At 39.7% G+C, this 144,179-nt stretch overlaps 1 protein-coding gene across 9 annotated transcripts; it reads right to left on the bottom strand.

Moving 5' to 3' along the window:
- Nucleotides 1-67,566: 67,566 nt before the first annotated feature.
- On the bottom strand, nt 67,567-129,426 carry TMEM260 (transmembrane protein 260). Of its 9 annotated transcripts, none has more exons than XR_009152713.1 (18): nt 129,267-129,424; nt 119,627-119,658; nt 118,672-118,823; nt 104,418-104,595; nt 103,118-103,231; nt 99,600-99,779; nt 97,878-97,918; nt 96,803-96,886; nt 95,483-95,600; nt 94,079-94,251; nt 92,834-93,005; nt 92,043-92,191; nt 90,635-90,811; nt 89,988-90,041; nt 88,933-89,023; nt 76,424-76,485; nt 75,650-75,769; nt 67,567-70,416 (listed from the first exon to the last, which is right to left on the bottom strand). XR_009152713.1 is itself a non-coding variant. In XM_058162993.1 (18 exons), exons 1-17 carry the CDS (start codon nt 129,358-129,360, stop codon nt 75,733-75,735), a joined length of 1,908 nt encoding a protein of 635 aa, XP_058018976.1. In that variant the 5' UTR covers nt 129,361-129,424; the 3' UTR covers nt 67,567-70,416; nt 75,718-75,732. The 9 variants fall into 9 exon arrangements, 7 of the variants coding, with proteins under 7 accessions (XP_058018976.1, XP_058018975.1, XP_058018974.1 ...); XM_058162993.1 differs by having other exon boundaries at nt 75,718-75,769; XR_009152714.1 differs by lacking the exon at nt 67,567-70,416 and having other exon boundaries at nt 72,451-75,769; nt 88,933-88,988; nt 129,267-129,423.
- Nucleotides 129,427-144,179: the final 14,753 nt, after the last annotated feature.

Here is a 144,179-nt window from a genome sequence, read left to right as displayed (position 1 = left end):
CAATTAATTTATATTTCCTTAGGGTCCCTAGGAGATCAACACACCAAACAGGTTTGAGTCTCTTAACCTTGGAATGGAACATTCAATTCTTCTTTGGGTCTTTTCATTTACTGTTTACAATGGCTAGGGACAGATCTCCTAAAGGAGGGGTCACCAGCCTTTCGGACCTCAGGGACCACTACATTCATAATTTTAAATCCCATGGACCACTAATATGATCTGCCTAATGACCAGCTGGGTGGGCATGGCTAGGTAGTCATGTGATTGGATGGGCATGACCAACTCCTCCCCTCCCCTCCAAGGATCTTTAGGGCCCCAATAAGAAGCAGTCGTTGGAGCTAAGCAACTACCATGAGAAAGAGTTGGCAAAACAGCTGGCTCAGTTCAAATTGGATCTGACCGAGAAGGAGGCCCAGCAGAAGCATCTCACTGAGGACTATGAGCATAGGCTTTCCAAGCAGAGGGAAGACCTGTGGGAGTGCAAGGCCTCCAGTGCCTGGAGGCTCAGTGGGCTGAGGTGGTCAGCTAGTTCTAGGCCATGATATAGTCCCACTGGAACAAGGCCCCCCGGCTCTTTGCTACCAGCAGCACTTCCCTCCAGTCTTCACCCAAAGCTCCGCACCAGGAGGCCAAAGCAGACCCCAAATTGGAATTTCTCTCTCCCTCTGACCCACACAAAAAGACCCAAAGGGGGAGACTCTCTGCAGCAACACAAACATTCATTGCAAGCATCCATTCCAGGGGCTGTAATTTGACGACCCCTGATTTAGTGCAATATTAAAAATGCAAATAATTTTTCTGTGGACCACCAAAATTTTCTCGCGGACCACCAGTGGTCCACAGACCACCAGTTGGTGACCTCTGTCCTAAAGGATAGGCAGATTTCGTAGAACCTGAGAAGGATCTGTGAAGGCAAATGAGTTCATCACTATAACCAAGAATTGCCTGCTAAGCCTTCACAACTTCAGAAAGTTCATGAGTAAACAGACTAAAACACAGAAGCACTTGCCTTTGTGGGAAAATTGTTTTGGAAGAAGAGCTCAACTCAAATATCAAGGAATAACTCAATAATTTTGCTAGATCAGACCTAGGCCCATCTAACTCACATTCCATTTCACATACCAGTAGTAAACCATCATATATACCACTTACTCCTATGCAGGACCGTGATCAGAAGCTTAAGTGAGCATCATCTGAATCTGAGTAGGGTGAGGTTGAGGCATACGATCAGTGGTAGAATTCAAATTTTTTTACTACTAGTTCTGTGGATGTGGCTTGGTGGGCATGGCAGGGGAAGGATTCTGGAAAATCTCCATTCCCACCCCCCTCCAGGGGAAAGATACTGCAAAATCTCCATTCCCACCCCACTCTGGGGCCAGCCAGAGGTGGTATTTGCCAGTTCTCCAAACTACTCAATATTTCCACTATCAGTTCTCCAGAACCTGTCAGAGCCTGCTGAATAGCACCCCTGCATACGATTTTCCATTCAAAAGTAGCTAGATGCTGAAGCAATCTTTGGATCAGTTTCACCTTGTTGTCACATGTCCTGATTTCCGTGTTTTTCTTTTACTCTGTTTTGGAGTCTTCTGTCTTTTAACTGATAGGTATTCTAATTTCTCAACTTATTTATTTAGCTCTAGATCTACTTTGTCCGTTGCTTAGTGAAACAGAGCTGAATTCCAGAAGACTGTTCTTAAAGGACCATGTACAATGTACATCTGAAACTCTGGAACCACAGCATGTTCACTGAGACTCCAGCTTATTAAACAAATGTTTGGCATAAAACAATAAAACAATACTTTTCTAGAAAAAAGATCAAAGCTTCTTTAAAAAGCTTAGAGTACCAAGTTCTCTAAGCATTACCAAAGGATATGTTGGACTTCCACTAGTGGAGGGAAACATCCAACTTTAGAAGAACAGGTCCTATTGTAGGAGGCCAGCTTCTGGGGTTGGCTAGGTCTGAAGTTAGAAAGTTGTAGAAGAGATAATAGTAAGTGAGGCTAAAGATCCATTCTATCTCAAGACAGACTGCTTTTCTGCTGTAAAAACCAAGATTTAGTCTAAAGTTAAACTTTCCCATTGGGATACCAGAGAGGGGAGAGAGAGAAGAGGAGATCATTTCTGCACTCGTAGACTATTTTAAAAGAGTGACTGTCAGAAACCTCTGTTGCTAAAACTCATTGTGGAACATCACATTAGGCATGCATTTAACTTCTAATGAATTGTTAATAGCTTGTCTTCAGTTACCGGAAATATATATTCAGCAACATATATTTCAGAGGCAAATGTCTGGGAGGGTTTGCTAGAAGGAGGAATGTATTGCAGTACTGAATCTGAATTCCCAATTTAGCTGTGCTTAAACATTGCCATTTTGGTCTACCACTATGCTACACTAGCATCATATTATATGAGCAGAATAATTATACAAATGCATGAGGAAACTGAAGATGCTTTCTTCTGTTCCCACAAAATCCTATGTCGCAATGCCAGAATATAGGCACCTGAAGACCAAAAACTGGCAAGGGAAGCCTAGACAACTAAACGGTTTTCCAATATCTTAGCAGTAGCTGTGCTCCAAATGGGATGAAGCGCTTCAACAGAGCATCTAGGAACACTGTGAGAGATATTGTTCACATGGAGAAGAAATGGCTTATGGATTTGCATTAAAATTTGAATATATATTTGTATAGCTGCAGATGTGGCAATAATTATTGTGATTTATATAAAAAGAATCTCTTATCATGGGAGAGATGGGGACTAGTCAGCTAGTAAAGTGAGATTCAAAGCCATCCTAGCAGACAGCAGGGTCTGTTATTTCAGCCACAATGGCTCTAAAAACTAAGAAAGAAAAACAAAAGTACATCCAATCATCTGGGATTTTCTGACTATGATTAGTCTAGGGCTATGGAGTTATCCAAATGCCCCAGGAGAAAATAGAAACATCTTCATCCATCGCTGTGGAGGGAAGCCTGGATTAGCATGGGGGAAAATGTCTCCCATAATTGACTTGTTATATTCATATAATCTCTGTCAGGTTGCTCCCTGCTTCATCATAATTGAAACAGAAGCATAGCTAGGAAGTGGAGCTGAGATTGGTTAAAGGGGTCATGGTGAAATTTATGTTCATAGGCACTCCATGCTAGTAGCTGGGTAACAAGAGTAGGTTCGCAAAGAATGAATAGATGGCGAGCTACAGAAGGAGAGGCGGCTATCAAGACCATCCCAAGTTGCACCAAGGCATCTCAGAGATGTTTAGATCAGAATGAAGATCAAAGTAGAACATGCTGGAGCCATGAAGGCTGATGCTGTTGTCCAAGATGAGAAGGACAATCAAGAGCCAATTTCTTCACAGTCCAAGTGACCTGCATGGGACATTTGCCTCTACTGCATATAAGCCACAAGTTCCCCACTCAGGTGACTGTTGAATCTCCCAGGCAAGAAGCCATCTGTGAATCTCAAAGACATTTGCTTCTTTGAGGATGCAAATTTGTTTATGTCATATACTTACATCTTATAATGCTTGATGCTACAATTATAAATCATTTGTGCTCAAGGGTAGTATTCCCACAACATGCTTAGCTAGACACCATTGATGTTACAGTGTTAGCAATTTACAGTAGTTTACAGTTCAATGCAAGGTGCAAACTCAGACACTAGATTAATCTAGTGATCAGATTAAGTGTGTGGTATGAATGCAGGTAAAATATTTGGGGTAGGTTTGTGACTTTTCTGAAGCTCATCAAGGGCCTTGTGACAATTGCACATGATCTACACCTGTATTGTAGGGCTTCAGATGATACTCATGAATGTAGTAATAACTACAAAATATACTTTCAATGGGTTTCTCCATCTTAGATGACGTTTTAGGAAAATTTTCCACATTCTGACAAGGTTCAGATAACACCCCCACAAAAAGGTCAAAACCCATTCTGGTCTCTGGTTTTGATTTAATATATTATGTGAACCCAGTCCATTGTGGTTTGAAAACCACGGTTCGTGTATGGCTTAGCAAACTGCACAAACCTCACATTTACATTTCATTTAGCACAATACAGATAAGCAAACTTGATATCTTAAAATATGTGGACATTTTTTTTTAATGTGGAAGCTTTTTTTAGCCTTTAAATACCTTATAACAGGAAACCTGGCATAACAGAAGTGTGGGTGGAAGCAATGAATTAATTTTTTGCGTTAATAAATTGCCTGGTAGACATGAGCCTGACAGCTCTCTTGGGGTGAGGGCGTTCCACTATAGATCTATAATATTTTTAATGCTAATATTTATTCATTTTCTAAACTATCATTTTACACGAAAAAGCCTATCTGACAAAAGACATATGGACGATACGGCTGATGGAAGAGGTTCAATCGAATTGAACAATCCAGGACTCGTGAGGTTAATTATAGATATTAACATTGCTTCCTCCCTTTCCCCCCAAAAAATCCCCGGCTTCTTGCTCTGACAAAGGCCACAGGAATTTCCAAATGATCTGGCCCCAGCAATAAGTCTCTCTCCAGCCTGTTAACTAATTGATAAAAATGTAAGTATTTAGAATGAGTGTAATTAAATGCCAAGCCTTACAATTACAAACCTATTTGGTAGCTGTTGGGAGATGAGTAACCTCAGCTGGCATGGGCAGTGAATAGCAGGGCTCCCCCTGCCACCTAAATAAATAAATAAAAGGCAGCTTAATCAAAGAGCTTTCGAAAAGCTGTTAATTGCAAAGCAAAGTACACATTGGCTAGAAATGTATCCATAAGATAATGCTGCCTCCCTGACAGTTGATTCTCTGGCCAATGCAAACTTTTGAAAAGCAGGGGATTATTGCAGAACAACATTACAGCTTTTGAGTTTCCAACTCTCCCCTCTTTTGTCATAGCCTGCCAATGGTTTGATGTGATATTAAGAAACTGGTCGTTTAAAGCTCTTTATCTCACAGGCACTTCAAGAAGGCCTCTGAGGAGCTGCTGGTTGGAGTGGGCACCAGACATTACCATCTGAACCAGGGGTGGGCAACTATAGTTCCTTTATAACCTGTGGACTTCAACTCCACAATTCCTGAACCAGCATGGTCATAAAGGGGTCATAGCTGCCCATCCCAGATCTGAGCCATGTGGAAACTTTGGGCCAGTCATTTTCTATCCACCTAGCCTACTTCACAAGGTGGCTGTGAAGATAAAATGAACCAGGACGCAGTCCTGAGCAGCTTTATACAAGACCTAGCAATGCATCTTATTATATGTCACTTGAGTTCTCATCATTTGCTTACATTGACATAGATCCATTGGAGTTTGGTATTTGACCATCTATCCTATAACTCCTGGAGGAAAGGAATGAAATAAACCTCCAGCTATTGAAGGAGTATGGTCAAATTTTTGCATTCTCTCGCATTAAAACAAAAGAATTCAAGTTTTGTCACATTTAGGAAGAATGGTATAATTGGGAAGTTTTTATCAAAATGTAAACTTAAGCAGATTCTTAGCCATCAACAGTTAAGATCTAGTGTGGCTGTACTTCTCTACCTAGAAAAATCAAAGACCATGTTTGCATAATAGGATTAACCTGTGATTATGGTTTTCCGTTTTCTAGGTTCTTATAGCATCATGAATACTAAACTGAATTCAGAGGTTGGCTACATGGCAGGCTAAAATGAAGTTGACAGATTCAGTAAGTTGTGTGTGGTCATATTGTACTTCTAAATGTACAATATGTAATTCTAAAGAAAAGAGAAATGGGGAGGAAAAATAGTTATTTTCATTCAGCAGCGTAAATATGATCGATCACATTGAGATTAAAAATCAGAATTTGAAGAACTAAGCATGGATCTCCATCTTTGCCAGATGGACGAATCTGTTCCTCTCTTATGAAAATTACATCAAGTTCTTTCCATCCTTTTTAGTGACTAAGTTTGCTAATGTAAATGTTGATATACTGCATTTAGAGGAGGCAGATCAGCCAATGAGTCCTGAATTACTGAAAATAATAGATAAGGAGAAGTCTATAATAATAAATTCAGAGGCTGAGAGGGATTAAGACCAATTTAGAGAAAGTCTATTTCATTTAGTTTAATCATCTATCCTCTTCATAAGAGTTGCGGAAAGTGTAAAGAGACTCCTGGCAGCCATGTTTGTATGGCAGATTCTCTTTATGAATGCCAGGCATTCAGGAATCACTATTTATGGAACAATAGTCTGTTTCTGGACATTGTAATAGTACAAATATAATGGCTTCACAGCCACCTGGTATGGAAAGCTGGGCAGTGACAACTCATTAGGAGACCAGAAGATATTTTAAAATGATGTCCATGGATGTCAGTCTCTACATTCAGGGAACTATTGATTCTTAGCAACCATCTGCTTTTTTAGATATTGACTGATTGGTTGATTATGTTTTTTTTTTTACTCCTAATGATCACATAAATAGATTTTCTTCATGATGATATGTCTCCAACCTGGTCTTTCAATAGTACACCCATCATTACTTTAATTGAGTCCCTCCATCTTGATGCTGGCCATCCTCCTCTTTCCTTCCAACTCTGTTACTATCACCTTCTCAAGAGAGTTAGGTTTTTACATAATGTGTTCACATGTTTAGGTAATAAGTAGCCAGTATCGTGTAAATTATGTTGTTTGAAAGAAGAATATGAGCTCCAAAGCTGCTGAAATAAGCTGAAAAACTAACTGTTGGAGAAAGCAAACACACTTTTGAGACTCTTATAGAAATAGTATTTAGACTTATACACCCACTCCACAGGACTTGACAGCACTCTCTGAGCAGTTTACAATGTCAGCATATGCCCCCAAGAATCTGGGACTCCATTTTGCCAACCTCATAAGGATGAAAGTCTGAGTCAACCTGGAGCTGGTCAGGATCAAACTCCTGACTGTGGGCAGAGTCAGCCTGCAATACTGCATTCAAATTCTTCATGTAGCATAGATCTAATAGTTTGTATAACAGATTGACAGTTTGTTAGAATAATTTAGTAGGGTGAATCATTTAGCAAGATGTGCCATGTGTAATTTCAGGGCAAAATAAGGGCAAAATAAGACATCACACAGATATGGCTTAATATGGGATGTTCTACTATATAAACCAAGCCTTGGATTTGTTTTTCTTCATATGTTGCAACAATAGTGGCCTATGATTACTAAGAATCTAGAACCTATACAAACGTTATTATTGAGGATTATCCAGAATCAGAGCCGGAGTTTCTTATTTGGGTCCATCCTATGCTCCATTCAGAAGTCCACTCATTGCCATCAGGAACAGTTTAGTTCCCCCCCTGAACATATGTAATGAAAGAGGTTTACCTGAGTAACTTGATTCATCACTGAACTGCTCTTACTGTTAGGAAGGTTTTTGGTTTTTCCCTAGAATTATTTTTCGGTACTTTTGACCCTATTATTCCTCATTCTGCAGTTTGAAACAAATAGGAGAAAAGCAATCTCTGTCTCTGCTGTGAGGCATCCTTTTATGTATTTGCAGTGTGCAATTACAGTATAATCCACCGCAAGTCTTTTTAAGTCTAAATGTTACCAACTACTTTAGTCTCTTAACACTTCTAGTTTCCTAATGAAACACCAGCGTATGAATAAAGCTGTCTTATACTTACCCAGATGACTGTAACCTGGCCTTACTTAATCTGCTGCTTTCCAAATGGATGGGAACTGCAAAATGACGCCTGGGAATTTCTGGTGTTGTAGTACCAATATATCTCAAAGACACCAATACAATATAGGCTGCTTTAATGGGAGAAACGAGAGACTAAACCTAGATTTAGGTTTGGAACTCGCCATACAAAACCGATGCTTAGTCATCGAGTTCTAGGTCATTCCATTAAACGTTTTAAGTGTATTTCTGAAAATCTGAATGCAGGCAAAAGTACTTTAAAACATGTGGACCGTATAGATAGAAATTCATCCAAAAATGAAAATTGGCTGAGGGTTGAGGGGAAAGATGTTACAACAGGGAATTCTCAAGCTGGGACTCAAGATCTCCCCCGAGGTCACAAGCAATTTGAGAGGGATTCTGCTTTTTAAAAAAAACCTGATCAGACATATAAGCAAAGAAGGAGTGTGGAAAAATTTGCTTCCCCAGCTTGCTGATAATGAATAGTGGTGAATCTTGACCTATTTTATTCACCACAGTTTCCTTGCAGAATATCATAGTGGAAAGTTTTGGTACTACAGTATTTGAGAAACTGCAATACATAGATTAAAATGAATTATTAAAAAATAAGTTACAGGATCATGAAGATAACATCGCAAGTGCTAGTTTGTGCCTGCCATGATCTAGTTTGCACCTCAGTCCCCAATAGATCCAATAAAACATTTGCTGGATCATAATTAGGTCAAAGAATGGTGTTTTGACAAGTACCTGCAGGTCTAACCAAGAAATCTATAGAACTAATATCATAAATAGGTATTTGCAAGGTCTGAAATCTAGGAAAGTGATGGAAAGTGAAACTTTCAAAAATAATTCTAAAAAATTATTGTTTGTAGCTCAAACAAAAAGTAACAGATACTGATCTTTTATACAGAACAAGAGATTGTAACATGTGCCTGTTTGGTACATTATTCAAAGACAACAGATGGAATCTTGGCATGAACGCACCAAATGCAAGATGTGCAATTTTACCCAAGTGGAACACTAAATAAACCACTATACCACTTATTATATCTCTCAACCATGACTTCTAATAGTAAAATTAAACAAAATACTTCCAGGATGACTGTGTGGAAAAAGTGGCAGAAGAGAATATCTCAGGAACAGGAGAGCCAGTTCATATTTATTCAAACATTTATTCAAACCTTCAGTATTGGAGTGCCTATAACTTCTGGAGGCAAGTTGTTCCACTGATTAATTGTTCTAATTGTTAGGACATTTCTCCTTAGTTCTAGGTTGGTTCTCTCCTTGATTAGTTTCCATTCATTGCTTCTTGTCCTGCCTTCAGGTGCTTTTCCCTCTTTCCTGTGGCAGCCCTTTAGATACTGGAACACTGTTGTCATGTCAACCCTGATCCTTCTCTTCTCTTCATTAAACTAGACATTCCCAATTCCTGCAACTGTTCTTTATATGTTTTAGTCCCTTATTCTGAACTATCTTTGTCCTCAATCATGCCATCATGTAGTCAAGTCTAATTAGCCATGTAGTATTACATGACATCATTCTGCAATCAGTATTGATTGGGTAGGAGCCCACAACTGATTAATCCAAGAAACAGTAGCAGTTGTAACTTGAATAGGAGAAGAGAATGAGCCATGGTAGCAGAGTAACGGGAGGTTAACTCTGCCTACTGTCAGGCATTCAAACCTGACCAACACACGGATGAGAGCCTTCCATCTTGCCAAGGTCAGTAAACTGAGGACCCAGATTGTTAGGGACAATATGCTGATGTTGTAAACCACTCAGAGAGGGCTGTAAAGCACTGCAGAAAGGTATTTGAGTCTAAATCAGGAGTCTCCAACCTTGGCAACTTTAAGACTTGTGGACTTCAACTCCCAACTTTAAGACTTGTGGACTTCAACTCTGGGAGTTGAAGTCCACAAGTCTTAAAGTTGTCAAGGTTGGAGACCACTGGTCTAAATGCTATTGCTATTTCAGTGAGAATACTTTGGGAAATATTTCTGCTTCTTGAGAAAGCCCTGATACAAAATAATATAATTTTGCAATGTTTTTCCCATTTGTGGAGCTGGTATGGGTGTGGCCTGCATCCAGCATACCCAGCAGTTTGACAGGCCTGCCTATAGTGTTTCTGCGTAAGATTCCAGCTACTTCGTCCCCTATCTCCACTCCAGGTTTTTTTCCTCTTTCAAGCATTTCTGTAGCCATTTTGTACATCCCAGTCCTTGCGAAGTGATTTTCAACTTCCCTCTAAGGCTTGTGATGGTGCCCTATATATAATAAATACACACACACACATGTACATACAGTAGTCCCATGGGACTTACCCCTAAAGGCTTTGTGTGCTTTTGGAAGAGAAACAAATTATTTAAACAAACATCGTTTATAATAAATACTAAAAACTGACCTAAACATAACATCTCTTTCACATTAAATTCAATTCCCAGTGATTTCAACGAACCAACCATATTGTTTTCTTGGCAACAGTGGTGAAGTAGTTGGCTATTTTCCTGGATCTTTTTAAGACTTCCCAATTTAATTTTATAGCTCTAAAGTTTCCTGCAAGTCCCCCACCTAACAGAAAACAGGCTGAACCCCACTTAGCTTCACAATCCTGCCCAAATCAACCAAGTGCTGCCATCTACTGAAATCAACAAAATCATACTTTGAAGTATTTGATTATTCATCAAATTTATAATGCACATTCTTCCAAAAAGAACCTAAAAATGAACCAGCGATTGACACGTTGGTCCTAATTATGCTGACAAGAGTTCCATGCCAAATATCATGAACCCATGTTGAAGTCTTCCAAATGTATTCATGCTATTATAAATCCTAATTAGCACTGCTACAGTTAGTTGGGCTAGCTGGAGAAATGGAAATTATAGTGAAATCATGTTAAGGACATTAGGTTCAAGAAAGCTGTTGGAGGCAAACTGGTTCATCTCTTCCTGGCTTAGTTCAGATCTTAAACCAACTAATTTGTGTTTATTCAAATCACACCAATTCAAGAATGTGCAGAAAAATTACTTAACAACTGATCCTTATCATGATTTAGTTCCTTTTCATTCATCCACTTCCCTAATAAAAAAAAAATCTGCCCCATTTTTATTGAACTTCCAGAAGTCTCCTCCTCAAAATATTAGAAAGGCACCAAGTTGTTCTACCAGCCAACAATTCACATTTTAAAGTTCTTTTTAAATCACCAATTATAGTGGAACCAGGATACAAAAGTTTATTCAGAGAGAGAGAGGAAAAAAAACAGTCATTACTCTAAAAGCAATGATTTCTTTAGAACAGTACTTCAGTTCTTTTCCTTATAGAGATTTAAAGCAGCCTGCAGTAAATAATTTACAACAGGAATAACCCATGCACCTTCTAAATCAGCAGTTTCCAAGCTTTCCAGGCCACTACATCATCATTGAAAGCTTTTGCTGACTTCTGTGTAAGCAAGCTGTTTTAAACATAGCCTGTGGCTGATGGTTATTTATATATCAAAGGGCATTAAAACCTCAGGTATTTCTAATAATTTACTATACTCACTCAGAAGACATTGCATTCATCACATTATATTCCCCTGCAATAGGCCAATCCGTAGGGGGAAAAGATAACATTATCTTCATGATAATTATTATTACATTATCTTCTTTCTTCATGGACCCTCCTGTTGTTCATAGTTTTAGAATCACTGCTCTAAACGAATCTCTGAACTTTGCTTTCTCTTGATAGCCGGTGACTCTTCTTTCAATGTTTTTTTATATCTGAGTATGCCACCAACTTATATTGAAGATGGATTCACATGACATACACAACCAGGTCAGTTAAAGTCTGAGTAGCTCATTTGCAGAGTATTCTAGACTTGAGTTTTTGTGGCTTAGCAATTCTATCATCTGCTCATTTCGTTATTCATGATCCAATATTCTGCGCAAATGCAGAACATTGGCAAGTTTAATCATCGTGCCAAGTGTTTTATGTTAATTCAACCTATCATTTGTCCAACAACAGATCCATCTGCAGAAGTAAAAAAAAAAGAAGAAGCTAAAATGGTGGAAATGACCATAGAGTCAAAGCCCTCCCTCTTTACAGATAGTCCCTGACTTATAACTATTTGTTTAGAAACCATTCAAAGTTACACCCCTGAAAAAAGTGGCTGACAACTCAGTTGCAGAGGTGGGATTCACTTACCTTCCCTACCGGTTCACAAATGTGAGCGCGCATGCTCACCACGCATTCGCCTTCCGTGCATGCACCCGGCTTTGAAAATGTGGCAAAACAGGATGTCATTACGTCGAGGCAGATGGACGGGGCCTACCGCAATCGCCGCTAGCGGTTTGGCCAAAATGGTAGGAACCGGCTAAATCCCACCTCTGCAACTGATCCTCACATGTGTTACTGCTGCAGCAACCCCAAAGTCACATGATCAAAATTCAGACACTTAGCAACTGGCATGTGCATACAATGGTTGCAATGTCCCAGAGTTATGTGATCCCAGCCCTGGGCAGAGATGATGGCTTGCAAACACTTGCTTTTGAAAACTTGAGGTTCAAGTTTCTAGAGAAGTGGTCCTGGAGTAACAAGTTGGTAAAAGAATTTCATTTTTCAGAAAAAATATATTTATGGAGAATTTTACATAGAGGAAACAATAAATCTAAAGAAAAAGAAGGAAAGAAAACAGGAAATCTAAGTTATGACTTATAATGAATTCTGACCTTCTCTTCAACAGATAATTACAATCATATCCTCCCTTACTCTTTAGTCATTATACAAATCCCTTCAGCTACTCACTTAGTCCACCTCTTTTTTAATCCTCCAACACAACACATCATTATATGCTTTTTTCCCCTTCTTTTGGCAAAACATCTATATAAGAACTTTCAAAAAAGTGTCTGTTGTTTTTCTCTGACCAAACAAATCAGCTTTTTTATCTAATAATAATAATAACCTTTATTGTCACTGCATAACATATGTACAATGAGATCTTGATGATTTCTGACATTGCAAGTACAAAATTGATTTTAAAATTCCGACTGATAAATCAAATCAAGGATCTATGATTGTGACATGTGACATGTGACAAGATATTTTGAGATAACAAAATATTAAATGGATATTATACACATTATAATTGTGCAATATAGTCATAATGTTATTTATTAATATTGTGGAAAATTATGCATCTGATGTAAAATGCTTGATTGAACATCAGTTCACAAGTGTGGGAGGTATTCAAAAAACTTCAACTGCTTTTTAAGTGGACACAAAAGCCAATGCTTACTGAGTATTACTAAATAAAACTGATTTAGTGAGTTCTGTTGATTAGTTTCACAGTGAAATAAAATTGCACAGAACCTTGAAATTAGAAGACTGCCCATCTGAATTTTTCAAACAATAAACAAATTCATTTCAGAATGTACACAAAAATAGAATAGAATAGAATAGAATAGAATGGAATGGAATGGAATAGAATAGAATAGAATAGAATAGAATAGAATAGAATAGAATAGAATAGAATAGAATAGAATAGAATAGAATGGACCTTGGAGGTCTTCTAGTCCAGCCCCCTGCTCAAGCAGGAGAACCTATACTATTTCAGATCTGTCTAGTTTCTTCTTAAACACTTCCAATAATGGAGAGCCCTTGATTTCTGAAGGCAAACTATTCCACTGGTAGGCAAGCTATTCCACTGGTTATATTCATCTTCCCTTCATAAAGAGACATACAGTCACTTTTGCTGAGTTTTCAGTTATGGTATGATTTTACAAAGTAAATCCAGAAATAACTGGATATCACAAGGACAGATAGGAATTTTAGCTTTCAATAGTAATTCTTTTGGGTACCTGTTCTTTTAAAACATTTTTATTGGTTGGGTTATCTCAGGTGTTCTGCAAATGGATACTGTGATATATATCAAGTACATTAAACCAGATAAATAAGGTAAATAAATTCTGAGTACTTTGAGGGTGAGAAGAATAATTCACAAACCAAAACAGAAGGAAATCAGTGTCGGTCAACCTAATTGGCAACCTATAAACCACATTGCAGATTGCAAAATTAATAGCTAAGATATAGATGCCTGAGTTATATACAATATCCCCGGTAGACTTTGGGGACTGGGGGCTTACTTGCACAATTCTGCAGAGATGGTAGGTAATTTGCTGCATGGCATTGCTTTAGCGCTGATTAATATATGCAATCTTGTTCCTTCCCTTTAGAGGGAAACGCTGATAAAGATAAATCAGACAACTTGATGTCCTTCATGAAGCAGAGAAGGCAGTGCAATGCATTCGGATTGGAGCTTCTTTTCATCTCTTCTTGCCCTCCCAGTTTGATCGCAATCTGCTATCTACATGCCTTCGCAAATTAATCAGGCCTGCTTGTTTAGCTCCAGCCAGGTTGTATGCTATATTAATAAATGTAGTTGCAGCAACAGAATATGTAATCAAAGACTTCTGTTTAAGCTCCTGCCATAATAGCTTTGACCTTTGCCTACAGCCAAGTTGTAGCTAGGGGTCTATGCAAGAGACCTTACAGGATCTTATCCCGCTGCTGAATAAAACTAGTATCTACTTTCCTTGAGTTGGAAGAAATCTAAAAAGGCATAATTCTTGATCCTTCCTGTTGTGATCCATATCCTGCACTTTCCCTAACTCATTCATTGCAAAAGGCCATCGTTCCTAATCAATGCGGATATCAGGATTCATGTGAATGGGCATTAGATACAGATCGTCTCAAAGTGCCATCACAATTGGGATCAGACCAGGGGTGAAATCCAGCAGGTTCTGACAGGTTCTGGAGAACCGGTAGCAGAAATTTTGAGTAGTTTGGAGAACCGGCAAATACCACCTCTGGCTGGCCCCAGGAGTGGGGTGGGAATGAAGATTTTGCAATATCCTTCTCCCAGGAGTGGGGAGAGAATGGGGATTTTGCAGTATCCTTCCCCTGCCATGCCCACCAAGCCACGCCCCACCCACCAAGCCACGCCCACAGAATTGGTAGGAAAAAAAATTGAATTTCACCACTGGATCAGACTTTCCATTGCTAAGCAAAGTGATTATTAAGTGATCCAATTTTGCATCCAATTCTATGATCTTTTTCCCTTGTTTGTTATGTGAATCATGCAGTCATTAAGTGACTAAGGATTTCTCTTTTCACTTTGCTTGTTGGGAGGTCTCAAACACAGCAACTTGCTGTAAACAGATGTTCCCAAATTTTGATCCCATGATTCTGGGGATGCTGTTATGGTTGTGTGTAGTCCCTTTTTTCAGTGCAGTTGTATCTTCAGATGGTTGCTAAACAAATGGTTTTAAGCCATATAAATTGGATTTCCATCTGCTGCAATCCCAAGTGGGCACCAGAAATTTTCAGTTTTTTGCTTCTGTGATTTGATCTTTTTGCATTTAGTGGGAGATGGAAGAGATGTAGACGTACAAACTTGAATCATAACTTAAAGCAGGAGCACAGAGGGTCACATGGTTAGGATGCTGGGTTGGAAGTTAGTAAGTCCGTGCCATGGACCGGGTGAGCCATGGAGCCGGGTGAGCTCTCGTCCTTTGCATGAACCCTGAACAATGGTGATGTCACCAGCTAATCCTTTTAACCTTGGTGCTTCTGACCTGAGTGCAAAAATAACTTAAAGCAGAAACAATTTTAACTTCAGTGCTGTGGTTGTAAGCATTAAAACACTTGGGTTCCTTGTTTCCCTGGAAGTACAATATTTGAATACAGGGGTATATTTTATTTGCATATCTTATTTATGATCATGCAGTCCTCACCACCCATCCCCATTTCCTCCAGTTCAAGCGTTGCTTCAATTAAACTAATTATAATATTCTACCCAGCATATTTTAACTCTAGCTATTAATTTAATCTGCTAAGATTCTCTAGATACTCTCATACAATGATGCTCAATTAAAAGATGCAGGGAACCACAGCTGCAGTTTGTCTGCAAAGAGGAGAGGAATGTATTAAGGCAGGGGTCTCCAACCTTGGTCCCTTTAAGACTTGTGGACTTCAACTCCCAGAGTCCCTCAGCTAGCAAAGCTTGCTGAGGAACTCTGGGAGTTAAAGTCTATAAGTCTTAAAGGGACCAAGGTTGCAGACCCCTGCATTAAGGTAGTTAAACATTTCTGCCATCAAAAAAGTCCCCTAGTCTAGTTACGCTCACATTTGAACAAAATTGGGGAGCAAGTATGTACATAGCAAAAACTATAACTTTTGGACAAAATTTCAAGAGTTATCCTCATTAATTATTTTGAATAAATTTTGCTTGAAGAATTTGTTTCAAGTTTTGTAGACATGTGGTAACCGGGAAGAAAGACATTAATAAAGATCAATCCAATTCAATTAATTGGTTCCATTTGAATCTGAAGCCAGGTTCAAATAGCGAAGGAACATGAGTGCACAGCTCAAATAAATTTCACAAAGCTTTAACATATAACATCTAAAAAAATATGCACAGTCTTTTTAGAAGCTTTTACTCAAAAGTAAAAGTCAACAAACCCTGAACAAAGAAATGGATGGGGCAAAAAGAAGACAATGATTAAATTAAAGTAAAGGTAAAGGAGTCCCTGCAGATTTTTACTCTACTAGTCGTTGTCGACCACAGGGAGCAGTGCTTAGCTCCATTTAAGGCTATTGAGCCTGTGCTGTCCAGAGACATTTCCATGGTCATGTGGCCAGCATGATGTCATGGAGTGCTGCAGAAATGGGATTCACTTACCTTCCCAACTGGTTCGCAAGTGTGAGTGCATGCACCACCTTTGCGCATGCGCACGGCCTTCTGTGCATACACGTAGTTGCGCATCATACCTGGCTGGCTTGGCATCGCCTCCTGCAATCGCTACTACCTGTTCACATGATACAGAGAGAACCAGCTGAATCCCAACGCTGGAGCGCTATTACCTTCACATCAAAGTGATACCTATTTATCTACTTACATTTGCATGGTTTTAAACTGCTAGGTTGACAGGAGCTGGGGCAAGGATGGGAGCTCACCCCATCATGTGGAGCTCAGATCTCAAACTCGAACTCCCAGCTTTCCTGCCAACAAGTCCAGCATCTTAACCACTGAGCCACCATGCTGCTCTGATTAAATTGAAATGTGATTAAAATTAACCGGAATTAATTGAATACAATTAAGATGATCATACTCTGTGTATTCAATCAATTTCTGTTTTGTAACATTAACTTTACATATTGGAGCAACTTTTCAAGAGAATCTGGGAGTGGAACCACCTGCAAGGGAAGAGGAGTTGGGATCAGAGGGCAGAGAGGGAGAGGAGAAGATCTTTAGTTTGTGTATCTATGGACTACATCTTGTTAGCATTGATGAGCTGTGGTGGTACAGTGGATAGAATGCAGTGGTGGAAATCAATTTTTTTTACTACCGGTTCTGTGGGCATGGCTTGGTGTGCATGGTGTGGCTTGATGGGTGTGGCAGAGGAAGGATACTGTAAAATCTCCACTCCCACTCCATTCCACGGGAAGGATACTGCAAAATCTTCATTCCCTCTCCACTCCTCGGGAAGGATATTGCAAGATCTCCATTCCCACCCCACTCTGGAGCCAGCCAGAGGTGATATTTGCCGGTTCTCCGAACTACTCAAAATTTCCACTACCGGTTCTCCAGAACCTGTCAGAACCTGCTGAATTTCACCCCTGCTAGAATGCAATATTGCAAACTAATTCTGCCAACTGCCAGCAGTTCGATCCTGACCAGCTCAAAGTTGACTCAGCCTTTCATCTTTCCGAGGTCAGTAAAATGAGGACCCAGATTGTTGGGGCAATATGCTGACTCTGTAAACCGCTTAGAGAGGCTGTAAAGCACTGTGAAGCAATATATAAATCTAAGTGCTGTTACTATTGTTATTGCATATATTACTCCCTGAGGTTGAAGAAATGCTCTTATACTAAATTGATAGTGTCATGGATTTAGAATTCATTGCTCAAGCCCTTCCAACATTGCACTAGCATTTTCCCACCCCGAAGCTCTCCAGATGTATCGAAATACCCCTCCCATCATTCCCAGTGAATGTGGCCAAAGGCAGCTCCTTAGGGTTTGGGGTGAGATCCTATAATTTCGATGCAATATCTTTTACACTAAGCAACAATCACTTCCTACTCTTTTCAAGTAATCATTCTTTCTAACTCAAAGGGATAAGATTGCCTGAAGGAAGTCATTTGATTTGTAGAGAATGTTCTTAGCATACTTGCCATAACTGAGATAGATGCAGGCTCTTAAAGTGATCTTTTTTCCTCCTTTTTCTTAATTATCTTAAGGATGAAGGCTTCTCAGAGGGATTTGGCAACACAACTCCCAGAAAATGGTTTCAAAATTGGCAGGAGAAGGGGGAATGGAAATGCTCAGCAACCATCTAGTTTGTGTCTTTAAGGTTTAGGGAGGAAATTGACTGCTCAGGAAAATAGAGAATCAGAATCTATTTACCCAGTAGTGAAACTCACTGATTGATTATGTGCCATGAAGACTGTATCATCAACTCTTAGCAATAGATTTTCTCCATGATGTTCTGGCCTTAAATGTGCTCTTTCAAACCTTCCAATGGAGTAGCCGTTGCCACTATAACTGAGTCCATCCACCTTGCTGCTGGTGGTTCTCTTTCCTTCCAATTTTTCCAACATCAAAGCCTTCTCCAGAGAACTAGGTTTTTCCATAGTGTCCAAAGTAGAATAATTTGAGCCTGGTCATTTGTGTCTCAAGTGAGAACGCTTGTTGGTGATCTACTTGTCAGTTTGGCTGTTGATGAAATTACTTTTACCAAATCCTGAACTTGGCTATATTCATTCTGGAAGAACTGTAAAACTAAAATTATGGATCTTTGAACTGAAATTTACTAATCAAATGTAAGCAGTGTTGGGGGGTTCAGTTTAATTCATCCAGGCACCTTGTTTTTAGTGTGTGTATATTAGACTCCTTGGGTTCAATGGATATACTGTATTATATTTTTTCAAGTATCGATTTTATAAGATATTCCCAGAGTTCTAAACAAACACAAAAATTGTGCTATAGAGACATTCATGCATGTTTCATTGTTGACTGTTTTTTTAAAGACTAAGCTGAGTGCTTTTTCCTGTTTCAGTATTTATTTTTGCTAGTACACCTTAAGTACTACATTTATTTTTGTTATCACCTTCTTTTCAAACAAACATTTCCTAGTTGCTAATAAAAAAAGGGGGGGAAAGGAAAGGGGGTTCTGTTTGAGTCTATTATAGCATCCCCTTCATTAACTTGTTCCAGGCATTGTGCTTGGAATCAGATTGTCTAAATACACACACAAACACACACACACACACACACACACATATGAGACATGGTGGCTCAGTGGCTAAGATGGTTAGCTTCTTGATCGAAAGGTCAGCAGTTCAGTGGGTTCGAATCCCTAGGGCCGCGTAATGGGGTGAGCTCCCGTTACTTGTCCCAGCTTCTGCCAACCTAGCAGTTCGAAAGCACGTAAAAAATGCAAGTAGAAAAATAGGGACCACCTTTGATGGGAAGGTAACAGCGTTCCATGCACCTTTGGCGTTGAGTCATGCCAGCCACATGACCATGGAGACATCTTTGGACAGTGCTGGCTCTTCGACTTTGAAACGGAGATGAGCACTGCCCCCTAGAATCGGGAATGACTAGCACATATGTGCGAGGGGAACCTTTACCTTATATATATATCACACATGAGTCTGGTAAATGTATTGGAAATCTGACTGTCAATAGAGTGGTCAAAATAGGAAGTATGTCCAGATTATTTTTAAAGATTATTAAACTTCACTTTTTCGTGTCTTTTCCCCATCTTCCAACTAATTCAAAATCAAAACTACTATATTCAATTTAATGTTGCAGTATGTGTTCTCAAGCAGTTAAGGAAATGACTGGAGAATAAGGTTCTGGAACACAGCATTTTCAATATTAAGCAAAAAATCAACCACTGGGAGCCGAACCTTAAACTGACAGAAGGGAAATTCAAAAGTTATGTTAGAAAGTGTTACTGCACAGAAAGAGTAGTAGAAGCTTAGAACCAACTTCCAATGGAGGTAGCAAGTCAGTCATCATTAACTGAGTTTAAACATGCTTGGGATAAACACTTGTCCAACATCCTACAAAAATGAAAAATAAAACTAAATAAAATACAATAAGTAAATAAGAAAACAAAAACAAACTCAAAGGACAGACTCGATGAACCACTAGGTCTTTTTCTGGGCTCGGGTTTTCTCTGTTTTCTAGGGATAGGGAAGGATAGCTATAGTTTTAAACTACATGGGTAACCTTTCACCATGAGAAGTAGAATGCTGGCACAAATAGAAGGGGTCCATATGCAGGGATCTGCATACATTATCTGCTGAATAAGGGTATCATGAAGTGTTGAGAAAGTCAAACTGATGACATCAAGGACTAAAGTGGCCCACTGCTTATATATTGAATAAATCCTTGGCCCACCTTCAAAAGCTCATTGCAAGCAACCAGTTCAGACCTTTGGTATCAGTAAGCTCTTCCTTGGAGGAGGAACAGAGAGAGAAATGTCAGGAAAACTGTGATGTGGGGCGGGGAATGGGGGCTGGGAAGAGAGTGCTAGAGAAGGAGAAGCAGAGAGAGAGAATGGTAGATCCATGCCAGTCCTTTCTTCAGCTCTTCAACCATTAACATGAGAGTTGCTTCACAGCAAATACTTGGGGAGACTAATAACAATGGGTATTGTGACACTGTAAAGAATAACAAATGTATGTTTGCATTCCTATGGGAATATAGTATTCAACAGAATACTATATACTTGGCTTAATGGAGCAGACATTTTTGCATCTGGAAGGTTAATCTGCAGTAAAAGGACCCAATATAAAAGAATCAGACCCACACAGCTGTTGCCAGGTAGAAAAAAAAATACATGGCCACATCAGCCAGATCTCACTCAGTCTAAATCATATACATCTGCTTGCTCTTGCTATTACTTTTTCTAACACTTCAGCTGTTGTTTTTTTATGCCAACTTCATTTAATATCATTGGTATCATTCTTATATTTTGACAGCAGCTTACACATTCTGGAAACTGTTTAGAGGAATAGAAGAGACTAAAATATGAACTGTACTGGAAGACCTGAAATACTGGATTAGGGATAGATTGTCATGGAGAAAATTGATCTCTCGGGTGGCTAATAGTCAACACTGATGGCACATAATCAATCAATCAATCAAAATACAGAATGATGATGGAAGACACTGTCCAAATAAAGTCTCTTTTTCAAAGTTTATTTAAAATGCTGCCTTCAGTTGGTAGAAAATTATACTGCCATAAAATTTACTGCCCTCGTTGCTTGATCTCTATCCAGCCACAGGCATAATGCTTAGAAATAATGGTGTCCTTTTTTGTCAGACTACATGGCTTACTGAACAATAAATCTCAGCTATCAGCCGAGATTCAGGGACCTGGTCACAGTAGAAGCTATATAAGTTTCTTTATTGTAAATAAGACAGAAGTCATTTATATTCAGAAGATCAACCTCCTGTAAACATAGAAATTAAGTTTTATGTCTAAACCTCTGCCCCAGGTTTAAATTCTAGTCCTTTTCCTCCCATTTTTGAGTCATCAGATTTGGTTATCTCTGCTCTTTCAACCTGAAGACTAGAACCATCTATTCAACGCTTACGTAGTCATCTTTTGTATCTCATCAGCTTCAGCCATTGCATTAATTACTGTGTGCAAGTTATATTAATGAAAGATACTGATAGATTCCTTCGGCTTTATCCCCCTCTATTTCACCAGCTATTAGGAAACATCTATAAATCATTCTTTCTTATATGGGATGGGGATGATGAGGCAAGTTTTGATAAAAGTCTAGACCAGGGGTGTCCAAACTTGGCAACTTTAAGACTTGTGGACTTCAACTCCCAGAATTCCTCAGCCAGCTTTGAAGTCCACAAGTCTTAAAGTTGCCAAGTTTGGACATCCCTGGTCTAGACTGTCAGGTTTAGCCATTGGTCAAAATGTGCTCAGGTTTTGTCTAGATGCCCCACACTAGGGGTGGGGTTTCACCATGTAACAGGAAGAAGTTCTCCCAATCAACCATGTGGGTACTCTACACTTGTCCTTTGATCTGCTAAAGTATTTTACAATAAAGGTTTATTGCTGTTTCAAATACAGGAAAGCAAAAACTCAAAGTGAAGCAATGTCTCGTTTCATCCATTCTGGAACAGTGAGTGGTCCTTGATGCTCTCTGAGTTTCCTTGTTTTCTTGCAGACATTTCATTACCCAAACTAGGTAACATCATCAGTGCTTGACATCAGGACTAGCACTGACGATGTTACCTTGTTTGGGTAATGAAATCTCTGCAAGAAAACATGCAAGCTCAGGGAGCACCAAGGACTTCTCATGTCAACCCCGAGCTACAAATCTTCTCCTTTCAAGAAGAGCATAAATAGGTATTAAGCACCTGTTTGTATCAAATAGATACAAAGTGGTTGGGTTCTGCAAGACTGAATTCTAGGCTCGTATGCAACCTGGCATGCTTGCTGGTCTTGAGAAAAAAATTCAGCATTCCCAAAGCCATTCCCGGAGTCACAATTTCCCCATAGGAGAAGTTGGGTTCAAAAGCTGAAGACCAATGGTGTGAGCAAACAGGTGAAATCTCATTTGTGCCCTATGCAGTTCTAAAGGGTGAAAAGGCTACCTTTTTAAAAAAAAAAAAAAAGTAATTTGCATGGTTGTTGATGCTGCTGTATTGCTCTGAAACCAGAGGAAGCAGACCTTGTCCTAGTATTTATCAGACACATGCCGCCCATCTGCTATTGCTGGGGTCAGGAAGGATTTGCAGTTAATCCTCTAGACCCATCTGCAGGGGGTTCAAAATGCTGACCACAAAGCTAGATAGGATGAAGTTTATTTAATTAAAAAAAAAAAAGAGGAACTGCTCCTGAGGTTACTGGAAATTACTCTGAAGAAGAAATTGCTTTTGATTGTGTCATTTCTTGAGAGTGGAGGGCGGGTTCATTTTTTTTAATATCAAAATGAAATTGTGCCTAAAAATAAAACTAAGCACACAGCAGTCCACCTGTTGCATCTAGCAACCTACACCAACAAATGAAATTGTTGACTGAATTTCACAAACAGCTCTGAAGGGGTTCTGCATTAAATCTAGGACAGGTCTAAAGAACTGGAACAGGGTTATGGCACGTATGCCCACAACTGGTACCGACATATGATCCCGGATTTTCATTTTATGTCACTTTGTTTTTGTGAATAAAGAAGAATGTTTTCTTTTCTAAGCTTGGAATCCCAATGAAGACTGTGTTTTCACTTGTATCTACCTAGAAATTAGATTTATTTATTTGGCTGATCTCCGGACCTTTCACCGCGAGCTAAAGACCTTTCTATTTTATCGTGCAGGGCTGGCTTAATGAAGTTTTTGTTGGGGTTTTATTATAGTCTTATAGTCTTATATTATAGTCTTATATTCCTTCAGTTTTTAATTTAAGTCGTTTTTATATGTTTTTTAACTTTCTGAGTTGTGTTTTTATCCTGGTTGTAAACCGCCCTGAGTCCTTCGGGAGAAGGGCGGTATATAAATTAAATTAAATTAAATTAAATTAAATTAAATTAAATTTATTTATTTATTTATTTATTTATTTATTTATTTATTAAATTTGTATACCGCCCTTCTCCCGAAGGACTCAGGGCGGTTCACAGCCAAGGAAAATAGACAATATATAAATACAATTTAAAATACACTTAAAAAACTTATTAAAATTGGCCAAAATTAAAATTTAAAACTAAAACCCATTTAAAAACCCATAAATTTAAAAACTAACCCAGGCCAGCGCAGATAAATAGGTAAGTTTTAAGCTCGCGGCGAAAGGTTCGGAGGTCCGGAAGGTGACGAAGTCCTGGGGAGGTCGTTCCAGAGGGCGGAGCCCCACAGAGAAGGCCCTTCCTGGGCGCCGCCAGACGACACTGTCGCGCCGACGGCACCCTGAGGAGTCCCTCTCTGTGAGAGCGCACGGGTCGGTGAGAGGTATTCGGTAGCAGCAGGCGGTCCCGTAAGTAGCCCGGCCCTATGCCATGGAGCGCTTTAAAGACGTTCACCAAAACCTTGAAGCACACCCGGAAAGCCACAGGCAGCCAGTGCAGCCTGCGCAGGATAGGTGTCATTCGGGAGCCCCGAGGGGCTCCCTCTATCACCCGCAGCTGCATTCTGACTAACTGTAGCCTCCGGATGCCCCTCAAGGGAGCCCCATGTAGAGAGCATTGCAGTAATCCAGACGAGACGTCACAAGGCGTGAGTGACCATGCATAGGGCATCCCAGTCTAGAAAGGGGCGCAACTGGCGCACCAGGCGAACCTGGTGGAAAGCTCTCCTGGAGACGGCCGTCAGGTGTTCATCAAAAGACAGCCGTTCATCCAGGAGAACGCCCAAATTGCGCACCCTCTCCATCGGGGCCAATGACTCGCTCCCGACAGTCAGTCGTGGACTAAGCTGACTGTACCGGGATGCCGCATCCACAGCCACTCTGTCTTGGAGGATTGAGCTTGAGCCTGTTTCTCCCCATCCAGACCCGTCGGCTTCCAAACACCGGGACAGCACTTGATAGCTTCATTGGGGTGGCCCGTGTGGAAAAGTACAGCTGAGTGTCATCAGCGTACAGCTGGTACCTCACACGAAACCACTGATGATCTCACCCAGCGGCTTCATATAGATGTTGAACAGAAGGCGAGAGATCGACCCTGCGGCACCCCACAAGTGAGGCGCCGCGGGGTCGACCTCTGCCCCCCCGTCAACACCGTCTGCGGCCGGTCGGAGAGATAGGGGGGGGACCACCGATAAACGGTGCCTCCCACTCCCAATCCCCCCAACCGGCGCAGCAGGGTACCATGGGCGGTGGGATCAAAAGCCGCTGGGGGGGCTAATAGGACCAGGGCAGAGGAACAACCCCTATCCCTGGCCCTCCAGAGATCATCCACCAACGCGACCAAAGCCGTCTCAGTGCTGTAACCGGGCCGGAAACCGGACTGGAACGGGTCTAGATAGACAGTTTCCTCCAGGTGCAGGGGAAACTGATATGCCACCATACTCTCTACAACCTTCGCATGAGCGGGTTGGAGACCGGACGATAATTACCTAAAACAGCCGGGTCCAGGAAGGCTTCTTGAGGAGGGCCTCACCACCGCCTCTTTCAAGGCGGCCGGAAAGACTCCCTCCAACAAAGAAGCACTCGTAATCCCCTGGAGCCAGCCTCGTGTCACCTCCCGAGTGGCCAGCACCAGCCAGGAGGGGCACGGGTCCAGTAAACACGTGGTGGCATTCAGTCTACCCAGCAACCTGTCCATGTCCTCGGGAGTCACAGGGTCAAACTCATCCCAGACAACATCACCAAGACCGCCTCGGACGCCCCATCCGAATCGCCACAATTTTGGTCCAGACCGTCCTGTTGAACGATTTTATCGTATAGATACCCGTTAACCTCCTCACCACGTCCCTGCAACGGGTCATCCCGCCCCCCCTGGTGAAGGAGGGAGCGGGTCACCCGAAACAGGGCAGCTGGGCGGTTATCTGCCGACGCAATGAGGGAGGAGGCGTAGCAACGCCCCGCTTCCCTCAGTGCCACTAGGTAGGTCCTAGTATAGGATCTAACTAGTGTCCGATCAGCCTCTGAACGGCTGGACCTCCAGGAACTCTCTAGGCGTCTTCTCCGGCGTTTCATCCCCCTCAGCTCCTTGGAGAACCAAGGAGCCGGTTGGGATCTGCGCGGGTCAGAGGCCGCAAAGGCACGACACGGTCTAAGGCCCCAGCCGCAGGGGAAACTGATATGCCACCATACTCTCTACAACCTTCGCATGAGCGGGTTGGAGACCGGACGATAATTACCTAAAACAGCCGGGTCCAGGAAGGCTTCTTGAGGAGGGCCTCACCACCGCCTCTTTCAAGGCGGCCGGAAAGACTCCTCCAACAAAGAAGCACTCGTAATCCCCTGGAGCCAGCCTCGTGTCACCTCCCGAGTGGCCAGCACCAGCCAGGAGGGCACGGGTCCAGTAAACACGTGGTGGCATTCAGTCTACCCAGCAACCTGTCCATGTCCTCGGAGTCACAGGGTCAAACTCATCCCAGACAACATCACCAAGACCGCCTCGGACGCCCCATCCGAATCGCCACAATTTTGGTCCAGACCGTCCTGTTGAACGATTTTATCGTATAGATAACCGTTAAACTCCTCAGCACGTCCCTGCAGCGGGTCATCCCGCTCCCCTGGTGAAGGAGGGAGCGGGTCACCAAACAGGGCAGCTGGGCGGTTATCTGCCGACGCAATGAGGGAGGAGGCGAGCAACGCCGCGCTTCCCTCAGTGCCACTAGGTAGGTCCTAGTATAGGATCTAACTAGTGTCCGATCAGCCTCTGAACGGCTGGACCTCCAGGAACTCTCTAGGCGTCTTCTCCGGCGTTTCATCCCCCTCCGCTCCTCCGAGAACCAAGGAGGCGGTTGGGGTCTGCGCCGGGTCAGAGGTCAAAGGCACGACACGGTCTAAGGCCCCAGCCGCAGCCCGTTCCCAGGCTGCAGCTAGTTCCTCTGCCGTGCCGTGAGCCAGACCCTCAGGAAGTGGCCCAAGCTCCGTCTGAAACCTCTCTGGGTCCATTAGGCGCCTGGGACGGTACCAACGTAATGGTTCCGTCTCCCTGCGGTGTTGGGTAGCGGTCAGAAAGTCCAGGCGAAGGAGAGAGTGATCTGACCATGACAAAGGTTCAATGACTATCTCCTTTAAGTCCAGATCTCTCAACCACTGACCAGAGACAAAAATCAGGTCCAGTGTGCCTCCCCCGATGTGAGTGGGGCCATCCACTACTTGAGTCAGGTCCAAGGCCGTCATGGAAGCCAAGAACTCCCGAGCTACCGTCGATGACGAGCCAGCAGATGGCAGATTAAAGTCCCCCATGACTAAAAGTCTGGAGGTCTCCACTTATATATATATCAATGGAAATTATACCTACAGTAGATGAATGGGATGATACACATTTAGATGGAATAAACCTTGTTTGGAAAAATCTATTGATAGACTGAGCAAGCACCCATCCACCCACCTTTTGGCCAAGTGGGCACTCTTATGAACAATGCACTTTGCTGAAGCTACTTGTTCTGACCTATGCTTCCTGATACAGTAAAAGTACATAATGAGTCCAAAAAACCTTCTTTTTATTTCAATGGCTGAGTCCCAAATAGTTGTAAAGAATCCGACAGAAGTCTGCCACAGTTCTTCAGGATAAGGCTGATAAACACCCACCTTTATCTCCCTTGACACACTGCCAAGTCCTAATTGGCAATTAACTTTGCACACGAAACAGAGTCAACACAGAGCTGCAGTCTTTGAACCAGCCAGCACAAACAAAATTTGTTTCCTGCAAAAGCCCACGTACCTTTGCTCCTCCTTTATATCTTATGGGAGGGGCCAATCATCTCCAAGCCTTACTCCCGAGTTGACCCTTTTGTTTTAACTATTCTTGCCTTATGGCAGCTCTGCACATGCGCACACTGGGAACAGGCTCCCCCCATTCCTCTGCCTCGCTAATGTCTGACTCTGGAGGCTCCGGAGTCCACACATAAATCCCAGATGGGCCTGGCCCCATCTCTGCCTCCGATGCAGAGCCCACATCCAAGCCTTCCCCAGACTCCAGGATTGGCTCATGTTCCTCCCCAGCCTCCTCACTGTCTGCTGCCAGCGCCGCAAGCCGCCAGCAGACCACAGAACTACTCATCATTTTTCATTCTTTAATAATTCCTATGGAGAGTATTCTCACAGGAACTTTATGCTATTATTTGAAATAAAATCAAAAAAGAGGCTTGAAGTCTAACACATAAGGAGCACAGATCACCATAAAGTAGACACTGATCCACAAAATCTTATGAAATAATATGTGTATTAGTCTTTAGGATTTCTTAAGGCTCTTTGTTATTTTATTTATATTTATATGATCCATATTATCATTTAAAAAAAGTATGTGAGAAGTTTATTTATTTTTATTAAATTTATATTCCATCCATTTAGCTATCTAGAGTCACTCTGGATATGGTTTGCGATATGCCAACTTCCTCTTTTAGTTTTATTTTTATTAAAAGAAGAATATTTTTTAAAACTATACTCAAGTTGAGCTGGCAATTCACTGATTGCCTATGAACCTAACCTCAGTGGGCCATGGCACAGTTTTAAGAAGAGATTGAGCATTTGTCTGGAATGATATAGAATTTCCTGCTTGAGCAAGGGGTCAGACTAGAAGACCTCCAAGGTGCCTTCCAACTTTGTTATTCTGTTACAGTGCCTGTGCTTTGAAATAGAATCCTCACCTCACCACCCACGAGATCCATATGACTCCCACCCTGATAAAAACCTGGAAGGTGTTGGAAGGTAGGTAAGCATATCACCTGTTTCTTCTTCTTTAATTGTTCTGACTTTTTATTATCTAGGACACCCAGAATGGTTGGAACGTCGGGGGTTCTTTAAATCTATGAACTAATTATATAAATAAATTGTCCTCTGACATAATTTCCTTCCCATGGAATAAATTCTAGATCCTGGCCCAGTTATTGCATTTTATTTTCAAGATTATTGCTCTGTTTGTAGAACCATGAAATCTGAAAGTGGCTTTTAGTTATATAGCTGGAATCCTTGATATTTTTAATGTTTTCAAACTAGGCAGGTAAAAATTATATCTTCAGAAGATCTCTGTATGTTAGTAAGCATGGAATTTGACCAAAATAAAAAGATAGGATCATTTTTACATACCTGGACAGGTCTAAGAAGCATTTCAAAAGTTGTTTTATCCATATAAGTAAAGTTATACTCTACAAGAGATCTAGATCACTTTTCCTGATTTTAAGGGTGTGAACTTCTTAAAGTTGAAGTTTACACCTCTTACAAATACGACTGTGAAATTTTAATTTTTTAAAAAAAATTCTTTTGGGTGTATTATTTCCAAGATGTGCTCTATTAAAAGTACCTTATGCAGGGGATAATTTATTTTATTTTGCTGTGTCTTTTTCTTTTACAATTATTGACCTTCATGCCCATGATGAAATATTGATATTTGTTTAATTTCTTGGGGAAAAAAAAAGAATCAAGATGGAGCAAGTTACCAAATAAATCCACATCCCACTTTGGGAGTGCAAAGCAGATTAAATTTTAAAATAAGTAAATAAATAAATAAATAAAATTGCAATGTGTGTTCCCATATGTAATAAATGCCATCTGTTTTTCATTTAGAAATATTTGCTTCCAGGTTTCAGGGAACACTTGCCAAAATGTTCTCCGATGGGTGTTCTTTTGCCCTGGGAGGCTCACTTGATAGTCCTGTTGAATAGCTTGGATGATTTTTAACACCGAGACTTGGGTTAGTCTAACAATGCATGTGGAACACTGTGAAGGGTTGGGAAAGCAGACAGATTGTTCCATAAATTGGGGTAAAATAGATGCCAGGTCTTACGCACCAGTATAAAGATAGAGAATGAGAAACTAGTAGCAATCAAAAGTAGAACAAAGACCAACAGGTAAAAGATTTGCAGAGATTCAAACGTGAAATAAGTTTGACCATGAGAGGTATTAAGAACAGCTTTCCTACTGAAGTCATAGATGCTTCAGAGGTTTTCAAACAAAAGACTGGACAGCCATTTGTCTGGGATGGTGTGAGGATTTTTGCCCTGAGCAGGGATTAGATTAAAAGTCCTATCAATGCAAATTTACAATTATGTAGTCTTACAGTAAAGTAAAATTAAGGGGCGTGCATAAGTGCACAAAAGTGCCTACCATTCCTGTCCTATTGTTTCCTTTCAATATATGTTCCTGTATATAATGTTGTGACAAAAAAAAAAAATTATCTCACCTAATTGTGTTTCCTATCATAAGGCTGATATCAAGCTTGCAAGTCTAAAGATACTTCTCTTCTCCCATCCACGTTAAGGTAAAGGTAAATAAAGGGTCCCCTCGCACATATGTGCTAATTATTCCCAATGCTAGGGGGAGGTGCTCATCTCTGTTTCAAAGCCGAAGAACCATTGCTGTCCAAAGAAGTCTTCATGGTCATGTGGCCGCCATGACTAAATGCCAATGGTGCATGGAATGCTTTTACCTTCCCACCAAAGGTTGTCCCTATTTTTCTACTTGCATTTTTTATGTGCTTTCAAATTGCTAGGTTGGCAGAAGCTGGGACAAGTAATGGAGCTCACCCCATTACGCGGCACCAGGGATTCGAGCTGCTGAATTGCCGACCTTTCGATCGACAAGCTCAGCGTCTTAGCCACTGAGCCACTGTGTCCCTTGTGTGCTTATGTGGCTCTTTTTAGTGTTGATGTCTGCCCCCCAAAATAATATTTCTTTTTTTGTTTTGTTTTGTTTTGGTAGATTGTTTTAATATTGTACACTGACTAGAATCTCAGTGATGCTAAGCAGCCTATAAATTAAAGAAATAAGTAAAATCAAACAATATTCATTGAAAAGGTTTTGTCAGACAATAAAGCAATCTGCCAATAAATTCACAACAGTGAAAATAATATCAATTTTTAAAGCGCTATATTCCTGCAGAGTTGTTACTTTACATAAAGCCTCTTTAACTAGGCAACTTCAGGGAGGGGGTAGGAGGGGAGCCATATGTCCCTCTGAGAGAATTCCATAATTAGGGCACCAATTCTGTTTCACGTGGATTTGCATGGCTTTATCTGTAAACAGGGCAAAGACCAAAGATGACACTTTGGTCTCTAACATTTTTAGAACTGACCAATATGAAGATTATTTAGAAATGGTCAATATGAACACCTTCTTGTTTGAAAAAATAATGTTAGTAGTATTTAAATATGATTTCAATAAATAAGACAGCACTTAATAAAAAAGAAAACGCAGAGGGGGAAGTCAACAACAAACAATAATATATAAATATATAATAAAATAAATATAAAATGTAACAATAAAAATATGTTGCATATAGGAAATCATTTAATCTAAATTTTAAATATGCCATTAAAGCTTGACTACACAGAATAATGCTGATCAGTCTCAGAACATTAGATTAATATGATAGGACATATGATTATTTGTGCCCCATTTTAGAAAACCAATTATGTTTTGAAAAGCAGTTCTGAACTCAACTTGGCTCCAGAAGTTATGGGTGCTCCAACACTGTAGGTTTTTAGGAAGATATTAGATAACCATTTGTGCCCACATTGGCAGATTCTCTATAGTTTGACTAGGACTTCCACTCTCAACAGAGGCATCTATGTGGAGTTTCTGAAAGAATGCCTCTCAGGTCCCTGGGGAGATGTGACAATCCACTATGGATCGACAATTGCTCTGGGAGCTTGATATGATAATGCCAGAAGGTAACAAAATATGATAACGCTCAAGGTAACGAAAGAAATTATGCGGGTGTTTTTGCATGTATGAAACCCTCTTAGGATAATACCATAGAGAAGGGGTATTAAACTCACATCGTAACAGTGGCATCACGTGACGTATTGCGACATTTTTCCCCTTTGCTAAACTGGGCATGGGCATAGGCATGGGCATGGCCAGCATGTGACACATCCAGCCCATGGGCCGCAAGTTTGACAGCCCTGCCATAGAGAGTAGACAGATGGAGTGAGCCAGGAATTTGTCAAGCCCTGCTACAGTCTTTATAAATTGACAGTGGTATTAAATACTGTGGATACAGCAAAGTGGGGAAGAAAGTAGCCCATCTTGCAAACAAACAAACTAACAAATAAGTAATTTATACATTTCAAGTAAGCACCTTAATCCAAACTCCAAAAAGAGAGTACCATCTTGAGATGAACCTTTTTAAAGCTATCTGAGGGGAACAGACAGAAGTTCAAACAAATTTATAGCTAAACACCTAAGTGATTTTACAGTGAATCTGCAAAAGGTTCCTGATGCCCAAATATGGAAGAGTGACTTCCAATACTGAAAGTATTTTTGACTCTCAATTAGATATTGACATTAGGAAATGTGTTAGGAAGTGAAAAATCAGGAATAGGTTTTGTGTGTGAAATAAAATAGTAAGGACTGCTTTGAGTCAAGCTTGACTCCTGGCGACTATGTGAATATACACTTGTCCTGGCAGCAGTACAAAAATGGCTGACCATCGCTTGCTTCCAGGACAGCTGATGGGCTCTCCTCCAGGTACAAGCCAGGGCCATCCCTGCTCAGCTTTTTCTAGGTCAATCAAGGTTGGCTAGTTGCTGCCATCTGCTGTTTTATGTGAAAGGGCTGGGAATTCATTTTCAATAATGAGAGCTAATTCATAGCTTCTGAGTTCCAGTTATATTCAATTTCTGAAATAAATGTTTTCTAATAACCTTTTTGTAAGTAAAGGATTGCTAGAAAGAGAAGAAAAATTAAAACAAGATAGACCCAGAAAGCTTTGATTCCTCCCATTCCCTCAGTAACACTTTTTTATTCATCTTTATTTGCATTTTGATACATCCAGATATCTGCTTGCCATTGGTGGTACCAGACAATTTATTTTTTCTTCTTATTAAATTCTTATGCCATCTATCTCCCCTATAAGGTGACTCTGGGTGACTTACAAGTTATAATTACTTTATATAATTAATTATTATTATTATGATTGGTCACACAGTCAGCCAGCTGATGTTTAGACAGGATTTTGCAGGTTTTTGTGTTTTGTAATTTTCTCTAGATTCTTGTGTTTATTTTTATAATTCATCATATGGTCAGACAGATGTTCAGACTGGATTTGATATTTTTTAATCTACTTATCAAGTCCTTCCCAAGAATTTGGATAGGCAGATGTTGAAGTTTGATGGTGTTACAGATATTGTCACAGAATGTAAGCTGTTCTGAGTAAAGCTGTCTTTTGTAATTGACTGATTGTGAACTTGTCAATGCTGATGGTGTTCAAGTGGTGCTCCAGTTGTTTTGGGATTGCACCCAAGGCTTCTATTATTTTGCTTTCTTTTGCATAATCATCCTATTACTATTTATGGGTCTTTGTATTTTGTTATCTTCTCTAGTTCCTTCTCTTCTGTTCTGTTGTCTCCAGCTATTGCTATGTCCACTATCCAGACTTTCTTGTCTATCTTTTTGACAATTGTTAATTCTGTTACATGGCACGTGCCTGTCTGTTTGAATTCTAAAGTCCCAGAACAATTTAGCTTCTTCTTTTTCTATTATTTTTCTCTATTTTATAGCCCCACCAATTCCTGCTTGCAGGTAAATGATATTTCTTGCAGATTTTCCAATGCACTATTATTGCTACTTTACCATGAGTTGCTTTATTTATTTATTTATTTATTTATTTATTTATTTATTTATTTATTTATTTATTTATTTATTTTGTCACAACAATATATATAAGCATAAGCATGAAAATAACTATATAATATATAAACATATAAATGAGCATAAGTATGTAACAACTATATTAATTGGATATAATGAAAGGAATCAATAGGATAGGAATGGTAGGCACATTTTGTGCTCTTATAGACCTCTTAGGAATGGGGTGAGGTCAATAGTAGAGAGTTTTTGGTTAAAGCTTTGGGGATTTTGAGAAGAGACCAGAGTCGGGTAGTGTGTTCCAAGTATTAATAACTCTGTTACAGAAGTCATATTTTCTGCAATCAAGATTGAAACGGTTAACATTGAGTTTAAATCTATTGTTAGCTCTTGTATTGTTATGATTGAAGCTGAAGTAGTCAGGAACACAGGAACAGGAAGGACATTGCAATAGATGATTCCTGTCGAAGGCGGCGGAGTTCTAAGTTTTCTAAATTCAAGATTTCAAGTCTGGTGGCATAAGGTATTTTGTTGTATTCAGAGGAGTCAGTCTGTGTGATCTTCTTGCAGCAGCTAACCAGGTAGTCCAATGTTTCTTCAGCATCTTCAGTATCTTCAGAGGCGGTAGTTTCTATTTGTTGTTGTCTTCTCAATTCTGGCTTTGTATGTATTTGTTCTTAAGGCTTGGTATTATGTAGACAGACTTATCCCGTCTGTCTCTTTCATCAACTTTCCTGCTTTAGCCATTGCCAAATTTTGTCCCCACCAGCACTGCCAGAGGAAGTGCGCATGTGGGTGACCGCAATGCCCAAGTTCAAGTGGGACAGAGAAGGTCTCCTTTACAAAAACCACCAAGAAAGTTGTTTGTTTTGTTTGTTTCTTTGTTGCTGCTACTTTACTTGTTCATAACATAATATGGAGACTTTACAATTTAAGATTGAATTGTTAAATACATTTCACATTGTCAGTATTTAGATTCTGTGGAATCCTGTAACTTCTAATGCATTTTCTTTTTCATGAAACCTTGTTAAGCTTTGAGATGGGGAGAATAATTTGCTAGCAAGTTTCATATGTATGTTCCTGCAAAAGCAAAGAATTAAAACTGGAGAGAGAAAAAAACCCATCAAGAAAGGTTTGGAAGTTAAGCAAAACTTGATAGATTTTTATTATTATCTTATATTTGGTCAGCTATTTTTTTACTGTACTGGCCATGTAATACTTTGTTCTCCCATGCCTCTTTTTTATTCTTCATTTGATCTTTCTTGTATGCCATTTTGGTCTCCTTAGGACTTTGTATACTTATATTTATACTTATACTTATATCTATTATTATTATTATTATTATTCACTTTATTCATTAAACATGAAACTGAGTGAACTGAACATTCAAAAATGCACCACAAATACCATTGACTGTTGCTAATGGTTGATACAGGTTGCGGCCAGCATCCTAGGTATCAGCCAAGTACCTTCTTAAGATGTAAGATGTTCCAAGTAGCGCGGTTTTTTGCAGTTCTGCTGGTGTTATTGCAGGAAGCTGCAATTTCTTGATGTATTTTGTAAAATTCTTGGACATGGTACCAAGTGCCCCAATGACAATGGGTATCTCTGTTATATGTTTCATCCATAGCTGTGTAGTTTCGATGGCCAGGTTGTGATATTTTGTGTTTTTTTTCCAGTTTTTTTTTCTTGGACTCTGGTATCTCTTAGTACGGCCATATCAATAAACTGTATATCAACCGTGATATCTGGCATGTTATATTCCAAATGATGATCCGTCTGTATTCAAAAGTCCCACAAGATCTTCCCCTTATTTTTGTTGTTGTTGTTGTTGCTGTTCCTGTTGCTGTTGCTTTTGTTCTTACTGATTGGCATTATTATTATCTGTACTAACACTTTCTTCCAAGGTAACCTAATGTAATTTTAAAAGAAAAAATACAATCCAATCTGAAATAATAATGTGATAATAAAAATAACTGTCTTTTTAAAGTACTAAATATAAAAGGTAAATTAAAGTTCATAAAAGTTGGCATGCCCAACGTGAATTGGTGGAAATTTTTCAAAGGGAGATGAGATACAACGTAGAGCCATAACTGCATGTGGGGAGTGCCATGGGAAAGACTATCAAAAACAACCCTCTACTCTTTTATGGGTATGTGGGTATGTGGGTGTGAATATTTATTTTGATTAGAATTCTATCAAGAAAACACACACAGGGAGAGTCAATTTTTGAAGGGCCCCTGAAAATCATGTATATTATTTACTTTAAGATTAATAGACCCCTGTTGACAGTCAAACTAAACATAAACATTGCAAAAACATGTCTATCATTATCTTTTCTGTCCAATGATCCAAGCACTTTATTCCTGACGTGACCTTGAATTCAGAGTCTTTATTCTGCTCTGCTTTCAACTGGGTTGCATAAACTTTATGCAAATAGTCCAATATAATCAATTCATCTAATCTTTCTCAAACTAAATGCTTTTCAAATCAAGCTGACCACTTCTTAGACTTTGCTTTGAATATTTTTTTTTCAAAAGTGGTCAAGAAGGTGGTATGGAGGCAATCAATAAAGAGAGAAGGACTATAGTTGTACTACAATGGATTGATTCAGGATGACAAATGATGGATGATGATGATTTGGATTTTGGACTGATTTCTGAAAATTTGACAATTTTCAAACATCAGATTTTTTAAAAAAGTTTTGTTTATGCTAATAATATGTGGCTGAACAATCTATTTCAGAATGAGGATAATGAATGATGATGATGATGATTTGGACTTGGGTTATGCCTCAAAGGTGTTGAACATCCCAGATTTATTGTTAATGTCCTCCTTTTTTTTTTTATTTGCATTTATATCCCACCCTTCTCCAAAGACTCATGGCGGCTTACACTATGTCAAGCAATAGTCTTCATCCATTTGTATATTATATACAAAGTCAATTTATTGCCCCCAACAATCTGGGTCCTCATTTTACCTACCTTATAAAGGATGGAAGGCTGAGTCAACCTTGGGCCTGGTGGGGCTTGAACCTGCAGTAATTGCAAGCAGCTGCTGTTAATAACAGACTGTCTTAGCAGTCTGAGCCACTCAAGGACCCTCCTGGATTTCATACAGCTGTGCTTGAATTTATACAGCAGTATCTGGAATTCCAGGAATTAAACTTGTGAACTTGCAACAATAGTGAAGTACTTCTGATAGCCCCTTTCTTTTGAATATCATGGACCATAATCTGCCATGCAAGTCTTGTGCAGGTTTCTAGATAGATGTTTTTCAATTCCTAGTCAAGACCTGAGAGAGAGAGAGTGAAAAGTCCCCCAGCTAACTTCCATGTCTAAGGGAGAACTAGAATCTGGTTCTACCCCCTTCAGGTCCAACACATCCATTCTCTTTCTTGCTCGCTTGCTCTCTTTCTTGAAATGAAACTATGAATTATAAATATTTAATATACCCTTTAGAGACATCTCCCCATGGAAAAATTAAAAAGTTAATTAACTTTATAAAAATAGATATCCCCCCTCATTATCCATCCTCAAAACTGAATGTTTAAATACTACATTTCACTCCCATTTCTATTTTCAGTGTAGAGCCAGATTTTTTCATGACCAACTCCCTTCCCCATGCAATACAATTACTAAATATGTAGAATTAATTGAAACATTTTAAAACATTAATATGTAGTACAGTAACACAAAACATTCTAAGATATTGCACTTGATATGTAAAATTATTCATGTTTTTTCTCCCCAACCGCCAACTATGAATACATCTGATCACTTTTTTTGCTAGCAGATCAATAATAACAATAACGACAATAACAATAATAATCCCTCTCTCTCTCACACACACACACACAAACAACTCTCCAAACCTCTTTTCAGGAAAAAAAAGACACCCTAAAGATAGATAGATAGATAGATAGATAGATAGATAGATAGATAGATAGATAGATAGATAGATAGATAGATAGATATACACACACCTCTTTCTTATAAATGCCTAAATATCCATGTAGTGCAAACTTATAAGAGCTGTGGTGGCACAGTGGTTAGAGTGCCATACTGCAGGCTATTTCTGCTGAGTCCTGGCTTCCTGCAATTTGGCAGATCGAATCTCACCAGGCTCAAGGTTAATTCAGTCTTCCATCCTTCCAAATTCAGTAAAATGAGGAGCCAGATTGTTGGGGGCAATATGTTGACTCTGTAAATCACTTAGAGAGGGCTGTAAAAGCACTATTGCTATTGCTATTGCTATAGGATCGGGAAGACAGAAAGAGGATAAGGCAGAGAAAATTGGAATGTTGTCTCTGTTGGACAAGGAAGACCTGGTCAAAAGGCAGTGAAATATGGTGATGGCTCCAAGGTAGGGGTAAAATCCAGCAGGTTCTGGAAAACCGGTAGCGGAAATTTTGAGTAGTTTGGAGAACTGGCAAATACCACCTCTGGCTGGTCCCAGATTTTGCAATATCCTTCCCTCAGGATGGGGAAGGAATGGGGATTTTGCAGTATTCTTCTCCTTCCATGCCCACTAAGTCACACCCACCAAGCCACACCACGCCCACCAAGCCATGCCCACAGAACCGGTAGTAAAAAATTTGGATTTCACCACTGCTCTAAGGTTATATTTACGTAGCTCTAGCAACTTCTCAATCCTACAGTAGGAGGAATTTCTTTTCTTCTTTCACTATCTACATACACAGATATTAGTGGACGATTTCATCTGTTGCCAACTCTGTTTAATATCAATATAGGTTGTTTTCCTCGTTGTTGATTTATAGTGTTCTTTACTGTCACTGGCTATTTTTATGGTGATGTAAAGCCTGGATTAGAGGCAAGTATAGACACTTCTTCAATTCTTCCATTTGTAAAGTATATCTCATGGAATCCACTATGTTTTCAGATTTCCAATCCATACTGTTGCCAAATGCAGTTTTGTTGACCTTTGACAAAGCTAAATTATTGTATCATGTAACTTCAGAAGAGTCCTTTTCCTATCTCATAATCAAGACAAATTGCAAAAGGATAACTGCTTTTTAATCTATACAGTAAATTACAGACTCTGTTCCTTAGGCACCTAGAGTAATGTATGCTTTTTAAAAAGAAAAAAAAATGGAGCAACATTTCATAAATCAAGAAATTGAAAACTTCAAATCATGCAACAACATCTGAACATGGTATTAAAATTAAAGTTTATGCATGCAATGTAACTGCTTCTCATTTGCATACAGACAACAGATTAGATCTTCTTTGACAAAATTTGACTATCACATGACCTTCTTGATTATCTATGTAACTTAAAGATAAATCTGACTCTGATCAAGGTTGACTAGTTATTGAGTTGTAAAATTGACTTTACACTTCCACACCATCTAATGTAAGTTTACCTAACTTGAAGCTAACATCAATTTTCCACTAAAAATATTAACCAAACACACGGAGAAATGGTCCATGTAACTCTATGTACTGCTTCAATAAAATTAATAAAGCAGGTGTTGACACTTCTAGCTGGAGTCATATTTCCACCCACTGCACACCAAATACTGAAATGACACTAAATTCATTTAAAGTAAATGTGTGGCATTGTTATTTGAAATGATACCTAATTTAATTTTGGTGTTTGGAATTCAGTGATTGGAAATTATTAATACTCTTGTCTAATGTTGGAAACAGATTGTTCAGCTATATATTATTAGCATACGCAAAATTTCCCCCATACCACCCCCCAAAAATCTGATGCCTGAAAATTGGAAAGAGAAATATCAGTCACATTTTCAGAGAATAGAGAATTCAAATGAAAATAAAAGCCTGAACTCTTTGTCTCCCAATGGGATTCTCCAGAACCAAAAACTGAAATTCTTTTCAGATCTTCTCAGAGTAATTTAGTAATATGTAGATGATCTTCCCCTTACAATGTTTATACATCTTTCAACTCACGTGCTTATGGAAGTTCAAAACCAGAGGAAGCGCCACAATTCTGAAATGAATTAAAAGATGAAGTAAACCGTATAATCCACTGTAACAACAGAGAGCTTTGAGGTCGCCATATTGCTCAAATCTTGTGTAAGCAGAACTTAACTATCAGTCCTGCTCTCCAATACTTATCAGTATTCAGGATTGATTCCTACATGTATCTTTGCCAGCAAACCAAGACGCCTAAAATTGCAAAGAGAACAATGACTTAGCTTAAGATCATGGCAACATTTGGAAAAAGGAAGGCATAGAAAAGCTGTGGTTTCTCCTATAGAATACTGCCTGGGACAATGCTACAAAATGAATTATTATTTCGTTAGCTCATTTTTGCAATGGACTGGTGCCAGAATACAAGTAGCCCATTGCTATGTCTCATGATTTGGCATGCTTTGGCACATCTAAGTGAAAACGTGACATATCAACTGAATTATGATTTGGAAAAGGAATAAGGATAATTGTTGGCCAGCACACAAGCAAAGTGCAGGTTCATCTTCAAAAGGTGCTCACCTCCATTAGCCTGTGTACTTCTCTTTTCACTCCCAATGCATGTAAAAGTGGATGTTGCCATTCCAATGTAATGTACCCAGGAAGATAACATTTAAACATATAGTTGATATTTTTAGTTTTAATGGTTGCCTGACCTTTGGACCCTGGTGAAGAAGAGAGTCTTCTGGTTTAGGAAGAAACCTTACTTCTTGTTTCATTTCTTTTTTTGGGGTCTAATACGGAAAGCCTAAGATTGGGCCATTAAGCGGCTAACTATGGAAGGCTTGCAATGTTTTGATCCGCCGTGTCTCCACGCCGCTGCGCTCGTGAATGGTTTGATTGCATGCGGAAGGCTTAAGCAACTAAGTCACACCCTGAATCAACATGAAGGGGTTTTAATCGTAAACTTGGTGACATAAAGACAAATGCCGAAATCTTAGGACCAAATTATTTCTAATTGCTGTTCAACAGGGGACATAACATTAAACTGGCAATTTGCATATGGGGGAAGGACACACGCTGTATTGTTTTAAACAGGTTTAGCAAACATATCATTAGTGGCAACTACCAGCCACCTTTTTTGTTTTTTCTTTAATTTATAATTAGAGCTCCACTCAGCGCTGAACAGGCCAACTTCATCCTCCTCCAGCAAGTGCTTCTTTATCAGAAGATTATTGGAGCACACCGTCCTCAGGGGGTAAAGATCAGATCTAAGTGGAACAGCCAATTGGACAGAAAGCATGGAGATGAGAGGGAATCCAGCTGGAAGCTTCTGTTTATGAATCCCAACATTCAAATACACAAGTATTAGAAATAACCCAAACATACAAAGCCAGAAATTGCATTTAAGAGGTCAGAAGAACTTGAAGTTGGAAATCAAATCTTTCCTAGATTAAGAGCTTGGCAAGAAATGTCAGTGCGATATTATTACCTACAGTAGGGATGAGAGGTCCACCCATCCCCCGTATCTCTTTCCTTTCTATATTATTACAGTTTCTTGTGCCTTGAGAGTTCCATAACTCCTCGATTAATATATTTAAAAGAAGTTCTAAAAATAATTAATTGCAGTCCTGGAACATGAGTTATTTGCAATAGCAATTGGTGTGTTCAAATAATTGCTATGTTACTGATGCATCCATGTCCATGAAAAAAATTGCAATTTAGGAATAGAAAAATGAGAACCTGAAAACGTTTGATTCCCCAAAGACAGAATAAAAAGTATAAACATTCATTGGTGCAGTTCATAATTTCAATATTAATTCTTCTCAGTTATTTGGCTGGTTTTGCTTTGTAGGTGCCAGTCCACCTTCAGAAACCTTCCGTCTTGAGTTTTGCTCTCTAAAAAAATTGTTAAGTACAAATAGGATCATTGTTAAGCACTTTACATACATTTCTTCATTTGGGCAGGAAGATAAGGTAATTTGATACACAATAAACCAACTGGCTGTGGCATTATTTAAACTAAGACCTCTAATTAAATGGTCTGTCTCTTAATTTTTATCAGTTAATTTTGAAAATTAACTGATTATAGACAGAGATAAATGGACCTAGGGGAGAGGGGGGGTTGGTCCTAGAAAGTTAATCTTTGATTTCTAATTTTGTAACTGAAAGTGGAACAGTCGAATGAAGTAACATTTTGGAAATAAGCACTGAGAAAGGAAAGTTCCCTGAGCTGTATGCAATTATGGCTTTAGTCTACTACACATTTTCCATTACAGTAAGGCTGGGAGAACAGTGGTAAATTGGGGTGGGGGGGTGTTTGCTGGCGAAGTTATAAAAAAAGTCAAGGTGGCAGGTGTGAGTTCAATTACAGCCCTATTTATTTATTTATTTATTTATTTATTTATTTATTTATTTATTTATTTATTTATTTATTTATTTATTTATTTATTTATTTGGCAAAAGTGGCAAAGGGCAGGGCTTTAATCACACAATTGTGGTCCGTATCTTATAATAATAATAACAGAGTTGGAAGGGACCTTGGAGGCCTTCTAGTCCAACCCCCTGCCCAGGCAGGAAACCCTACACCATTTCAGACAAATGGCTATCTAACGTTTTCTTAAATTTTTCCAGTGTTGGAGCATTTACAACTTCTGCAGGCAAGTTGTTCCACTGATTAATTGTTCTAACTGTCAGGAAATTTCTCCTTAGTTCTAAGTTGCTTCTCTCCTTGATTAGTTTCCACCCATCGCTTCTTGTTCTACCCTCAGGTGCTTTGGAGAATAGTTTGACTCCCTCTTCTTTGTGGCAACCCCTGAGATATTGGAACACTGCTATCATGTCTCCCCTAGTCCTTCTTTTCATTAAACTAGACATACTGAGTTCCTGGAACCGTTCTTCATATGTTTTAGCCTCCAGTCCCCTAATCATCTTTGTTGCCCTTCTCTGTACTCTTTCTAGCGTCTCAGCATCTTTTTTACTTCAATCTTGTCTACTTCAATCGCCTCCTCATGGATGCTCCTGGTGAGATGCATAGATATGAGGGAACAAAGTAGTAGCACTGTGTAGTGTACAATTATTACTCCCCACAAACCCTTATGTCAGGGATGTCCAACCTTGCCAACTCTAAGACTTGCGGACTTCAACTTCCAGAATTCCTCAGCCAGCATTCTTCAGAATTCTGGGAGTTGAAGTCCACAAGTTGTAAGCGTTGCCAGGATTGGATACCCCTAACTTATATTATTGGCATGAGGGGCCTTACCAGTCTTGCTCCACGATTTGGTGGTCAAAGTATGGCTCCAGCTGAAGAGAATAAATTATTGCATTATGCCTACCATGATGACAGGCTTCAGTTCATGACTTTTCCATAAGAAAACAGAGGCTGATTTACCAAAGAGGCTTTTTCAGTTTCAGACATTACCAATACTTGCAACTGATATTCCATTTAAACAATGACAGAGGGATATCTCTAAGTTCATATGGCAAGGGGGGAAAAAAATCCCAAGAATTAGATACAGACTATTACAAGATGCTAAGGAAAGAGAGGGGTCAGGTTTACCAGAATTTAAATTGTATTTTAATGCTTGCTGTTTGGTCTGGCTAAAAGAATGGGTGACCCTTCATAATAAGAGGCTACTTGACTTAGAAGATCATGAATTAAGATTTGGATGGCACCTGTGATATGACAAGGTTAAAGTAAATGTTGATTGCAACAATCGTTTTGTTAGACGTGCAAGAGTTTGGAATAAATATAAAACAAGGTTTTCTACAAAGGTGCCTCTTTGGGTTTCCCCACAGGAAGCTTTTTTCAGAAAAGAAATGATGAGGAAGCTGAACTGGTGGATTTACGGTTAAATAATATCTTTTAATTTTGGTGACCCTACCCTGAAGTCTAAGGAGGAGTTAGAATCAGAAGGTCATGTCTGCCATTGATTTATATATTTACAACTGAAAGAAATGTTTAAATTAGACAAAAAGGGTTATGGGTTTGAACTCATTAAAAATGAACTGGAAATCCTAATGTGTGGTAGTGATGAACATAAAATGTTATTGAATTTGAATCTGGAAAGCGAACATATAAAGTATTGTACGATTCAGTGGGCAAGAACTTTGGATATAATGTAATGCTTGAACAATGGGAGAATATGTGGAAGAAAGGTTTAAAATTTACATTAAATTATAACTTAAAAGAAAATTTCTATAAGATGATGTATCATTAGTATTTAATTCCATACAAGTTGTCAAGAATATACAGTATAAAGATATTTCAAATGAATGTTGGAAATGCAAATGTAAAGAAGAGACTTTTTATCATTATGGTGGACATGTGATAAAGCAAAGAAATATTGAAGTAGGATTCATACTTTAATACAGAAAATTCTTAAAATGAATATAAAGGGAAAACCAGAGACTTTTCTTTTGGGTTTAATGGAAAAAGACTTGGATTTTTTTTTTTTGGAACCTTGACATTATATATGATAACAGCTCTACACACAGAAATACTCTATGCACAGAAATGGAAGGACATTTCGATCCCCACAATGGATGAATGCTTGCAAAAATTAATAGAGTTAGCAGAGATGGCTAAATTAACTGCTTTGGTTAAAAAAAATACAAATACTTTAATTTCTACTTGGAAACTGCTTTTGGACTTTGTGCTTGAGGTGGAAAAAAATGAAACTTTGATTTGGGGTTTTACAAATTAAATAGATTAGTTGTTATAGAAATGGCTAATTGAAACTATTATGTAAAAGTAAAAAGTTGAGGTTTGATGTTAATGCCTTATTCTACTGCACCAAAGGGAGTCAGAAGTCAATACCTTTTCTTTCTTTCTCTCCTTCTTTCCCTCACTTTCCCCTTCACTTTCCCCTTCCCCATCTTTCCTACTATTTGCTTTTGTATTTTCTTTGTACAGTATGTTATAACACAAATTAATAAAAACTGTTAAACTCGAAGAAAACAGAGGCTGACTTCCAAGTTGACCGTCTCAGATAAATACATAAGTGGACTAAGCAATAAGAACATGGAGTCATTTAATTGTAGCCATGCCCAATGCAGTGAAATGTATTGTACTATAAACCACACTAACTTTATAACAATACGTATAAATTACCATATACATATTTTATGTAAAAATATTTGCCCTTCAGTAAAATTATCTCCTGTTTTAAACAATATAAAAAGGACACCACCACCCCTTTTTTTTCTTGGCTTAGTTCTCCCTCACCATAATCTTTTATTTGTCTGGGTTCTGCTTTTTTGAAAAAGCATGGACTAGAGGACGTCTTACTCCCTTTTTGTCCTGCTTGTGAATTGTTTGGAATAAAAGCTGGTTGGTAGCCAATAGAAACAATGCTGGATGAAATAGCCTGATCCACCAAATCAGGAGTAGGCACCTTTTTGATCATGCTAGACACATATGGAATGTTCATATAAAAAGGCAGCCATTGGGGGGATTCACAGAAAGTCAGTGCAGCCAAATTATAATAAACTAGCTGGATACCCGTGCTTTGCTACTTACAGCCATTTTTCACACTTACGACCATTGTAGCATCCCCATAGTCTTGACAGACTCTCATTGTCATCATCACCAACAAAGTATATCTGGAGAAATGAAGGCTGCTGCTGAGGCCCCGCCATGATACTCCCTATCCTGTGGTAGACCTGCCTCTGCAGGTTGAATGTTGGCATAAAATTTCCCTCCTTCACCTCTCTGGCTCCAAAACATGTCATTTGGAAGCATCCATTGTACTTCCAAACAACAGAAAGACAGTCTTTTCCCTTTAACTGGTGCTACAATAGAAAGAATAGATTCCTCTGAACTGAGGAGGTCAGTGTAAGAAGTGAGTTGGGGGTGGGACATTTTGCAGGAGAAATTCGGTTCACAATCCATTGGCTCAGTGGTGGTCAGTGATTGAATCCCTCCTTCTTGAGTTTGGAAGCATAGGTGGAAGGCATAGACATTTTGGTGAGGTAGCAACATTTAGTACTGTAAGGAGCCCCAGACCGCTCCTGAGTGAAGGAGTGGAACGTCTGCCAGTTTGACCTGAGGTAACGGAATGTGAGGCAAGTGGCAATTGGAACTTTTCAGGTGGGGAGGGGGAGTAGAAGGTCTAACTCCTTAGCACTGGAGCGTGTTAATATATTGTATATGAATATATACTGTATATGAAATACTAATGATCTGATGGTCATTTCGAAAAATCCTTTCTTAGCAAGCACCTAGAAGCCAAGAGGAACATACATGCCAAATTTCAAGTTTGTAGGCTTTACCATTCTGAAGACTTCATGATGAGTGAGTGCATTTCGCTTTTATATATATAGATAGGGAGGATTCACAAATAGTGAATACAGCTGATTATAACACATCACTAATTTTCAGAAACCCCCCTGTCCTCCCTTCTAGCATCAGGATGCTCTATCATCCCAGTTTCTTTTCCTTTTGTGGGACTGATGGGCACAGCATCAAGTAAGGAACTCACACACTTTCATTTTACAAGAATGCTTCTGCTTATATGTGGCAACAGAGATCACTGTGTACGAATGCAGGGTCCTTGGTTCTCTCTAAGTCTGGTTGCTTTCTTGCACATTTTTCATTACACAGCTAGGTAACATTAGCAGTGCTAGGGTCACCTGCTAATGTTACCTAGTTGGAGTAACCCTGGGGTAACACTTCAACCCTGAGTTTCTATTGAAATGAAGATGCTGCTAAAGTAAAGGACTTTGGTTTGAAATATGCCAACTTCTCATTTAAAAGAAAAATAATAATGAATTATGTTTTATAAAGTAGTCACAGCTATCTATTCATTCTTCATTAGCTGTCCCTGAGCTGGGCTTTCCTTTTTTCTAATTTCATAAATAATAATAATAATAATAATAATAATAATAATAATAATAATAATAATAATAATAATTATTATTATTATTATTATTATTATTATTATTATTATTATTTCAATTTTTATACCGCCCTTCTCCCGAAGGACTCAGGGCAGTGTACAGCCAGGTAAAACAAACAATGTAATATACAATTAAAATACGAATTAAAAAACTTATTACATAATTGGCCTAAAACTTTGGAACATAAAAACTAAAACCCACTAAAAATTACTAGTAAAAATTTAAAACCAATAAAATTTAAGCCAGCCCCGTGCGAATAAATAAGTGTGTTTTTAATTCACGGCGGAAGGTCCAAAGGTCAGGTATTTGGCGTAAGCCCGGGGGAAGCTCGTTCCAGAGGGTAGGAGCCCTCACAGAGAAGGATCTACCCCTGGGGGCCGCCAGCCAACATTGCTTGGCGGACGGCACCCTGAGAAGTCCCTCTCTGTGTGAGCGTATGGGTTGGTGGGAGGCATGAGGTAACAGCAGGCGGTCCCGTAAGTACCCAGGCCCTAAGCCATGGAGCGCTTTAAAGGTAGTAACCAAAACCTTAAAGTGCACCCAGGAGACCACAGGTAGCCAGTGCAGTCTGCGCAGGAGTGGTGTTACGTGGGAGCTACGTGAAGCTCCCTCTATCACCCGCGCAGCTGCATTCTGAACTAACTGAAGCCTCCGGGTGCACCTCAAGGGGAGCCCCATGTAGAGAGCATTACAATAATTGAATTGTTCCTTTCTTCCAACCTGCTGTGGCATCTAACTAAAAGCCTTGTCTATCTCCATTACAAGATTTTTCAGACCCTTTGTGAGGAACCAGAGAAAAATGGTGTCTAGGATTTATTTATTTATTTATTTATTTATTTTGTCACAACATCATACAAAAAGATTATATAGTATATACACATATAAACATATATAGGAAGAAGAAAAGAAAAACAATAGGACAGGAACGGTAGGCACGTTTGTGCGCTTATGCACGCCCCTTATGGTCCTCTTAGGAATGGGGTGAGGTCAATAGTAGAAAGTTTTTGGTTAAAGCTGTTAGGATTATGGGAAGAGACCACCGAGTCAGGTAAAGTATTCCAAGCACTGATGATTCTGTTGCAGAAGTCGTATTTTCTGCAATCTAGATTAAAGCGGTTTACATTAAGTTTAAATCTATTGGTTGCCCTTGTATTATTGCAATTAAAGCTGAAGTAGTCTTTGACAGGAAGGACATTACAATAGATGATTCTGTGAGTTAAACTTAGGTCTTGTCGAAGGCGACGGAGTTCCAAGTTTTCTAAGCCTAGGATTTCAAGTCTGGTGGGATAAGGTATTTTGTTGTTTTCAGAGGAATGGAGAACTCTTCTTGTAAAATATTTCTGGACACGTTCAATTGTATTGATGTCAGAGATGTGGTGAGGGTTCCAAACAGGTGAGCTGTATTCTAGAATTGGTCTAGCAAATGTTTTATATGCTCTGGTTAGTAGTGTGGTGTTTTGGAAAAGAAGCTGCAAAATTAGGTTTACAACTCTTAGAGCTTTTTTGCTATGTAGTTGCAGTGGGCTTTGGCACTTAGATCATTTGACATGAAAACTCCAAGGTCTTTAACGGGATGGGGTCGTCTGTAAGGTAATGTCCATCTAGTATGTACTTAGTTTTAGAGTTCTTTTTCCTATATGTAAGACTGAGCATTTGCTGGTTGAAATTTGAGCTGCCAATTTTAGACCAAGCGGTTAGATGGTCAAGGTCGTTTTGAATGATAGAAGTGTTGTCTGTGGTGTTAAATAGTTTGACATCGTCAGCAAAGAGAACACAATTACTTGAGATATGGTCACAAAGATCATTAATGTATAGAATAAAGAGTGTTGGTCCAAGGACGCTGCCTTGAGGAACGCCACTCTTGACAGGAACAGGATTTGATAAAGCATTGCCAATTTTGACCACTTGTTGTCTGTTAGACAGAAAAGCAGATATCCATTTGTGGAGGGGTCCTGAGATGCCATAGGATGTTAGTTTAAGGAGAAGTTTATCGTGTACTACTGAGTCAAAAGCTTTGCAGAAGTCTATGTAGATTGCATCTATTGATTTGCCTTGATCTAGATTTGAAGTCCATATGTTTTGCAGTGGAGAAGTTGTAAGTTACATGATAACTTTTCCTGAAACCAAATTGTTTGTTGGAGAGTAGGTTGTTAGTTTCTAAGTGTGAGGTAATGGATTGATTGATGATAGATTCCATGACTTTGCAGGTGACGAGCAAAGGGAGATCGGTCTGTAGTTTTCGACTAAGCTGGGGTCTCCTTTTTGAAGATGGGGATGACTGTGGCTAGTGACCAAAGTTTGGGAAGAGAACTGGTAGTGAAAGCTTTATCAAAGATAATACTTAGGGGTTCAGCTATATTAATGGAAAGTTTTTAAGAAATATGCACATAGACCATCAGGTCCAATAGAAAGCGATGGTTTTAAGTTGTGAAGAGCTTTACCAACGTTGTCTTCTGTGAAATCTATATGAGTTAGATCATCATAGTCATTGCTGGTTCGTTTGTGGAATGTTGGATATGTGTTATCGGAGTTAACAAAAACTGAGCCAAAGAAAATGTTGAAGAGGTTTGCTTTGACTGTTTCGTCATTGCATTCTTTGTTGTTAGAATCTTTTAGTGGTGGGATGGATCTTGAATCTTTAAGTTTACTGTTGACAAAATTATAAAAGGCACGATTGGAATTTGTGCGTAAAGGTTTTCTTCTTGCTTGGTGTGGTAATTTGTGCATTCAGTTTTAATTTGGTTGCATATGTTTCTGTAACGGTTTCTGAAGTTTGTAACATAGCCTTTTTGTTTCTTTTCCAGAGGATTTTTTTGATTGAAGCTTTTTATTGATATGGGTAGTTTGTTTTCTTGGACATGGTAGTCATTCGTGGTACATATAATTTAATGACTCTATTGATTTCAAGTAGGAAGATTCTATAGAGGTCATCAGCGGTTATGCAGGTTGCAAACAGATTTTGCCAGTTCAGAAGTGAAAGATCGTTGTTTATAAGGTCGTAATTGGCTTTCTTGAAGTTGTAGTTGGGAGTTCTGGTGTTATGACGAATTAAGTATGGACGTATATTGAGACGAAAATCAATCATGCAGTGGTCACTGTTTGAAAAAGGTTCTTTAATTTGTATACCGTAAATTGAGTTTGGATTGTTGCAGAAGATGAGGTCAAGGCAGTTGTTGAGTCTTGTATTGTTAGTTACAAGTTGTTCAAGACCTAGGTTTGTAACAGCGTTGTATAGTGTAGTATGGATTGGGTCAGTTGAACATTCATTGGTTGTCCAGTTAATGAGAGGTAGATTTAAGTCACCAAGGAAGATAAGAGGGTATGGGCAAGAGGTAGTCCATGTTAGCATTGAGGTTAGCATATTTGCGTGGGTAATGTCATAGTCGGGGGCTCTGTAGCATAGTAAGAATCAAGAGTAGTGTCAAGGGATAGGTCGCATACTATGGTTTCAGGAAGAGAGAGTTTATGTGCTACTTGGATATTTTTAGATTCAGTGTCTTTTTGTAAAGATAGCCACTCCACCACCTCTTCGGTTTTCCCGATCTGATCGATAGACTTGATATTCTTTGTTTGAGATAATGGAGTCAGGAAGGGATGAATTCAGCCATGTTTCGCAAACAAAAATGATATCAAATGTGCCACTGTTTAATAAGAGGATAAATTCAGGTAATTTGTTGACTATGCTTCTTGCATTTATCAATTTGCATTTGAGATCTGATATGATTGGTGTTGAAGAGGTAAGGCGTGCATACCTAGTTTGGGTGTTAGTTGGTTGGTGTTTTTGGACAATAGATGGTTGTATAGATGGTTGGATGGTAGTTTGGGTGTTTGGATGGATGGTTGTTTGGATGGCTGGTTGGGTGGATTGTTGGGTGGCTGTTTGGATGGCTGGTTGGATGGCTGTTTGGATGGCTGCTTGGATGGCTGCTTGGATGGCTGTTTGGATGGTTGGTTGGATGGTTGGTTGGATGGCTGGTTGGATTGTTGATTGGATGGCTGTTGGTTGGATAGTTGGTAAGATGGTTGGTTGAATGGGAGGTAGGGGATGGGTACTTGGTTGAATACTGGGATGGCTGGTTGATTGTTATGGGTGATGGGGGTTTGAGGTGATTTTTGATTGCAGGTTTTATTTTTATGCAATCAGCATGGTAGTCGATGTATAGGTTGGATTCACCATTGTCTTGTCTTCTTTTAAGTTCTGTGCGAAGTTCACGAGGCGTATCCTTTGTAGAAAGGATAGGTCAGGACGTGATCTAAGTTTACTGTAGGTAGGGTTGGATTTAGCAATTGAGTTTATAGTCTTTATGAATTTGCGTTTGCTGTCCTCATTAGTGCATATAACTCTACAAAATCTTGGTGCTGTTGTCCCATCGCTGTTTTATATTCTGGTCCATCTCTGGAGACAGCAATTATTTCATTTGGGGAGATGGTTGATGAATTATAATTTCCAATGATGTTGTGAATCTTATTGATATCTGGTTCATTTGTGTTTTCAAGTCCAAATAATATTGCATTATTTATTTTTTGTCCTCTCTCCATTGCATCTCTGATTAGTTGATTAGTAGTTGTTTGTTGATTGGGTTGTGTTGTATTAATTTGATGTCTAGGTTGAGTTGTAAGTTGTATATTTTGTGGTGATAGATGAGTTTGGAAGAGATTTAGATCATTAGAGTTTTCATTTTTTAGTGTTGAAATTTGTTTTATCAAATCTGTGAAACTTTGTTCAATAACTGATAGAATTTTTTTCTAAGTTTTGTTCAATATTTTGAATTCTTTTTCTAGGTTTTGTTCAATATTTTGAATTCTTTTTCCTAGGTTTTGTTCAATAGCTTGTAATCTTTTATCTATGTTTTGTTCAATAGTTGTTAATCTTGATTCTAAGATTTTATCAGCGTTTGATTTTCTGGCTGGCATAATGATGATCTTTCTTATTCCTTTGTTTTATTTATTTATTTATTTATTTATTTATTTATTATTATTTATTTTAGTAATGATTAAGTGTCTGTCACTTAATCAATTATCTTGATTTTATATCTGTCTCTTTAACTTTAAATGGTAGTCAATTTGGCAGTTGCTATGGTAATAGGGAGTTACTATGGTAACAGTGAGATTTGGCGGGAAATTTAAAATGGTGAGATAGGGTGGTTGGAGAAGCTTCTTTACAGGTGGCTGTAATGGCGGGAGATTCAAAAGGTCAGTAGAGGCCGGGAGACTGGAGTCTCCTAGGAACTCACCAGTAGTCCTGCAGCAGTCCTGCCGATTGGGGGATAGGTTGATTAGGGTTGTTGTAAATGTTGCTGGGCTTTTATCTCCTTGGTGGGAAATTTAAAGTTTGTAGCAATGTGGGAGGGCGATGATGGAGGGCGGTGATGGCAGCGGTGCGACTCACGGTATCGGCAGCGGCAGCGGCAGTCCCGGGTCTGGTGGGGTGGCTTTAGTGGTTTCGGGTGTCTCCAGCCGATGCAGGAGTGCTGAATGGTATTTACCCTCAGCATGCACGCTAAATAAATGGACAGGGGAATGGTTTCTTCCATCATCCCAAATTAAAATTCATACCCTTTAACCTTCTGAAATAGCCAAGATCTCTGTCGTTAAGACTGATTCATAGGATGCCTTGATATTCTCCATTATTTGTATGCCTGGGAATCCCAAACAAACATTTGTGAAATCCATTTTGAAAGACGTTAACACTTGTGAAACCTGTGTGCCCCAGAGGGATTAGATAAATTTCCATGTCAAATATTTGAAGCGGAGCACTTCTGCAGAAACAGTGGGCTTTTTTGTGTGTGTTTTGATGCCTTTCATTTCCATAAACTAGATTACTTTCTGAAATTACTTTCACACAGAGAACAGTTTCTATTGAATTCCAGTCAGTGAGCTCCTTGGAGTGTGAGGTGAATAAAAATATCAGCAGGCCAAATGTCACTTCCAAGATTTGCAGGCATTTGGGTTTCATAAAGAGGGCAGAATGAGTTTCAGATTTTTATCTTGGAGAGAGTTAAAGATACGCCAAACCAGATTGTCTTAGAATAATTGCTAATCTCCTCCCTACACTATATAGCTCATTGGTTTCCTTTTCTTCCCATACCTTGCTAATAAGAAGTTGATCTATTTGTTTGAGGAGAGATTTTCTGGCCGACTCTTGAATGCCATAGTTTGCCTCTTCCAAAGACTAACACAGTAGTTGCTATTACCACACTTCCGGTGCTACAGAGAAACAAAGAGGACAACAAACCTAGTGACAACCTGTTAGGGACCTCACCATCTGTCATTGGTGGTATATTGATTCATGTGCATGGCACTCTTTGCTCTTGGAAAGCTGGAAAGGATATTGATAGCTACAGAAACTCCCCACATGCAATCCACTCTACTTTCTACCACCTCCTACTTCTGTGTGATGAGTAATTAACTAAGCAGAGAAGCCCTCCGAAAATTGTGGGAGGAGTGTTGTTTTTTTTTTACAAACTTGCTAGAAGGGAGTTTTTAAAAATTCTTTTTTAAAAATATTTCATTGTAACACTAAAGTAATATTGCCATTTCTAAAATGGAGATGACTTGCTGGGTAGTTTCTACTATTTTGTTTTCAATTGCTTAGTATAGCTAAGAGTATTGTGCAAACAGTATTTCCATAGATCGATCTATCTTTCTCTTTCTTTCTTTCTTTCTTTCTTTCTTTCTTTCTTTCTTTCTTTCTTTTTCTTTCTTTCTTTCCTTCCTTCCTTCCTTCCTTCCTTCCTTCCTTCCTTCCTTTTTCAATACATTGCCAGCGCTCATATCAGAGTGAAAAAGAGAAAGCCAGTTTGATTGCCTACCTGATTATATCATGATTCATTTGGGACTGGTTTTATTAATATGCCAGAGACATATGGACAATATATGTAACTGTGCTTGTTAAAAATGTTTGTTTTGCATGTTTTGTTAATACAATTCTGAAGCTAAGGTAAAGTGCAAATGAAGAAACTGAAGTTATGCTCCAAGTCTAGATTTATATATATATATATAATCCTAGTTAAATTGAAATTCAGAAAGAGAAAAGGTCCAGTGAACAATGCACTAGACTAGAGCAACCATAATGAAAAGAAGAGACAAGGAGTGGAAATTCTAGAACATTTCATTGTTTTCATGTGAATTCTGCACCCAGGACAGGAAGCTACAGTCCAGACAGAATGTGAAGTAGCAGACTGGCTCCAGATCAGCAAAGGAGTAGGATAAGGCTGTATATCCTAACCCTTATTTATTCAAACTATTATGCATGCTGAATATAGAGTGAGAAGAGCTGGATAGGAAGTTCAATATGATTTTAAATTAGAGAATCAATAATAAACTGTGCCCTAAACTGGTAACATTATTTTGATAACTAAAAAGGCGCTAATGATCTGGAGGCTCTTGTGTTGAAAGTCAAGGAGCAGAATGAAAAAAAGTAGTATGAAATTATACATAAAGAAGACCATACTAAGGACAGATATAGCAACCATTTGTAGAATTGACAATGAAGATACTGCAGTGATAGACAGTTCCTGGATTTTCAATAGCAAAGGAACCAGTAGTCAGGCAGGAAATATACTGCAGGCCAATACTTGACTGAATACCCTTAAAGGCCTTCCATAAAGGAAAAGATATTCAAATATCCTGATATGTCCATATCTACAAAGATCAGAATTGTGCAGTAAATAGTTTTCCCTGTGTAACTCTATAGAAGCAAAAATTGGATTTTTAAGATAGAATATTGATGCTTTGAACTTTGGTGACAGAGGTCTTCTGAAAACACCATGGATAGCCAAGACGACAAATAAATGAAACATCAAACACAGAGTTATTACACTCTGACACAAATGACCAGAGTCAAATTATTATCATACTTTGGACACATTGTGCAAAAACTAACTTTCCTGAGAATTCTGTAATACTGAGAAAGGTGGAAGGAAAAAAGAGAACTACCAACCACTAGGTGGATGGCCTTAATTACACCAATGGTAGATGCACTGTAGGAAGACTGAAGGAACAAGCTGGGGGACACATCATTCTGGAGAAAATCTGTCTATGTGGTTGCCAAGAGTCACGTAGTATTAATCTGTCTAGGTTATAAGGTTGACAGATGGCCTCCTAAAGATTCCTGCTCACAAGCTCTTCCATATACCTGCTATTTTAACTTTTACTACTGCAGTCACACAATTATCTTTTCTTTGTAGTTCATTAAGGTGTCTTGGTAGACTAATAGTCCTTAGCTAGTTAATAGGGAATTGCAAAAAGAAAAGTAATTATTGTGTAGTTCCATGCTGTTCTTCTGTCCCAGGCTTTCTTGTTATGGCAAGGAGAAACAATATCCACCAAAAGCTTTGGGGGGAGGGGTTAGAGATGTGTGATGCAACAGTTTCTTTACTTCAGGGAAACTGAGCGGAGATGGATGCAAGGCAAGGCAAGGCTAATCAAGTAATCTATGCAATGGAAACCACCTACCCCAGAGTTTTTCCATAGCAATGGTCCAAAACTATATTTCTGTCATTTCCTCTGATTAGCTGAGACTAATTAATTCAGGTTGTGAAGTCTTTTACAACAGTGGTCACCAACTGGTGGTTTGTGGACCACTGGTGGTCTGCGAGAAAATTTTGGTGGTCCGCAGAAAAATTATTTGCATTTTTTATATTGCACTATATCAGGGTTCCTCAAACTACGGACCCTGGGCCAGATAAGTGTAATGAACATTTGTGTTGCTGCAGAAAATCTCCCTCTTTGGTGTGTTTTTGTGTGGGTCAGAGGGGGGCAGAAATTCTGACGGAGTCTGCTTCAGCCTCCTGGTATGGGGTTTTGGACGAAGGCTGGAAGAAAGTGCCACTGGTGGCAAAGAGCCATAGGGCCCCGTTCCAGTGAGACTGCATCATGGCCTGGAACTGGCTGATCATTTCAGCCCACTGAGCCTTTAGGCGCCAGTACCTGGCCTTGCACTCCTGCAGGTCTTCCCTCTGCTTGGAAAGCCTATGCTCACATTATCAGTTAGGTGTTTTTGCTGAGACACCTTCTCAGCCAGGTCCAATTTGAATTGAGCCAACTGTTTTGCCAACTCTTTCTCATGGTGGCTGCTTAGCTCCAACAAGTGCTTCCTGTTGGGGCCGTAAGGAGCCTGAGTGGACAGGCGAAGAGTAGCTGTGAGGGGAGGGGCAAGTAGAGGCCGGCGAGGCACCCCTTGACGCGAGTGACATCGAGTTAGCCATGCCCACCCAGTCACATGACCATCTAGTCACGCCCACCCAGCCGGTCATTAGGCAGATCATATTAGTGGTCCGCAGGATTTAAAATTATGAATTTAGTGGTCCCTGAGATCCAAAAGGTTGGTGACCCCTGTTCTACAAACCCCATGGCATTGTTGGGAAAAACAGAGTGCAGCTTTGACTTCATCCTGTTCATTGCCCACTGCCTCTCTTTTATGGAAAACTGTTTCTGATCTGGATGATTTTGGCAGTTCTCATTTGACTGCAGTGCAAACTATCTTTAAAAAAAAAAACCTGGAAGACTCTATTGCAGTTTATGTATATTGATAAAAGGAACCCATTGATAACAGGGAAAAATATTTCTTTTGTTCCTCTTTTCATGGTCTCAGTTCATCGTCTTCTTGTTCCCAAAAGAAACTCTCTCTTCTGCTTCTCATTTCACGTTTCCAGCCACCAGACCATTCTCCAACCAAGCCAGAGATTCACACTGCAAATTCATCTCTGAAACATCTGAGACACACTCTCTGTCCTGGACACACCCCTCTCATTACTGGGGCCGTTGGGGAATACAAGTCTCCTGTTTCCTTCACCCTCTTTTATGAATAGCTTGCAGGGGTGGGAGGAACATTAGATAGGCAGTACGGGAAGCGGGAAGAAAAATTGTCCCACCCAAAGCATCATTTTCTCAATGAAGAGATGAAAAGAGCTGCAGCCTGCTATTCAGAGCGACCCTTGTACCGTCCCCTCCCCATTCCTTAGCACTGCCATTCTAGCTATTATTACTGTCTAACCTCGTTGACCTTTGATGTGTCCTCAGCCATGAGGGACTCAACCAAAGGAGAGGGGGGGAGTTGCCCAATGCACCATTTCATTTCGATTTTAATTCAGAGCTTATTTATTAGTTTCCTGTTTATGATTTCAAGGGAGATTGTGATGGCTGTACAGGCATGTATATAGTCAAGATGAAACCTGTCTCTCTCTCTCTCTCTCTCTCTCTCTCTGTGTGTGTGTGTGTGTTTGAAATGGGTTTATTTCAAATTCATTTAAAACAGCATTTTAGAAAAGGCATCATTATCAGAGATATAGCTGAGTCCTAAAGTAATGTTTGGTGTACCCAAGATGCTTTCTTCACTACCCACGATCTCCACTTGAGAAGATTACAAGTGGCAAAGCAGGTAAAGATTGTCCACCTGAAATATGAGGAAACTGGGAGGCTAAGAAAAGTGACCAACTACAGGGGCTCATAAAATAGATTAGAGTATATTCTACTACAAACATTGGGAAAGTCTTGCAGTTATTAAGGTGAGCCTTTTCTTCATCCCCAAGCTGGCCCTTAATTTTACATTTGCGATAAAAACTGTTTCATTGGTCCCTGATGATTTCAATATTATTATAATATTAATTTTATTTATTTAATAATTTGTTTAAATTATTATGGTATTATAATTACAATAATTATTACAATATTTTTGTAATGTAATATGCATTGTATATAATAGTGTTACCTTTATTTTGTCGTGACTTTTTAAAATACTGTTTTGAAAATTTGTCATCAAAAAGATAATTTTTATATGTGTGTTACATATGGGCCAAGCTTTGATCACCCTGTTGGGGCAGCCATCTTGATTTTTTTTTCTTTTTTACCACTCATTGCAAACGGTCCTGGACAGTCACTCTCTGAATACTCTCCAAAAAGGAACAATATTGACTCATGATCTGATTCATGATTTTACATGGTCTGTTCTTCCTTAAAATGGATACAAATTATAAAAAAAACACTTCAGATTTAAGATAACACAATGTAAACTGATCATAAGTGTTTTCCCATGTCACTGTTTCCCTGTATCAACTAATAAACTAGAATGAGATGGGCAATATCATTCCCCTCATCGTATTAGTAAATGGTGAAAAATACAAACTGCAAGCATAATAATAATAATAATAATAATAATAATAATAATAATAATAATAATAATAATAATAATAATAATAATAATAATAATAATAATAATAATAATATTTTAATTTGTATACCGCCCTTCTCCCGAAAGACTCAGGGCGGTGAACAGGCAGATAAAATATAAATACACACAATAATTAAAACATCCCTTAAAAACTAATTTAAATGCCCAAAACGTTAAAAACGTTCTCCCCGTAAAATCACAAAATTTTAAAAACCCATCCAATAAAAATAAAAATCAGGCTAGTCCAGCCATACGAAATAAATAAGTTTTAAGTTCGCGACGAAAGGACCTAAGGTCAGGTAATTGTCGAAGTCCGAGGGGAAGTTCGTTCCACAGGGTGAGCTCCCACAGAGAAGGCCCTCCCCTGGGGCTGCCAGTCAACACTGTTTGGCTGGCGGCACCCTGAGGAGTCCTCTCTGTGGGGCGTGCGGACGATGGGAGATAGAAGCCGACAGTAGGCGGTCCCGTAGATAGCCGGTCCTAAGCCATGGGCGCTTTAAAGGTGGTAACCAATACCTTGAAGCGCACCGGAAAACAACAGGTAGCCAGTGCAGTCTGCGCAGGATAGGTGTTATGTGGGAGCTCGAGGCGCTCCCTCAATAACCAGCGCAGCCGCGTTCTGAACTAGCTGAAGTCTCCGGTGCTCTTCAAGGGAGCCCATGTAGAGAGCATTGCAGTAGTCAGGCGAGAGGTAACGAGCATGAGTGACTGTGCATAAGGCATCCCGGTCCAGGAAGGGACGCAACTGGCGGATCAGGCGAACCTGATAAAATGCTCTCCTGGAGACGGTCGCCAAATGGTCTTCAAAGGACAACCGACCATCCAGGAGCACACCCAAGTTGCGTACCTTCTCCATCGGGGCCAATGATAAGCTCACACAGTTCAAATTATAAGTAACAGAACTAAAACCCTTCATAGGCACATTGAAAAACCTGAAATAAAATCAATTTCATAAAATGGTAAGCTGGGAAGGCTTCTGTTTAGATTGTTGGAATGCATTTGGCCCACATTTAACTGATGCAAAATGGATATGGCTATATCTTATATATGGATGAATATCAACAAAGGAGAATACTTGTAGCTCAGAGTTGAAATGTGGGGTCCTTGGTACTCACTGATGATGTTACCTAGTTGGGTAATGAAATATCTGCAAGAAAACAACCAAGTTTGCAGAGCACCAAGGATCCCTCATATGGATGAACCTTGGATATTTCCCTTTGGAGGGAAATAGATATGTAGAAGATTATTTTCCTGGGTAAAAAAATCATCTATATAGTTTTATAGGTCACTTAGAAGGTACATAATCAATCAAGGTGGTTATTTATTATTTTAGAACACACGAAGCCAATGAGAGGGTTAAACTACAGTTTTGCATGTTGCTCAAAATAGGGACAAGACTTAAATCAGAAACTGCTGTGGTGTATTTTGAAGGTGGCTATAGGGATCATAGAAAAGGAAAGGGTTTTGTGCAAGGATTTCATCTATTTTACATATTAGCTCCCCCACTAACCTTTAAAAATATTGTAGACGGGAGTTTAAAATTTTTGTATTTTTAAAATACCAACAAAGTAAGAAGTATCAGATGAAAGTTATTTGTTTTGAGGAAACAACCAAATACTGAATTTATGCCTTTTTTGAATTTAACCCCAAGATTTATCATAGAGTTTCACCAAAGTTGGATACATTACTTGTCCTTACATATCTCTACACAGAACACATTGCTATTTCGCTTTGGAAATTGAACTACAGGTTTTTCTAGCTGTAGTATCATAAAAGAGGAAAGAGATTTGAACCAAGACACAAGTTATAAACTAAATAGCCGTTCAATAGGCTTGCAGTTCTGTTTTTCCTCCAAGATGCAATTCTTCACACACTATTTTTTTAACAGTTTGTAGGATGATGGAGACTAATTTAGCAGACCTATCTCAAGTTTGCTTTCAATACAAAAAATGGAGATTTGTTTGGAAGTAATGGCAAGATTAATTGGTAGCCAGCAATCTTTGCAGCTAGAGAAAGCAGGTTAATGAAGGCAATCAGCTCTTTTGCTTCAGGGAGTAAACTGATTCTCCCACTGAGAGACCCCATCATTGGGCACTTTATTGATAAGTGGACATGTTTCTCCTCTAGAGTATCAGGTATTGGTTAATGCTGGAGGGCAGGACTTCAGCTCCGATTACCCAGTTTTCTGATTCAGTGAGCAGCTCCTGCTATGCAGAGCCAGGGGGGGGGGAAAACACAAAGATTTGAAAGAAAAGCTCATCATGTACATGCCACCATATGGGAAAACCAAACAAACATGACGTTTGAACATAAATGCTTCGTTTAGTATATTATTGTTTTTCTGTGTGATTAATTTTACCTCTAAAAAAGACAACACCCCTAAAAAAACAAAAATATTCACAGAAGACAAAACTCACCCAGGCAGTTAATTACTCCCTCCCCCACCCCAGTTGTTTCCTTCTTCAGAGGAGTGGGTTTTGCTATCATGGGCTTTGGGCCAAAGCTGTCAGTAAACTCCATTATCGTTGGGATAAAATCATTTCAGATTAAAAGCTCCTGTGGTGGTGACAAAACTGTAAAACAAATCCCGTCTTGTGTATTATGCTTAAACTGTTCAGCTATTCCCTTACTTACCTATAGTCTGGTGCTTACGGTAGAAATTCAGTCTCTTTTCATATTATTTGCAGAAGTAGCCACAATAGAAAAAACTAGGTAGGTTTCCAGATGTTCACAAAGAGGCCATCGTTATCATAGGACTAAAGAACGGCTCAAAGCCTATTTAACATAATATAACATAATAACAGAGTTGGAAGGGACCTTGGAGGTCTTCTAGTCCAACCCCCCTTCTCCCCCCCCCCACCGCCCAGGCAGGAAACCCTACACCATTTCAGACAAATGGCTATCCAACATTTTCTTTAAAATTTCCAGTGTCGGAGCATTCACAACTTCTGGAGGCAAGTTGTTCCACTTATTGATTGTTCTAACTGTCAAGGAAATTTCTCCTTAGTTCTAAGTTGCTTCTCTCCTTGATTAGTTTCCACCCACTGCTTCTTGTTCTACCCTCAGGTGCTTTGGAGAATAGTTTGACTCCCTCTTCTTTGTGGAAACCCCTGAGATATTGGACATTCTGGATGGAGTCAAAAATCTTTTTGATTTAACTAGATATTGGGGGAGGGGGAACACAGAAAAGATTTTTGACACCCATTTTTTCTTTTGTTTCCCTTGTATCAAATTTGGCCCCGTTATATTCAAGTTTTGGAGTGTTATTCTCTGATACAATTCTTCTAAGCCACTTGACATAATTTCTTTCCTGTATGCTGTTGATTTGAAAAGAATAAAAAAGATGTTACTTGATTGTAATCTGTGCTTTTAACAGTATTATGTTTTTTATGATTTTTTATCTTCCTTGTGCCCTGAACGACAACAACTTTACAGCCCGCAGCTCATGTTTATCTGGTTGGCTGAAAGCATTATGCAAAATTCACATATCCCTTTGTAGTACTGGTTGTTGTCATTGTGGCTACACAGGTTTATAGTTTCTTTACTTTCTCTAGCAAGTAAATCCTGACAATAGGAACATAATGAAAGTATGTCCATGGGATCTGTGCAAAGCTTTTTCTCATTTCTTGTGTATTTTATTTAACACAATTCAAGAGCATATTACTCTAAGTTCCAAAGAACTAACAATCTAAAATTTTAAATAGGAAAAGCAAAAGGACATCAGGAAAAATGGAACAGATTAGAGGTGAGAAAAGAATACAATTGGATTACATATAATTAGAATAAAAGTTGGGTTTCCAACATAGCACTTGGGTACACCAGTGCAAATATCTCCCTTACTCCCTACAGTTTTCCTGTTCCACTTAAAAAATAAACCTAAATAGGAAGCTAATATGCTATAGAAAAATACATCAGCCTCCAATATTACCATTCCTTCCACTAATTCTTTTGAAACCCATAAAGTTTCTTTTAAAATAAAATAGCAATTGGTTTCACTCTCATTTGGAAGTATGTGTACCTGCCCAGGAAAAGGGGGAAAGAAGAGAGAGGGAAAAGGAACGATCAGATGATCTAAAGAAGGTAGATCAACAATAAGTCTGCTTTTTGTAACCGGTTGTGTCTCCCTAGGCCAGGGATGTCAAACTCAAGACCCGGGGCCCAGATCCAGCCCACAGGGTGCTTTGATCTGGCCCACAGGGCCACCCTAGAAACAGCAATGGCCCCCGGTGCCTCTGCCAGCGAAAATGGAGCTCGGGAAGGTCGCGTCAGTCCCTCCCAGGCTCCATTTTCAGCTGTGATGGCCTCCTGTCGCCCTCTGCCAGTTAAAAAAAAAATCCGAGCTCCATTTTCACTGGCAGAGGGTGGCAGGAGGCCATCACACTGAAAATGGAGCTTGGGAGCCCATTTTCACAGGCACAGTGCTGGGGCCACTGCAGACGCTCCGACATGAGTGAAGTCAAACTGGACATGCTCATCCTGGCCCCCGAAGTCAAACACAACCCTGATGCGGCCCTCAATGAAATCGAGTTTGACACTCCTACCCTAGGCTTTCTTCTTTTTTTTCAGAGAGTACTTTTCATCAGAATTTGAAATGAATCCCTATTGAAGAGAAGGATTGGACAGACATGACAACCGTCTTCGGGTACTTGAGAGGCTGTCACAGAGAAGAGGGGATTGACTTATTTTCCAAGGCACCAGAAGGCAGACAAGAAATAATGGGTGGAAGCTTGTTAAAGAGAGACCTAGAAGTAAGGAGATTTTTTTCTGACATTGAAAACAATGGAATGGAGTAGGTTTCCTCTTGGAGTTGTGAGTACTCTATCACTGCAGCAGTGGTGGGTTGCTACCGGTTCGCCCCAGATCGGCCAAATCAGTAGCGGCAGTGGTGGGAGGCTCCGCCCACCCACCTGGATGTCTCTGTACATGCACAGAAGCGGCAAGTTCGAGCATGCAAGCACCCATGAGCATGTGCGCGCCCACGAATAAACCAGTAGCGACGGGATTTGAATCCCACTACTACACTGCAGATTTTCAAAAATAGACTGGACAAAATAGACTTTTGACCAGAATAATATAAGGGGTCAGACTAAAAGACCTCTGAGGTCTTTTCCAGCATATGGTTCTATGTTCTCGCCTTGAAAAAAGGATTACTCCTGCAATAAAAGTTGGAAAGAGAGGATGGACCGAGTCAAGCTCTTCATACAAAAGCTGGATGTAAAGCAGCTTTTTCAACCTGGTGTCTCCAGTCATTCTCTCCATCCCTGCCCCCTTTGGCTTTAACTCAGAAAGTCAAAAAGATTAAAGGTTTGGCCAGGCAGAATAGCGGGATAAGAGACCTACCAATTAAATATATGCTAAAGTTGTGGACTGTTTCAATACATGGACTAAAAGCTTATATTGGATCTTGAGCCATGTGGTTAGAGCAGTGAGAAGTAGACTATTCTGGGAGAAGACCTAGACCAGGGGTGTCAAACTCAATTTCACTGAGGGCCACATTTGGGTTGTGTTTGATTAGGGGGGGCTTGGGTGGGTGTGGCCAACTTGACATCACTCATGTCAGGGGCACTTGTGGTGGCCCAAGTGCTCTGCCAGTGAAAATGGAGCTCGGGAGCCCTCCCGAGGCACTGTGGGCCAGTCCTTTGCTGTTTCCAGGGTGGTCCTGTGAGCCAGATCTAAGCACCCTGTGGACTGGATCCATCCCCCGGGCCTTGAATTTGACACCCCTGACTTAGACTGAGAGATGATGGTGATGATGATGACTTAAATGTTCTCCAGACACTCTCTAGGCGTCTTCTCTGGCATTTCATCTCCCTCAGCTCCTCAGAGAACCAAGGAGCTGGTTGAGACCGACGCCGGGTCAGAGGCCGCAAAGGCACAACATGGTCCAAAGCTCCAGCCGGGGCCTGTTCCCAGGCCGCGACTAGTTCTTCAGTCGTGTCGTGGGCCAGATTCTTGGGAAACGGCCCACGCTCCGTCAGGAACCTCTCTGGGTCCATCACATTGGTTCCGTCTCCCTGCGATGGTGGGTAGCGGTCAGAAAGTCTAGACGAAGGAGAAAATGATCTGACCATGACAACTAAATCATTTAAAATCAGATCATTCAACCACTGGCCAGAGATAAAGATCAAGTCTAGGGTGCCTCCCCCGACATGGGTAGGGCTGTCAATTAATTGAATCAGGTCCATGGCTGTCATGGAAGCCATGAACTCCCGAGCTGCCGAGGACGCCACACCGGTTGATGGCAGATTGAAATCCCCCATGACCAACAGTCTAGGGGTTTCAACTGCCAACCTGGCCAGCAACTCCAACAGCTCGGGCAGGGCTGTTGTCATGCAGCAAGGAGCCAGGTACATGATCAGCAAGCCCACCTGAATCCTACGACCCCACTTCAAGTAGAGGGATTCACACCCAGCTATCTGAGGCACAGTGGTCTCCCTCGGCTCAAGACTCTCCTTAATAATAACCACCACCCCACCACCCCTACCCTGGGCCCTCAGCTGATGGAATGCTCGGAAACCTGGTGGGCACATCTCCACTAGGGGAACCCCCCCTTCGGTGCCCAACCAGGTTTCCGTGATGCCCATAATGTCCGCGGTCCCTTCCTGAATTAGATCTGAAATCAGGGGGGCTTTGTTAACCACGGACCTGGCATTACATAATGTCAGCCGAAGGCCCAAGTCCCGAGTACTCTGGCCACTCAGGGCACGGGAAAATCCTGGGGGGCTGGAGCACGCAATCGCTCTTAAACAGCGAGAGCGAACCCCCGAAACCTGATGTGGCCCCCCCTTTCTGTCATATCTGCCTCTCCCACTTACCGTATTAATAGCTTGACCCTGATAAGCTGGAACGACACTCTCCCCCACTACCTTCGGACCTGTTGAATTACCGCCGCGAACACATGTTGGACTTAGCACCCTCCCTGACGGGTTTCCCCCCCACCCATCCATCCCCCCAACCCAAACCTGTCAATTTCCCTCCCCCCCCCTTAAAATTTCCATTAAAACTCCCCCATAAAAAACGATTAAAACAGTTCGTTAAAAATCCCCTAAGCCTCCTAGATTTAGTATGCCAACTCTCGGGGTGACTCAGTGACTCAGCACTCTCTGGGTCTGCCATACCTCTTCCTTTGCTGCACACGCCTCTCTCTCCAACGCTGTCTGGGATCCATCCAGGATTGATCCTCCTCGCCCTCTTTTGGTGGGGGCTCCGACACGCCTTCTTCCTGGCCTTCAGCTGGCACCTGAGGCATTGCCAGAAAGGAAGGATCTGGAGAGGGAGGCCTTGTTGGCTCTTCCCCCTCACTCTCTGAGTCATCCTCCTCCAGGAGGCCAGGCTCGGGAGCCGGAGTCCCAACATTAATACTAGTGCAGACTTAGTAAATAGTTTGACAGTGTTGAGGGAATTATTTGTTTAGCAGAGTGATGGCGTTCGGGAAGAAAATGTTCTTGTGTCTAGTTGTTTTGGTGTGCAATGCTCTATTAGCGGCGTTTTGAGGGTAGGAGTTCAAACAGTTTATGTACAGGGTCTGTAGATATTTTCACAGCCCTCTTTTTGACTCGTACAGTATACAGGTCCTCAATGGAAGGCAGGTTGGTAGCAATTGTTTTTTCTGCAGTTTTAATTATTCTCTGAAGTCTGTGTCTGTCTTGTTGGGTTCCCTGAACCAAAAATAATAAAAAAATAATAACAATGCATTGATTTAAAAAAATTGCAACAATAAATAAGCAAATAAACATCCAAATCCTGAGGGTAAACAGCCATTCCTCAAAGGTCTTCCTGAAAATGTCAGCCGCCATTATCTTCAGAGATGATGATGATGATGATGATGATGATAATTTATTAAATTTCTATACCGCCCTTCTCCCGAAGGACTCAGGGCGGTTTACAGCCAGCATAAAACAGTATTTATAAATACAATTAAAGACAATATAAAAATCTAATTCAAATTAGCTAGCACCTATTAAAATTATTCTAAGAACAATGATAAAACCCCACTTAAAACAGTATGAAATAAAATAAAAAAGTATTGAGCTCGCGTCGGAAGGTCCGGAGGTCGGGGAGTAATCGTAACCCCAGAGGAAGCTAGGGGGATGAGGAAATAACAATAGATATCAGCTAAAAAGGAGAATATTGCAATAGTCCCTTGCCTTGTCTATTGTGTCATTCTTCTTGCCTTTTCCTCAGACTCATTCAGGTGGTGGCTCTCCATCAACAGAAAGCCATCTGGTGTCTTTTGTCCAAGTTTTGGACAAAAGCCCCTTGACATGGCCCATGCTGGCAGGGACTGAGGGGAACTGAAATCCAGAATGACTGAAGAACACCAATTGGCCAAGTCTGTTCATTTAACTTTACCCCATAGAGACATTCAAGACTTGCAGAGACAAGGCAGGCTGAAATTTTATATCACTTTGAAGTAATCTGTTAAAAAGTACTATATCATAATATAAGGATGGGGAACCTCTGGCCCTCCAAATATTTGTTGAACTATATTTCCTCATAACTAACCTTTCTAACTGACTTTATATAGGTAGTCCTTGACTTATAACAGTGCTTTTAGTGACTGTTCAAAGTCACAACAGCAATGAAAAAAGTGGCTTATGACTGTTTTTCACTAATGTCTATGGAGATTCTCAGTCACCCAGGTCACGGTTGTCCTGAAGGTGCTTTTTTCAGGAGGCAACTGGACTTTCTGGTTTTTCTTTGAAGAGGTTTTGCTTCTCATCCAAGAAACTTCTTCAGCTCTGACTGGATGGTGGGGGGGAATGGAAGGATTTATACTCCTTGCAGACTCTGGTCATTTCCTTTCTTTTAGAGAGTGGTTAAGGCCACCCGGAGGTTTATCTGTGTCCTCAGGGTCACCTGAGTGGTGCAAATGGGTATGGAGCCTTCTTGGAACTGTTGAAAGGACTGTGTTGTAGACTGGAGCTAGATAATCTAGATAAAACGTTTTTCAGAGTTACGACTTTTGCAGCATCCCCATGATTATGTGATCAAATTTCAAACTTATGACCGCTGCTGTGTCCCAAGGTCATGTGATCCCCTTTTTTAGCCTTCTGACAAGCAAAGTCAATGGGAAAGCCAGATTCACTTAACAACCAGGTTACTAACTTAGTAACTGCAGTGATTCACTTAACAATTGTGGCAAGAAAAGTCATAAAATAGGGCAAAACTCACTTAACATATCTCTCACTTAACAACAGAAATTTTGGGCTCAATTGTGGCTGTAAGTCGAGGACTACCTGTACATTGGAGCTTTTGGATTTGAATAGAATAGAATAACAAAGTTGGAAGGGACCTTGGATGTCTTCTAGTCCAACCCCCTGCTTAGGCAGGAAACCCTACACCACTTCAGACAAATGGTTATCCAACATCTTAAAAACTTCCAGTGTTGGAGCATTCACAGCTTCTGGAGGCAACTTGTTCCACTGATTAATTGTTCTGTCAGGAAATTTCTCCTTAGTTCTAAGTTGCTTCTCTCCTTGATTAGTTTCCACCCATTGCTTCTTGTCCTACCCTCAGGTGCTTTGCAGAATAGCTTGACTCCCTCTTCTTTGGGGCAGCCCCTGAGATATTGGAACACTGCTATCATGTCTCCCCTAGTCCTTCTTTTCATTAAACTAGACATGCCCAGTTCCTGCAACCGTTCTTCATATGTTTTGGACTCCAGTCCCGTAATCATCTTTGTTGCTCTTCTCTGCACTCTTTCTAGAGTCTCCACATCTTTTTTACATCGTGGCGACCAAAACTGAATGCAGTATTCCAAGTGTGGCCTTACCAAGGCATTATAAAGTGGTATTAACACTTCACGTGATCTTGATTCTACACCCCCCCACCCCCGTTTATGCAGCCTAGAACTGGGTTGGCTTTTTGGCAGCTGCTGCACACTGCTGGCTCATATCTAAATGGTTGTCCACTAGGACTCCAAATCCCTCTCACAATTACTACTATTGAGCAAGGTACTACATCAGGGGTGTCCAAACTTGGTCCCTTTAAGACTTTTGGACTTCAACTGAGCAAAGCTGGCTGAGGAACTCTGGGAGTTGAAGTCCAAAAGTCTTAAAGGGACCAAGTTTGGACACCCCTGTACTACATATACTGTACCTGTGCATTTTTTTTGCCTAAATGTAGAACCTTACTTTTTTCACTGTTGAATTTCAATTTGAACTTCAGCAGTCATCTAAAGAGAGCAACTGCTTACAACACATCTGAAATATTTGATATGGCCACACACAGAAAGACATGTGAACAAAACAACAGATGAGCATCAAATGGGTTGTTCAGCAAAGCAGTTTATCTCCATTTGTTGCTAAGGACCAAAAATGCTATCAGTTATACTAGATATGGTATTTCAATATAGCAATTGCAGTGGCTTCCTTCTCATTTCTATTCATATAAATTCCATAGATATGACTCTCCCAATGCTTATAAATATTAATATAGAAAACCCAGCAAGAACAAAAAATGAATAATAATAATAATAATAATAACAACCACAAAATCTCATCCTATTGATTCTGGAATATCAGCAGCTTAAGGATTAGCAGATGAACTTTAGAGTTAAAATATTGCTTTGAATGATAATATCAAAATGCAAGAAGGAGGGATAGAATGTAAGGTATTCAAGCTGAATTCTCAATCTCTGGGTTTTTAACAAATATAGCACCATTACAATTCATAGCTGAGAAACTGAAAAAGCAGATTAAATCCCACTTTACAAACTTTATTTGGCTCAGAAGTTTTAAAAAAAGGTTCAAGCAAACAGAATAGAAAAAAGGCAGATCAGATACATAGAGTACATACATTATACAAATCATATTTGACATCACAGAAAATTTAACTATAGACTATGGCACATAAACTATCAAAAGCTGCTGGTCTCATTTCTCTGTTGATTCACCACTTAGATTTATCCTTGGCTTCTACTTTAGTTTTTCAAGTAGATGGAATGTCAAGATGTGTAGATATGTATCTTATTGTCACACTTTATGTGACACAATATTTATTTATTTATAATTTATAATTTAATTTCTATACCGTCCTTCTCCCGTAGGACTCAGGGTGGTTTACAGCCATATTAAAAACCAATACAAAGTACAAACAACAAATTTAAAAGCAAAATTAAAAACCAAATTTACAATAGGCCAAATCAAACTAAAACGGTCATAGACCAACATAAAACCCATTAAAATTTCCATTTAAAAATTTCGCTTAGGCCAGTCCCGCACGGTGAAATAATAAGGTCTTAAGTTCACGTTTGAAGGTCCGGAGGTCGGGGAGTTGGCGCAACCCTGGAGGCAGCTCATTCCAAAGGGCAGGTGCCGCCACAGAGAAGGCTCTTCCCTTGGGGGCCGCCAACCAACATTGTTTGATCGACGGCAACCTGAGAAGGCCCACCCTGTGGGAGCGCACAGGTCGATGGGAGGCTATCAGTGGCAGCAGGCAGTCTCGTAAATAGCCCGGTCCTAAGCCATGGAGCACTTTAAAGGTGATAACCAGCACCTTGAATTGCACCCGGAAGGCTACCGGCAGCCAGTGCAGGCCACGCAGGATAGGTGCTATATGGGAGCAACGTGGTGCTCCCTCTATCACCCGCGCAGCCACATTCTGGACTAGCTGGAGCCTCCTGGTGCTCTTCAAGGGGAGCCCCATGTAGAGAGCATTGCAATAGTCCAGACGTGAAGTGACGAGGGTGTGAGTGACTGTGCATAAGGAGTCCCAGTCTAGGAAGGGACACAACTGGTGAATCAGGCGAACCTGATGAATGCTCCCCTGGCGACGGCCGTCAGATGTTCCTCTAAGGACAGCCGGTCATCCAGGAGAACACCCAAGTTGCGCACCCTCCCCCTGGGGGCCAAGAATTCACCCCCAACAGTCAGCGATGGCGTAAGCTGACTGTGCCGTGACGCCGGCATCCACAGCCACTCTGTCTTGGAGGGGTTGAGCTGGAGCCTGTTCTTCCCCATCCAGCCCCGCACGGCTTCAAGACCTCCAACCCGAGCAACTTGACGGCTTCGTCTGGGTTGCTCGGGTTGGAGATATACAGCTGAGTATCATCAGCGTACAGATGGCACTCCACCCCGAAACCACGGATAACCTCACCCAGCGGCTTCATATGGATGTTGAACAGGAGAGGCGAGAGAACCAACCCCTGTGGCACCTCACACATGAGACGCCTCGAGGTCGATCTCTGCCCCCCTGCCAACACCGTCTGCGAACGGTCCGAGAGTTAGGAGGAGAACCACCGATAAATGGTGCCCCCCATCCCTAATCCCTCCAACCGTCGCAGCAGGATACCATGGTCAATGGTATCAAAAGCCGCTGAAAGATCTAAAAGGACCAGAACAGAGGAATACCCCCTGTCCCGAGCCCTCCAGAGATCATCCACCAACGCCATCATCCACCAATAAACTGTTCCTGATGCTCTTGAGCCAAAATGTTATCTGTCAATTAATGCAAACAAGACAAAACAAAATAGAAACTGTAGTGGGCAGCCATCGGCTCGACATAGCTAACAGCCCAAAGAAATTGCTAACATTAACCAAACAAAACACACTCTAATGAGAGTCTGCAAGAAGTCAAAATAGGCTTTGCTAGGTAAATCACAAAGATTCATTTTAATTTCCTCACTCAAGGATCTTGAAACTGCCCTTGGATGCACTTTGTAATACTCTCGTTCCTGCAGATCTGTTAAAATGGTGCACTACAAGTCTTTCGAACCAGCTTGCAATAAGTGTTAACTGACTACTCTGGAGATGATACAGGAAATAAAACTTCTCATCACCTATGAATTTAGGCACCAGAGCTAAATGCCTTGATATGCATTTATCATATTTTAGCACAGGAAGAATTTTTTTCTTGTGTGGGATCTGAAATAAATTGTCCCTGCTACAATCATTATAATTGCTTCCATTTAAATGCTTTTCATTTTTCAGGACTCCTGACTGGAGAAGGGACTCTGAATATGAGAATATTGTTGGATTCTACTAACTGCACCTGTTATTCAGGTCCATTCTTTGGAGGAAAGTATCAACTTCCTCTAAAGCTGATATTAAGCTGCTTACCGAATCATTATGGCTGACAATTAGCATACAAATGTATCACCTGTCTATTAGGACCTTTGATATATTTCTCAATTTTGTTTGATGGGGTGGTTGATTTTGCTCCTTTTTTGTTTGTTGCTGTCTTGGAGAGGGAATGAGATTGAGTTTGGCATTAATCCATTTAAAGCAATTTTTAAAAACTTGGCATCTTTAAGCAGTGTGGACTTTAATTCCCAGAATTCCCAAGCCAGCATGCTGGCAGTTGAAGTTCACACATCTTAAAGTTATCATGGTTCAAAAACAATGACTAAAAGCATCCATGATACTGAGCAAATGAGTAACAGAACATTCCAAGATTCCTCTGAAATTAGTTGAATAATCTCTGATAGAATAATTATTGTATTGTCACTTTAAATGTACACTAATCAGCATACGTTAAAATGAGGTTTTGTTGTTTCACTGTTATTACTTTGTTGGGTCTTAGAGAATGGATCTTCCTTCTTCCAGACTTGTCTTTATTCTGGGAACAAAGAGGAAAGAAACAATGAATGGTACTATATGGTCTTCTTCCTTCCTTTTTGCTTCTATCTTTACGAAGAATCTGGGCTCAGCTATTTGTCCCCCACTGTGAAAGTTTTTTAAGTCCCTGGGGCATAGAATCCACCAAACTGTCAGTCACAATATTACTTGATAATCTCTCTCTCTCATTAACAAGCCAGGAAAGGGCTAAATGGTATATGAGAAGATTGATTCTACTATTTTGATCACCCACTATGTTCTAGTGCTATGTATTTCCCCTAAATATCTGCCATTTCTCTGTGGGAAAAGTACTGGTAGTTATCCAGATAGTTTTGCTCAATCATTCTTATGCTTTCTGCATTCATCCTTCTGAAAGAAAAGCACTTTCCCCCTTCCAGTGCTTCCCAAATCTAAAATAAGCTTGAAGTAATCCTGTCAACTCAACACCTGACAAAAGTGCTCTGAACATCAGATATAATGCCTCCCTACAGCTTTATATCCCATGTCAGAAAAGTGAAATAAAAAGGGAAAGAGAGAGAGAGAGAAGGAGGAAGGAAGGAAGGAAGGAAGGAAGGAAGGAAGGAAGGAAGGAAGGAAGGAAGGAAGGAAGGAAGGGACAGAAAAAGAGAGAGAAAAAGAGAGAGAGAGAAAAAAGAAAGAAGAGAAAGAAGAGGGGGAGGGAGAGAGAGAAAGAAAGAAAGAAAGAAAGAAAGAAAGAAAGAAAGAAAGAAAGAAAGAAAGAAAGACATTTCAAAATGTTGCAAACAATGAATGTTTTTGTTTCCTTCAACCCCAGCAGCCAACCAAGTGGAAATACTACTTCCATTCTTAATCTACAAATGAAATTAAAGTTGTTGAAAGATGCCTATGAAACCAGAAGAGTCCTCCTGTTTGGCAAGAGAAGAGGAAAAGCTGAAACCGCAACAATATTTGAGCAGCTTTATTAAATTTCCAGCCATATCAAGAATCATCACCAAGCATATGGTGTTTATACACAAATGCAGAAGATAAACATGTTGGCTCTTCGGAGAGAGACAGATACATTTGAAAGCTGCCCCAGCATAAAAAGAAGACTTTGAAAGGAAGATTGGACAATCTGCAAAATTTGTGCTAAGCCAAGAAAACAACTGTGATTACCAACAGATTCAGGGTCCCCAGCCAGCGGGAAGTAGGAAGAGTCCTAGTCAGTAGTTGCGTTGCCCTCTGCAACAAGGGATGAAAGCAAAATACTCCAGGTAGAAACTGTTCCTGCCAACTGGCAGAAAGGTCTGGCTGCAATCACACATTCTCTTCCCAGAAAGCTCCTTAAAAGAAATGAAATGAGGCACAGCGGGCCTATCTAGTGAGCACAGACGCTTCCACACCCTGGCATGGGTTCATCAAGTCACAAAATAGAAATAGGTTGTGTGTGTGTGCCTTCAAATTATTCTTGACACCTGGAGACTGCCCGGACAAGTCCCTGCAGTTTTCTTGGCAAGATTTTGGAAGTGGTTGGCCACCGTCTCCTTCCTGGGACTGAGAGAGTGTGACTAGCCCAAGGAAAGCAGCTAACTTCGTGCTTAAGATGACTGCAACTCACGGGTCTCCTGGTTTCTAGCCTGGTGCCTTCATCACTACACCAAAGTGACTCTAAGTTGCACTTTATGCACTGTTCTCCTATCATCTCATCTGTAAAGGACAGCCAGGTTTTTTTTTATCCAGATCATGTTTCTGAACAACTGGGGAACCTTGACCTCCGATCGTTCAGCTTGGAGGCTAAAGACGCAGCATGGCCTTCTCCAATTCAAAGAGACATTTGTTTGGCAGGCTGAGGCAAAGAGGCAGTCCCGGAACCAGCAAAATTTGGGGGCTTGGCAGGGGACAGAATGTATCCGCCCTCAGTGTGGAAGGGATTGCCACTCTCAAATTGGCCTTTTTAGTCACACTAGATGCTGTTTTAGGATCTCTTTCCAGAGCACGATACCATAGTCTTTTGAGACTGAAGGATGCCGATGAATGTTTCTGAAGCTAGAACTAAAATTGGAAGTGTCTTGGCGACGTTTCAATGAAGTCTTCGTCCCAGAAGCACGAAGCTGAAGCCTGAAGATGACAAATCAGACTTCGTCGAAACCTCGCCAAGACACTTCCAATTTTACGCGGGAGAAAACCCGAATAACCAAAGATCTACATCTCTCTATATATATCTAGATCAAGATAGATCTATATAGATATTTAAACCAACATATGTTCTGGAACTCTTGATCCAAAGTCAAAGCCAGTGATAGAAAATTGCCTGGGCTGAAGTGAATTCTCCCCCATTCCTCTGCTTTCTCAGAGAACCCCATCAAGTTCTCTGGGGCTCTACAGAAGGTACCTATTTTATTTGAATTCTGTCCTTGGACTGACAGTGAACCTGATTCTTGAAACCAAAAGTTGTCCTTCCTTCCAGTTGTTTCTCAACCTCAGCAACCTTAAGATGTGTGAACTTCAACTCCCAGAATTCCCCCAGCCTGCCTGGGGAGTTGACGTCCACACTTCTTAAAGTTGCTGAGATTTGAAAAACACTGGGTTAAATATTTCTGTGAAAGCAACATCCTTAGCAGGATTTGATGCTGATTGTTAGATTACTATCGGGCCACTGCTTGGGAAATCACTATAGCTATGATGGCGAACCTATGTCACGCATGCCCGATGTGGCATGTAGAGCCATGTCACCTGGCATGCGCTGCGTCACCCGTTCCTCTTCTGGGTACACGATGATCAGCTGACCTTTTTGCATGCGGCAAACTGAAAGAGCTGGTCTTCCGGTTTCCTCCATGAGCATATGCACCAGCCAGCTGATCATTGTGCATGTATTGTGCCAGAAACCTAGAAGAGTAGCTGGTTGAAACTGGAAGTTCAATAGCTGAAACCAGAAGTTCATTTTCGGGTGCACGCATGCACCCTGGGCAACTCCTCTTTTGGGTTGTGGCCCAGATGCACGCAGGCTCACTTTTCGGCACTCGGTGCCAAAAAGGTTCACCATCACTGCACTATCCTATATCTTTCTGCCTTCATTTCTTTATCGCAGCAAAAGCTCATTGAAGTAGGTCAAGAGCTAATGATCAGCCCAACTGTATGCAGAAAACTACCATGGATGTAGACCAGGGGTGTCAAACTCGATTTCATTGACGGCCGCATCAGGGTTGTGTTTGACCTCGGGGAGGGAGGGGGGCATGGCCAGCTCAATGTCACTCGTGTCGGGGGCACCTGTAGTGGCCTGGGCAAGGCTAGGATGGGATCCCAGCGTGGCCCTCCCAAGCTCCGTTTTCAACCGTGACGGCCTCCTGCAGTCCTCTGCCACCAGAAACAGAGCTCATGTGGGCTGCATGTAGCCTTCCTGAGCTCTGTTTTCACTGGCAGAGGCACCACAGGTCAGATCTTCAGTTTCCAGGGCAGCCCCACAGGCCAGATCTAATCCTCAATTCTAGTTCAGCCTCTTAATCTTAACCACAGCACCACCCTGATTCTTAGAGAATTTCTAAGGCGAAAAGAGTGCCACTTGCCTTTGAAAGGGAGAAATAATTATTGCTAATTTTGTGAGTTAACCCTGGTTTTGCAATGGGGTCCTATTATTTTCAGCCCTGGAGAAATGCATTTTGTCAGAGATTTTCTTACCACCTGAGCAAAATGTAGCCCTGTTCTGACGTTGCCACCAATAGATGTCATTCTCTTTGCAATTAGAAGAAGCCAAGTAATCCTGCCTTCGGGGTGTCTAAAATAGTCTTTGCCTACATGGTTTGTTCAGGTGTGCTGGACTTCAATTTCCATAATTTTCAGCCAGCATTGTATCAGAGCTAAAATTTGCCATCAGGTTTGCCATGCAGGACCATTTAGATCAGTGTTTCTCAACCTTGCCAAGTTGAAGATGGGTGGACTTCAATTCCCAGAGTTCCCCAGCCAACCGATCTTCAATTTGAGAAGGTTGAAAAACACTGATTTAAATTATAAGTAGAAACAGAAATATTTGCCAGTTTGGATGGAGTTCATGTCTCTGTGTTTGAAAACATGCAGCTAAATGATTTTTTTCCAAATGTCTTTTCATCTTTAAAAACTTGACATCAGAATAGTTTGGAGTTTTGTTTTTTGTTTTGTTTTTTGTCTTTTTGGCATATACTGGTATTCCAGGGAAATCTTGAAAGGACAACGAAGTTCCCGTTTTAATCACTCGATGACTATTGTTGATGAAAGCAAATCTAGTTATCTTTGTATTGATACTGTTGATTCCATCTTGAGCCAATTTCTGCATATCTGAATTCTTTTACTATCTTATTTAGAACTGATTCAGTCTAATTTAAATGCAAATATTATATTGCTGTTGTTGCTGTTAAGCAATTGGGAGTTGATCCCTGCTTTACCACAGAAAACTATTGTACGAGGTGAAATTTAAAAGAGGGTCAAAGTGATGATCAAAAGTCAGACACGGAGACCGAATTTAGATCAACTGGTTTCTTGACAATAGAGGGTGCAAACAGAGCTAGTCCTTGACTTACAACCACAACTGAGTCCAAAGTTTCAGTTGCTAAGTGAAACATTTGTTAAGTGAGTTTTGCCCCATTTCTTGTCAGAGTTGTTAAGTGAATCACTGTTAAGTTAGTAATGGTTGTTATGTGAATCTGGTTTCTCCACTGACTGTGCTTGTCAAAAGGTTGCAGAGGCTGATCACACCAACAACCAAGGCATTGCAAACGTCATAAATATGAGTCGGTTGCCAAGCATCTGAATTTTGATCATGTGGCCACGGGTAATGGTCATAAGTATGAAAAATGGTCATAAGTCACTTTTTTCAGGGCTGTTTGAACTGTTGTAAATTGAAGACTACCTGTAGTCTTTTTTGTAATTTATGGACATGACAGTGTCATTTTTTCCCCATTAAATTGTAGCTTTCCGTGTGTAATAATGTTTTCTTTTACTGGGCCTCCATTTAATATGTAGATTTTCATCTTAGTGAATATGAGGGATTGAACCAGAGATCTTCAGTTCTGAGTTTATTTCTCAGTCTGGAATTTATAGCTTTTATCTTTCAGCCTCCTTTTTTTAAATCCTTATCTGCAAAATGGGTCTAACAAGAGACCTGGAAAAGGTTTGAGAAGAACTCTGGTAATAAACATATCTTTCTTTTGACCCCTTGTGGCCTTTGAGTAAATTGCTGCGGTTTCTTGATGATCTAAAGCTTGCTAAAATAATATGTTAAAGAGAGAAAAGAATGAATGTACCTCCTACAAGCAGTAATCCTTTTTTTTTCCAATGGCATATCCAAATCTTGGAGGAAAAAAATACCTACTTTCTCCCAGTAATGCTAGTCAACCTTGCAGGATTGTTGCCTTGACGTCTCGCTGTGGAGTTCAAGAACATGAAGTCATTTTAAAGATTCTCTTGTGTGTGAAATGCCAAGTATAACATTTCTAGCAGAAATATTAATATAAATTTTAAATACATATTTCTAAATGTATGTAGAATGTTTCATAGTATTCAACAACTATTCCCCACCCACCCCCAAAAAAATGCCAGTTTCCCTTCTCCATTTGTTTTTCACAACTCAGTGTTTTACATTTGAAAAGAAAGCAAGGAAGCAATAAATAAATAAGTAACAGGCCCGGGTTCACTCTAGTATGACAATTAAATCCAACCATTTAACAGCTTGCATCTGTAAATAGAGCAGCTTGCAAATCAACCAGGGTCTCCAGTGTGTCGATAAGTAGAAACGAAGTTTTAAATCTGATGCCTGCATTCTGAACCACATTCCAGAATGTAAATATGCACACAAAAGCATGGAGCTACATATTTTGATGGAAACAATTACAAGGCTGGCCCCTTTGCATTCTTCTCTGGTGCGCCCTCTGCTGGATGCATGGACCCAAAGCAGGGTACCGCACCTCCAATTAATTATTGGCATCTCCTGCCAACATCTGGCTGCATCTGCTTTCATGTAAAATTTGGTTCAATGTTTGAACTGCACCCCCTCCTAAAAAAATGCAAGAAGGACTTACTTAGTAGAGTCTTGGAGGAAGGCTCTTAGTCTCTGTACTTTGTTCCCTTTGCACCCAGCTATCTATCACCAAAATAAATACATGTCAGGAATAATTTCATGGAATAATTTCCCACATAGTACAACTTATTGCTTAGCATATTATCGCTTAAAAAGTGTGCTCTTATTTGAATACTGCTGATGACACACTTTACATACACACCCATGAACTTGAGAAAGATTTATGGTAACCTACAATTTTATTTTTTTTGCGTGGATAATGTATGGCTAATATGATGGTCCAGGAATTTAATAAAACTTTCACATTTTTGCAATCCACATATGACAACCCTCTATGTTTGCTGATACGTAGCCAGATTTATATTATTTGCTTATTGAGGCATATGGAAAAGGACAAGGCAAGCAAAGACACTTTTAAAAAGGGCAGAAAGAGACACTTCATTACTCATAAAGTAATGATAATTACTAATGGAGTCATCTTTTTGGGTCTCCTAGCTAAGTCTTATCTTCTGAGATGAACTGAAGATCTGTTTCTAAGCAGAGGTTTTTCCAACTGGCTATGCCAGAAACTGGACTGGAAACCTTACACACAAATATCCATTGTATACGGAAGGTTTAGCTCCTGAAAACCAGCTGGTATTAGACATTACAGTAAGCCATATTATGCTGTTTGGTGAGGTTTCAGTATGTTGGGTGGACCTAGCCACGGTGCTAGGAAATCATGTCTTATGGCTTAGCATGATGCATGAATCACTGGGGGTTATTTAATGGGAAATGGGCAAGCAACCCATGCTTATCAGATGCCTGAGTTAACCCCAATTAAACAGGAGTCATTCCATTTTTCAAATTTAGAAAGGACCCTGGATACCTGCAGTGTAATCCTAGTGACATATAAATAAATAATAATAATTTACAATGATTGTGTATTAGAAGGATTTCATAATTTGGCTGATGCTAATAAATTTTTTTTAATTTGCATTTATATCCCGCCCTTCTCCGAAGACTCAGGGCGGCTTACACTATGTTAGCAATAGTCTTCATCCTATTTGTATATTTATATACAAAGTCAACTTATTGCCCCCAACAATCTGGGTCCTCATTTTACCTACCTTATAAATGATGGAAGGCTGAATCAACCTTGGGCCTGGTGGGACTAGAACCTGCAGTAATTGCAAGCAGCTGTGTTAATAACAGACTGTTTTAGCAGTCTGAGCCACAAGAGGCCCCTTTTATAGTTTTCAAACTATAAGTCCTGTGCCCAATTAGAAATTCTGTTTTCATTGCAAAGTAGCCCATATTTCTGTTCCCTCATTGTCCCTCTGCTAATTTCTAAATGAAAGTTGGCTTGTTGGAAATCCATCACTGTTTCTCCCCCAAATTACATATCTTGTTGACATTTCCTGTAATATATGAAAGCCACAAGCTATCTCTCTGCAATCTTCCTAATATAATCTTTTCCCCCTCCAGCCTTCTGGATTCGTGAAGAATTGAAACTTTCCAGGTCTTCCTTGCGGCTATCTTAACACAGTATCTTTCAGTCCCTGAAAAGTATGCCGGCATAAATTGTACTATTCCTGTGGTCAAATCTTACTATGTCTCCCTCACGAGGCTGGTAAATAACGTTATTCTTACAATTTTAATGTTATGTCAAGTGAAGGAAAACAAATGGTGGATTCCCTCAGGTTGATTTCTCCTCCCGTTACCTGCAGATGGAAAAAGTAGCTATCAATTCTTCTGTACCTGGTAAGGGAAGAGCTGAGCAAGTGCCCATAGCTGCCTGGCACAGAGGATTTAGTCACCTTTCAGGTTGGCTGAGTGACGCTCTTGTCACTTCCCGTCTGGATTATTGCAATGCTCTCTACATGGGGCTACCCCTGAAGTGCACTCGGAGGCTTCAGTTAGTTCAGAATGCAGCTGCGCGGGTGATTGCGGGAGCCACACGTGGCTCCCGTGTAACACCGCTCCTGTGCAGTCTGCACTGGCTACCTGTGGTCTTTCGGGTGCGCTTCAAGGTATTGGTTACCACCTTTAAAGCGCTCCATGGCTTAGGGCCCGGGTACTTACGGGACCGCCTGCTGTTACCTTATGCCTCCCACCGACCCGTACGCTTCCACAGAGAGGGTCTTCTCAGGGTGCCGTCCGCCAAGCAATGTCGGCTGGCAGCCCCCAGGGGAAGGGCCTTTTCTGTTGGAGCACCTACCCTCTGGAACGAACTTCCCCCTGGTTTGCGTCAATTACCTGACCTTCGGACCTTTCGCCGTGAATTGAAAACGCACTTGTTTATCCAAGCGGGACTGGCTTAATTTTTTTATTTTTTTGAATTTTAATAATTTTAATTGGGGTATTTTAATTATGGGTCAAATTTGACGGTTTTAAATTTCTCGGCCATTAATATAATATGTTATTTTAATTGTTGTTTTAATCTGTATATTGTATTGTTTTAAATCTGGCTGTACACCGCCCTGAGTCCTTCGGGAGAAGGGCGGTATAAAAATCTAAATAATAAATAAATAAATAAATAAATAAATAAATAAATAAATAAATAAATAAATAAATAAATAAATAAGCAGCAGACCAGTCGTCTGAGCAATTTGTGAAGTGTCAATGAGAAATTTTGGAATATGGGACAGACTGGAGATGATGTATTTCAGTGTATTCTTTTCTACACAATCTGTTGAAGGCATCTAGATCTTCATAACTGAAGATTTCTTCTCTAAGGCAGATGAGACAGCTTCGTGGATCATAATTTGCTTTGATGTTCTGTATGTGGCAAATGTATAGGTCTCAAAGACGAAAGGGAAATTATATCCTAATCCTATATCATGGATTATGCCATTTCCTGTATACGTTTAGATTTGCAATTGTGAAAATTGAAGAATGAAAACCTATAACAAGAAGTCATTTCTAAAGGTTGAGAAGTTCTCAGTTTCATAGTTTCAGGATAAATCTGTAAGAGATGACAAGACTCAGCCTGAGGGAGGGAGCAAGCACATCATCAGTTTGGAGTCCCTTCGTGCCTACAAGAGATCTTTGAATTCCATTGACTCTTATCTACCGCTAATTCACATTGATCTTCAGTAGTTCAGATTCTTGTTTAAGGATAGCATGGAATCAACTTGTCCTCATTTGAATAATTCTGGTTCCTGATTTCTTGTGCCTGACAAAACCATGGTAATTGGACAGTCCTGTTTTTACAGATGATGCTCCCGTTGAAACTCTCTAGTGATTTAACCCCAAAGGAAGAAGTCTATTACTCACTACCCTGCACCAATAATGGATAACATTAATCATGATCCAGTAATTTATTATTTTATTTATTTATTATTTAGACTTTTATACCACCCTTCTCCCGGGCAACACTAATCAAGATTCTTGTTTGCTTGCAAGGTCTCAGGATTGAAGTAGCTGCTCTGCCTATTCCAGGTAAAAATAACCATGATGGAAAAAAAGCAATGCAGGAGAGAGAAGAATACTTGAATGTCAAGATAATTGAACCTTGATGATCCTGACTCTGGTACCCTACAGGAGAAATAATCACACTTATATTTCACAAAACCCGCAATCTGATTTCTGACTAGATCCCTATTAATCTCCTGGTGGATTACAAGAAAAAGACAGTTTTTCTTTTACATATGCAAATTCCATCTAAATCTATATATAATTATTGAAGATTTGTAGCTAGTCATGTTTAGTTCCTCATCTCACAGTAGTTTGAACATATTGAGTCAGCTGAGGCCATACAGGTCTCGTACCTCTTACTTTTCCCACAAATGCAGGGAAGGTGGGATGAAGAAGCCAAGTTGGAGATACATCTCTTTCACCTTACTCCCTTATTTCAACTTACTTACTACAATTTTTTTCCTGTTATTGCTTTACCCTAAACTGTACACAGATTTTTCAATTTCCTGCAAAAAGCGGGTATGTAAATAGGAGGGGGAAAATTAAATATCTATCACTATACATATCAGCAACCTTACCTGGATCTCACTTCATTTTCTATCAGTATACCCATTATCATAAGATACCCAATTAAAAGCAAAATGTCAGCCTTGTGTTATCTTAAAGACCAGCGGTTTCCTTTAAAGCCAGTTTTGTTTTATAATGCTTTGGTAGATAGATTAAAATGACTGTCTCTGTATGTAGGGAGAGGGCCCCTTCCCAGGCAGAAGTAACTTTCAAGTCAATGTAAAGTCTTTAGCCTGTGATTAAAAGCCTTTTCCAATTAGCACTCAACAGCTCCCATTCATTTCCCCCCCAGCCCCTCCCCATTCAAGATGAGTAGGAGACTAATAAGGCTGCGATAAAAGGGCAAAAGGCACAGAGACAGCCAAAAGGAATTAATGAGCCTCCTCCATGTATTTGTCTCCTTAACAGCTGAACTGTTACATCCATTGATGCTCTTCAAAGGGCCTTCCTCGGCACTCTGCAAGCTCCACTGGGCACCTTCAGCCCATGGAGGATGGGAGGGCAAGAGGACTTCCCTGGGTGACCCACCCAAACCGATCGCGACCTACAGGATGGGGTGATGAAAATGGAGCTCTTGGCTGCCCTTGATGCCACCTTCACCATTCCAACTGGCACTTCTCCACCCCCCCACCTCCTCCTAAAATGTCCAGACCTCTTTTGAGGGTCGGTTCCCAGCAGCTATGAAGGAGAAAATTCGGGGCTGGGAATTGTGCAGTCAAGACCTTGTCAAGGTCTTCACAGGGACCCTTGTCATGAAGCACCTCGGTGACTGGCATCTGGCTCAGAAAAGCTCCCTCCCTGCCCACCCCCCCAGCCCTTAGCAGCTTATGACATCACAAAGGGCACTCCAAACAGATGCCTACATGGCATCCTGCAGCACTTTTAAAAGAGAATTAGTGGCTTTAATTATGGCCGTCGTCTGAAAGAGAGCCCAGTTGAGTTCACTAGGAGGCCTTTGATCAAGGACCTCGGCTAACACAATGGTGCGGAACTGTGACTACTCCTCGCCAGGGGAGAAGGGGCCTTTTCAGCCCCTGAATAACTCACCAGTGATCTTTGAATGCAGGCAAGCTGGAAAACCCTCCCTCATCATTAAGCGGACATTTCTATACAGGGGCCTACATAGAGCTCGGGAGTCTAGGCGCTATACAATTGGAAGGGGGAAAGAATCCCTACAGATTCTGGCTACTCCTTAGGAAGTGCTGAAGGGCCGTGAGTGACTTAATTCATTAAAACAGGTTGCTATTAATTAACTGTCATAATCAAAGAAAGAGCCATTATTTGCATTTCTTAACGTTGTTCCCTTTTACTTCATGTGCGGAGGTGGGGCGAGGAGGGAAAAGATTCTTGCAACAACAACAAAAATGAATTTATGGCTGGAATAAACACACGCACGCACGCGCACACACACACACACACACATACACACAAGAAAGAGAAAGAAGGGGGGGAGAAGGGAAAAAGAGGGGGGGAAAGCTTGCCATGAAAAGCCCCCCCTTCAAAATGTAAGCTGTAGGTTCTGCAGCTAATTACAGGACCTGATCTACAAGTGAACAAACAGGGAGGTGAAAACATAAATAGGAAAGTAATGAGGAAGAATGCAAAAATGCCTTTACTTGGCAACCGGTTTCTGCAACTGAGCCTAGTGGAAGAGTCTCTCTCTCGTCTCTTTCTCCTCTCTCACCTTGCATTTGATCATCTTTAGCACAGCAGTGCTACATGAGAGCAATCAGAATTAAATTTCTGTCAAATAGCTCTGATCTCTCCTTGCTTATTTAGGGCAGTGCTTCTGAAGGTTTCTGTTCATCTAAAGACATGCCATATGGAATTAACAGATCTCAAGTCTGTTGGCAGGACGGTTTGCTACCTTTCAAATACGTACCAGACCAGGTTGGCCATTGATCCGATCCGTTTGTGGCAGATGAAGGAGGGGGGGGGCAGCTGAGAAACTTACATTTTGCAAGTATGTTCCTGACATGCAAGTATGTTCCTGACATGCTGGTTTAATGAAAAGAAGGACCAGAGGTGACATGATAGCAGTGTGGCAATATCTCAGGATCTGCCAAAAAGAAGAGGGGATCAGCCTATTTTCCAAAGCACCTGAGGGACAAGAAGCAATGGATGGAAACCAATCAAGGAGAGAAGCAACCTGGAACGAAGGAGAATTTTCCTGACAGAACAATTTGCCTCCAGAAGCTGTGGGTGTTCCAACACTGGAGGTTTTAAAGAAGAGACTGGACAACCATTTATCTGAAATGGTATAGGGTTTCCTGCCTGAGCAGGGGGGTGTGGGGGTTGGACTAGAAGACCTCCAAAGTCCCTTCCAATTCTGTTGTTCTGCTACTCTGTTATACTGTACACAGAGCTGAACAACAGTCATTTCCTTTATAAGGAGTAAACTGAGCAGCTATGGAAGATTCAAATGGAATAAATCACATTAGAAGCCTTTTTTTTAATTTAGGTATTATTGAATCATCTTTATTGTATTAGCACCAAGACAGAACTGCAAATGTAGATGAAAGGGTTGGAAGGAACCTTGAGGTCGTCTCATCAAACTCCCTTTGCAATGCAGGAATTCTCATACCACCCTGGACAGTATGAGAATTCCTGGCCGTCTAATCTTTTATTGAATAATTCTACTGATGGAGCATTCCATAAGATCAGAACATCTTTTTTTTGTTTTTTTTTTGTTTTTTTTGCAAACAAACACATAATACATCAATCCTTCCATGTGTCATTTCAGTGTTTCTTCAGTAACTAGATCAGAACATCTTCATTCTCATCTATTAAACTCCACTTTTCTCAATTTTCAAGACTATAGCTTTTCCTTTCATTTCCAATTGATGCTTTTTACCATCTTTTCATCTTACATTTTGTCAGTCTTTCATATACTATGATCATCATTAGATGAATCCACAAACATTAACTTCTGCTGCCTATCGTGGTTTTAGGCAATTGAACATTTTATGTAATACTTTTCATTAAGAGGCCTCTCTGTATGCAAAATGTGCTGGAGGAAGTACCTTTACACTGAATTTCTAGATTTACTTTAGAAAACATCTACATACTGAATTAAAAAGAACAGTGCAAAATAGAGTTACACATATCCAAATAATAAAATTTCTGAGAAGAAATCCTTTCATAATTTCAGAGTTTTACTTTTTAGTATGCATACTGGAATTCTCCTTCGAATCTGAGAAAAAAATTCTTTATCTCCTTTTACCACCAGTTGCTAGCCACATAGAATAATAAATCTGCAATATGTTATCATAAGAGAATTAACTAAAGCAAGAATAAAAGGGCATCTTTCCTATTTGAGCCATGGTTATTGGAATAATTTCTAGAACAAAAGAACGTGCGTGGCCTTTATATTCTTGATGAAACTCCTGAAAAGATGTGATGGTCACACTCCAAGAACCGATCTCTAAATGTGCAAAAAATCATAATATCCCAGAGAAGTCCGTTCATCTTGTTTACATGGAATTGCATTCTTTAAAAGACTTTCATGTTCTATGATGCAAATCCATCTTTTATGAGTTGGTGCAAAAATATGATAATCCTGAGAAAATATATAGTTGGTGAGATTGCAAGTGAAAGAATGAGAAGCTGTTTTTGATTTTCTATCACTCCAATTATCAGATAAATCCAGGTATTCTATAACACGGACACCTTAACAAGACAGACTGGAAATGCAAGTATTTACTTATTTATCAAAAACATGTTCATGTTGTTATTCAGGTAAAAATCTCTCAGTGCAACTAGTAAATACAAAAGAACAGTATTATATAAATAAAACAAACATCAAGAGCATCCTTCAAAAGCTAGAAAAGAGGTTAAATAAAACAAAGCTGGATCAGAACAATATAAAAATCTACAATTAAAATGTGTGGAATAATAAAAAGATGTTTGTCAGAGCTCTGCCATTAATGACACGTGACAATGGTAAGAAAACCATTTAGTGACTTGCCTTTGCTCCTGTGGCAGAACTATAACATTATGACTGGAAGTACATATTTCTATTTTCAAGGATATACAGTTGCACATGATGTCCAAGTTCAGATATACCCCATCTTGAGTGTACCTTACTTCAACCGGCAGGCAGTATCCAAGGAAGATCTTAGCAATCAGACAAGTTTGTATAGAAATTATCAATCCTTAAAGTTATCTAGTCCAAAAAAGGGTAGAGGTAGAGGATTATAATGCTCAAAAAAGCACTTTGTGTGGAAAAAAACTGGGTGAAATCCAATTTCTCACTACAGTTTGTGAAGCAGCCCTCTCACAACTTATTTTAAATACCTGAAACTATAATCAATGGCTCTCTAAAATCTGACAGAAATCAGTTGCACCTCTGATTCTTATTGAAGAAATGTAGGTGATTGAAGCCGAGACCTTTGATGTTCATAACATATACTCAATTTATAAAATATGGTCCATCCTTTTTGAATTTTTCTATAATAATCTACCTCCGAGTTGATTAGAGTATATTTAAATGATCACAGTTGGGACCGGCAACTTGGTCATTAAATGAAGTGGTCACTAAATGAAACCACACATCTGTTTATGATCTTACTTCAGCTTTCTTTTGCTTTACAGACTGTGAAAACCGTAAATGTGAGGCCTGATTGCAAAATTACTTTTTCATTGCCATCAAAACTGCAAACAGTTGCTAAACAAGGCAGTCATTAAATAAGGATTACCTATAGTACTAATTTTGGTCAGATCATGTCTATTCAGAAAAAGCTGCAAGTAGTGTAAATTTTATGGAAAGAAGTTGGTGGTTCAGAGACCACTGGCTTTCAAGAGGTAAACTGTCCATTAATTTTTATGGATTCTGTGATTATCAAATGCCCAATTCCATCAGGTCAGTTTTTGCTATTAAGATTTTGACTCTGATGTGAACACTAAATAGTTAACACTTAATATTAACATATACAAATGGATAAATCAAACAGAACATACGAATATAGTGATCAGAGGCATCTCAAATCCAACATTGTTCTCCCAAAAGTACTCAACTGAATGCTTTTGTGATACTCCATGCTTGGTACGAGGGCAAAAGTGATAATGATCAAACTCTCTGTTAATATAAACCTACTTTTTATTCCATCTCAGGGGTGTCAAACTCAAGGCCTGGGGGCCAGATCCAGCCTGTGGGGTGCTTAGATTTGGCCCGTGGGGCTTCCCTGGAAACAGCGAAGGACTGGCCCAAGTTGCCTCTGCCAGCAAAAAATGGAGCTTAGGAGCAGCCCTCCTGAGCTCCATTTTCACTGGCAGAGGGTTGCAGGAGGCCATCGCAGCCAAAAACGGAGTTTGGGAACCTGTTTTCACTGGCAGAGGACTGCAGGAGGCTGTCACAGTCGGAAACAGAACTTGGAAGCCTCTTTTCATTGGCAGATTGCTCGGGCTTCCACAGGCGTCCCCAATACAAGTGATGTCAAGCTGGTTTGACAACTCTGTTCTATCTGGTAGCCATGTTCACAGTGAGTGACAATGCCTAGCCAACCATACCTGATTCTTAAAAAAACCAAGCGGGGTCAGTCTTGTTTAGTATGTGAATGGGAGACCACCAAGTAAATGCCAAGGCTGTGAGCTTGATTGGGAAGTTGAAAGAACCACATCAGAAGAAGACAGCTTCCATATTGTCAGCAAGAAAACAATATAATGTAGATGTATCCTATAATCAGAGCTGACCTCAAGGGAGACTTGACTGTAGCTGGCAGGGAAGCAAATTAGCAATAGCAATAGCACTTAGACTTATATATTGCTCCACAGTGCTTCACAGCACACTCTGAGCAGTTTTCAATGTCAGCATATTATCCTCTACAATCTGGGTTCTCATCTTACCAACCTTGGAAGGATAAAAGGCTAAGTCAAACATCAACCAATCAGGATCAAACTCAAGACAATGGGCAGTTAGCCTGCAATAATTCATTCTAACCACTGCGCCACCAGGGCTCTAATTATCAACGTACTGTGTTAAGAAGTTTTCAGTTAGACTCTCCGACGTTCAGCTTCGTTTTAATGACCTCACATTGTAACATCAAAAGGAAGAAAAATCCCAATTCATGTCCCTCAGCCTTTGTTCATGCTTCTCTATACCACCAAACCCTTCTTTTGATTAGTCTTCTCCTCCCATCTAAAACACTGCATTTAAGTTTGCTTTGTTTCCGTCTGTGGAATCCTTCTCTTACTCTTCATTTCCTCTCCAGCAGATCTTCCCTTGAGCTCAGCATGTCCTACACAGGTCGCCTCGCTGCTGTCTTCAGTTTTCTCACTTCCCGAAGTTCTTTCTTCATATGCTTAATGGCTTGCAAAATACTGCTCTGCTGGGGATCATCTGCAGCTTCCTCCAAGTAAAGGCGGAAGTGTTTGATGATTTCTAAGAGTAGTACCTCTGGGTCTTCTCTCGCTGGGTGAAAATGTAGCACCCTCTCACAGGCGATGGCGTAATTTTTGTGCCAGTTCACTGGATGAGTTTTATACGTGTTTACAATTTCCTTGTACAGCTGTAAATCACAGAAGATGGTTCAGGGTTGAAGAGAAATCTCAGAGATATCATTTCCCTGTATTACAAATATTTGCTCACTTTTTTTTTAAAGCAGTCAAGCCTGGCATAAACAGCATCTATATAAAATAAAGTCTCTGCAAGTGAAGAAAAATAGGACACCGTTTATGAGCATATGTTTTAAACCATGAAATGCAACTCTCTGCATTTCTATTCAGAAATAAGCTCCGCTAAGCACTCCCCAGCCAGTGTGTATAGGATTTGAGCTAAGAGGTTTCATGTGTGCGGCTGATGATTGGGCATACTGCTCTGATGTCATCCAACTGAAAAGAGGAATAAAGATGTAGGATTCTCAAGGGGAAACTAAAGAATAATAATCCCAAGGATAAATCTGAAAGGTAAACTGGAAGAGAGAAGTAAGAGAGAGAAGCTAGAGAGCAAAAAGGGTGAAGAATAAGCAAAAATGAACTGAAGATATGTGTTTTATTTCTAGTGGAGCCATTCTGCCTATGAAAACAGCAAAAGAAAAGAACTGAACTTGGGTTATTTCTCTAAATTGTATCCATTTTATTGCTAAGCCACCGTTATTCCAACGTGGGAGAGTGGAAAGAAAAATGTACATGCACTTGAGTTGCTACTGATGCAGAATCAATACCCAACCTTTTTCATAGTCACACAATTACGAGACCTGCAGGTAGCAAACCATGAGCAAAGCTCGCATGGGGTGGGGGGAAAGGGGAGACATAGAAAACTTGCTGTGATATTATTCTTTAGCTAATCACCCAGGGGTCTGTCTTTGCTTGCTGGAAATAGCTTCCTACTTCTGCTTGGTTCTACAACTTGTAGATGAGAACTTGGTCCTACTCTTGTACAGGAACCTCAAGGCACTACCTTAAGTGGACTTTCATAGTTGCTATCCCACTAGTCTGCTAACCTTCCCAAGTAAGCTTAGCTGTGGCACTTGGCTCACTATCACAGGACAGTGAAAAGGTTCCGCAGTTCTGAGGCAAAGTGAAGGAGAATCTCTCCAGCTATCTAGAGGCAGCACTCAAGAGCAGTGAGGTAGAAACAGCTATCATGCCCTCACGAATGAATATATGTATCCCAAAATAATGTTGGAGGATCCAATCTGGGTCAGTCAGAGGGACCAGAAGTTTAGTCTTCCGGGCTTTCAGACTCGTGCTGGAACCCATCCTCAGGGAAATTCTCTCTGAGGGAACGTTCTGCTAGAGAGAAATTCACTGAGGATGGGCTTCAGCATGAGTCCGAAAGCTCGGAAGACTAAACCTCTGGTCCCTCTGACTGACCCAGATTGAATCCTGCAAATATCATGCCTTATTCGGAGCCCTAAAGCAGGTAATGGCAGGGAGGAAAAGATACCAACCCAGCTTGATGCCTAGTGGTCAGACAGATAGAAATAGATCTCCTGGTTGTGGCCGTACTATTTTATATAAATTGATCTGATGACTGGAACCAGAGGAAAGATCAACACTAATCAACCATATAAACACCAGGAATAGATACCAGCCAGACCCCAGGCGCATCCCTTGGTGCCTAAATGACATTTTAAATAAAGTTTATTTAGTAAAAAATATTAAATATGAAGTTGGTTTGTTATAAAGCCTTAGTCCCTAGCAACATAATGACGTTCAGGGACATTTGAGGGTATGGTAATTGGCCCACTCAGATGAGAGGGAGCATCATAATAATCTAGCAAAGTGTTTCTCGACCTTGACAATTTTAAGATGTGTTTTTATTTTACCTGGCTTGGGAATTCCGGAAGTTGAAGTTCACGCATCTAAACACCGGTCTAAACAGATGCATTAACACTGACCTACCATGACACCCATTTTGTGAATAGTCAGGTTTCCTACTGCAGTACTTTTTGACTACGCCCATTACATAGTGCAAAATTACAAATGATTCCTGCCCCAAAATTATGACTTATTCATGTGCAAACATAATAATAATAATAATATTTTAATTTGCATATATATAGACAGCTTGAGCTTTTCTATCCCAAAGTGGAAAGTTCTCACCTTATAAGCAAGTGTGTAAAGCTTTGCTTTCTCTTCCACAGATGTGGAACCAGTTTCTGCAAGGTCAAAAAGAAAGAAGGCTGTTTTCATCCTAAGGGGGGGGGGGGAAATAACAGAAGTGAACTGTATATTCTTTAAACACCAACTGACATCCATAAAGGAGCAGTAGGATTCAATTCCCCATGGAATGATTGTACCCCAGTTCACTATACTGAGCTGGTGTTATTATTGTCTGTCATTTGCACCTCTATAACTGTCTGGTTCGGTTCTGCAACCCAACAAGAAAAACACAGATTTCAGAGAATAATTAGAACTGCAGAAAAAATAATTGCTACCAACCTGCCTTCCATTGAGGACCTGTATACTGCACGAATCAAGAAGAGGGCCGTGAAAATATTTGCAGATCCCTCACATCCAGGACATAAACTGTTTCAACTCCTACCCTCAAAACGACACTATAGAGCACTGCACACCAGAACAACTAGACACAAGAACAGTTTTTTCCCGAAGGCCATCACTCTGCTAAACAAATAATTCCCTCAACACTGTCAAACTATTTACTAAATCTGCACTACTATTAATCTTCTCATCGTTCCCATCACCAATCGCTTTCCACTTATGACTGTATGACTGTAACTTTGTTGCTGGCAATCCTTATGATTTATATTGATATATTGGCCATCAATTGTGTTGTAAATGTTGTACCTTGATGAACGTATCTTTTCTTTTATGTACATTGAGAGCAGATACACCAAGACAAATTCCTTGTGTGTCCAATCACACTTGGCCAAAAAAAAAAAAAATCTATTCTATTCTATTCTATTAGAAGCTTTACTCCAGAACATCTGAAGGGCACCAATTGCCTTAATTTATTAACTCAAGGTAATATTCCATTCCTCTGCTAGACACCAGCTTCCTAGATTGTCACTGTGCTTCCTCTGAGTTTTATCTGCTCAGTGTTACAATGTGCAATATAATTAATTTATATGTAGATTGATATGATTAACCTCTCTTTCAGTCCTTTTCTGAAGCAAGGGAAGGAAACAGGATCTCACCTGGCTTGCCACATCTCTTCATTTGCTACTAACTCCCAGGAAGATGAATCAAACCTTAAAAAAGAAACAGGTAAGTTGATATGCAAGACCAGGTAGAGGTCCCCCAAAGACAGAGCATGAACAGGATAACTAAAACTTTCTAGATAAAGTTGAGGAAATGGGAACGAGTATGATGACATTATCCCTTCAGGCATGTCCATTGGCGATTCTATCCAAACCCTCTCTGCAGTGGTGAAATCCAAATTTTCTTACTATCAGTTCTGTGGGCGTGGCTTGGTGGGCGTGGTGTGGCTTGGTGGGTGTGATATGGGAAAGATACTGCAAAATCTCCATTCCCACCCCATTCCTGGGGAAAGAATATTGCAAAATCTCCATTCCCACCCCAGTCTGGAGCCAGCCAGAGGTGGTATTTGCTGGTTCTCCGAACTGCTCAAAATTTCCGCTACCGGTTCTCCAGAACCTGTCAGAACCTGTTGGATTTCACCCTTGCCTCTCTGGATCCATACCAAGCATACTTTTGACGCTACCACTATATATTCACTAATGACAAAAAGATTGGTAGGAATGGTAGGAAATTTCACATTTGCACTCTTCCAAATCCCCTCTTGCAACTTTTTCGAAGCTACTATCAGCTACGTGTCACTTACCTTCCATATTCCTCAGTCCAGTTGTAGAGATTTTGGGTACGCTCAACCCACATTTCGGGATCAAAGGGAACTTTTGAAGATACAAGTTTATCACAAGCGCCCCAGGGCCAAAGGGAATAATCTTTTTTCCAGGAACGGTCACCTTCATGGAGCCCAATACAAACAAAGGTGTCTTTGCTATTACAAAGAAACAAATTATTTAAAAAAGGTAAGTGGAGATGTACAATGGTGCTTGTCTATGATAGCATTAACAGCAACCAATATGAAAAAATCTAGGAGCAATGGTTGGTTTATTTTATGTTGAATAGGTTCAGTTGTGTAAATGATTAGAAATACTTGCCTAATCTTGTGCTAGATCTGGGTGTCAAACAGGCGGCCTGCGGGCTGGATGGTTCATGCGCAGGCCACACCCACCCCAGCTCCATGAAGGGGAAAAACATCACAAAATGTCAGGTGATGGCAACAGGACGCCGCGAGTTTGACACCCATGTCCTAGATACAGGATGAGCACGAGAATTTACTTCAAGACTTCACAGAAATTCAGAACAGGACAAGGCCATTTAGGCTACTGAACTTTGCTCCACAAAACAACCCAATAATCCTCTATCCTACCTTTCACAGTAATTGATAAAACCGATCTTACTAGTGGGAAGGCTTTTCCCCCCTAATATTCAAATTTTTCTTCTATAACTTAAATCAGGAGTCCCCAACCTGTGAGCCACGGGCCACCAACCTGGAAAGGTTGGGGAACTCTGACTTAAATCAATTGTTCTATGTCTGAAATGATAGAAAGCAGATCTTAGCAATTTTTTGTGTGATATCCTTCCATACTCTCAAATCAACCATAAACTCGCGGGGTCACACTGCCATCATGTGACATATTGCAATGTTTTCCCCCTTCATGGAGCTGGGGTGAGCAGGGCCTGCATGTAACACATCCAGCCCGTGGGCCGGTAGTTTGACATCCTGCTCCACAACCATTGACACAGATAAACCTTCAGGTGGCCTTAATGACTTGCTAAAAGAATGCAAATGACCAGCTGTCTGCAAGGAGTATGAATCCTTCTATTCCCCACCGTCCAGTCAGAGCTGAAGAAGCTTCTTGGATGAGAAGCAAAACGTCTTCAAAGAAAAACCCAGAAAGTCCAGTTGCCTCTTGAAAAAGCACCTTTGGGACAACATATTGATACATATAAAAATGGCCCTGGCAGTGAGAGTAAACATAAATTAAAGCTAGCCATGTTTCCTTTTATTTTATATCAACTTTTTTATAGCCTTGACTTTACATCACTTACTTCTTTTCATGAACACTGTATCAACACTATTTAACATGGCAGAAAAGACAGGTATGAATTTAGGCATGCATGTATGTGTGAATGTATGCTAGTAGGTGAAAAGGATTGCTTACTGTCTATTTACTTTGAGGAAATGATGGAGGTTGAATGTGATTGTTCCATCCGGTAATGGCACTTCTACAGGATTCCAACGGTCTCCAGGAAAGGTGACACCAGGTAAATGTTTAGCCAGCTTTGGCAAATACCAATGGTAAGTCATCATCTAGCACATGGAAGAAATTGTATTTATTTAAAATATTTACATACCACTTTGGCTACCATTACTTAGCCAGCACACATGCATCTGCCCTCTCTTGCTCTCTTACACACACACACACACAGAATTCTTTAAAGTAGGACATCTATGCACAACATCTCATAGAATATCATGACCCAATGTTTCTCTTTTGATATTTCCAGCCTGCTTTGGAGAAGAAGTGAACCACATTTAAAGGCAAGGTAATTCCTGATTTCCATCACTGCAACATTCAAAGAAGACTGACAGCTGTTGAACTTGCCTTCTGTTTCTGCCAGCTCCCTCCTCCCCCAAAAGCAAGAAACTAGCCCAGAGGCTAGTTTCAGTTATTCAGAACTACAGGACCCAGTTAGTTGCACAACAATGATTTTGTAACAAGAAGCACATTCATAAATTAGGAAAACACAATTCACCAATCACCCAGAACAGATGCAATATGGGAGGATAGAAATTGGCAATAGAGACAGTATTATCCTATGCTGATCTCTATTCAGTTGTCATTAAAGGTGCTAAGACACAGTGAGTTATCTAGTATTTAGTATCTCCATGGCAGAAGCAAAATTCAAAATGGGGATCTGATTTGCAGCCATTCTATGATATTCTACTGACCTCTTGGTCAACTAAGGTGATATCAGGTCTTATACCCTCACAATGATGCATGTAGCGAAGAGAATTCCCAGGCAGGTCCCCTCTTAGCAAGATGATGGCATCTGGTGGCATGGAGGACAAAAGATTCATTGCAAACCGGTCAATAACATTGTTGTTACTTTGGTCACAGACACTGTTTCAAAAGGGAAAATTAAAAAAAGAAAGATTTGTCAACTTATCAAGCAAACATTTTGTTTTTAGTCCAACCCCAGGTAGCTACATCAACTACAGCCTTTGAAAGGAAGGATGCTATGCACAGGAGAAGAATTTTGATGGTAAAAATGGGCCATCAGACATCTCAGGTGTGCTGCAATGGATAAAGTGCTAACCCTGAAGCACTGTGTACCCAGATTTCAATCCCCCTCTCAAGCAGAAAACAAAGCACTCCATTCTTGTATCATTACTTTATTTTAAAACTAAATTCAAAAACCAAAAATTCATTCTTTAAAGATTTTTAAAAAACGATGGCGATAGCCCAAGATCCCAAGAAATAGACCCAACTGCTTAGGAACAAAAAATGACCAAGATACAGGAGTTTCTCTTCCTGGCTTGCTGATAAATTGCACATTTTTCTGCCTATAGTAGACATTTTATGATTAGGAATACTCCCTAGGGAAGGGAGCCCTTTTTACTCATGTCAACAGCTTGCTCTTCCAAACCTCAAAACATACCAAGCACCTAGCATGAGAAAACGCTACCAAGAAAGTAAGACTGACATGAAGTTTCATTAATCAGAGCTCATGTTAGGATACAGGGGCTTAGGATGCAGACTCAGAAACTGAATGAGTAAACTTCCTGCTCTCATTGACAAATCAATTTATTAAAGGAAAGCTCTCTGTGTGAGATTTGAACTTCTCTTTCCCTAAGTGCAGAACACAGAGACAAGCTGCTTTTTCCCAAGAAGCAACATCCATTTGTTCTTGGTTCTCAACAACTTTCCTAACCTCAGTGAGTTACTTTACACTGGTTGTCCTTAGTCAAAAAAATAGGAATATGATAGAGAAGTGCAAGAATCAAACCCCCAGCTAGAAACTTTTGGGTAAATCTTTGCCTACCGCAACCTATGGAGATAACAGAAGAGAGCAGAAGTTCTATGTTCTATGTACCTATTGCCCTGAGTAACTTGGAGGAATGGAGAAGAAAAATATATAGATATTAGTGCTCAGTCCACTAAACATTATTAACTGCTGCCTCCCTGTTAATTACCTGTAATTGGAATAGATTTGAGCAGTAACAAGGACAGCTGCCAGAAGCCATTCCAAACTGTAAATCATTCGGCTGCTTCCAAGAAATGTCTCACCAAGAAAAAAAAGTAAAGAGAAGCCAAAGCCAGCTAGAACAACAATCACTGCATTGCTTTGCATCCAGAATCGCTCGACCTGTTGGAAGAACAGAATAACAGAGTTAGAAAGAACCTTGGAGGTCTTCTAGTCCAACCCCTTGCTTAGCCAGGAAACTCTATATCATTTCAGACAAATAGTTATCCAATATAATTATTTATATTATACAATTTATACAACTATTATATATATTATATATAATATATATAATATATTATATATATTATATATGATATATTTATTATTATTTTATTATTTATATATTATTTATTATATATGTTATATATATATATATATTATATAAATATAATATATTATATATTATATAATATATTATATAATATATATATATATTATAATATATAATATAATATAAATACAACTATTTATATTATACAATATAAAAGCTTCCAGTGTTGGAGCATTTACAACTTCTGCAGGCAAGTTGTTCTACTGATTAATTGTTCTAAATATCAGGAAATTTCTCTTTAGTTCTAGGTTGTTTCTCTCCTTGATTAATTTCCACCCATTGCTTCTTGTCCTGCCTTCAGGTGCTTTGTAGAATAGCTTGATTCCCTCTTCTTTGTGGCAGATATTGGAACACTGGAACCACAGTGTTATTGGAACCACAGAAAATATTGTGGTTTTGTTCTGTTCTGGAAGAGTAATGGTTTATTGCACTTTTCTCAACATGCAGCTTTTGAGAATATGGTGCTTCTGGGGCAATGTTTCCCAATCTTGGCCATAGCCAGGGATGTGGACTTCAACTGCCAGAATTCTTATAAATGGCTATTCTGGCAGTGGAATATTGGAGTTGGAAGTCTACAAACACAGAAATGGATAAGGTGGAAAATGCTGTTCTAGGGGATTATGGATTTTGAAGATGATGTAGCCCAGTCTAATTTTATTAAATTTCTATACTGCTCAACTAACCTGGGTGGTTTACATCATCACTTTCAAATTGGTTTCCAGCTTCCCACCTGTTAAGAGGATCAAATAGCAGGAGCATTCTCTGCCAGAGACCTCAGTGAAGTGTTGTGATCCAAGAGAGACCATTTGAGGCCAAACAGGCAAATATCAGCCTGGAATAAAAGTACTTTTTATTTGTGTGCTTCCAGCCTTTAAACAACAATGTTTGGAGGCTGTTTACAATAACACTGAATATTAATCTGCAAAATGAAAGCAAGTTCCTAAAATGCATGGTGCCTCCTTCCAGAATCCCACTTTTGTTTTTAAATTAAAATGATCCCTTTTAATTAAGCAAACTCACCACCCCCTTAAACAAGGGCTTTGAAATATCCAAATTTGCCCTCCAAGCAAAGAAAAAGGAGTATGTCAATAATATTGACGTAAACAGCCAAATCAGCTGTGACTTCTCTGTCTTCGGCCTACAGTGGAGGAAAAAATATAATTTGAAAACTTTATAAAGACAGTTTACACATGCAACAAGAAATTGCAAAATGAATAAGCAGTTACAGTAACTGGAACAAATCATGATAAATAAAATCACACAAAGCTGTCTCCAACTTAGTGCCCTCCAGTTATGTTTATACTACAATTCTGCTACTCCCAACTATGGCAGAGAACATGAGCTGGGAATGATTGTTTTAAGGAAATAAATGAACAAGTTTTCTCAAAAGTTATTTTTTAAAAAAAATAATTGAATATAACAGATATACTGAATTTACCAAAATGAAAATTGAGTCTGAATTGAAGATGATCCCATACCCCAATCTAAGAGCAGATAAATCTACATCTATCTATCTGCGTGCCTGGGCAAACTCTTCCCCACTTTATTAATCTAGGGCAGGGATGTCAAACTCAATTTCATTGAGTGCCACGTCAGGGTTGTGTTTGACCTCGGGGGACCGGGGAGGTATGGCCGGAGTGGGGTTTGCCTGGGATGGGTGGGGTGGGGCCACCTCAACATCACTCATGTCTATCGAGCCTATGGAGGCCCAGGCAGGGCTGGGGGGATCCATTGCAATGGCCTCCTGCAGTGCTCTGCCAGCGAAAATGGAGCTCAGGAGGGCTGCACGCAGGAGGCCGTTGCAGCTGAAAATGGAGCTCAGGAGGGCTGTATATGTGTTGGGGGTGCCTGTGGTGTCAGGGGTGCCTGTGGTGGCCAAGGCAGGGCTGGGGGGAGCCATTGCGACAGCCTCCTTCAGCGCTCTGCCAGCGATAATGGAGCTTGGGAGGGCCGCATGTTTTTGCTGGCAGAGGCACTGTGGGCTGGTCCTTTGCTGTTTCCAGGATGGCCCCACAGGCCAGATCTAAGCACCCAGTCGGCTGGATTTGGCCTGTGGGCCTTAAGTTTGACACCTCCGATCTAGGGTTACCAACTCTATATGAAACCAATCCTGAAGACTTTGTCTTTCTACAATAAATATATGTGACAAACTTGTGTGCACACACAAAATATGTATGTGTGCACAAACATATATAAACACTTCCACCAAAAGCTATATTCTAAAAAAGGCAGAGCCAGACACATACACATCAGGGAGAAACTTAGATCAGTCTTAACTTTCTGGATCTCCAAATAGATCTCCAATTTGGAAATATTTAAACCTGAAATAAACCCCAGTACCTCACTGCACACCACACACATGCAGCAATTGCAAAGGCCTGGACAACGAGGGAAAGTTCCATCTTCATGTGGGTCACCTGAAAACTGCAAGAAAGCCAGAGAACAAGAGTATTTGACAACTATAATGACAGCAAAAGTTCATGGAAAGATGAAGGGGGGCACACACTATAAAATCAACTCTTGCGTAAGAGCCAAAGGCAGATGTCAGAGCATCTGGCAAAAGCAGTAACACTTATATACCACTTCCTAGTGCTTTACAGCCCTCTCAAGCAGTTTACAAAACCAGCATATTGGCCCCAACAATCTGGGTCTTCATTTAACCGATCTCAGAGAATGAATGACTGAGTCAACCTTGAGCCGGTCAGGATCAAACTGCTGGCAGTTGACAGAATCAGCCTGCAATACTGCATTCTAACCACTGCACCAGCATGGTTCTTTGGATGTTTTCACAATGCAGAGTAAAGCCAATGGATCAGACAGGGATTAGGTGCCTGGAAAGGAAGTGCTGAGCTCTCATCCTAAGATCCAGTCTAACAGACACCCAAACAGGGCCTGGATCATTCCTGTTCTCCCTTTTTTCAATATTTGCTTGAATCCGGCACCGAGAAATGGCTGGGGTCCACCAGCTTTCACAATCAAATAACTCCCAATGTCAAAGGAGAATAGTTATTTCCATCCATATCATTTTCACAAGTTATTTCCATCTTGTTATTGCAATCCATCCTTTCTTAATCCACACATGCATTTGCATTTGTTTATTTTACTCCACTTGGGGATTGTTTTAATGGAAAGTGAGATACAATGGTTATCTGTAAATACATACATTTAAAAATGTGCCTTATTCTTTCTGCTCAGATCTTGAAACATTTGGGATGTCGAAAAGGAATACAGGATGAAGATCACAAGACAGTACTTCCCCCAAAATCTTTTAAATCTTCTATTGCCTAAAGGACAAATTAAAGCCGCAATCTTGCACCCGCTTACTGCAAATAAGCTCCACTGAACGAAACAGGAAATGTTTGTGTCAGATACGCTTATAATTACACTATAATCCATACAATTTGCATTCACTTACAGCAATACATCAGTCGTACTGGATCCATTTTCCAATTTTGCCTGCACAGAAAAGAAGAAAATCAGGATTATTTATATAGTGTAAGTCTAGATATACAGTCTGTTTTGGTTAACCCAACCAGCACCCAGGATCTTTGTCCATGCATTTCATCAGGAACAAGCAATTCTGAGCTATGACAGAAGGGCTTTGGTCACTATCTGGCCTTCAACCACACTATGCAATGTGACTTAAACAATGCATTATTCAAACCAACTTCAAGGGCTCTGCAGCAAAATATTGCAGATAAGGATTCCTGCTCAGGGCTCCAGACATTCCATCCCAGCCTTTTTCCCCTTATATAACCCCTATATCTTCAGACAGTCAATACTGAACATGCTCAGTTCTGACTGGACAGTTTCAGGATTTTTTCACCTTTTAGTTCCTCCCCATCCACCCAACATATACCTATAGTCCTGAAGACCTGACATCACATGTGCCAATCATTATGGGACAGCTACCGTGTTTCCCGGAAAATAAAACCCTGAAAATTTGAACCCTGAAATAAGCGCTTGGTCTTATTGCTATGTGCTCAAAAGCCCAATTGGGCTTATTACCAGGGGATGTCTTATTTTGGGAGAAACAGGGTATATAATGACAAATGGTTGAAAATGAGTTCTAGATTCTCATTTAATAGTTGCTTCGTTATTTGGGTTTCATTAATGCCAATGAAGTATGTCACCACAAGTTAATGACAACGGAACACCCATGCAACCACAACATTGTATAAGATTGCAACTTCTCTACCACTGAAACAAGCAAGGGGACAGGAAAATTGATAGAATCATTTCCTGTTTGTAAGCACCATCCCAGTTCAAACAGAAATTATTTAAAATACTTTCTGGCTGTCATGCGAAAAAACCCTGCCAGCTGCACATGGCCAAAGGCTGTCATTTTTACTCACCGAAAAGTCCTAAGTCAGAAAAAACTGAGAATCCACTGAATATTCATGCCCAGATAGACCCGAAGCTGGCTTGACTGCTGCAATCAGACTGGCCTTAACACACAAAATACCCCTTTTGGGAAATGCTAATACCAAACATAATCCTGTCCAACGCCTGAGTTCCTCTGATCACTTCAAGGACAAGCTACACATCAATTATGTACTGTAGTAAGTTTAAAATATCACCACTGACTTCAAAACATAAAAGCAGTTAAGATGCACCTACCTAATGTGAATTATACAGATAGCATACAGGGAGCCAGTGCAGTTTACACTGGAGTTTGTTGGAAGTTCAGGTCCACCCTTCAACAGGAAGTGTAGTGGGTGACCAGTGGCCTTGTCTTGGCTCAGCCCACCTAAGAGAGTTGGCAATGGGATACAAAGCGGATTTCTAGGGTAGGAGGAAAGATATGATACAGATCTATACAGCCTTCACGTTCCTTTGCCAGAGGAAAGCTCCAGGCTGCCACTGGGTTGCATTAACCTCCATGTTAAATGAAAATGCCATGACTTGAACAGCTGGAGGGGATTTAAATGATTTCTCCAGTCACCAAGTGATTATAGCTATCCTAAGGAACAGGTGCGAGGACTATTAAACCGCAAGTGACAAATAACAAAACGGCAATAATTTGAAATCCCTTCTTGACTTTCAGAGCCTGACCTGTGAGTCCAAAAGACGCAATATCACGCAGGTTTAGTATTTAAGAGAAACTTTGTTCTTTAAAAGGAGAACTCAAATTTACCAGATTGAATGTGCCGTATTCTTTCCGGAGAAGATGGATCATAAATCCTTTAAAGGTTGTCTGGTCTCCCCAGGTCCAGCGGGCTTTGTTGAGGTAGGCAGAGATAGGCAAGTACAGATAAGGCAGACAACCAGCCAAGAAGCAGAAACTTAACTTCAGCACATTGCTCAGGGTCAGCTCCTACACGAAAAAAACATTTTACAGCACTACATGAGTCTTCTGTCTGCGTTACTGTATTTTTTGGAGTATAAGACGGACTTTTTTCCCTCCTAAAAGAGACTGAAAATTTGGGTGCATCTTATACTCCAAATGTAACCCCATGCAGTGCCCAAAATGGCTAGCTGAAACAGCTGCTGCCTTCTCTTACCCTTTCTGCGCTTCGCCTGCTTTAGTCACTGGAGCTCCCTTTTGAACCTGTTTTTCCATTCCAATCTTCCATGCTTTGCCTGCTTTTCTAATTGCTGCTCCCTCTGACGATCAGCTGTGCTTTAGAAGCTGTTTTTTAGCCCCAACCAGCCCCAACCTCAAAACCAGCAAGCGAACTAATATGCTGAAGCTGACCAGGCTAAGGACTAGCCAGAATACCTGGTAGGCAGAATTTGTTTTCCCCATTTTCTTCCCAAAAACTTTTTTTTTGTGTGTGCATCTTATACCCCAGTGCGTCTTATACTCCGAAAAATACGGTACATTGCTACAAGTGGACAGAGAAGAGAGAAGTCTTGTCTAAGCTAAGCTTCAATTGGCCCCGATCCTGCTAATCTTCAGGAAAGTTTTTAAAAGATGGCTTTTCACCCAGATATTGGGCCAAGATAATAGATCATCCCACCTTCTGGGAGATGGACTTAAGATTGACTTTTGCATTTTTAGTATTATGTCTTAATTTGCAATATTGTTTTGAAATATATCCCCTGGAATTGCAAATATGTTGAGTTGGAATGCCTAGAGTGCATAAATCTTCTAAATTAGGCAGCAAACAAGTAATATACTGACGCATAGAGCTGATATCTTAATTTGCATGTGGAGTCTCAAAACATGATGTTAAAAATGGCATTCTCCGTGGATTACTCTTGGAAGATGACATCACCCTGATCCTTTCTGCATGGCAGGATGCAATTTCAGACTGAAACAAATAGTATCTGAGGCTCCCAAGGATCACATCACTGGCACCTTTGGCCATTGAAATTAAGCCATGACAGGACCAGATAGGAGAAATGCTGCAAAGGGGAGATAAACCACTTTGCAATGATTAAAAACTGGATGGTTTTTGATCAACGCTTCCCCCACAATAATTAAATTAAAATCTAATGTCTTAAAAGTCTAGTGCTGATCTTCTAAAGGCCATTACCAATTGGAACATCCATATTTAGAGAAGCTGAAGCTTTCTCAGCAGCATCTGTAGATGGGGAACGAAATCTGCAAGGTGGCAGGAATGGCATTGTGATGGACATTTATGGAGATTCTCTGTCATCCAGATCATGGTTGGCAGCAATCTCAGCAGTTCCAAGAAGGTTGCACTATTCAGGTGACCCTGAGGGCACAGATAAACCTTCAAGCAGCCTCAATGACTCTTTGAAAGAGTGCTAACGACCAGATGACTGCAAGGAATAGAAATCCTTCCATCTTCCACCATTCAGTTAGAACTGAAGAAGCTTCTTGGGTGAGAAGCGAAACGTCTCAAGGGGAGGAGGGGAAGTCCAGTTGCCTTTTTAAAAGGCATCTTTGAGACATTGTGATGGATGTTTCACCCCTTTTCTTTGTGCAATGATGTCACATACAAAAGTGTCAGGACTACAATCACAATATTCTCCATATTGCTGATTTTGATACTGCTCCTTCATTGAAACCCATGAGGCCTACTCTTAGGGGTACCAAAAAGGGGCAATAATCTTCTGAGAACTATGGATTACACAGGGACATAATCTGAATTAGCCAATTTAAATTATTAAATATTATAAACTCAGGATAGAATTTATAGTGGTATTACCGTAACGCTCTCACATCCCCTTTCCTGAGAAATTCAGACTTTAAAAAAAATCTTGAGTTAGAAAGGAGTAAAGCCACTTTTTTTTCTGTTAAAATGAGTGGCAAATCATTATGACCATATGACTTGTCTCATGGAACAGCATAGGAACCAACCAAGGATACTGAAGTGGAGTAACCATTAAATGTAATTTACAAGAAGCATTAACTGCAGGGTACATCTCCATTTAGAAGTGTTTTTTAAAAGGGAATCCAGTGGCCCTTGTTTCAAGAGAGGATTTGAGCCTCAAACAAAAGACCAGCTTTGGAATCTCTAAATATGCAACAGGAGGATGAAGAAGTTAAGTATCTCAATAAACTTTTTAGGAAAGAGAAAGGTAATATTGGCTTTCAGTTCTGCTGTTCCAGTCTTGTTGAGAGCCTTCTTCAGTTTCCGTTCCTGATTTGTAAAACAGAATCTGTCCCAAAGATGCTTTTCAAAAGGCAACTGGACTTGCTTGTTTTTTTCCTTGAAACATTTCACTTCTCATCCAAGAAGCTTCTTCAGTTCTTGGGACAACCATGATCTGGATAGTTGAGAATCTCCACAGACAAAACAGAAGCTGATTCTCTCAAACTGAAGCTGAGCATAAAGTTGCTTCCAAATTGCTGTGGTGGCAGCTAAGAGTTATAACACCAATTAGTAGTAGTGAAATATATTGTATATTGTTCAAAAATATAACAATTCTAGCATTAATAATATAATACCACAAAGTATTCAGAAGTGTCAATGTGCTTCAAGCATCTTCTTTAGCCCCCGACAGATTTTCTTGTTTCATTTCATTTTTTTACATCAACATATAAACATTAAAAGAATCAGAAACTGACGTGGAAACAAGGTATGTCCAGGCATGTAGCGAAAACAGAGAGTAGCAAATAATTGACAGCTATTCTATGAATGGGCAACCTCCAACCCAGCATCTTTCTCACATACAGACAGTTCTCGCTTAATGACTGCCCTGTTTAGCAACCCTTTGAACTTACAATGGTGCTGAAAATGTATCCTTATGACTGATCCTGCATTTACAACTGTCGCAGTCTCATAACTGAGATTTGGGCACTTTGTGGGTGTTTATGATTGTCACATGATCACCATAAGTGTGCTTCATAGCCAGCTTCCAAAAAGCAGAATCAATGCAGCTTTATGCAAATTTATGCAGAAGCTTTATGCAAATTTATGCAGCAAATTTGCATAAAGGATGTCTTGCCTAACAAACACATCATTTAGAGATGGGGCTGCCAGTCTCAGTTTTGGTTATTAAGCAAGAATTATTCTTAAAATTCCAACTCTGCCTTTTAACTCAAAAAGACAGGATACCCATGCATTTTTCTCATCTCCACATGTGAAACAGACAGATGCAGACTTTTTATTAATTCTGTATCCTCCTGTTTATTACTGTTGATGGTTGTTGTCATTTGGAACCGTCTGTTGTTTGTAGAGTTGGCCAGATTGCGGGAAGGAACTCTCCGAGTACGTTTCTAGACTTCCAAATACTCACACGCTCCATGAACAAGCGAGAGGAAACCCACAAAGCAATGCAAAGCACGTAGATCACAATGGTATGTTGGTTGCACAAGCTAAGTCCACAAGAGAAGGCACCCACTTTACAGATCTGGAAAAAAAAAAAGGAAAACATCAATTCTAACCATGGATTTAAATTGGTCTTCCAAATTGTTTTTGTTCTTACAGTAATTCTGGGGCACGGAACAGTTTGTTCTCACTGTAGCAGCTACAGGATGACCACATCTGTTCACATGGCTCCATATTTTACAATCCTGGAAGCCAAAAGGTGACCTTGGCTGGTCTTATAAAAGGTACACAGGTTAGTACTTGCTCGGGATTACGAGAAAATCCAAAAGTTGTACAACAGTAGACAACCAGAAGTTATCTTAGGTGGCCAGAGGTTGCACACAAGTATTTGGAGAATGGAGGGCTTCAGTGGATAGGCTGAGACTGCGGTAGGTGTGATCTTGTTGCTTTCTTAGATTGGAAGGGAAGAGTACAGAACTACACCACAAATTTGGGACAATCATGACTGAAGGACTCCAAGGTTGCAAAAACAGCTTGTTCTGGAGCCACGTACTGTCCTAGGTTAACATTTTATTTATTTATTTATTTATTTATTTATTAATCACATTTATATACCGCCCTATCTCCCGAGGGACTCAGGGCGGTTCACAGGCAAGTAAAAGACATATAAATACACACTAAAACCACATTTAAAAAACTTATTCTACAAAGCCGAATTAAAAAGCAATATAAATAATAAAAACCCATTTAAAACCAATATAAATTTAAAAACTAATCCAGTCCTGCGCAAATGAATAAGTGTGTGCTTCCCCCATCCCCAAACTGGGCTCTCTTCTGCATATCAGGAGGGGGGGGGAGATATATTAAGAAAGACTTCAGGAAGCTACAGCTCTAGCAGAGAGAGATTTCCTGATTACACCCAAGATCAACTTGAAAAATTACTTTGGCTCACACATCAAGTCCTGTCACACCAGTGGCAGGATGATACAACTCACCTTTCATACAAAGAGGCCCACATACTTCCATTTAAAAGAGAAAAGAGTGAAGAGAAAGGATTTTAGGTCAAGATCTTGCTGCTACTGCCAATGAAAGCTACAACTTGTCCAATTCCCAACCAGTATCTGGCAAGTTACAACCCCAATATATTCAGAGAGTCCAAGCATGAGGAACAATTGGCTTAAGCCACCCTATATAGTTTGGTCCTACTCCCCAGAGGCTTAAGGGGAAGGGAAACCATTCCTGAAGCCTTTTGATCCTGAGTAGGCTACCTTTGATCTCTCTTTTGCAGTTGTTGCTTCCTCAAATAGCACGGAAAGCGCCATCAGCAGCCCCACAAACAGATTGTTTAAGCTGAAAACCTCTGCTGTGATAGACCATTGCCACGTTAGACGGGAAAACGAAAACATCCCCACAGCAAAGACTCCTGCCGCCTGCGAGCCAGAAAGCCTGCAAACATAGATAACAAGAAAATGCATCTTTTCCTCCATTATTACTAGTCCCCACTCATCAGAATTAAATACAAACAAACAGATGCCACCTTCATGGTACTTCTCATGCTATCACCCCAAAACCCATACTGTAGCATCATAGAAAAAAAAATATTTCTTCTGGCAGGATCCCACCAAAGCCTAGGCTGTTGGCATATTTTTTTAACACTTGAATTTTAAATTAATAACTAATTAGGTTGTTATTACAGAAGAACAGCATCCTAAGATACTGATAAATCAAAACTACAGAAGCTTCACACATGCTAGAACTACAAAATGCTACGAGACAAGGCGCACCGTAAGGCAATTCGATGCACCTGCCTGTGTTGGCTTCTATCTAGATCAGTGTTTTTCATCCTCAGCAATTGTTGTGTGGACTTCAAGCACGCTGGGTAATCTGGGAGCTAAAGTCCACACATCTTAAAGTTGCTAAAGTTCAGAAACACTAATCTGGAGAGTCTCCACAAACGCAGACGTAGTCAGCTCCTGCTCTTTCTGGAAGCTGAAAAAGGTTAGTCCTGCTTTTGTCCTTGAATGAGGGAACTGCCTTGGACCACCAGAGCTGCTAATTGCCCTGGAAAGTTGAAAAGAATCCCATGGATATAGGCCAGAGCAAACCACATCCATATTGCCAAGAAATCATGGACGTGATAATGTGGGACTAAAAACCAAGCCCTATGAGGAGAGACTGAAGTGGCAAGGTGAAGGGAGGACTTAGCCCAGAGGAAAAAAAATGTTTGGAAAGAAATGTAATACGCTCCTCAATATGCCTGAAAGGACATCACAAGGAGAAGGTCAGGGCCTCTTCTTTCTTCTTTCAGAGTGTTGGATATGGAATTACAGATTCAAGGTACAGGGAGTGGGATCAATTACCTCGGTCAGTGTTTCTCAACCACAGCAACTTTAAGACATGTGGACTTTTAACTAGCTGGGGAATTGTGAGAGGTGAAGTTGCTAAATGTTAAAGTTGCTAAAGTTGAGAAACACTGACCTGGAGTGATGGGGGCTCTCACTCATTGGGTATGTCCAAGCATACATACTACCATTGTCTTGAATTGTTTTAACTCAATGAATTTTTGCTTTGAGCAGAGGTTGGATCCAACGGTCACTACCAATCTGATGAGCCCATGAAATGCCTTTATGCAACAAACAAACAACAAAATGTGCCTAGATACCATGAACTACAACTTATACAAGTATTATAAATAATATTTTTATGTAAGATGTGTTTATCTCTAAGCCAGGGATTCCCAAACCCTGGGTCATAGCCCACTACTGGCTGCAGCCCGTTCAGAACTGGGCCACAGAAGTGGTGTGTGAGTGTGGGTGTGTGCAGCTCCATTTGTGCAACAGGTGGTAGGTGGCGCCTGCTGCTTGCGCAAATGGAGCTGCACATACACATGCACTTGCCCACCAGCCGCACATAAACATTCTCTATCCCTCCCCGCCCCCCAGTCGGCAAAGCCAGAAAAGTTGGGAATTGCTGCTCTAAGTCACAGTAGAAGTTTTATTTTTCCCACAACAGCAACAACTGTGTGAAGAAGTTGGACTGAAGGAGTGACCTTCCCAAATCCATCCAGTCAGGTTCTGTGGCTGAGTGTGCAGAATCTGGATCTCCTCAATGTTAGTCCAATACTTTAATTGTGTTCTACACTGGCCTTATTTGTTTATGGGAATTAGTCTAAAACATCTCTATATTTTACTCTATACATCAAAGTTTTAAATTTATTTAAATGCCACATTCAAACCTCAAAATATACTAGATTTTTTTTCCTCACATGAAATATTGTAGTCTAAATACTTTTACACAGGCTATGGATGCTAAGACAAATATACTAATTTATTCATGCTTATTTACATAAATTTCCAGTTCAAAATTTTCTGAAAAGCTTACAAAGTCCAGTGTATAAAGTTATGCTTTGTATTTTGTTTTTAAAGTTCAGAAAGAAAATACATGAAAATTCAAGAGTGTTTTTAAAAAAGTATTTCTTCATACAACATTAAGTACAGTATGTTATTCACTGTCATCAAATTTGGTGTTAGTCACTAATTTTCACTGTTCTCAAGAGGGATGAGTATTTATGGAAATCCAGAATATCAGTGGCTACTTGATGGCATATACACGTCTGGAAACACGGACAGCACATTGTGAATACCACTCATTAAAGACTATATTTGTGACCTATTCATGGTAGGATATGGACTATATTTTCTGTTGGCCAACCCCCATAGCCAAGACTGCAAAGCTCAAAAAAAACCCTCAGTATTTTTTTTCCACTATTTCATTTTCCAAAAGCTGAAGAAAAGACAAGGGGATCACCTCTTCTAGATATGATTCCAACCAACAGATTTTTAAAAAAGCCTTTGAGGATTGAAAGTTTGGTATAAACCAAATTTACTGCAATTAACAATCTCATGATGCAATAAGCACGAAACATATTATTCCCATATATTTCTTCTTGTAAGGGATGGCCCATATAGGAAGTCTCGAAAACAAGCTTAATAGAACAGAAACCTCCTTAGTCCCAAGCTATTAAACATATTTAAAATTTATTTATTCTGAATCCAAATAGCTCAGGGCAAATTTTCCTTAGGGAAACAATAATCTTCTATTTCACAAGTAGAGAACAAATAGGGAGAACTAGAAGTCTTAATGCAGGGAGATGAATATGATTTAGTGGGCAATGGAAACATAAGGGGATGAAATTTATAAGTGGAATGCAAGGATTGAATGCATGGGCACAATGCATTTGAAAGGAGCAGGCCACACACTAAGAGAGAATGTCATATGTGAAGGAGGTGTACCCGTGCTCTGACATCCAGAAATCTGAGCATGAATGAGCAATATTTGGGGAAAACACAATGGAAGGGAAACAGCAAATATGTTATGATGAAGTTTTATTATAGACAACTGAAACAGGTAAAGCATATGGATACTATTCTTCTGGACATTAATTTTCAGAGAAGAACTTATTAATAATGGAAATTTTAACTACACTGGCATGGAATGGACAACTCTCATAGCCAAGACCGCAAAAACGGTCATTGTTTTATTTTCCAAAAAGCTGAAAAAGAGTTAAGAGGATCATATCTCTCCTAGATCTGATCCCAACCAATGGAGAAGAGCAAGTTGAAAGCCAGAGAAGTACTAATTGTGGTCTTCTGAACAGGTATTCTCAATTTAAATGAAGTACAACTGAACCTCATTCCAGTGGGAAAAAAGTGGGGGAAAGGAAGCTTAGAAAATCATTCTGAATTCATAGGGAACTTCCACTTGTGCTAAGAGTTAAAAAGGACAGAAACAGAAGATGGGAAATCAATACAATCACTAAGGAGGTATACTAGCAAAGAGCACATGGTTATAGAAATAAGTCTAAAAATACTAAAAGAGGTCTTATGTTTGCAAGAGAAGGTAGAAACAATACGAATGGCTATTTGGTTTCATCAGTTGAAAAAAGCCAAAGGAAGGAGTAAGTCTACTGCTGGGAGAGAATAGTAGATTAAGTAAAGGTAAAAAGACAAACCTCAATTCCGACATTACTTCAGTCTAACTCACAATGTGGTAATCTGTTCAAATGCACTAAGCCAGGGGTGTCAAACTCAAGGCTTGCAGGGTGCTTAGATCTGGCCTGGAGGGCCACTCTGGAAACAGCGAAGGACCAGCCCGTGATGTCTCTGCCAGCAAAAAACAAGCTCAGGAGGAGCGCTCTGTTTTTGCTGGCAGAGGGTTTCAGGAGGCCGTCCCAGAGATCAGGAGCCTGTTTTCGCTGGCAGACACGAGTGACATCAAGTTGGCCATGCCTACCCTGGCCATGGTGCCACCCCCAGGTCAAACACAACCCTGATGCGGCCCTCAATAAAATTGAGTTTGACACCCTTGCACTAAGCAGAAAAACTGACAACAGGAGAAGGCCGGAACCCAAGACATATAGAGAGATAGCTGAGGAATTCTCGACAAAGTTAAGTATTCAGGAGCAGACCAGTTAGATTTAAGAGCCTTGAGAGAATTTATAGAAGTCATCTCTCAGAAATCTTCCTTGGTTGGATTTACTAGACCTCTTCCTTAGGTTAAGTCCTGAGTTATCAGCACAGCCCTGCCAACATAAGTCAAAGGAGAGTAATAGTCAGAGAAAGATATCTAATCATAGGTAAATGACAGATTTAGCACACTAAAATTATTTTGGCAATAACTGTTGTCTGTTGAGTGTTTAGCTTATTTTTACTTCATGAAAAGAAAAAACTATCTCGACTAACTTCAAATCTCTGAAATATTATATACAGGTAGTCCTCAACTTACAACCATTCATTTAATGACTGTTTGAAGTTCCAACAGCACTGAAAAGGGTGACTTATTACAATTTTTCTACAGTTATGACTGTTGCAGCATCCCCATGATCATGTGATCAAAATTTGAATGCTAGGCAACTGTCTCATATTTATGATGGTTGCAGTGTCCCCGGGGTCATGTGATCACCTTTTGCGACCTTCTGACAAGCAAAGTCAATGGGAAAACCAGATTCACTTAACAACCATGTTACTAATTTAACAACTGCAGTGATTCACTTAACAACTGTGACAAGAAAGGTCATAAAAGGAGGCAAAGCTCATAACTGTTGTGCTTAGCAACAACTATTTTGAGCTCAATTGTGTTCATAAATCAAGGATTAGCTGTATATTTCTATTTCTGACATTATACAGCCATTTGTTGCTGTTCCTGCTCCTCGCCTTCCCAAAACTCTGTATAACATTCTAGCCACTTTCTTTCAAATCTGGGGAAATGTCCTGGTAAATCCAATGGGGTTTACAAAGTTTGGTTTTAGCCTTCTGCATTTTTTGTTTTGTTACAGCTCTCTTGGTATAATCCAACCAAGTGCTACAAATTCAGGGAAATACAGTACACTTGGAGATAATTACTTCTACCTGAATGCTCCTTTATGGGACATTCCTGAGAAGCATTATGTAAAGTAAGGGCACCATCAAAATAGACACTGCAGTGAAATCCACTTTTTCCTGGGCAGAAGTGATGAAAACGATGTCATCGGATGAGGTTCCTATATCTCTACAGGTGGCAGTGATCTCTCAAGGCAGCCTAGGAGGCGTTATGACCCCAGTCCATCATTCTGAGACGCACATTCTCATATACATTTGAAACGCGGGCTTTTTTTTTCTGGCACACTTTAAGCAGAGCTTGGATGCCAGTCACAGAACAGAAAGGTGAAGGCGGGGAGGGAGGAAGAGAGGAGAAGGGGATGAACTTGGCAGGAAACAGATTTAGCAATTTAAATGTTTTATAAGTGGGGGTGGGGTTTTTTCCCCCGATAATTGAGGAAACTTTTCATAATCTGACATTTGTTAAAAAAAAAAACCCCAGCAACTTATTAGAAATTATGCAGCAGAGTAGCTGTGGAAATATGAGCTCGCTTCACAATTATGAAGTGGAGCTCGGAAGCCCCGGCCTATTGTGAGAAGTGGCATAAACCCCACAGAGGGCCTATCAGCTCCCTGGCAGGCAGGGGACTGCTCCATTGAAAGCTAGAGATACAAGCTTCAGGGCAAAAACCTGGCAGCTCCCTCCTGACCCCACAATCCCCTACTGCTGACAGATCCAAGCTCCATAGCAAATTAGACCTTCTCACATTACAATTGCAGAAGACAGATTCCATTAGCGGTATCTGAAATTGAGTGGAGAGCAGCTCCGTTATCAGACCTGACTCATAAGCGGTGCTATTAATCAGAGCTATGATAGCATTTATATATTTCAAGCTATCTGCCGCGGCTGTGATATTCTGCTACAAAGGGTTGATGGGACTTAGGGAAGGGAACAATGGAGCTTTCTGGGAAAAGCAGAGTAAATCAAGAAAGTCTATGACTTCCACACATTCTGAAGGGATTGTGGTTTACATAAATTTTCTCCCAATTGGAGACTGAGCTCTTCCTCATCTTACACATGGGATTTAGTTGTCACTCAATGGGAACAGCTGTGAAAAGGTGAAGCGGCCCACCGTTCAGAATACTGCCTCCGCTTTTAAAGCAATTAACCCATGAACAGGAGGATACCTGGTGATATCAAGAGGATTAGACTAGGCAGTGCTTTATTAACATTTCCTTGAACTAATTCTAACTCTGACTAGCTGTCATGAAAGGGCTCTTCAGTCTTTCTTTTTTAATTTTATTTTAAGGAGAGAAAGGGAATAAGTTGGCCTGTTTCTTTCCCCCTCTCCTTCCCCTCCACTCGCCCACTTTCAAAATGAGACTCATATCCTCAAACCTAAACTGTGCCTCTTTTTTTAAGTAAATGCAAATTAGGATGGGTGGGGGTAAGATTTATTTAATGTAACTCTTAAATCTAATTCAATGCAAATTTGCTGCAAAAATCTCTCTCTCTCTCTCTCTCTTTCTGTGTGTGTGCGCGCGCGTCTGTGTGTCTGTGCGCGCACGTGTGTGTGTGTTTGTGTGTGTGTGTGTGTGAGAGAGAGAGAGAGAGAGAGAGAGAGAGAGAGATCAATTAGCCAAAAGGTCAGAGTAGATAGTCACCTAAAAAAGAAATTAATACAAGACCTTTCTGTAGTCTTTTATTCCACATCCTTGCTTTGTTAAACTTAAGAATGTACTTTCATTTAAATATGAGCTTCTTCGGGAATTTTTAACAGTGCTTGCAATACACCAGAAAAAAAGGCCTTTATCTAGAATAATCTCTGAAGAAATGTTTCCAAATATACCTTTGGAATATGCTACAATTTTTTCAGGTACATCATTTTTAATTTTCTGCCTCCGATGGTGTGGGATAATGGCCACAAATGCAATCTCTGAAAGGAATAAATTATCTGCTTACGGGTAAAGAGTTCATCTTCTCCTCACAGGTAATCCTTGTTTAGCAACTACCTCATTTAATGACCGTTCGCAGTTACAACAGTGATGAAAAAATAACCCTTGTGACCAGGTCCCACATTTACAATCTTCACAGGTCTGTAAAGCAAAGGAAAGCTGAAGTAAGATCAGAAGCAAACTTGTGGCTTCACTTATTAACTTATCAAACAAATTGCGGCTCCTAACCTTTTTGCTAAAGGAAAGCAATTGTATTGGTAAATAGAAATATAAACTCATACACTTGGGACAGTTGAAAACCTGACCAATCACTTTCCCTCACAGTAAGCAGGTAAGAAAAGAAGGAAATTGGGAGAATCACGTCATAGAGGCCTCATCCAGCCCACTGACTAACAAACTCTCCGCCAAACAGGGAAGAAAGGAAGACCACAGTCCGGTGGACAGAAGTCTTAATGGTGGAAGAAGCACCAGAAAAAAGACAAATGTACAGTAAAGCCTCACCTGAAATTTCCGAACGTTAAAAAACAACCAAGAACTAAGGAGAAAATTCCTAACAATGAGAACAATTAACCAGTGGAACAAATCGCCTTCGGAGGTTGTGGGTGTCCTATCACTGGAGGCTTTTAAGATCAGCCATTTAACAGAAATAGTATAGGTCTCCTGTAAGAGTAAGGAGTTGGACCAGATGATCTCCAAGGTCCCTTCCAACTCTGTTACAGAAGAGAATAAACTGTAACTTCATCCTATCAGTCTTGAAATCTTCATGCCAAAGAATTAACCAAAGATGTACCAATAGGATTCAAACAGCATTGTAACAATAGGGTTCAAATATCATGCTCAGATATGATTTCTTAACAATATTTTATTGATTACTTGCCAATGGTTGGGTTTATACAACTCAGTGAATTACAAATGTATAAAACCTATTTTGGCTTAGAGTGATATGTGAATGCACCCAATGAGAAGTTTAGTAAGTAAACTTAATTCAAAGGCAATTGTGGCTTAAAAACTACACTGATTTATATTGTATTTTGTTCTGCCTTAACTTTAAAGATTAGACTTTCCCCATTGTTCACATACATGCAACCAACAGAATGTTTATGGTTCCTATTGCTTCAGACTTCAGCTACTGTGTGAACAGGCAAAAAAATCAATTCTGCTTAACTGTCCCTGTAAATCCTTGCTATTATACGAAGCAAACTTCATTTTTAGTCTTCAGACTTCCACTTCTTTTGCAAGAAATAGAAAGTAAAAATTAAAACAAAAGCCAGACAAGCCTTTTTAAATTTGTTTTTTCATCTCTCTATATTAGCACACAACTGCATCTTTTTCAAAATAAAGACAATTTCATAACAGGGCTTGAATTACAGCAAAAAGTTACGCATACTTTCAATTTATGCTTATATCCTTCCTTTCATGCTGTTAAGCAAACATGAAAATGTTCTGATGGTCTAATATCTGTTACGCAATTCCAAATGTACATGGAATGAATGAAAATGCTATTTCTCAGCATCCTTGGAAAATGCTAAATATACCGCTATAACTGCAAATCCTTAACAAGAGATTTATTAAACAATGACAACTTAATTCTGAAAAATGCTGGCAAGACTTTTTTTTTTTTTTGCTATTTGGGATATAATGTCTATTTCTCATCTGTTAAAAGTGATAACGCAAATTACCAGCCGCATCCTCCCTAGCTAAGAGAAAGCAATCAAAACGTCTCTTACATAAAAACATGACATTTTTTGTCAGCAAAATAAGACTTTCAGATTTCAATAACACTCCATCGCTTTGTCAAAACCTCTAAAGCCACAACACACAAAAACAATGTTTAAATTTTATTTCCTGCTTTGTCACAAAGAAAAAAACAATCAGTGCATCCACGTAAATCAATGCCGTATAAACTGTGATTTTACAAGCAACCAAATTTTAGAGAAGCAAAAAGGACAGTATCCGTTTTAAAACTGAGCCATATAGAACATTCTCCCACAGCTGAAATTAAAATCTTAAACCTTAAGGGGGGGGGTGGAATTAAAAGCATCTTTTGAAAATCATCGATTTCAGACAAATATAGAAGGAAATTGAGAGGCTTTAAAAAACAAAAACATCAAAAAGGAGGGGAGGAGAAAGAAAGCTTTGCTACCTGGCAGGATTGAAATTCTGATTAGAAGAACAAAGTGTCAGAATTCACTTAACACTAATCCACATGTAGAACAATGTCCTCCTAAGCGGGAATGAATTAAACTACAAGAGTGTCGCCCAATTAAACATTAAAATGAAACTATCGTGATCTGCAAACAACATGAAACTTAAGAGATGTCTCAAAGCAGATGCCAATAAAAGGAACAAAATCTATTACAAGAACTGATTTACATAGAGAGTATAAATGAAGAAAACGTATACGTTTGGGAGGGGCGGTTTGTTTAAGAAACAAAACCCACAACAAGCCCAGCTGTAATTCCTCACTGTACTCCAACGTTGGTGCAGAAAACCCACGAGGACGGTGTTATGTACAAAGAAGAAAAGGTTTTTAGAAGGTTAAGTTCAGGTCACCCGACAAATGAAATTGTAACAACCCCAAGTGACACTGTATAATGTCTTCTTCCACTGAATCAATAGGCCACTCTCTCCACAAATTGCCATAGAGATGGCTTGTTCCTTTCTGAAGGGGGTTGTATTGTTTGATGAGACAACAGATTTCCCATTTGAACTGCATTGTTCCTGAAGGATGCATCCTTTATGATTTGGCATCTTTAAAAAAAAAAATGAGAGACCATCCGTATTCACAGCATCTGTCGGGATACAGAATGGACAGGGGCTTTCTTCCTCATCCCACCTACCTCCCCAAGGGGGGGGGAACCCTTTCAAGTCTTTTTGGGGGATTTACCTCATGTAAAGGTTAGGAATGTCTGAGGGCTATAAATTTGCCCCAGGATATTTAGACCCCAGTGAATTTTTCCAGTTAAAATGATCTGTCTAAACCATTAAAGTAGAGAGGAAAGGAAGCAACTCTTCAGACATTGAAAACAAACTGGTTGAGCCATTCCAAAGGAACCTGAAGGTCCTTTGAATTTTTATTTATTTAAGAAGAGATTATCGCAATGTGCATGCAAACAGCAGCTGCCATCTCAAGGCAGATTTGACAACCAAATCTGAAAATATATTAGCAATATTTAAGCATCTATAGTGTTAATGCAAATTCCTTTGCAGCAGCACATAGAGTTGGCATGATCTATAAACCATTGAAACTCAAAGTACAGCAAGCAAACATTGCTGGAAGGGAATATTTCCAGCCCTCAAAATCAAAAATGCATGCACAAATATTTAGTTCTGAAGGTTTTAAAGTCTCTCTCTGTCCCCCCTCCCTTCTGCCCCCCCATCACACACACACACACACACACACACTGCACACAGATGCAGCCTAACACAAAACCAGGCCAGCAAATGTCGCCACCCCCAAATCAGGAACTCTAAACTCTCCCAGAAAATCAGTAGATGCATATGTATTAGCCTGTCTTTGTAATTGGTGGAAAGAAGGAAGGAAGGAAGGAAGGAAGGAAGGAAGGAAGGAAGGAAGGAAGGAAGGAAGGAAGGAAGGAAGGAAGGAAGGAAGGGATGGATGGAACTAGCATTTTCTTCTACAACTTTAAAGTATGCCTCCAATTTTGTACAGCTTTGCATTCATGATTCAGGTATAACTAAATATTAATGGCATTATTTTTAAACTCCCCTCCCAATTAATTTGCCTGTTTCTTCACCTCCCATGAACCAACTGAAATGCAACAAAAATTACCCCCTTCCAATGCCATTCCTTTGCAAGGTTTCAGCCTGTGAACTTAAAAAAGGTGAAGGACGAAGGTGGATCGCTTCAAGGAGCAATATTAGTTGGAATGCATTAAAGATTAATTTAAATGAGTTCAATGCGATTTCTCCATCATCACGCCCACTAATGGAATGTGAGCCGTTATTTATTCTTCTCTAACATATATGCTCAATGCTGTTACTAACTGACAAAAAGCATCGTTGCCTTGAGAGTTTCTGCTTTAAATATTTTCCTTCAAAAGCTTTGGGGCCTTTTATTATTTTTAACCCTCTTTCTTTGCACTACAGTACACTGAAAATTAGTTAAGGATGAATTATCTGATAGGGGAAGTCCTATTCATAAAATCTTAAGGAAGTGTACTTAAGCAAATAAGGGACTGAAGAGAGTTCTCCCTGCAGGCAGGCAGTATGGAAAGCATTTAACCCAGCCAAGGAAAGAAAATCAGAAAACCCTGCACCCAGCCTTCTTCCCCGCTCGCCCTACATTAATTTGAACAAAGATCGCAAGAGTGCTTGGCAAAGTACAGGACAGGTTTGGATTTCAAATTAACATTAGACGAGATGCTAATCCTTATTCAATCAAAAAGGATGTGTAATAAGGAACATTCAAAGACTCCTAACTCTTCCCATCCCTCTACTTAGAGGCGGCATTCACCTTCCTGAGAAATTCCAGCCTATCTCTTATGCACCATGGGATTTTTATTATTATATATATTTTTCCTCCTAATAATTGAGAAATCTGACTCGTCTCAAAATATTCCCAGGCATTGTTGGAGCATCATTTTCATCTTTTCACAAAAGTACAGAAACCTATCATAATGGCCAGGGTGACCCAGTGTTTTGGCGTGTGGATAGTGGCAACTCAATGCTTGGACGTTAATTGGCCAAGAACTTTTTTTTTTTCCAGACTGGCCTTGGGCAATGCAGTATCTGTCAGCCTCAGTTCCCAACCCATAAAATGGGATTATTGCAACGATTAACTGTATTTTCTAAATAAGATTAGAAAGTCTGCCCAAGAGGTTTCTGCAATCCCTTAATTAAGACCAATGTATTTATATAAAAGTAAATATTTTCCAACATTACAGAGTAGGGGGAGACTGGGGAAATGATCCAGCTTGCTGTATTTTGAATGTTTTCAGAATAATTTTTATGTGGTAATAATCTTTAATGTCTGCAAAACAATCTAGTTCTCCATTAAATATCAGAAAGTGATTGGAGTAGAATTTTGGGGTATCCTAAACACTGAAGGGCACTGCCCTCGTCATTAGTGTACCCCTATCTAAATGTTTTAAAATGTTTACTATATCAAATAAAACATACTTTTCACAGTTAATCACAAAAGAGCTGCTTCTCTTACTTGGGGTTTGCATGTGAATCCCCAACCTTTATACACAGGTTCAGTTTTATCTGTCTTTCCTAACCAATCCATGATCCATATGGTTCCAGAAGGCACACAAATAATTACAGGGCAAGTCATAGAGTCGTCCATTCGAATATCATCTCCCAAAGAATTCGGTAGGGTAATTTAGGCAAGGCTGTCTCTCCCAGCCTCAGTTTCCCCATTTGAAATAAGGGGCATACTAGCACAACTGTAGTTTGCAGGGCTGCTATACAATTCACAGTCAGGCAATGCAATCAAAGCCTGTGAACATTTCAGTAGTACAATACTATTACTATCAGACTGATAACGTAAGCCACTCAGTGTTATTCAGGAGTCAAGCAGCTGCTAAATTTACTAAAGAAAAAAAGATATTTCACTGTGAAATGTGGCCCATTCCATCTAGGTGGACCCAAACAAATTTGATCTAAATCTAAAGCTAAATAGGGTTGGACTCAGTTAGTATTTATATAGATCACTAAGAAATCCAGTTTTCTACTGTTACCAACTCCCCTCCCCAACACAGATATAGATGTTTCCATGTAGTCAAAGAGCCAGTTTGCACCAGTGGGTAAGGCACTGGACTAGGAGCAAGGAAATTTGAGTTGTAGTCCCACCTTAGCCACAAAGCCAACTAGATGATGAAGGGGCACTCATACTCCTTCAGACCCAAGAAGACAACAGTGGCAAATCACTTTCAAAAACGATGCCTAGAAAAGTGCATGGACTTATCCACATTATCCCCGGGAGTCAAGTCTCCCTGAAAGACATGTCACTATAACCACTAAGTCACCAGACATCTGAGCTCCACTTGAACAACTTTAGTTTTGTCTGGTATATATGCCACTGGTCATCCCCGACTATAACGGGAAAAGTAACTCCTGCATCTGCTCTGTTGAATTAAAGCATAGAGAATCATCTCTCGCTTATGCAAAATACAAATGAAAAGAGCATAAGAGAGTCCTTCAAACTCTGGAGAAGGAATTATAATACTGTGTTTTCCCGAAAATAAGACCCTGTCTTATATTTTTTTGAACCCTGAAATAAGCACTTGGCCTTATTGCCATGTGCTCAAAAGCCCGATTGGGCTTACTATCAGGGGATGTCTTATTTTGGGGGAAACAGGGTAGTATGTAGAGAAACCTCCTCGTATGAAGATCAGAAGACAGAAGGATGGGCAAAAGTAGCAAAGTACCAGTCGATTGTTATGTTCTTGTTTTTGTATGCTTAGAACACAACATCCAATGAAGAAAAGGGCAGATTTTGTTGACAATGTCCAACAATCCTGCTCACACAGCTACACAGTCCTAATCTGTGGGGTTTTTTCCACACCACAATTCTCATACTTTAATTTAATTCCATGCAGTTCAGTCAGTACCACTTCTAACTTATTGTACTCAACACAGGTAAAACAGACAGAATAAAGACCATCAAGAGGCATCTGCCTCCATTTTGTAATGCTAACAATTAAAAAGTTTGTCAGTACAGTTGACACTTGTATTGTTTAATATTTTAAAGCCATCTGCATCTTTCTTTAATGACAAACTTAGTTACTTCTGGTTAGATAAACCTGGTCACTGATGTATGATAATAAGAGAGAACAATGTTATCACTCTCCTGAAATAAATTAGTTTGGCAGTTTTGTGCTCTGGGTGTTTCATATTTTTTTTTCTTTTTCTTTTTTCCCGGTAAGTTCAATGTCAAATGGCCAACTGAAATTATGTAAACAGTAGGCAGTTGAATCAATTAACAGCCTGGAGCCAACGCCGTAGGAACTGCTAGTTTAATGGCCCACTAGATATGAAAGCCATCAAATTATTATTTTACATCTAACTGCAATATTGTATCACAGAAAAATATCCTTTCCCATGACGATATTTCATCTCAATAGGTTTTATTTAACATAAGGATGATTCACAGAATATATTACATAAGATGCAGTCTGCAATCCAGTCGTGTGTGTGTGCGTATATAAATAAAGTTGAAAAGCATCCATAGGATCTACTGTACCTGACAACTGTATAAAACAGAAGCGATGCTGCAGCTGCCCCCAATAAGGCGCAGAGGAGATTGACACGATACGCAGCAGAACCAAAGGGAAAAAGCTCAATGGCCAGTTTAGCCAAAAGAGTGAAGAGGGGGTAGCCCGGAGGATGAGCAACCTGTGAACAAACAAAAGGCTTCTGTTTTGAGATGTCACAATGGCAATCTAATGGAGAAACGGCTTTCTTATTAGCTTAATCATAAACAGATAGTTAGAGTACTATGCCTTAAAAAGCGTAGTACTCTCTCTCCTTCTCCCTCTCTTTCTTACACACACACACACATACTTCTGTTAAATGCTAATTTTAAATACAGCAAAATGTTTGCCTTAACATATGTGGATGCACAAAAAATAGATGAGAGCAGATCACTTTAAAAAGTGGTGACACGTATTACTATTATCCCTTAAATGGCTTGAAGTCTGGATTCAGCATGTATTCCGGCCATTCAAAAGGCTGGGTTTCTTTTTATTATACAATTATAAAAGAGAGAAAAGAGGGAAAAAACAGATGCTGAACTATTTTATTGGTTAGCAAGTTGAAAGACCACACTGCTATCGGATTACCACCGTGATGACAGTCCTTAAGGTTTTGCCTAAAGGGGATCATGCGCCTTAATAAAGTTTATTGAATAATAAAACTTATTAAAATTGTTAACCCGATTTATTTTTATTCTCTCCAGCTTATACAAAATTTGGATTGATAATAAGCCAGCTACTGTATATACAGTAAAGCCTTTACTTTATAATTTAGTTTAATTGGATTTAAAACTTGGAGTAAATTGTCGTGTGCCGTACTTATAAGTTAGAAAAACTGTGGTTTGAAAATATATTAATCTACTTTAACTCCATGCTTAATTAAACTTCCTTAATTCCTAAAACTGTTAATGAGAGCATTGATTAAACAATACAACTAATACTCACTCCAAGCTCATAGGCAGCTGTGATCAGTTCCCCTGTGAAAAAATAATATAAAACCAATAATTACTATTATGGAATGACACTCCTCCCAAATTTTCAAAATGCAAACCCTTACGTTGGGGGTTTTGCATTAATTTGACTGCATAAAAGTGTAAATCTGTGGAGATTTAGCAGCATGAAATTTTCCAAGAGTATTTTCTTTCCCCTCTGATGTCAATGCACAAAGTATTCTTTTGTCATATTTTCTTGACTCTCCTACCAGCAAAAAAGCAAAGGTGAGTTGTAGTTAGGAATGATGAATAACAACAACAAAAACATCAACATCATTCTTTAAAGTTTGGAGTAATTTAACATAAGGGCAGAGGCCACATGAAAAAGACAAAATAACCGAGAGAATTTGATTTCACAGCTCAGCCTCCGACTTTGTATTATGGATTCTTGATACTGTTCTTTTTCAATCAGTGCGGACTTCTATTTTGGAGCAGGACAATTATCCTAATAAGGATATAGTTTATTCCCAAGCGCCTTGCAAATTTTATACTGCGTTAGAATTTCCCCAGCCTTCAGGGTTTTTTTTACCCATCAGCCGCCTCTACTGAATTTTCCACTGATCATTTTATTTTGAAAAAAACAAACATAATGCAACGGTGCTAAGATTCAGCTTCATTAATATCCTCCTCAGCATGCTTCATCTTCAAAACATTATGTATGTCAGACGGCCCAAGGTAAATTTGGTTATGTTTTTACAAAGAACTTGGGGGGGGGTTTGATGTGATTTTTTTTTAAAAAAAAGAAAAGCCTAACCAAAATATCAGATTTTTTTCCAAAATTTGATGTTTCCACATGAAACATTGTTATCCTTAAGGAATGAATCCAAAAATTCAGGGATAATTTTTGCAATGTTTATGATTGCACAGGTAGTTCTCAATTAATACAGTTCATGAATTCTACAAACCGGTCACATTATTTGAATTTGCACTATTTGAAGTGATATTTTTATGGAAAATATAACTGGTTTCAGCTCAATGGAAATGGGCACTGGATTTTTTTTTAACCTAAACCTTTATATGTATACTAATGAAATGTTACAATAAACAGTTCTTTTTCCAGTTTTATTCTTCTCATCTGTTTTATTACCTTCTCTATTGGTATATTATGATGATTATCCTTTGTTGTTATTATCATTCCTTTTTTGTTTTGCATGTACACTGAGAGTTTATGCACTGGAGACAAATTCCTTGTGTGTCTAATCACACTTGCCCAATAATTCTATTCTATTCTACTCTATTCTACTCTATTCTACTCTATTCTACTCTATTCTATTCTATTCTATTCTATTCTATTCTTATACAAAGAACATACATAAATTTAAATGTATGATTAAGAAAGTCACAGAGTAGTTATAAAGGTAAAGGTAAAGGTTTCCCTCGCACATACATGCTAGTCGTTGCCGACTCTAGGGGGCAGTGCTCATCTCCGTTTCAAAGCCGAAGAGCCAGCGCTGTCCGAAGACGTCTCCGTGGTCATATGGCCTGCATGACTCAACACCAAAGGTGCACGGAACGCTGTTACCTTCCCACCAAAGGTGGTCCCTATTTTTTCTACTTGCATTTTTACGTGCTTTCGAAACAGCTAGGTTGGCAGAAGCTGGGACAAGTAACAGGAGCATAGAGTAGTTATAGAAAGCAAAAAAAAAAAAATCTACTACAGATTCCATCAATCCAACATCTTGTCCTATTTGAGCACTGCTATGACCACAATCATATAGTTCAATTACATCAATTTTTGGGTCAAATGTAATAATAATTTTAACCCGGTGGCTCAGTGGCTAAGACGTTGAGCTTGTCGATCAGAAGGTTGGCAGTTCAGCGGTTCGAATCCCTAGTGCCACATAATGGAGTGAGCTCTCGTTACTTGTCCCAGCTTCGGTCAACCTAAGTTCGAAAGCACATAAAAAATGCAAGTTGAAAAATAGGGATCACTTTGGTGGGAAGATAACAGCGTTCCGTGTGCCTTCGGTGTTTAGTCATACTGGCCACATGACCACAGAGATGTCTTTGGACAGCACTGGCTCTTCAGCTTAGAAACGGAGATGACCACTGCCCCTAGAGCCAGAAACGACTAGCACACATGTGCGGAGGAACCTTTACCTTTATCTTTAATAACAATTTTTAAACTTGTACTGTTTTGTGCATGCACTAGCATTGAATTAAGTGAATTTTGGCTTGGATTAAATGTAATTTGGTATCAGTTTATAATCACACTAAATTGAATATTACATTACAAGTAGACCTTGTTTAACAATTTCCTTGTTTAGTGACTATCTGAATTTATGACAGTGCTGAAAAAGTAACACATGCCCAGTTCTCACACCTATGACGGTTGCAACATCCCCATGGTCGTGTGATCAAGACTTGTATATTTATGTATATTTACGGGACTGCCTACTGCCACCATTAGCCTCTCACCGACCAGTGCGCTCTCACAGAGAGGGCCTCCTCCGGATACTGTCAGCTAAACAATGTCAGCTGGCGACTTACAAATATAATAAATAATAATAATAATAATGAAAAGTTTATGCTGCCCATCTCTCTGCCAAGCAACTCAGGGTAGTTTACAATAACCATAAATAGCAGAATAAAACAATTATAGGATAAAATATTAGACATTAAAACTTAAAACATTAAAAATCAATATTAAAATGGATAAAAAGTCAATATATAGATTGAGTGAAAGTGAGATCATGTACTAGTCTACTAGCCACCTCCAAAATGGGATATCTGCATTAGGGCCATAACCCAGTTGACAAAGCCAACATTTCAGGCTTTTTCAGAAAGCTATGAGGGTGAAGAATAATCCAAAGGGTAGGAGTCACAGTTTTGCAATCAGCAGGCATTTATGATCTTTGCAGCATCCCAAGGTCCTGTGGTTGCCATTTATAGACTCCCAGCTTCAAACAACCAGAGTGAATGAAGAAGCCAGGATTACAACTATGAGTTTTGGTCACCTGATGTTTTGATTAACAATGACTTGTTGAACAACTGAATCCAAAGTGATGTTGTAAGTATGTCAGAAATGTGACATTTCCCTTAGTGACTACAATGCTTGCTTAGCAATAGAATTAATGGTCCCAATTGAGGTCGCTAAGCAAGTACTACCTACATTTGAACAGGCACTAATCACAACCTACTTATATAAAGACATATTAGTCATACTGCTGGGAGGTATTTTTATCAAGAATTGTCATTACAATAATGAAAACCAATTCTAAAAAAAGAAAAAGAAAAAGGTGAGGGGGAAAGGAAAAAGAGAAAAAGAAAGAAAAAAGAAAAAAGAAAAAAGAAAAAGAAAGTAAAGAAAAAGAGATCTATAAAGAAATACCTTCTCAACCTCGTGCAAATAATATTAGTAATTTATTACCATCAAAATAAAACATATGATCTATTTTTCCTATACCCCATCCTTTATCCATAAACAAATCCATAAAACCTCATCATTTCAGTCCTGATGTCAGCAAAAAACCAATAAGGGTTACCCGAGATAACAAAATATGTATTTTTGCCAGCTTTATATTCCTTCCTTTTACTTCTAACAGTCTTAATCTTTAGTGTCATCAAGTAATATTATATATTTCTTTTCATTTCTTCTTTGTTGCTTCTCACAAAATTCTTTGAAACTTTAACAAGTTTTTGTGTGTGAATCCAATGTAGAAAAATTATCCAACTCACACTCTTGGTTTGTTGTTTGTATATTCTTTTTTATTACTAAGACATCAGCCAGTGTCTTTTGCATGTCCAAATAACATCTTTTTCCACGTGATTCTTGCAGACTGTTATTTTTAAAACACTTTCCAACTAAGTCTCATTTGTGTCAGATAGAACTTGTTCCTCTTCCATAATGTTTTAGGCACAGTCTAGCTACAAAGGCATACACTAATTTCTGGAACCATTGTTCAAAAATATCCTTCAATATGTCCAATGTTAAAATATTTTGTTTCATTTTGTAATTATAAATTAAGTTTGAATGTTCTTCTCCTTTAATTGTAATCTTTAGTTCCTTCTAGTTAGTGTCCCATTTTTAAAGTCATTATCTATTTGTGTTTTTTTAAAGAAAAACATTTTCCTATGGGAATGATTCTTTATAATGAATTCCAAAATCTCATTTCAAAAAAAAAACTTCTTAATTTCTTAAACTTGTAATTAATATTGAAGGAAACTCAACTGATGCTATAAAACTTGTCAATCCATTTCCAAAACTAATTAGAAAAGAAAGTTGAGAATTTAGTGTCCTTTCAAAGGTAATAACTACCGTTTGATCAAGTTTGATTAAGATGGTTATTCCTTCATCTTCCAGAGCTCTGAACCTGTTGGAGACTGCTGCCTTGAGATCTCCTGACAAGAAGCAACTGTATGGAGCATTTGTGGACTATCTCACAATTCTTCTCTTGTCCAGAGAAGAATTATTAAAGAGCCATTTTTCATTTCATTGAGGTCGTCAGACCCACTTTTTGTGAAGCCATCTTCAGTTCACCATTTCTTTCTCAGAAGTCCATTACTTCTGGGAGATTCAAAATGGGCCTTCACTTCAATGAGGTGTTGAATCGAGCAAAATTGCAAAGAAGGGAAGATGCAACAACCACCTTTCAATCCAAGTGGTTTCCAGGTCCCTCTAGAAGGCAGCTTAGAGACCAAGCTTCAGGTGAAGACCCCCACCCCACCCCTCTGCAGAGCAGATCATGTTGCATCAACCCTACTAAATGAATCCTGTTGGGACAGCTACAGCTCAGAAGCGGAAAGCAGGAGGGGGTATTCTGCCTAATGCTACTTAACAAGTTCATGCCATGGCATGATATCTTATTTTTGTTTGATCTATTTCTTTACTTCCATCTCTTCTTTAAAAGAACTTGCAGCAACCTATAAGAAGCATAATGAAAATACAGGGGAAATAAGTAAACTGCAATGTGAAGTAAAGCACTAGCTATAAAACATATATATTTAAAATACTGGAAGAAAAAACATCATAAGTAAATGCAAAGTCCATACACAAATCATCTGTGATTGTTGTACGCCACCCAGAGTCACTTTCTGCGAGATGGGTGTCTATATAAATTTAATTCATAAATAATAAAATAAAATAGATCAAACTATTCCGAACTGGAATGTGTCACAGATACAAAGACAATGAAGCCAGACTAAATTCAGTATCACATTGGTTCAAGAACACAGACATTTTTAAAGGGAATATGAAATTGTATCATATCAATATCATGCTAATATCATCACTGAGAGTGGGACCTGCTACAAAATACCCAGAATGCAAATTAATGAAGATTTTTTTTCTGTCCCACTCTGCCCCTCACCCTTCAAAGATTTCTGGGGAGCTAAATATTTTTCCAAAGAAAAGAGGAAAAACTACTAGGTGCAACCTATATACATATTCCATTTTAATTGTGTAAAATCATGTGTAGCCTACACACAGCCCAGAGGTTTTCCTGTGTAGAAAAATATTTGAGAGATTAGTGATCAGGTTTCAACCTACAGGCAACCGTTTAGGGCAGCTACATTAACTATTTATAAACTATTCAGGCAAGCTAACATAAAATCCAAGACCTTCTGATAAGAATTATCTATCGAAGAACGTCAGATATTCATAACAGATAAAATATTCAGTCACAGATAAAATATGAGCAGGAAGAAAGTGCTAATGCAGGCAGGTCCTGTGGTAGCATTAGAAATAATAGCACGTAGAACATAGAAGAATAGTGTCGGAAGGGAGGTCTTTGGAGGTCTTCTAGTCCAGCCCCCTATAATAATTTTATAAGAATTTAGAAGGCTGTAGCAGTTGGGCCCTCTTACATAAAATTGTTTGCTGTGTTATGCAGCCTTTCACTTCATATATAAGCAAGGTTAAACTGCCAGCTTTATGATACTAGCAAAACCCCAATTCTTTGCTACGTATTATGGATCTCTGGATCTAAAGGAGGCTTTGAGATGTGTGTCAAATGTCTTCCACTTCTGCTGATTTACTCAAGGATAAAGGTGATAATCTGGTTCAGAGTTTGCCATGTTTATAAAACATGGAGACTCACAGCATAAAAGGCCAATTTAACTTTGCCTATATGTTGTGATTCCTCTTCTCTAAACAAGGAGTCTCACCTTTCAAAGATAACACTTCCTTACCTTGATAATTGCAAAACAAGTATTCAATTACTTTATAATATCTTTATAATATGATCTAATGGAACCTACGTAGGGCCAATGCTCTCTGAGCATCAGTTAGGATTCCTGCCTTGACTGATCACTGTATTCCTATGCTAGCTTAATGAAACAGTTTTATTAGATCTCTCCAGTCACTTGCTGGAGTCAGTCAGTTTTTTCCACCATTGTCCTGACCTCTTTATATTATTTCTTAGAATCAGGTTGATAGGCTTAAATACCAATGTCCTTGCACAGCCTGCCTGATAATTCATCTAGTGTCTAATGTCCCATGACACATCAAATTTTTTTCCATGCTGTTAATATTTCAGTTATGGGGGAAAAGGTACAGCAACTACACTCTCTCCGAGCCGTTCTTCCCCTTTTCTAGACAGATCTGTATTGTTGTTGAAGGAACCTGTTCACATGGTTCTTCAGGAGTTTTCTCTATTAGGATTATTTTGGTATTTACTGCTATGCAGGATTGGTACAATCAATCATTAACTCCTCACACACAGCCAAAACATCATAATCTACTTCATTGGCTCAGGGGAAGAATCAAAAGACAGGGCTATTTCTACACTGTTAAGTAAAAGGGAAGAGGGGCAGAAAAGAGGATTTCAATTTGCATAAAATTTGCACATTGATTCTTATGTACAAGTGCACATCTTAAATTTCTTGAGGGATCTGGCCCCATAAAACTGGGATCGACCCCCTTTCTCTTTGCGGAAATCTGATGGCCTTTAATAGAGGGTTAAAGACCTTTCTTATTTGATTAGCAGGTTCATATAGGTCCTGGTTGTTCTAACCTACTCTTATTTCACTGCCAGATCCAAATTAACACCCATTTTAAATAATTATGGATGTAGAACACTTAAGTCTTATCCCAGACAACTGTTTTAAATATACTGCTAGAACAGTAATATTTGCTTACCGAGTTCTAAGTAAATTTTATTGGAGCAATTTGTCATTATTTGGGGAGGGGTTGCTTATTTTGTATTCTGTCTTGATAAAGGTACATGATCGTTATTGCTATTATTATTATCATCATTATTATTATCAATGCTGTAACAAGAAAGATAACCTACTTATAAGTAACCTGCATGTTTTGCTGCACATCCTGTTTGCAAATTAAGAGACCAAGATTCCAGCTCTTTTTTATGGGTCTTGATCGGACGGCTTTTCAAAGAGAAGATACCTTCAAATACATGGGGGTATATAGGGCATATAAACAAAAAGATCTGGAGGACACATATCCATTCCCCCCGACCATTGGTCATGCTGGTTAGAGATTATGGGATTTGTGTCCAAAATATCTGGAGCGTAGCAGCTTGCCTGTCCCTAGCTTAAAACTGTCAAAGCTCCACAGAGCATTTCCTGAGTCATATTCCTTTTCATGTTCGATACAGATTTACTCATAAGATTATATTTAACAGTCCGCATGTCCGTAGCCATGAACAAAACAGATGCTGCTAATGGAAAAGAGCTTTTTTCCCCTCTATAGCAGCTTGTACACCCTCCAAAAGCATACCAGAAAATTAGGGGAAAATTCCAGAGCATATCTGGAGGATGTTATGTAAAAGAAAGAATTAATTCCAACTGCTGCACCACTTAATATCTACTCCCATGATTCTGAAAAATGTCATTAATCCGGAATATGCTATTCTTTTTTCTTTTTTAAAAAACCCTTTTAAATCACTGCTGCTACTTAGAACTTTGCTGGAGTTTCCAATTTTTGCACTGCTTTTCTTTTAAAGTATTTAAAAGAATACTTTTAAATCTATTTTTATATTTCTGAACAATGGATGAATTGATTTTTAATTTTGCTTGATGTTATTCTGCTGCTTTTTAATCATTTTGTCCGAGTTAGCTTCCTTGATTGGAAGTCTAGCCTGCTATAACAAAGCTCTATGGATGTTCTCATCCTTCATGGTGGCTTAAACTGGATTCCAGCTCTTTTTAAAGACAGCAAGCAAAGGACAATGGTGAATGGCGTAGACAGAAATCAAACTCTATAAGAGCCTTCCTTCCTTCCTCCCTCCCTCTCTTCCTTGAATTATATCCTAACTTTTCTCAATATGGCTCTCAACATGCCATATGTAACATTCCTTCCTCCTCTCTCCCCCCCCCCAAAAAAAAAAGTTCTATGGCTGGGGTTAGGGTCAGCTAGGATAAGACAAAGCAAACAGCCTAAAGTCAAGCAGACAACTTCCACAACTAAGAACAGACTTGAACCCATGTCTCCAATCCTAGAGAAACACCTTAATCTCTCCTCAACTATTGTGGGGAAATCACTATCATATTATAAGCAAATTGCACTCTCTCACCCAGAGCATTTTCAGAAGTATGCCAGTCAAGCATCATTCTAATAATCACACACAACTATTTAATAATACCACCACTGCTTCATCTTATTTGGATTAGATTGGCTCACACTGGAAGGTTTTTCCACTATAATCTTGCCATGCGAGTATTATTATTATTCATTAAAGATAGTCCATAGATGTCACAGAATGGTTGAACTGCAAATATCAATCAACATTTTTGCATACTCCCCAATAAGAAAAATTGTTTTGGGTGCATTCCAGATGATGGTATGTGCGCTACATTTTGTGTGTAGGGGGTAAATAGCCGAATTATATTTTTACTCTACGAGTTTAAACATCTGTGTCTCCATCAGAGAAAAAACAGCACCCTGTGCACAGATGATTAAGAGGAAAAATAAAAGAATTTTGTATCACATCCATGAAGTTTGCATCCAATAAATAAACAGAGCAGAGTCTTTTCTGGTATTCTATTATAGTGTCTCAGAAACATTAGGTGGCACAAATATAAATTTATTTTATTTATTTTTATTTATTTATTAAATTTTTATACCTATATCTAATGATGGATGCCACCTACGACTAGAGGAACAGTTCATCACAAATCTGGCATGCTGAAATTTAATTTTTTTAAATATACTTTCCACCCCCTTCCATTTTACTCATATAATTCCAAGTTATCTGCCCAAAGCAATTAAATTTGGACAGTTATCAAATGCATGCAGGTCCACATTTTCATTTGACCCTCGTAAAAAAAGCTTGACGTGCAGATTATCCGACAGAAGGGAGAACTGAATTTTCAGGTTGTCCCCAATCCACAACATGGGATCCACACTGTACCCCAAATGATTAAAATTCTGCCATAAGTCATCCATGCTTATTTTTTTAACATGTCGAGTGCTGTGGGTTTTTTTAAAAAAATAATAATAAATAAAATCCCAAGGCACCTCCTTGCTAGGACAGATGCACAACAAAAGCCGATTTGGGTTTCCGACCAATGGGTTGAATTATTACCATAAATTAGAATATGCAAAAAGCATGCAGTACTATTTAGGGGCGGGGGATATCCGCGAGAAAAAAAAAAAACCACCAGGCAGGACATGAGGCCGGATCTTGATACTTTACCAGAATCTCCCCCGAGCGCCGAGTGGGGGGCAGCTGTCACGTAAAAGGCCGCCACAGCCGCTCCCATCGCGCCAGCCCCACTTAACGCCCCCATTTAGCACCAAAAACCCGCTCCCGCACGCCGCTCCCGCCTGCGGCCGCCACTTCCGGGTTCGGTGGGGAGTGGGCGGGGCCCTGCAAATGGATTGTTCCATTTCCCAGTTTGGGGACGGAGAGAGGCACCTTCCCTTTTCCGCGGTGGTTGCGTCGAAACGTTCCGGCTTATGCGTGGTGCGCTCCCCCGCCTGGGGAAGGTTAGCGCTGCAGGATATCGGAGAGCTGGGCTGGTAGCCCCCCCCCGCCCCCGCCATCCCCTCCAATCTTATAAAAACGGTAATACTTTGGGTAACACTTTGGATCTTGTTTTCCGGGCAGTTTGTGGAAACCCAGCTGGAAGTCGACACGTTGGAACGCAACGCTGTAACCTTCAAACCTGGAGTTTGAAATACTTGACACGTTTGTGTCCAAAATTTTTATTAATTTTACTACTACAACACAAACACATATAACACAAACACATAATATGTGTTTTCCTTTTACATGTCAGTTTCGTTCCACATACTTTCTGATTTATGTATTCCCTTTTTTCCCGTTTCTTATCTTTTATCGCCCCTTTATATCTAGTTTCATTCATTTACAATATTTTATACATTTGTCACCTTCTCTTCTCCATCATTTATTCATATTTACTTTTCCTATTCTCTAACCAATCGTACCACTTAGTCCATACTTGATAGTATTCTGCCTCTTCCTTTTCTTTTAATTCTTTCGTTAATTTATCCATCTATCCAGTTCCAGTTCTTAAGGCGCACAATTTTTACCACGGAAAAAAGACTGCAGAAAAACCTTGAAATTCGCATAATTTTATACACGCATCCTCCTCACTCTATGTGAAGGGTGAGCATGGTGCTCTTCTTGACCTGTTCAGGTTTGCTGCAACAGCCAGCTGCAAAGTTATCACTTGGTGCTTTCCTGCAGAAAAAAAAATTGCTACCAACCTGCCTTCCATTGAGGACCTGTATACTGCACGAATCAAGAAGAGGGCCGTGAAAATATTTGCAGATCACTCGCATCCTGGACATAAACTGTTTCAACTCCTACCCTCAAAACGACGCTATAGAGCACTGCACACCAGAACAACTAGACACAAGAACAGTTTTTCCCCGAAGGCCATCACTCTGCTAAACAAATAATTCCCTCAACACTGTCAGACTATTTACTGAATCTGCACTACTATTAATCGTTTCATAGTTCCCATCACCAATCTCTTTCCACTTATGACTGTATGACTATAACTTGTTGCTGGCAATCCTTATGATTTATATTGATATATTGACCATCAATTGTGTTGTAAATGTTGTACCTTGATGAACGTATCTTTTCTTTTATGTACACTGAGAGCAGATGCACCAAGACAAATTCCTTGTGTGTCCAATCACATTTGGCCAATAAAAAATTCTATTCTATTCTGTTTCTTGCAAAAGTCTTAATTATATGTTGAGTTGCAGTAGGGTTGGACTAGATGACCTATAAGATCCCTTCCAACTCTTTTATCTGTTATGTGGCCTGAAAGGTGATGTTGCAAATGAGTCCCCCATCTCCATGTATAGATAGAAATAATAAATCTAGTAAAAAGATTTTTAAATCCAAAAGGACTCTGCCATGGTAGTGCACATTGGATCATATTTAGGCATGGTGGCTTTTAATTTAAAGAGAAAATGGGATATCAGATGCTAACTAATATTGGTGGCTAACGGACTCCGGAACTGAAGGTAGCTTGTCTCTGAAGCTCAGTAGCTATTGTGGAAGGCTTGAACTCAACAGGGTTCTTCTTATATTCTTGGGTAAATTAGTATCACATCCATTTTGCAGATGTGGGTAGCTGAGAGTTCATGGCTTGCCTGGGCACTCACAAAAACATGGCAGCTCTTCATATTGAATGACCTACTCAGATCATGCAACAGAAGGATATGGTGGGAAGTTGTTTGTGTTAATTCTACTTTGAGATTTACTATGTTGCCCAAATCCTGCCCTTTTTTTATTGCCTTGTTGAATTTAGAAATCAATCCAATTTCATCATGCTGTGCTAACACACAATAAAAATAGCAAAAAAAAAATCAGAAACAGTTGAAAAAGAACAAGTCCTCCAACAGATAAGGACCCATTCTAAGACATAGCCTGAAGGATCATCTGTGTTCTCAAGGACTTGGTTATGGTGGGAACCTTAGAGCAGGGGTCTCGAACCTTGGTGACTGTAAGACTTGTGGACTTCAACTCCCAGAATTCTGGGAGTTGAATCCACAAGTCTTAAAGTTGCCAAGGTTCGAGACCCCTGGTTTAGAGAGTCTTTGGAGATGCTGTTCCAGAGGGCAGCCGCTTCAACAGAAAAGGCCTACTTCCTGGCTCCTGACAAATTAATAGGACTCGGAGCACAAATTGTGTAGGACATGTAGAAACTATTGGAGATAGGCTTTCTCTCAGATGACTAAGCCCTATGACATAAACAACTTTTGGTTGTTAACCAGCATCTTGAATTGCACACAAAAGCCAACTGGCAATCAATGCAGTTTGCAGAGGAGTGGGAGGACATGAACATAATGTACTATGCCTACCAGGGCCCATCCTTTTCTATTCTGGAAGCTTCCAAGTGATCTTGAGGGTAGCTTTTCACAATATTCCTTGTGTGATGGGATCAAAAGTTCAAGGGACCATCTGGAGGGTTCCTTGGGCTTAGTATTGCCAGATGTTGAACAGGTAGACATAATTGAAAAAGTGAACAACTGGGGTGCGGTAAGGAGAACACAATAACGATTTAAATTTCTCAATATCCCATAATAAACATTACAGCAAATAATTGCAAAATAATTTACTCAGGCCTACAAGAAATTACTTGTTTCAGTGTGAAGAAGACTAGTTTTTTTAATTGAAATATTTTTCCAATAAATCTTTATTTTCAAGAACCTGTGCTGCCAATAAAATAGAATTGACAAGTTTTTCAGAATTTCACAATAGAAACAAATGATGAGTCCTCTACAGATTAAGTGATCATAAATTTAAAGTGGCTGGGTAGAATCTGATTGCTGGAATCAGGAAATAGACAATGGAAATCTAGACTGTTGACAGATGAGAGAGAGAAAGAAACAGACAATTTACAAGATCACAATACATAAAAGTTTGAATGATTTTACTGCTTTGAAAACTGTCCAGAAAACCCTCTGAAAATATGTTAAAAGCTGGTTAATATTTGATTTTAAAATAATGCCTATCAGTTGTAACCCTACATGTGCCTTTGGGGGGTGTGCACTTTAGGGCATGAATGTGAGGTGTGCTGTAGGTTGTAAGATTCTGTGACTTTTGAGTTCAAATTGATTGTTTCCTGATTGCTTATTTGTATCCTATGACTATCATTAAGTGTTGTACCTTAGAATTCTTGATGAATGTATCTTTTCTTTTATGTACACTGAGAGCATATGCACCAAGACAAATTCCTTGTGTGTCCAATCACACTTGGCCAATAAAAAATTCTATTCTATTCTATTCTATATCTGGACATATTGTGGTGATTAAAGTGCTGGACAAGGAACAGGGGAACCCAAGTTCCAGTCTACCCTGACATGAAAGGTCATTGGATGATTTAGAGACAGTCCTTCTCAATCCAAACAACCTCACATTAGGTTCTTGTTGGAGGAAAAAAAAATAGGAGCGATTACTAGAAGTGATTACTAGAAGAGGGAGTCAAGTTATTCTCCAAAGCACCTGAGGGCAGGACAAGAAGCAATGGATGGAAACAAAGAGAGAAGCAACCTAGAATTAAAAAAAATTCCCTGACAGTACAATTAATCAGTGAAACAACTTGCCTCCAGATGTTGTGAATGCTCCAACACTGGAAGTTTTTACAATGAGATTGGACAACCATTTGTCTGAAATGTTACAGGTTTTCCTGCCTGACCAGGGAGTTGGACTAGAAGACCTCTTCCAACGCTGTTATTCTGTTCTGTTCTGTTTATTATCAGATAGAACAAATGAACAAATGAAGCATACATTATATTACATTATATTCAAATTTCTGGGTTCTATCATATCGCAAGATCTCAAATGGACAGCTAACATCAAAAACATCATTAAAAAAGGACAACAAAGAATGTTCTTTCTGTGCCAACTCAGTAAGCTCAAACTGCCCAAGGAGCTGCTGATCCAGTTCTACAGAGGAATTATTGAGTCTGTCATTTGCACCTCTATAACTGTCTGGTTCGGTTCTGCAACCCAACAAGAAAAACACAGACTTCAGAGGATAATTAGAACTGCAGAAAAAATAATTGCTACCAACTTGCCTTCCATTGAGGACCTGTATACTGCACGAATCAAGAAGAGGGCCGTGAAAATATTTGCAGATCCCTCGCATCCTGGACATAAACTGTTTCAACTCCTACCCTCAAAACGACGCTATAGAGCACTGCACACCAGAACAACTAGACACAAGAACAGTTTTTTCCTGAAGGCCATCACTCTGCTAAACAAATAATTCCCTCAACACTGTCAGACTATTTACTGAATCTGCACTACTATTAATCGTTTCATAGTTCCCATCGCCAATCTCTTTCCACTTATGACTGTATGACTATAACTTGTTGCTGGCAATCCTTATGATTTATATTGATATATTGATCATCAATTGTGTTGTAAATGTTGTACCTTGATGAACGTATCTTTTCTTTTATGTACACTGAGAGCATATGCACCAAGACAAATTCCTTGTGTGTCCAATCACACTTGGCCAATAAAAATTCTATCCCAGCTTGAATTCCTGGATGATATATAAATTAAATAAACATTAGTTTTAACATCAACTTTTTGCTTCCATACAAAACAGGCATAATATTATAGATAAGACAACCCTAAACCAATGTTCACTGCCTAGAATCTGGAAAAAAAGGCTGTTTAGAGCAGGGGTCTCCAACCTTGGCAACTTTAAGACTTACGGACTTCAACTCCCATAATTCTGGGAGTTGAAGTCCACAAGTCTTAAAGTTGCCAAGGTTGGAGACCCCTGGTTTAGAGGATGATCATTGCTTTGCCCTGAAGAGATGGCTTGGACCATGCCAGAACAAGCGTGAAGTAGGAAAGAGATGCTGTTGGATGTTTATTCACCATCCCTACCCTCAGAAAGTCACCCATTGACTCAGGGGGACGCACTTTTGGTTGGCCAGCCACAAGAGAAAATCAGGAGATTCCTTTATGACACCAAAAGAGACTGGAGCCTTGAAGAGGTTCTTCATATATGTTTAAACTCCCTCTCTCAATCTCATTAGGGATATCTGCACAGCAATGTTACATAAAAATAGGCTGAGCTTTGATTGATTGATTGATTGATTGAGTTTCCCTCTGAGGGAGATGAGTAATTTAAAATGTGAAAAATAAATAAATGAAAAATAAATTATACTACTGGCGATCTTGACTGTTTTCACCACATTCTGCAGACACCCCAAAATCTACTGTGTTAAATGGATTGGATAGAAATCATTTAGCAAACCCTAGTCATCTCCACTCACATTTCAAGATCAAAAGTAGTCAGAAGACAAAAATAGGAGCTATTCCCAAATTCGCTGTCAAAAGACCACTATCATGTACCTTCTATTCTGCATAAATTTGAAAGTGCTTCTCCTCTTATCTTTGGATGATGGATTGCGTCTAGCCGCATTAGGCTTCTTAGATCATTTGTACATTGTTTGCTTGCCATGTAGGCTGTACAGGTAGTCCTCAACTTAAAACAGTTAGTTTAGTGACCAAAGTTACAACGGCACTGAAAAAACTGACTTAAGACCATTTTTCAAACTTATGCTCATTACAGCGTTCCCATGATCACAAAACCAACATTCGGTTGCTGGGGAATTGTTTCATATTTGTGACAGTTGTAGTGTCCCGGGGTCATGTGATTACCTTTTGCAACCTTCTGACAAACAAAGTCAATGGGGAAACCAGATTCACTTAACAATTGTATTACTAACTTAACAACTGCAATGATTCACTTAACAACTCTGACAAGAAAAGTCATAAAACGGGTAAAACTCACTTAACAAATGTCTCAGTACCATAAATTTTGGGCTCAATTGTGGTCATAAGTCAAGGACTGCCTGTATTCACCCAAAAGGCTACACTGCAAATTGCTGTAGACAATTTCGGTATCAAGGTAGTTAAATAACTGGTTAATGGCCAATGATTTTAGACATAGAAAATAGCAATAGCACTTAGACTTATATACAGCTTCACAGTGCTTTACAGCCCTCTCTAAGCAGTTTTACAGAGTCAGCATATTGCCCCCAACAATCTGGGTCCTCATTTTACCGACCTTGGAAGGATGGAAGGCTGAGTCAATCTTTAGCCCGTGAGATTCCAACTACCAAACTGCTGGCAGCTGGCAGTCAGCAGAAGTAGCCTGCAATACTGCATTCTAACCACTGCGCCACCACAGCTCTTATCTACAAGCAATATGCAGATAGTCTTAACTAAATTAATCTTTCTCAGCTTGACCTGCTTTACAGGGAGTTGTTAGTGTTACCTAACAGCTCTGAGTTATTGTGGGGGAGGCTGGGTCATAAGTAGGGTAAGAACATAAAAGATAAGGTATATGTGTGTGCATATATATGGCATTCAACCACGTGCATGAAGTCCATATTTGAACAAGAATCCATGCTTTAAAAAAAATAAAGAGGACTTATGGAATAGAAAACCAAGCAAATACTTCTATACATATTAATGATACCTGATGACCACTAGGGGGAGCAACTAAGGAAGTTTTCCAAATATATTTGCTGCCCTCTAGTGATCATCTAAAGTTGCCATGTCAGTTCTAACTACTATAGCATAAATTTACAGAGGATTTCCAGTGGCATTGTAAAGAGCTTTGATATGTGACAGTAGTAGACAGCAAAATCATGGGACTGTAACAAAAATACCTGGAACATGGGAGATGATTAAAAGAAGAAACTGAATATAATTGCAGCAGAAGGCAGCATAGCTGAAAATATCAGGGTAGATAAGTCAGCTACATGGGTTACATTTAATCAGAGATATTTGGGGAATTAACTTCGCATTCATTTAATTTTGCCTTCTGGCTTTGTTCTTCTTATGTTGACTAAAACATTTTACATAGTTCATTTCTTTACAGCACCTCAAGTATTGCTAAAAGGTCACATTAAAGTTGAAAAATTATTGTAATGCTCTCTACATGGGGCTCCCCTTGAGGTGCACCCGGAGGCTTCAGCTCGTCCAGAATGCAGCTGCGCGGGTGATAGAGGGAGCTCCACGTAGCTCCCATGTAACACCACTCCTGCGCAGACTGCACTGGCTGCCTGTGGTCTTTCGGGTGCACTTCAAGGTTCTGGTTACTACCTTTAAAGCGCTCCATGGCTTAGGGCCTGGGTACTTACGGGACCGCCTACTGTTACCTCATGCCTCCCACCGACCCGTACGCTCACACAGAGAGGGACTTCTCAGGGTGCCGTCCGCCAAACAATGTCGGCTGGCGGCCCCCAGGGGAAGATCCTTCTCTGTGGGGGCTCCTACCCTCTGGAACGAACTTCCCCCTGGTTTACGCCAAATACCTGACCTTCGGACCTTCCGCCGCGAATTGAAAACACACTTATTTATTCGCGCGGGGCTGGCTTAAATTTTTGTGGGTTTTAACTTTATATTATGAATTTTAATGGGTTTTTAGAATTTTAAATGTTTTAAAGTTTTAGGCCAATTGTGTAATAAGTTTTTTAATTCTTGTTTTAATTGTATATTGTATTGTTTGTTTTTATTTTGGCTGTACACCGCCCTGAGTCCTTCGGGAGAAGGGCAGCATAGAAATCGAATAAATAATAATAATAATAATAAAAATACAAATTTCTAATACTCTGATATCACTGGAACCATCCAACAAACAATTTATTTTCTCTGAATCTTACGAAGTTTTAGTAGGAAGAATCACCCTTTCAAGCAGCTTTTCAAGTCACAGAGGTAAATGTTATGAATGCACCCTGCTAATATTTGAGATCGACTTTCATTGGAGGCACAGGACAAAAAAAATGCTTTAAAACTTGGCAGCTCTTATATTCCTGCATAAGGTATAAATTAAAAGATTTTATTGGACTAGTCAAGGCATACCTCTATAATATCATTTTCTTCCAGATCTGAATTTACAGCTAGAGATTTATTTTATAATATAGTTCGATTGAAGACCTTATTTGAAATGGACATAAGCCTGTCACTTCTTGAAATGAGATCTACTGATACAACTTTTAGTGGTGCTTTACTACTATATGATAATGATTAGTATGATTATGTGCCTTCAAGCCATTTTCAGTTCCTAGTGACTACATAGATTTGAACTCCATGATGATCTAATTGTTCCTTCAAGACTTTCATCACATTATGTGTCCATCTACCTTGCTGCCAGTTGTTGTCATATTCTCTTTTCTTCTGTCTTTCCCAGCATTAAGATCTGTTTCCAGAGAGTTAAATCTTTGCACAATATGTCCAGAGTAGGCTAATTTGAGCTTGGTCATTTGTGCCTCGAGTGGGTTGTCCCAAAGGTGCTTTTTCAGGAGGCAACTGGACTTTCTGGTGTTTTCTTTGAAGACTTTCGCTTTTCATCCAAGAAGCTTCTTCAGCTCTGACTGGATGGGGAGGAATGGAAGGATCTATATTCCTTGCAGACAGCTGGTCATCTGCATTCTGAACAGACAGCTGGTTATCTGCCACAATGACTCTCATTTAGAGAGTCATTGAGGCCACTTGGAGGTTTAACTGTGTCCTCAGGATCACCTGAGTAGCGCAAATGTGTGTGGAGCCTTCTTGGCTGCTGGGTATTTTCTGCCCTGTGTCCCTTCACTGTTGAAGACAGTGTTGTCTGCATCTCAAACTGAAGCAAAAATGGTTCCTGTAGTCTTCCACACACATTCAAGTGAATTGATTTATTCAATGATCCTATTGTTTATTTTCTTGGTTGTCCATGTCTTCTCTGGAATCTTCTCCAACATCAAAAGTCCAAAAGCATCCATACTCTTCCTATCCTGTTTCTTCAAAATCCAACTTAGGCATCCATAGAGTGTCGCAGGGAATTCCATGGCTTGCATAGTTCTTATCTTTGGAAATATAGACATATCACAACATTTGAATCCTTTCCAAGGCCTTCATGGCTGATGTACTGTGGCATAGTTCTTGATTCCTTCGCTGTTGATGGTTGATCCTAGAGGGAAGAAGCTATCCACCACTTTGATGTCTCCATTGTCAATTCTAAGGCTGGTTGTTGTACCCATGGTCATTAGATTGTGTACTTTATATTTCATTTTAGTCCCAATTTTCCACTGTGTTCTTTGACTAATTAGTATGAGTGGTATAATTTATTGTCAAATGATAATTTTTCATACTTTTCTCTGGTTGCAGCAACCTTTGCAAAAAAATAAAGGTTGGGTCTAAATTAAGATTTCCCACCTTTATCGTTCTCTATGTAGATGGGTGCTCCTCTAAGAGGTGCCTTTAATCTTTAACTTTTTTTCCCCTCCTGCAACAATTTATAACTTGCAGCATTTGAGCACCCTCTAGTGACAAATCAGCAGAGTAGAACTGGAAAATACAGTAAAAAAATATGCCTGGCAAGGTGATCAATTAACTACAAAAAGGGGGAGGAAGATGCATTACAACCCCCAAAGGAAATGTGGCATATTTGCATAAATATTTCAAATATTCATTTATATGTAGAAATGAACATTTGAAAATCATTAGTATTGTATAAGTGGGGAAATGGTCTGTCTTATTAAAACAGGAAAGATTATTTCTGCTCCCAAGCTGTCCAAAGACAACTGATAACTCCCTCTTCCACAAAACAATGGAGTTGCAACTTGGGGGCTTGCCTGCACTCATGGCTCCATCTCAGGCAAGGGACATCCTGCACCAATTACGGGTTTTCTCAGTTGAAAAGCCTTCATTCTATGCAATTAGACCGGTGTTTCTCAAACTCTACTTTAAGATGTATGGACTTCAGTTACCAAAAGTTATCAAGTTTGAGAGAACAAAACTAATGTTAAAACATGTGTGCTATTCTTAAACATAACTCAGAAACTTCCCAAGGAACCCATTGTAGCAGCCTGCTTAACTACCGTAGCACATGTAAATTGATTTGATATTACACCAGTATAGTGCTTTGGTGTAATGCTGGTTTTTACACCAAATAAATAGGTCACCTGTAGGTTTCCAAGGTCCAACTGCTTTAGTTCTGCAGGTTTAGTCACTGTTTTAATGGCCTGTGAGAATAACTTTGAGAAACAGGAAAAGCATTGCAACCTAGACAACCATCTGATGAGAGAAATCTAAATCTGAAGCTGGAATGGGGGTGGGGGTAGAAAAAGCACCTCAAAATTGACCTTCTCTCTTTCTGTAGAACCTAAAGGCAGGGGAGGGGAGAACACATTTCAGACTTGCAAAATTCTATGGTTGCACCTTATAATGAAGATAATATTGTTAGTTTTGGTTTCCTGGTCTGAACTATCTTGAAGGGCTGGCCTGCCTACAGAACCATCTGTTTCAGACAGATGTTGCCCCTCTTGTGTGTTTTTCCCCTAGTGTCCCCCATCCATGTGATGTGAAGGGGATGGAGGCCTAGATAGCAGTGGTCCTCCTAATGGATTGCCCCACACTGGAATGATAAGCCTTCTGCAGTTTTTGGGCCTCACCCCACCCCCGCCCCCAGCTTTCTAAAAGCATTTGCTTGCTAATGGTAATGTTAGGTTGACTTATTCTATCCCAATTTTGTTTTTAATGAATTATTATAGGATTTTGATTGGGATTTTAGTTCTTTGTTTGTAGATTGTCTTCCTGTATGCTGATGTGTTACAGTTATTGTATGCCTAGGGTCTTTGAAGTGAGCATTACATAGATTGCTCTATAAATAAATAAGCAAACTTCCAGATCAATTTTCTTTTCTGATGCTTCTTTATCTTTAAATGGGATTAGGGCTAGATTGCTCTTAAAACAGAGGATCATCCTCTAGCAAGTCGGGATTGTGGCCACCATAATCACTTCTTTTCAACAGCTTTGATTTTTTAATTCATCCTATTAATATGACTAATATTAATACAAATAAATGTAAGCAATTAGGGAGTCATTTGGAATATTTGATGCATTTCACATATACAAGAGTAGTAGTTATTGACATTACATCCTTGTAACAGCCATGTGAAAATGTATCATTCTAAATCTTACCTGTTGCAGGTAAGGTATGGCAACCCAGTGAAGCCATGTAGAAGTGAGGGGAAATGGAGGTATCCTTGATGAAGGATTTTATGAGCCCCTAAAACAGTGTTTCTCAACCTTGTGAAGTTCATATATTATAAAGTGCACAAGTTTGAGAAACATTGATTAAATGAATGCTGGCAGCTGAGTCCTGGTACTGTAAAATGGAATGTGGGAGAAGGAAAGTCAAAACACAAAAACACCCCTTTGATCCTCTTCATTGTAGGAGAGGTCAGAGGGATACTCTGGTGGCATTAAATATTTTGTTACTGTATCCTACAGCAGTGTTTTTCAAACTTAACAACTTTAGAACATCTGGAATTCAGATCCCAGAATTCCTCAGCCACTTAGCAGAATAGAATAGAATAGAATAGAATAGAATAGAATAGAATAGAATAGAATTTTTATTGGCCAAGTGTGATTGGACACACAAGGAATTTGTCTTGGTGCATATGCTCTCAGTGTACGTAAAAGAAAAGATACGTTCATCAAGGTACAACACTTACAATACTTAATAATAGTTATAGGGTACAAATTTAACACTTAATGATACAACACTTAATGATAGTCATAGGCTACAAATAAGCAATCAGGAAAAAATCAATAACAGTATAAATCCTAAGGATACAAGCAACAAAGTTACAATCATAAGTGGAAGGAGATGGGTGATGGGAACAATGAGAAGATTAATAATACTGCAGATTTAGTAAATAGTTTGACAGTGTTGAGGGAATTATTTGTTTAGCAGAGTGATGGCATTCGGGAAAAAATGTTCTTGTGTCTAATTGTTCTGGTGTGCAGTGCTCTATAGCGTAGAGTAGGAGTTGAAACAGTTTATGTCCAGGATGTGAGGGGTCTGTAAATATTTTCACGGCCCTCTTTTTGATTCGTGCAGTATACAGGTCCTCAATGGAAGGCAGGTTGGTAGCAATTGTTTTTTCTGCAGTTCAAATAAGGGCATTATGTGTTTTTATATTGTATTTTGATTATCATTTTATTTGTGTTTTAACTCTTTTGTAATCTATGTAGAGTATAGGTAATCCTCAATTTTCCATAGTTCATTTAGTGACCATTCAAAGTTACAACAGCACTGAAAAAAGTGACTTATGACCATTTTTCACACTTACAACCCTTGCAGCATCCCCATGGTCATGTGATCAAAATGCAGACACTTGGCAACTGACCCATATTTATGATGATTGCTCTGTCCTGGGCTCATGTGATTTCTTTTTGCAACCTTCTGACAAGCAAAGCGAAGACAAGCCAGATTCACTTAACAACAGAGTTACTGACTTAACAACTGCAGTGATTCACTTAACAACTGTGGCAAGAAAGGTTGAAAAATGGGGAAAAATTCACTTACCAACTGTCCCCCTTAGCAACAGAATTTTGGGCTCAGTTATGGTCGTAAGTCAAGAACTACCTATGATATACTTAAGATAGGAATAATAGTAATAGTTCTAACAACTCGGAGAAGATTTTGGAAGTTATGAACGCATATAAGATTGTTGGAAGAAATATCCATCTGGGTTCAGTTCCAAGTGGGGACAAAGACACTGGAAACATGGAGGCTGCTTGGAAAGATGGTTTAATGGTGGTCAGGATCACATGGCTTGAGTTCCTGAACAGAAAGGGCTGAGATCCTGTGTGCTCCCTGGTTTTATGCTTTTTCTGAGCTTTGAACTTTCTGGGGCACAGGAAGAGTATCCTGATTGGCTGTCAGACTCCCAGGGGGTGGGGGTCTTAGCTAGCCTTGTAGGTTGTCTCTCAAGCTTGCCTGAGCCTTGCCATGTGGTGAGTTTCTGTTCTATTGTGTTGCAAAAGATGGTCCATTAACAAAGGTGGGGGGATTGAGTTTCTACCTCTGACCCATTGACAAAGGTGGGGGGAAATGAGTGAGCTTGGTTGAGGCTTTAATGGCCCATTGACAAAGGTGGGGGGGGGAGTCAGGAAGTTGCTTTGACTTTAAAACATGTTTCTCCATTTCTCATCCAGGGAAATATATTCTGCCTTTTTAAATATTTTCTAAAATATTTCATTCTTCTAGGAGGGGGGTGGGTGCTAAATTCCTACAAGATGGAGCGCCATTTTGTTCTCACTTCACTTTGTGCCAGAAGAAAATTTCAAAAGGTGAACTTCCCACTTGATAAGACAGACATCCTAAGCCCCGAGGTTATGCTAAGAGGATCTATCGCCCCCTTCTTTCTTGTCCCCCTTTGCAAGTACACCAGGTGGAATGGAGGTGAGGGGGGTTGAAGTAAACAAGATATTTGCAAAGCAATTTCAAACCCAGCTGGAGAAGGCATCTCCCCAAACAACTGCAGCTGTGTGTACTCAGCAAGGTGTCTTTCCAGCCGGAGTCTGTTGCAGCTTTTCTCCTGAGACCCAGTTTAGAGGAGAGGCCTGAGATAACACAGAGAGAGAGAATAATGCCTAGAGCAAATTCTCTTCACCCATGGCATTGTCATTACAAACTCCAATGAGCACAGTTATTGCAAATAAATAAAAACAATGGACCAGAACCAGTTTTACATAAGAAAATACAGAAATACCATCCAATTAGGCCTAAGCTTCTATCAAACCCTTTCTTTTGTCCCTCAGGTGATAAGGATAATAGGAAAACACTTGAGGCCACACTTCAGGGTGGAATGTCAGAGGCAGGCAGCAGCAGTTGGAAAACTTGCAGGCCAATCATAAGACAAAAGATATTCCGACTTAAATAGGTTTAATAGCCCTTCTGTATTTACCAGGAGTTCTGGAAAGGGTGGATCTGGGATAGCTTTCAAGGGCTTTGTACATTTTACTGACTATACTCAGAATTCTTGGGGAACACCATGACAATGCAAGTTGTCTACACAGGTGTGAAGGTGAACCCTTTCCGTGCATCTGAGTATGCAAGTGAGGAGAATGGATAAAATCGGGTATTTGCCATTTTCCCCCCCACTAGCAAAAAGTGCTAGTGCTCTTTATTTAGTGAACAGCAATCAAAAGAAGAAATAATGGAATGCAACCCCAAATATAAGTTTCTATTTTAGGTGAGAGTAGGGGTGAAATCCAGCAGGTTCTGACAGGTTCTGGAGAACTGGTAGCGGAAATTTTGAGTAGTTCAGAGAACCAGCAAATATCACATCTGGCTGGCCCCAGGGTGGGGTGGGAATGGAGATTTTGCAGTATCCTCCTGGAGTGGGGTGGGAATGGAGTTTTTGCAGTATCCTACCCCTGCCATGCCCACCAAGCCATGCCCACAAAACCAGTAGTAAAAAAATTGGATTTCACCACTGGATGAGAGGCTTAAGTGAGGTGAGCAAACCCATGACATTCCTCCAGCATATACTAGTGCTAGAACTTTGCAAATACTCAATATTGCTTTTTATTTCAGCAGTATTTCTCAGCCTTAACAACTTTAAAAAGTATGGACTTCAACTCCCAGAATTACCCAGGCAGCATGCAGAAATCCACATTTCTTAAAGTTGCCAAGACTAAGAAACCCTGTTCTAAAGAAAGGAGGGCTGCTTTTTATATGCAAAATAAAGTTATTCCATTTTCACCTCCTTTGCTCTGAGATATTTTAGCACAATTCCTCCATCAGTGCAAATGTGG

Source organism: Ahaetulla prasina, chromosome 1, assembly GCF_028640845.1.
Source record: "Ahaetulla prasina isolate Xishuangbanna chromosome 1, ASM2864084v1, whole genome shotgun sequence".
Taxonomy (NCBI): Eukaryota; Metazoa; Chordata; class Lepidosauria; order Squamata; family Colubridae; genus Ahaetulla; species Ahaetulla prasina.
Note: the sequence above shows the minus strand (reverse complement) of the source record. Positions and strands in the feature narration are given on the sequence as shown.

Coding starts and splice junctions, on each gene's coding strand:
- TMEM260 (XM_058162991.1), bottom strand. CDS start 129,360: ATGGGGGCGTTAAGTGGGGCTGGCGCGATGGGAGCGGCTGTGGCGGCC. Junction 97,919..99,599: donor AATACGGCACATTCAATCTG/GTAAATTTGAGT, acceptor TTTTCTGTGCAG/GCAAAATTGGAAAATGGATC. Junction 86,895..88,932: donor TTTACACACTTGCTTATAAG/GTGAGAACTTTC, acceptor TGTGATTTACAG/CTGTACAAGGAAATTGTAAA.